At 35.6% G+C, this 144,179-nt stretch overlaps 1 protein-coding gene and 1 pseudogene across 4 annotated transcripts; both read left to right on the forward strand.

The window, feature by feature from the left end:
* The first annotated feature begins 2,510 nt into the window (after positions 1–2,510).
* CCDC50 (coiled-coil domain containing 50) lies at positions 2,511–68,864 on the forward strand. 4 transcript variants are annotated; one of them, XM_039850739.1, is made up of 12 exons: positions 2,511–3,169; positions 28,733–28,795; positions 29,612–29,738; positions 33,871–33,961; positions 41,863–41,980; positions 46,356–46,880; positions 53,959–54,074; positions 54,492–54,536; positions 54,646–54,750; positions 56,132–56,211; positions 59,336–59,439; positions 62,696–68,864. In XM_039850739.1, exons 1-12 carry the CDS (start codon positions 3,121–3,123, stop codon positions 62,713–62,715), a joined length of 1,443 nt encoding a protein of 480 aa, XP_039706673.1. In that variant the 5' UTR covers positions 2,511–3,120; the 3' UTR covers positions 62,716–68,864. The 4 variants fall into 4 exon arrangements, with proteins under 4 accessions (XP_039706673.1, XP_039706675.1, XP_039706672.1 ...); XM_039850738.1 differs by having other exon boundaries at positions 2,661–3,169; positions 59,324–59,439; XM_039850741.1 differs by lacking the exon at positions 46,356–46,880.
* Positions 25,861–25,979, forward strand: LOC120593053 (uncharacterized; annotated as a pseudogene).
* Positions 68,865–144,179: the final 75,315 nt, after the last annotated feature.

A 144,179-nucleotide genomic window follows, 5' to 3' on the forward strand; every position in this document is an offset into this window, starting at 1 on the left:
CTTTACTTTTTGCAGCCCAGGGCATGATTCCAAAATGTCTGTGTGTGCACAAGTCTTTTATGGGCCATACCGTCAGAGCCCATAAAAGGATAAGGAATTGGGACTTTATCAAGTTTTCAGAGAAGGTTTTATGACTTTTTGTACTACTTGCTGATAAATGTGTATTTCTCTCTCTATATATATTAATTTGGTTTCAGACTTAATTTTCTTTATAACCTGATAGGGAGATACTGGGTGGAGTTGTTAGCCTATAAATATCTCCAATGCTTGGCAGATATGACTATACAAAAGAACCCCCCAAATGAGCTTTCATTGGCTTAGGTCACTTTTCAACAATGTGGCCAGTGGTATAGAATCATCTTGGGAGATAAATGAAATAAGCAAAAATACAAAAGTACAAAATCAAAAAAATTGTTTCAAGACAGTGGGTAGGATCATATCCATTACATGGTGATGATTAGCCGATCAGGGGAGGGAGGGCTGAGAAATGACCTCTGGATTCGGCAACACAGAGGTCATTGTTAATGCTAATAAAAATAGCGTTTTTGGACTGGTGGGGCTAAAAGGTATGACTGAAATGGGTTTAAAAAAGGATGGGACAGAAGCAATTGCGGTTACAGACCTCACAGAGGTCATATGAATAATTAAATATACCTTATGATCTTATGGAGGTCATAAGAAATTGTGGATAGTTTTAAAGAAAACAAAGCAGTGACCCTTTGGCATATCTTACATATCAGTCAAAGTCTAGGCAGGAGACAGAAGCCACACTCAGAATAGGTTAACTGAAAAAATATATATATAATGAAGGGACTATTTATAGTGGTGTGGGTATAGTTAAGGAACCAGCAAGACTGAGAAGCCATTAGCATCCTAGGCCTGAAAGGGCACTGGAAGGAAGTGGTATTATTAGAGAGAGTTGGAGCCATAAAACAAGAGGTCTCTGGATGGGTATTGTAGTCAGAGGGACACTCTATGGCCAAAATTTTGGCCTAGCATAAGGGGAGGGGAGTGTAATACCTATTTTGATATTTCTCTCCTACCTTCTTGTGATCTTCTGCCAGTGTTTTGCACTGGTGGATCTCAACAGAAAGCTACAGGCAAGGAGGCCCTGGTCATGTAATCATAAATGTCAGCCTCCCAGGGCAGAGCATGACAGAGAAGTGGAGACAATGGATTCGGAGAGAGAAACAGAAAATATTGCTATTATAAATATTCTCTATGACCAAAGGAAGTTAAAAAAAAAGTCACTAAAAGGTAGGGAACTTAAAAATCCTCATAAAACTACCTTTCTAATATTACCTCTTCCCTAGTCACACATTTAACTATTGAGTGTTCTTTCTGTCTAGTACAGGGGTCGGCAAACTTTTTCTGAAAACGATCCAATAATAAATATTTTAGACTTTGAGACCTAAGAGGCAAAATTGAAAGTATTATGTTGTATTTATATAACCACTTAAAACAGACCCGTTTAAAAACGTAAAACAGTTATTCAAATCCAGTGGGCAAGATTTGGCCTGTGGACCATAGTTTGCTACCCTCTGGCCTAGAAAGTCTTCTCCTAAATTTTTATTAGCCTAAGGTCTGCCAATCTTTTCAGTGTCAAGTGCAAATAAAACCATGAGACCTCTCATATTGGGACTCTGAGCTGTGAGTGGCAGAAAATCAAATTTTAGTAGTCACTTAAAGTACTAAAATTACTAGGTTAAATTGAGAGGATGCTGAGGATTGACTCCAGAATCCAAGATCTGCAGGGACCCCAGCTGCTCCAAGGCTCCCCTAGTTTGCTATTGTGGTTAACATCAGAATACACCCTCTTCATCTTTTTCTTACCTTTGTTTCTGTCTTCACTTTGGCTTCACGGTCTACTAATGAGGGCAAACCTCCTCCACAGGAAATAGAATACTTATCTGTCTCTCTTTATGTAATAAGCCCAGGGGAGTATTCTGACCTGGCTTGGGCACACACACACCCATCCTTAGATGAAAGTGTGTGGATGGGAGAGGAAGGAAGAGTGATGGTGGTGGAGAAGTTCTATGATTGTGCAAACTAGGGAGAGGAACTCACAACTGAGGCGAGTTTCTCAAAGAAGGGAGAATTCCGTTGCCAGGAGATGGACAGGCCATGCATGTCGCCTATTCCAGGAGATAAAAATGTCACAATTATAGTCCAACGTGTGACATGCCATAAGAGATGTCTGACACACATTTTTATCACGCTCTCCCCCCCCCTACCCCCGTACCCCGTCGCATTCAGTAGACTAGACATTCATGCACTTTTGATGAATGAATGACTCAGTCCTCCCCAGCTGGTTGTGAACACTCTCTTCTCTAAACTGGCCTAGATTTTTATCAGCTACTCTTTAGTTCTGTACGTTGTGTTAGTTTTTTTATGCCCATATATTATCTTTCCCCTAAAAAGTGTCGGAGAGGCACACAGGAAGTATCCTGTGCAAATCTCAGCCACAGAACCACAGCATAGAATGCTGACTACACGGCTGACAGTAACGATTATATTCTGGGTGACCCGTGCGGCCTTTTGCTGAGGCCTTCAACACACCGAGCTTCCACCTAAAGATATGACCCTCCGTTGGGAGAGGCAGGGCCCGGGGGCGGGGGCAAAGCGGGGCCCCAGCCACAGGCGCGTCACACAACACAAAGGAGACAGCAGGGAGGCGGCCGCGGGAGCTGATCTTCGCTCTCCAGCCACTCGCAATTGCGGTTACAGACCTGCAGCTCCCCTCCTCCTCCCCACCCAGGCCCGCCCGCCCGCCCGCTCGCCCGCCTTTCTGTCTCCTCTCTCCCTCCGTACTGGACGGCCCGAGTCCGTTTCCAGGCTCCGGATATTTGGTATCGATCAGGGCTGGGGGCGCGGGAGCAGGTGGCTGCGGCGGGGCAGCTGGGCCGCCAGCTTGGTGCGCCGGGCCAGTCTCCCGTCGCCTTTGTCACCAGTTTCTGCCCGGCGGCCCGCTCCCACCTCCGGGCCCGCGCGCGCTGTCGGCCGGACTTTGCGCCGCGTCGGGCGCTGCTGCTGCTGCTGCTGCTGCTGCGCGCGGGTCGCCTTCGGTGCCGGCGGCAGCCCGGAAGCAGGCGAGAGGGGCGGCCAGGACCCTGGCCCAACATGGCTGAAGTCAGCATCGACCAGTCTAAGCTGCCGGGAGTCAAGGAAGGTAGGGGCCGGGTCTTGAACCGCGCGCAGGGCCCCTCCCCTCTCCCAGCCCCGGTTCCCTCCTGGCAGGCACGTCGGCCCCTCGGCCCCCGCGGCCGGGTCGCGGCGCCCACCTGTGCTGGCCTGCCCTGGCCGCGAAAGAGATTGGGTTTAGGCTCTACCGTGGGACCTTAGGCAAGTCACTTGCGTTCTAGGCTTCATGTGGTTTTTTTTTTTTTCCCTGTGTGAGATGAGGAGAGAGGATAGCACCACCCTCAGCAAGTGGTTGTGCAAATGTTCTAGTGAATAGCCAAGCCCTTAGTGAACGCTCAGGAGCTAGGTAAATTTGACTTATTTGTGTTCTTAAAGATTAAGGCCCAGCCTTGCTGGCTTGAAGGCTAGGAAATGGGGAGGGGTTGACATTCAGTTCCTTGTGGAGCCTTTGTTTTGAAACTTGACTCTTTCCCTCCTTTCTATTTCCCCTAGCCCGGCGTCTGGCTGGCTGACTTTCCTACCTTCCCTGAGGTTTAGAAGTTTAGTCTTGGCACTGCCCAGCGTGGCGGCGGGTGGGGAAGCTGCTATGAGCATTTTCTTACAAAAAGCACTGAGCGAGGGGGAACGGGGCACTGACTGGTGACCTTGATTTTTTAATGGCTCCCTGTACTGAAGTCCAGGAAAATAAAGCTTGATTAGTACTGGTCTGGCTTGGCTACCAGCAAGTAGCCCTTTGATTTCCCTTCCCTTGTTTTCATTGGCTGTCCCAAGACCTAGCAGTTTTCATTGAGGTCTTGGGTGCTGGATCATCTTAACCTTTAGGTTGTCTTTGGCTCTTCTTTGGCCCTGGGAAGCATTGAAGGCCCAGGGTACTATCCTGGTTTGTAAAGGTTGTCTTTGTTGTGGCTGTCATAATAATTTAGGGAGGAGGCAAGAGAATTAAAATGTTAAATCAAATTACATTCAGAGGCTGCAGCATACTGATCAGCCTTACAGCCAGGCCTGGAGGACACCTGCAGAATAAAGGAAGATTTCTGTCGGGATTGCTAACAACCCATTTCCCACACCTGTGGAAGGGGAAGTAGGGAAAACAGTCTTTAAGTGAGTGGCTGCCGACCACAAAATAAAATCGTTCCTTACCTATGGCTAAAATCTATAGATTAAAGGCTGGGACCTGGCAGCTGTCCTTTCACACTACAAACTCTTTTCCTTCCTCACTGTATGTCCATATCAAAGGAAATAGGTAAACAAAGTCTTTTAACTCATAGGAACTAAAGAATGATATATAAACTGTATCCTCCGACAGATGGGGCTTTTTTCCCCCCTTGTCTTGGGTTTTTGTCTTTGCTTTCTCTAGTCTTTGCCTTTCCTCCTCTTTAATAAACTTTCCTTTTGCCCCTAACTTTGGCATGTGTGTTGAATTCTTTCTACACTCTCCGCCAAAGGACCCTTCTCTCAGTGCAGGGCTTGGGGAAATTTGCCCTGTCCTGCATCAATTTCTTTCAAGTGAGCATTGTGGGCTGAGGTTTCTTGGAATTGTGGAATCGAAAATAAGATTCTTTGCTTTCTTGAAACTGCGTGTTTCTTGGTCAACTTGTTTTGACTGAAATGGTCTTGTGGGTGCTCAGGTAAAACCTAAAATCCCAAGAAAGCTTGACTACTTTCTTTCCCAGACATCCAAATACTAGGAGACAAAGTTACTGGTTTTCTGTGGAATTTTTAATGGGGTTAGGCCTGGGACCGTCCTGTTGTTCCTGAAGGATATTAGAGTTTAGGCCTGAAATCTTAACAGTAATGTTTTTCAGCCTTCTAGTTCCCAGCCAGGCTTTGGTGAAGAGTATGACATTCACATGTAAATGTGGTTTTCATAGCATTGTCAAGACTAGGGAGCCTGAGTGATAGTAAAGACACATCTACACTTTGAAAGTCATAGTCTTTGAGTATCTTTGCTTGTCTTTAGTCTTTTGGGTATGAGAGAGAGAGAGACAGAGAGGGAGGGAAGGAAGGAGAGATGAAGAGGAGGAGAGGAGAGAGAGATAGAGAGAGGGAAGGAGGGAAGGAGAGAGGGAGAATGTGTGTATGATGTTTCTGCTGTAAGGACAGTCATCCTTGTGCAGTGTGTAGTGCTTCCTTGAGGGTGAGTGATGAGTAGAATTGGAGTTCAAACACAACCTTAACATGTAAAGTGTTAATCATATAGTGCTGTGATTTTGCCCAGTTCCCTCTACTGTTCAGTGACCTGGAACAAACTTGAAACTAATTTTATGTATATGCATTTATATTACTCTTAATCTTCCAGTTTCTAACCAAGACATGAATGATTTATTCTAGTATATTCATTTTCAAGGGGTTCAACAAACATTTTCTATCTAAAAATGCAAGATTTTTCTGTTGCTGAACATTTGAATTGGCTTTCATTTCACCTAATATAGTGTTTGGCAACCCAGTTTATACAATATGGTAAAGTGGTAAAGAAATTTAACGTGACTCTTTCATTAAGTTAGGATTAAATATTGATTTTGACGGTGGTCAAATTGTTGACAAGATCATAGTCTTTGTAAGCATTGACTTTTCTGGTTTAAAGATCATCAAAGGAAATGATATATTAGCAGCATCCTAATCGTGGTGTAGTTTTTGATCTGAGAAATATTCAAGTCTAATAAAGTGTATCATTCTCTAATAAAACTCTTAATTATGGGCCAGTTACTCTTAACAATATCATTGGATGCTAATTAAAGAGAGTAAAGTTGGTGCTCATGATTGGGTAAAACATGCACAGTGAGACTATTCTTAACACTGAAACTTTAACTCAATTTGAAAAGGAAGTTCAGTAATAATTTGCTTAATAGTCTGGCACATATTTTTAAACCCCATTTTAGAAAAGCTGTCTCTTCCACTTCTCTTTTTCCATCTAAACTTTTAGTAGGTTTATATATAATTACAATTTGGAGTCATGGGGTAGATTCCAATAAAGACTGAGAACAATAATGTGGTGAGGATCTGCCCCTTCCCACTGCATTTTCTTTAGGAGGGGGAAGGGTGCCCTGTGACCTTTGCTGTGAATATCTCAACAGGTCATGGATGGCAGCAGACGTCAGGGAAAGGGAATATTTGAAAATTTTCTTTTCTAGGTTAAAATCTAGTGCTCACTTACTTTTTAAGGCGGTCAAAGATATTCATCATTTGGACAGACCTTAAAAAAAACCAAATAGGGCAGTATTTTTATCTTGGGAATCTCTTAAAATAGGAGACAGAGGGGCACATTGGAGTTCAAATGTAGGTGAAAAGAATTAAGTCTAACTAAATGTCAAAACATTATTTCTGGTTTAAAAGCATATTTGGAACATCTGCGTACTTTTTGTAATGGAAATACCATTGACAGTAGTTAGGAATAATGCTTTATTTCTTCTGAAGCATTTGAGGTTCTATGCAACAAGATTTGAAATAATTCCCAGCCATTTTTTAATCAATAGATGTATAACTCAAACGTATCATGCAATTTGTGAATGTTAGACAAAGGTATAGTTAGGTTACAATAATATTCTGAAAGTTCCTTAGTTTAGATCAGAGCTGGGAATATATTTTCTAAAAATGAGCACTTTTCATCATTTAACAAACTTAGATTTTTGGTCAATTCTAGCTTCCTTGTTGAATTTTCTTTCTGAAACAACAGTCCAGAATCCCTACTTTCCTTTTTGTTTTCTCTAATTAAATTCTCACATCATAAGTTAATTTGAATTGCTCACTTATCACTGTAATCTTGCTTTTTCTCCCATCTAACAATGGTTTCACATTATCTTAAACTTTTGATTTAAGAGCATTAAGTACATGAAAGCCATTTCTAGACCCTTTTAAACTTTAACTCCTTTGCAAGTTTTCCCACTTCTAGCCATGTAACCATCTTCCTTCCAGTGCCAGCAGCTTTTTTTCTTTCCTTAATGGCAGTAAGGAATTTTATTATGCATTTTGTATTCTTACTGTTCTTCAGATGGAAGAGTCCACCATCTCCTAAATTAACTGTGTTTGTGTGTGTGTGCATGTGCATGTGTGCACACACACACACATTCAGCATCTGAAATATATGCAGTCAGTAGTGACTTATTTTTTGAAGTAAAGGTAGCTTATTCTGAGAGCAGATCCTTTTTCTTTAGTGAAAGATAAAAGTTAATACACTTTCGGAAGTATACCTAGAAAGCACTAATTCCTTTTAGGTCCAAGAAACCCCAGTGGCATGATAGGGTAAATTAAGTTTATGGCATAAATCCAGAACTTTAAGGGGAAAGATAGAAAAATATGTCTGGTGCTTTTAACCAATTAGTCCTAGAGATCTAAAGCATATCACATGCATCTAATGTGATGACAGACTGTGAGATGTATATTATCTGGTACCAGGGCAAACTCCTTTTCTCTATTCTTCAGAATTCCACAGCTTTTTTTTTGGTCTTTTTTTTTTTTTTTTAATGAGACCATGGATAGATCTTCTTGAGTTGCAGGTTTATGTCTTTTTTTTTTTTTTTTTACCCTCATCTGGCTTCAGGTCTTTTACTTAGTCAGCAAATGTTCAGCAAATATTTGAATGTGCAAATGAATGAGTGAATAAATGAATGTATTAATAGATGCTCCCTGTTGGGTCAGGATTCCTATCTTTGGCATAATTATTTCATATTCCTTCTCAGAATATAAGCTCTTAAAAGGCAGAGATAATGTCTTTTAACCATGGGCATCACATATCATAATACCAGTATTAAATTTATAAAAACTTTTAATCTTTTTTCCTAATGTTTATTTTCTAATAAGTATGTATTATAAATAGAATTCATCGAACATAGATAAGTATAGCATAGAAAGTAAAGTAATTCCAAGCTCTTCCTTCTGGCCTTGGAGGTAATCATTAAGGATAAAATGTTAGTAACACATTTAAAAAATGTTGTTTGGTGGTTTTGATTTTTATTTGAGTTAGAGGTTTGATTTTTTTTCCCCTTAAGTGCAAAGCAACAACACACAATTGACAGCTGGAAAGAATCTTAGATACAGTAAAAAGAAAAAAAACAGTTTAAGTGCTGTGTGCCATCTGTTGAGGGATGGTGCTTTCACAATAAAAAATGTCCTGTGGTGCATGCACATGAGCCTTACTCTGGTGGACAGGCAGTTGTATAGAGTTCAAGGAGTTATAAAGGACCCTCTAAATTTATTTGTGGACCCAAAATGCTTCTCACATAAGAGAGAGAAAAATCTTTCAGTTTATTGCTATATACAGATATGCAATACTTTATTAAACGAATCAATGATTTTTAAAAAAATGGATATAGTTGTTATTTGTAAAATATAGATTCTTTTAATGAACATTTCCGAAATCATTAAACGTTTTTGTTTTCGTTTTGTTTTAACTAACAGGTGCTTAGAGGACAGCTTCTCCCTTGTGGGGAAACTATAAAGTTAATAGGTATTTTTTAAAAGGATCTCGGAGTAGAAAGCATTAAAAAACAGTAATCTTGACCAACTTCCTCATTTTCTAGGTGAAAATCTAAGGGGCAGGTTGGAGAAGTGATTGGCACCAAACTACTGAAGTTAGGTAGCTAGGAGTTGGCACATTGGGGCTAGAATTAGAAAAGTTTAAAACTGAGTATTTACACAGTCCAGTCTTCCTACCCCTCTCCTTTCCCACCTTCTATCTTTTCTCACTGTCTCCCTCATTTCCTACCTTCTCCTTCTCTCTCTCCCTTTTTTTCATGCCCTCCTTCTCATTCTTTAAAATTATTCTGTAGATACATAAGAGCTGCCATTCATGTGTTTCATTAATACTGTCTCATATTTAAAACAGTCGAATGAAAATAAGTGACAAAACAGTTTCAGATTTTCCCGAAGTTATTTTAGGAATAATGTTTGATATGAAGGTTAATGAGCTTAGAATTTATTTTTAATCAAAAACATTTTTTAGGCCTTATTTTGATTCAGCAAATGAATTACTGAGTGAACTATAGGAGATTGCAATCCTGCTTGTGTTTTTTCTAAGAAACCTAAAAGATGCATTTCTTCTCTGGTACACTCACCCTGAAGGGACTAATGTTTAAAGGCTAGGACATTTTAAGATTAAACATATTAGGAAAATAAACTCAAAGAAAGCCATAGGCCATGGTTTTTCCTCAGTTCTTATCTCAATAAAAACAAGGCAGTTTTTATTGAGATAAATGAATTTTGCCTCAGTAACAAAAAGCAATATTTTATTCTCTTGCTCATGAAGAATGCAGTTAGAGATACCACAAAACTTAGGTAAACTCTGCTTGAAATTCCACTTCTCTAAGTAAAGGAACATATTTTGAATTGAGGTGCTCTGACCTATGAGGGAAGAAACCAAACCTTATCACAGCTATATTTGCAATTTCAGAAGTAGGCACTGGAAGGGCTTTGGGATTAATGTTTTTAACTGATAACCCATTTAAAAGTGTCCGGTGCTTCAAAACTGTAAAATTAGGATACCCTAGATCTTGGATAAGACCTAAAAAGGATAATTGGTTTTTATATTCAGAAACAACCTTGGGGATTATTTAGACCATTTATTCCCAGATGTTTGAATGTAGAAACTAGCATAAAAGGACAAACACACACCAAATAGAACTATTTATTTTTGCCATTATTTCATTAAAAAAACATATACTCATTAAGATTTGCCACAACATGAATGGACCTCTACGACATTATACTAAGTAAAATAAGTCAGAGAAAAACAAAGTATGATCTCTATTATGTATGTGGAATCTAATACATACATACATACATACATACATAACTAAGCTCATAGATACAGAGAACACATTGTTGATTGCTAGAGGCAGTGATGAGGTGTGGTGGAGTGGGGGGTATGAGAAGTGGGTGACTGTTTGTTATTTTAGTTTAAATAAATTGGAAAAACAATATGTTTTAAAATATTTCTGTGATTACAAAACAATATGTACATATTGTAGAAAATTTAGACTAGTTTAAAGAAATTAAAAATAATCTAATTTACTATGGGGTGAGGGTATGTGGAGCTGGTCTTTGAAGATGACCTCCTAACAAGCCATAACTCCCAGTTTCATACCTTTGTGTAGTCCCCTTTCATTGTACTTGGGCTGGTTCTGTGACTTGTTTTTGACCAGTAGGATATAATAGAAATGATGGAGCGTGACTTCCGAGACTCAATCTCCAGGAGCCCTGTGGTTTCAGCCTGGGTCTTCTGGAACACTTGTTCTTGGCAAGCTTCTTTTTAGAATCCAGCTGCCATGCTAGGCGAAGCCAAAACCCCAGGGAGAGCCCACATGAAACTGCTCTGGTTGAACAGCCCCAGCTAAGCTCTTTGCCAACAGCCAGTGTCAACTGCTATATGTATAATATGGACGTACAGCCTGGCTGAGCCTTCAGGTGACTGTAGCCTCCACTGCCATGTTCTGGTTTCCACATGAGATACTCCATGTGAGGACCACCGAACTAAGCCTGGTTGACCCACAGAACCATGAGGGATCATCATAACCTATTGTAAGCTACTGAGGGGGGTTGATAACTGGTATGCATGTGGGCTAATTTCAGAATAAACCCATTTAAAGAGAGCTGCTTGATGCAAAAGAGGTCAGACTCTAGGTCCCGGCAGGCTTGATGTGCATTACCACTTGGTCATTCACTAGCTGTGTGACCTTGGCTAAGTTATTTGGTTACTGAATCTTAGTTTTCTACATTTGTTAGATGGAAATTGGGAGATTTAAAAATATTACAGTGGCACAGAGTAAATACTAAGTAAATGTTAGTTTCCATTAAAAACACACACATACATTAAAATATGTAGGTATTCATATGATAGTTGGTAACTATACGCTGTCATAAAACAGTGAAAACTTTCTGATAAACCAGAACCAGTGTATAAGCAGCGTTGTTTATATATCAATGTTTCCTTTTTTCTTTTTAGTCAGATTCATTGGGGTATACTTTACATACAATAAAAATTTATCCTTATTATATGGTTCTGAGTTTTGACAAATCTGTGGAGTCTTGTAACTGCCACAACAATCAAGATATAGACAAGTTACATAACCCCCAAACTTCTTTTCACATCCCTGCCAGCCACTGATTTATTTTCTTCCCCTGCAGTTTTGGCTGTGTAAAAATGTCATATAAAAGGGATCATACAATAAGTAGCTTTTTGAATTTGGCTCTTTTATCATAACATTTGCTATTAGGTTGTACATATAAATAATTTTGTTCCTTTTTATTGCTGAGTTCCAGTGTATGGCTGCACTACAGTTTGTTTATCCATTCACTAGTTGTTTTCATTTTTGGTTGTTACAAATAAAGTTGCTGTAAACATTTGCATACTTTTTTTATGGTGACTATAAGTTTTCATTTCTCCTGGTTAAGTACCTTAGGATGGCAGTAGTGGGCCATAGGGGAGAATGTATATGTAGCTTTGTAAGAAACTGCTAGACTGTTTTTCAAAGTGGCTGTATCATTTTGCATTTCCACCAGCAATGTAGGTGAGCTCCAATTACTCAGCATCTTTGCCTGCACTTTGTATTGTCAGGGTCTTTTTATTTTTTTCTTAATTAAAATTTTAGCTGTTTTAATAGGTGTTATGAGGCTTAAATTTGTATTTCTCTAATGACATGGTGTTGAGCCTCTTGTGGTTATTTACCATTCTTATATCATTTGTTGAAGTGTGTTCTAAGCTTTTGCCTTTTTTAAAAAGAATCAGACTCTTAATTTTATTGAGAGTTTTTTACATATTCTGGATTCAAGTCTTGTATCATATATATATACACACACATATTGTGTGCGTGTGTGTGTGTGTGTGTGTGTGTGTGTGTGTAGCAAATGTCAATGGTTTTTAAACCTTGGTGCAACATGAGAATGATATAGGGAGCTTTACTATATAAAAAAGTCCTGGCCCTACTTGATAACAACTGAATCTCTAGATACAGTCCCAGGAATTTGTAGTTTTTATACCCAGATTATGCACTTAGACATTTGGATTATACTGGTTGAGAATACTGTGGTCATCCTCATGCAGGAATCATTATTTCTTAAGTTTTACAGTGGCAGCTCATTTCTCTATCAGTGTTAAGGAATGAGTATCATTTCTTTCCTCTATTAATTGAAATTTGTTTCTCTAAAATAGAGATCTGCAAATTATGGCTTTTGGCCCAATCCAGTTCACCCACTGCTTGTTTTTATATGGCAGGCAAGCTGATAATAGTTTTTACATACTTTAATGACTGAAAAACAAAAAGAAGAATGTTTCTGACCTGAAAATGATATGAAATTCAAACTTCAGTATCTATAAGTAAAGTTTTATTGAATATATCCTTATTCATTTGTTTACATATTGCCTATGGCTGCTTTCATGCTGCAAAGGTTGAAATGAATAATTGTGGCAGAGACCTTTTGACCAGCAAAGATAAAAAATTTTACACCCTGGTACTTTACTTAAAAAATTGACTTTTTTTTTTTGGACCATTTTCAATGAAATTTTTAAAAACTTCCTTATTGAACTTTTTTTGATATGTCGGTTATCACTATTAACATCAGTTATTATAGCTAATGTAGTGGTGCTGTTGGGGACTCGTTGATAGAACTCATGATAGCATTTTATTTTCTTAGTGACATTAAAAAATATAGACACATATTCTCATTTTTTTCTTTTTTTTAAGAAGAAAAAATTTACACCTCATAGAAATTTCCAGAACACTTCAAAATTGATTATCTGTTTAGAAATCTTATGTAAAGTAAACATATGTCATAAAGCAGCTCTGAATAAGGGTCTTTGGAGCTTTCATGAGCAAAATAGATGACTAAACATATTAAACTTTTTAAAAAAGTTTGCTTATACTTTTTAGTTTACTTATTACTGGCTATCTTCGAAATGTGTTATTGACATTTGCGTGAAGGAAGTGTCACTTATCTTCTTGGAAACTTGTATCAGAAGTACCTAGGCTGACTTACCATCAGACTTTGAAGTCTTTATGTATAATGAACATTTCTAGTCTTGATACAGCTCCTTAATGACCAAGTACCAGGGGAGTCTCCACTGGGACTTTTTTGGCTTTTATTTTCCTAATGAGTCATAAAGGCTGAGTCATTTTCCATTAACTTTACTCCAGGACTTTTAATTGCCTATAGTAAAAAATGTGAATGACTTATAAGGAGATCTTTCCTTCTTCACTGCCTCACCATCAAAAACAAAATTTATTTTCTTTGTTGACTTTATAGAGGAGGCCATGATTTACTTTAAGTATTATATTCACTACTTTTTGAGCAGCAAATACTTTAAAATATTAGCTTTTTTTTTTTTTCTTTTATATTATGAGGATCTGTAAAATATAGACTGTTAGGGTGGCAGTTACCATCAAAAAATCATTGTCCATATGGGAAGCCTGAAGTCAGAAAGAGAAAGAAGGAACTCAGTTAATACTCTCGTCTGTATATCTTGAGTTTGGCCTAACATCTGGGCCAACAGCTATTTCGGAAAGGACTGTTCACTCTCAATGTCTGCAGTTACAAATCACTTTCTGGCTTTGTCTACAAATGGTTTCTTACCCTGTCAGTGATTTGCTGGATTCTAATTTGACATGTTTGATTCTGTTGTCTTCCCAAGTTTCCACGGTCAGACTTCATTATTTCAAATTAAGCTTTAGTGTACTCACGAAGCACTTCTTTTCTTTTTATAGTTAGTCCATTAAGGCTCAACAGAGCTGATCTTTAAAAGATCATTTTGCCTCTGTGTATGTTTTGGAGGGGACAGACTAGAGATTTAGTAAATGGTTAGAGAGCTGTTGATAAACTACACTTTACTGTGCTTTTAACATCCCTGAATTCTAGGAACTTGGTTTCAGTGGCACTCAAACTCTCAAACTAGGATAACTACTGAGGATTAAAGGCAGGATAACTAGGATAACCTGGATACCGTGTAAGTAAAAAGGGCGATTTTAATAATTTCACCAGAATAGGTGTATCCTGGTGACCATACAAGTGAAGGAGACATTTCTGAAATACTACAGGAAGTTGGATATGTCATGTAAAGTTTTCACGGGCACTTAAATCCTGCAGGGCATCTGTTTCTTATTTTTTTCTATTTCTTAATCAATGACTAAATGAAACAAAATTTGTTCTGTAGAATATAATAGGAATCATTAGGCTTTTATTTAGCTATTATTTGGGTTTATCAAAATTCTATTTTTGTTTGTAAGTTGGTTTACTTTTTGTTCACTATTTATGGGTTCTCTCTTATATATTTCCCCTAAATGTGGGGTTGAAAAGATTTGTGTAACTGAAAGAAGGTAAGAAATGACACATTTCTGATTCCTACTTACTTGGCAGTATGTAATTGAACTGTCATTTTCTTTTTTCATTTTAAATAGAGTAGGAGGCTACCTTTTTACTGCATACATTTCTGCTGTGCATCTTTTCAGTAACTGATCCCCTCCTAGAATTATTTGCAGTATTTGCTCTAGTTTACTGATATATTAAATAATTCATACAAGTTGATATCAAGCTTGTCGTTTAAAACTTAACTTCAGCGACGAACTTCTTGGTAGAGGGAAGTATCTAGACTTGTGAAACCTGGTTTCACATCTCCTTTTTATCACTTATTAGGTATAAGGACTCAGGGAAAACACTCAGTATATCTAAGTTTCAGGTTTTTTATCTGTTTATTGGAGGTGGTATTTACTATGCTTAATACAGGAGCTTGTGATGAGAGTTAACTCAAGAAATGGATATGAAAACATTTTGTAAAACCAGTGGTATACATTCATTCTCTTAGTATCCCTATAGTACTCTTACTTTTCCTTCTTCCAGACCATTGTTCCAGTGACCTTCTAATCCTCTGCCTAGAATTTCTCTCTATACAAGGCTATCTGTATTCACCCTATCCCTCCCCAATATAGCTCAAATGCTGATTCTGTTAAGTCTACAGTGTTGTCTTCCACTGATTTTGAAGTACTTCTCTAAGCAACACGTCTTATTCTCTGTGTTGGTCTACTGGTTCTCTCTCAAGATGACTGGTAGCTGACTGATCTCAGTATTTCTTGGGGATCCTTACACATAGGAGATATTCCAGAAAACTTGTCTGGCTATCTGACAGCTTGTGCTGAGTGGGGCAACTGACCTGAGCTAACTGAACTAATGACACTAGAAAAAGAGCTATGATCATTTGCATGAACTCACTGGGATAGGAATAGAGGACTAGGAGCAAGTCACTTTTACTTTTCATTGTGTGAGTTTTTCCCATTTCTCAAATTTTTGTTAGAGATTGATTGGTGTTGAGCTTAACTCAATGCTTAAATACATAGTAGTTTCCTTTGGAGACAATGATCTTAACCTGTTTATGGATTGATTTTAATTGTGTAATACCCCATTAATGTATGCACATTTTCAAGGAATGTGATACATCATTTTGCTGCTCTTACTAGAGGATCCAGTTATTTTCCTACACGGTGTTGGGATGCATTCAGAATTTTTAAGTTTATTGTTTTCTCCTTTAGATTTATTTTTAGATAAAGAGGACAAGGTTCTGATAAAGTTTTAACTAAACATATCAAACATAACATGTATTTTTAAAGTTCTTAATGATAAGGGGATGGAAACTAAAAAGATGAATGCACAGATTTCAAACTTGGAGTGGTTTAAGATCAAAAGAAGGTTGGAAAGCGTGAGCCAAAGAGTCAGCTCAAGAGTTTTTGATTTGAAGATAGAGATGTTTAATTTGTATTTATTTTAGAATAGTTTTCTAAATTAGGGCACACTAGTCTCTTTCAGTTTCTTGTGGTACGTTAGAAGTTAACACCGCTTTAAAAACACAGTAATACAAAAATTTATATCTAGGTAGACATATCTGTTTTTTGAAATTATCAAAATAATTTTGATTCTTTAAAAAACATGCGAGGCAAGTGAACTCTCTAGAGCAGAAAGTTCTTTGGACAGCTTGTCTTCCTGTTCACACATGCAGGCCGCCCGGATTTTCTTTCACTTCCTCAGCAGGGGAATTACATGATAACCAAGTATACTGTAGGAAGTACTGAAGCCTGTTTCAGTAGCAATACATAGGGAAATCCAAGACATTTAGAACACATTCCAGTTGAACTTAAATAATTTGGTGATCTTTAGGAAGTTTTCTGAATATAGAAGATGTTTGCCTTCCCAGGTTGTACTCTGATCATCTGGCCTCAGGTAAACCTTTTAGTAAATGGCACAGTCTGCATTTATGTTCATTAAATTGTATGTGACTGATAACATGGTCTCATTTTACCTCGATACTGAAGGCTCTGAGAACTACTAGTTGAAAACAGGAAAAGTCTACTTTTTTATATGGCATCAAATTGAACGAAGGGTTATTTTAAGATTTGTTGGTGGTTAAAGCTACTAAACAGATGGATAAAAGCAGATGTTTGCCATTCTGTGCGATAGAAATAGTAAAACCAACAGCAGCGATGAAGTAAACTATTTGGTACAACAGAAAGTTAGGAAAATAGTCATCCTATGTAGATAGTCTTTCATATAGGTTGTGATTATCACATTTTGGATGATGTGCTTGTATCCAAGAATTACATGTGTATCACTTATACTGAATCAGCTACATTTCATACAACTTTATATCTCAATTGGAGGCATTCTTAAAGATAATTTGGACTCTTAACAGGTCAAGACATTGAGGTTCTGATTTGGAAAGTGATATGTCAAAGATCACTTGGTGAGCTGCTGACAGCCAGAACTAAAATTCTGACAGATATATGGAATTAAGAACAGGGTTCCTTGTCCTTCGACTTGTTTTTTCCTTGTATGCTACAATAAAGCCATTATATTTCTATAAATTGGGTAAGAAATATCCACCTTTCGTACAGTAAAGATACCCAAATGTAATTGTGCATTTGGTAGAAAGTTTTTACTAGAGTAACTCAAAGAATGGAAATTAGGAAAATTCATCTAGATATGCCATATTTTTAATAATATGTTGTTTAGATTTTGACTGGCTATACTTCTACTCAATAGTTTATCTTCCTGTCTTAATGGTGATACTTTGATAATCTTCTCTTTTCATAAACTATAATTAATTACATGACTTTCACATAGAATTCTGCTTTGCTTTCTAATCCTGGACATTCAACTGAAAAACGTTTGGAGCGGTGGAGTTTATTGAACAGTCTAGACATACTGATTTCCTCTTAACTCAGACCCACAATATGTATACGAAGGATGTTCTTGCTCAATTGGACATAAAGGGTTAGAAAGAGCTATAGAAATGTAGTGAACTGTTGATTATATTGTAATTCTTTTTCAGGAGGCATTTTCATACATTTATAAGAAGAAGCAGTGATTGCGTGTTCCATTATAGATTCTATATCAGAAAAGTGACTAGATCTGTGCTAACCAGTAACTTAGTGAAACTTGACAAGAAGAAATATATAATAGAAAACAGCTAATTATCAGAATTCATTAACTGATGAGGCCAGTAGTAATAGGTTCCATTTATTGAACAAACTCTTACTGAGAGACTGATGTTTTCTTTGACCTTTCACTTATCTAATTTAGTCCTCACAACATTTATCTCATTTTATAAGTGAGGAACATGAGACTCAAAGACTTTAAGTAATTTGCCCAAGGTCTTTTAGCCTAGAAGTAAGCGTTATTTGAATCCTGATTTGTAGAGTTGTTTTTCTTCTCCGAAATACTCTTTACACAGAAGGCAAAATCAAAAACAAGCTAGTTGTCACTTTACTCTGTTTACTTTCGTATTATTGAGGAACTCTCATTCCTCCTTATTGGGATTTCTCACTAAGCTTCAGTTTTCGCTTCTCTCTTCCCATAGCACTAGCTGAATTTCCAGCTTACTTTGGGAATAAAGAACCATCAAAAATTCACATCTAACTTAAATGCAAATTTAAGTTAGGTGAGTACACTTTCTTTCTCAAAAATAAAAAATAAAATGTCCTCTTTGATGAACTAGATAGAGAGCCACAATGGTTGACAAAATACTTCTTAAAATCTGCACACAGCTCCCTGTTGTCTGTGTAGGAATTTTCTGGAGGTACTTTGAGACACAGGCCAGATTCTTCCAATTTACTGTTGTGTCGTTTCCTTCTTCTGTATAGACTGCATTTCTAGGAGAGGAAATATGATTTAATGTAAGCCTACATGTATTATAATTAGGAAGATAAATCTGAACTTCTGGGGACACGTACCCTAGATTAATGTAAAATGAGTTGACTCTAGGAATGTATCTGTGATCTCAAGATATCTTTTAGAAAAACACATTTCTAATCAGTAAACAACACCAATTATTGAGCAAATGGGAGCAGAATTCTTGAAATCTCAAGATTTACCCATTTGTTTTCTGTTCATACTTTCAGATTTACATAATCCAAGATTACCAGAAATGTGTGTATCAAGATTATTAGAAATGACAAATGGTTACCAGAGTGGAAAAGTGAGTGTTGCAGTTTGCTTTATGGGAACAGGATTCTAACAGAATATTTTTATCATGCCTACTTATGCAATGACCACTATTTAAAATAAAGCTTTCTTTTCTTTTCTTTTCTTTTCTTTTTTTTTGAATTTTGAGTATTACTCTTGATTTTTTTAAAGTTAATTTACTAATCCTAATAGGAAAGAAAGTGCTAGCAAAGTACCTACTTGCAGAAGAGAAGTTGAAAGTGGAGAAATATCTGACTCAAGGGTAAATAGAATTTGCACTAGCTAGCACTTAAGGAAACTCTCCTGTAATACGAAGCCAACAAACCCAAATGGTTTTTCTTCCCTTGGTGTAAACTTGTACTTAAGTTGGGTTGGATGTGATCTTTGGGTTTTAATGGGCATGACTGCGTTTATCCTACAGAGGTTTAAGGAGATGGGTGGCTTTTCTTTCTAGGCTAAGGCAAACAGAGAAACCAAACCATTTGAGTGAGGGCTGCCAAACCATTTGAGGGCTTGTTTAAGTGCCAGGAAAAGTGCCATTGAAATAGTGGAATAACAGAATGTTGGAGTTTCTTTTAGGGATACATAGAATCAAAATAAAAGAAATAAGTGCTTACTCTCTGGATATTCTTAGTGGAAAATGACTGAAAAAAATTCTGACTGCTACTGCTTATGTAATGGTGTTTACCCTTTTGAGGACTCCCTGTGGTTATCAGTGGTTTACTGTTTTCTACATAGAAGGTCTGACTATCTCTAGCAGAATAATTTGTGAGTACTTTTTAAAAAAATATATACAAATTTCTTGAAGTACTCAAGGACTTACAATGGTTGTTACTGCTCTCATAGGTGAGAGTAATAGGTGATATTAACTTGTTCAAGATTAATCATCTAGTGAATGTTAGAGACAGGATTGAACTCAAAGTAGTAGTACTCTTGGTTACATCATACTGCATCCTTGTGCACTGAGGTATTAACTGAATATCTCATGTTACTAGTGCTGTGTGCAGTGTACTACAGAAAAAAAACTGAGTTTCGTCTTTTTTCTAAGTGGAATTTTGAGTCATCTTTTATATTTAATTATGAAATTTTATGACTCCATTTGAAAATAAACACTTTAAAGCAAAAGTGCTTTCCTTTTTACTCATTTTTTGTATTAAGAGTAATTACTTAGCTTCTGTGTAAGTTCATATATTTCTGAATTGTTCTGAAGTAGAGCATCCGTGTTAAATGTGATTTTTCTTTAAAGAAGGCACCAAAGGCATGCTTCTACAGTTATGATCAGTTTAGTTTTCAAGGGCATTTACAATTCACAAATGCACTCACTTCAGTATTTGGTATACATTGTTAGGTATCTGGTGAGTTTATTCTGTAGCATTTGCATTTCCCAGAATTGCATTCCTTTAACTATATTGAATACCAGTTTGTTTTTCTTTCCATATGGAGATTTGTTCACTTGGTTTCTGTGATTGTATATGCACAGTGGTTGCTTGATAAATGTAGAACAACTCTTAATCTTTTCACTCTGGTAAGGTTAGCAGAACTTCCATCATTTTAGGACTGAAGAAAAGCATAGGAGAATAATATACAAGTACTTTGAAGACAAGTTAGTGGCTAACACAAGACCAAAGATATATTCAAGACCCTTCGTTGTCCACACTGGCAGAATGAGTTGTATCTGTTGGTTGAAACATAACCAATACATACACACAGTTGAAATAGTTTTAAATATTGTCAGTGGTCCAGTTATCTAAATTAACACTGTCCTGTCTTGTCACACCATGATTATTATTTAGAGCAGTGCTATCCCATAGAACTTCTGTGATGATGGAGATGTTCTATATTCCATACTGTCCAAAATGGTAGGCACCAGCCCCATTTGGCAATTTAGCACTGGAAATGTGGCCAGTGAGAATGAGGAACTGAATATTTAAAATTTAATTTTAGTTAATTTAAAGAAATAGTTACATGTGATTAGTGGGTACCATATACAGTGGGGAAAAAAATTATGACCAAGTAGAATAATGATGGATCGATAGAACATACAGATTTGGTGCAGTTTAAAGAAATCTTTTCTAGTATCTGTTCCATCCAACATTGGACCATGTGAATGCAGATCACTTGGTGTTTGTGAAGAGAGCCTTAGTGACTAGTGACTTGACGGGACTGCAGAGACAGAACCCCACCCCCCCCACCCTCAGTCTTTTACCCTGTCAGATGGAAATTTCTGACTCAGCCATTTTCACTTTTCCAATAAGTTGCCCAGTTACTCTGCGGTCTCTGATAATAATGTAGATGGTCTGTGATATTAAAGTAGTACTTCTGATTTGAGGACTTATATTATCTCAGCATTTTCAAAACCCACTTGCCTGCAATCTAGTGTGTCTGTGGTTAGCTGTAATATATCTACTTGCCAAACGAGTGGTTTGGGTTGCTGGGTTTTCATTTAACTTTGAATTTCGGGGATTAGGGGGGGAAAAAAAAAACAGGAATGAACCTATATTGATAAATTACCTCAGAGACAATGGGACACAGAGAGGAATTTGATCCCCCAGGCCCTGCTGAATGCCCCCTTCCCCGCTCCCCTCACCACTTCAGTTTACCTCACCTAGCCATACTCTTTGTAGTTATCTCTGGTAATAGTTCTCTTTCTGGGCCAGGCCTTCTATCTAAATTCTTTGAGGTAATTAAGGAAGTCATAAAAATTTTTCTTGAATCTTCTGGATCTTGGTTGCCTTCAGCTTAATTCCAAAGTGACACATTTGGGGATGCACATTCTGAACCCCTTCAGAGCAAAGTAAATGGGGATACGATGCCTGTGTTGTTTACCTCTTGCATCTACCAGAATTAGGTGCCATTCTCCTCCCTCTGTCATACTGTACTTGGATTTTATTAATTGCAACGGGATGGAAGTTTTAGGACACTAAAAGCTGGAGAAGGATTGAAGGTTTTTGTTACCCTTTAATTTCTAGTATAGTCACATGTCACTTAATGATGGGATACTTTTGGAGAAATGCAGTTAGGTGATTCTGTCCTTGTACGAACATCATAGAGTGCACTTATACAAACTAGATGGCATAGCCTACACACCTAGGCTATGTGGTAGAGCTTATTGCTCCTAGGCTACAAACTCACACAGCATGTTACTGGAGGCAGTTGTAACATATGTATTTATTTGTGTATCTAAACATTATCTAAATGTAGAAAAAGTACAGTAAAAATATGATACAAAAGATGAAGTGTATGTGTATGTCTTTGCGCTTTGGTGGGGGGCAGGGGAGGGAGGGCTGGGGAGGAAGGTCTGACAGCTGGAGGAGGAGAGAGGTAAGGCAAAGAAGAGGAGAGAAAGAAAGGAGAGATAGAAAGAGACCCAGAGATATAAAGCGTGAAAGGAGAAATAACGAAAGGGAGAGGGCAAGGAGAGACATGGAAAGAGATGGGGGCGTGGGCAGGGAGGAATGGAACTGGGAGGAAAGAGAGCTAAAGAGAAAGGGAGGGAAGGGAAGTGAGTTTTTGTGCACCAGTGTGTGTGCATGCGTGGGTGTCGGTGGGCTCCTTGGCTCCCCTCCTCCCCAGCCCACTCCTCTTGTTCCCTTGCCAACTCTGAGCCCCCCGCTGAGGTTGGGGTTGGGATAAAGTGGAGGGCACATGGTAGGTGGACAGCATGTTGAGCCTCCTCATCTGTCTAAACCACCCAGAGCTAGCAGTAAATTCAACATTATAGTTGGATCCATCCTTTCAACATCACAAACTTTTTGTTTATAATCCATTAAAATCTTGTGGGATCACTGTCATATTTGTGGTCCTGTATTGACTAAATGTATTTATGTGGCCCATGACTGCAATTAATTGCTCAAACATTATTTAGATATTATTCTCATTGTTTTCAGATTTCTGCCTGAAAGAAATTTCATTTTTCAGAGAGACTGGCTATGTTTGCTATTTTAGGGCTCATAATTTGGGGCAGTTGGTTAGGAGTTAGTAGAGTGTTGGCAGTCCACAGATGTGCATCTCGAAGAAGCTCCCTAGCTGCTGTTCTTGACACTGCTGGTGGTGGTGATGGATGTGGGGGTTGTTTTTGGTATTGATAGTGATGGTGATGTTGATGTCCGTGTGTGTGTGTGTGTGTGTGTGTGAGAGTGTGAGAGAAGAAGAGAGAGAGGAGCTAGGGAACGAGAGAGAGAACTGTGCTGGTGCTGGGGCTGAGCATGTCAGAAATTTGGCACTAACATGAGTTTATTCAGTTTCCCTGCAGCCCATTTCTCTTCTACTTGGCAATTTTATCAGAGGTTTAAATAAAGAGAAGAGACTCTTCTTTAATAAATTAGGGAGACATTTCTTTGGTAGGGCAGCAAACCAAAGGCATGGAGTTTATATACGTTATTTCTTAGTTCAGTTTGTCTTAACATCTCAGACACATTCATCTAAAATTCATTACTACTCTTTTTCAAAAGGTGGGAAACTCATTGCTGTTTGATAGAGAGTGGAGGAGTTGAGAGGAGGTGGTTAGATCTCAAAGGGAGAATTTCTTTGGAATTTCCCACTGTAGTCATTACCTAGGGTCTTTCTTGTAGGTCACCTTTGTAACACTGCACATAAAAGGAACTTTATTGCTCAGAAGTGAACACAGGCCAACTGTGATCGTTAGAGGCTTATTCTTGGGAGATAGTGAAAATGTAAACTATGTCCCATTTTTCTCTATTTTGGGATCTGGAAACCACCTTCTGAGCACATGTACCACCCTTACCTAAGTTTTATTTCATCCTCAGTTTCTAAGAACCTAATACATACTTGTCTTATTTTAATTAGTATTTAATAATATCACTCTTTTCTGACATACTGAAACATAAACCCATTTCTTCTAGGAGTTCTTTGAACAGAAATATTTGGGACCAGAAGAGCTCAGTTTGGTTTCCAATTCCTTTTTTTATTTGTTGGGTTATCTTGGTCAAGCTACTTTATTTCTCTGAGCCTTAGTTTCCTCATAAATAAAATGAGGATATTGATATAACGTTAATCTTCATGTGATTCGGAGAAATAAAAGTGAGAGTGCATTGTAATCTACAAAGTGCTGTATCAGTGTCAGCTGTGGCTGCCTGTTATTACTAAACCTTTTAAGACAGAATATGCATCTGGAGTATCTTTTTCATTTATAGAGTGTTTTCGTGTGTACAGAGCAAAGGAAAGCAAACATACTCCCTGCTCTCAAAACAATGAGTATGCATTCCATCTGTTACTAATAGCATTTACACAAAAACAGACTAATTCACAAAATTATACCAGAACATAAAAGGCAATACAGACACAGTTGAAGGAAATAGCTGCTAGTGAATGTATTATTAATCCAGACACTTGTATGTGGGTGGAAGCTTGTAAAAGATTGAGTCATAGGAATTGTATTTTCAGAAAGTTTGGGGATGTGGGTAAAAGAATGACAGAAGGGGAATTAACTTCTTCACATCTCTTTTAGTTTGTATAGTTAATTGGTCCCTTGGCCAAGAGTGTTTACCTCTTCTGCCTATATGAATTTTAACCTTTCTTTGTGATTAGTTTTGTATATTAACTACTTTGAGGTGTCCTGGTATGATCTGCCCAAGACACCGCTACTCCTTAACTAACCTACCTCCAATTCATAACAAGCATAACTGCTCTTTTGTTTATACCTTAAAAGAATTTTCTAAAGGTCTTTATAACATTTATCAAATTATATTGTGCCTATTTACCTTTTTGTCACCTCCCTGATGTCTTGGAAGTGACTTATTCATCCTAAAATAGCGGTCTGCAAATGTTTGTTGAATAAAAATGTTTGTTGAATAAATATGTTTGTTGAATAAATAGGTGCACACTATGCCATTTGTTTGTTTAGGGGGCTCCACAGTGAATGAGAATCATCTTTCTCGTCAAGGAAAATGGATGTGTGTGTGTGTGTGTGTGTGTGTGTGTGTGTGTTTATATAAATATATATGAAAGAGGGAGGGGGAAGGAGAGTGAGAGAAAGCATCTCTATCTAATTTATGTCTGTCTAAAATCTGTTTCCATTTCTGAGATTTGCTTGGCTTAATATAAACTAATTCACTATATACTCATATGGACATATCTGGATTTAAGAAAATCATTAAAGTTCTGTTTCTTTTAATAGAATTGGGGGATGTTTCCAGTTTTTATTTAAATGATATTTGACAAATTTTGTACTTCTCTGTGATGCCATAGTAAGGGCAGAACTTAATTCTGTTCATAATATTGTTTTCTTTTGTTTGTGGAACTCTTATTGTTCTTTGATCTTAATCATCAGTTTTCTTTCTTTTTTTTTTTTCTTCTATTATTATGCATTTCTGGATGTCTTAACATATGCTACATCCAGCGCTAATTGTTGGAAAAGTGCAGAGATTAGTCCCACAGGGCCCCTGCACCAAAGAGTTTGCAGCTGGATGAGGAGGCAGCTATATGCTTAATTGAAGGATAAAGTACATTTCTTTCTACTGATGCTCTTCTAAGCAAGGAAGCAGAGTTACGTGGTTATTAGAGTTCAAAACAGACTTAGCCACTATGCTCTAACTTCGGGGAAAATGTTTGGGTCAGAGACAAGAGGCTACAGGACCACTGAGGTCTGGATGGGAATGAACAAGAATGATATGGTTGGCTTAACGGCAGGAGTGGGGTGAGTGAAGCATAGGAGGGAAAAAGTTTGAGAAGTGGCATAATGAAAGCCCAGGGTCCAATGGTTCACCTTAAAAATGTCCCCACAGGGCAGGATAGTTAGATGAGTTTATGCCATTTACCCTCAGTATTGTTTATACTGTTTACTTCAAAATAGAGTAGATTAGAAAAGGATCAAAGATTCAGGCTCTGCTTTTGACTTGGCTGTGAAATGTTGTTAGTGATTTCCAGTCTGGTTACTGATTTACAAGTTGGCTTGGATGTGCGTCTGTTTTCCAGCTTGCGTTAGGGTAGCAGTGCAGAGAATACAGAGACAGATCTGGAAAGGGACTAGAGTGGATGCAGAAGGAATTGTGGCTTGAGCAAATATTATGTCAGTATAAATGAGATTATACATTTGGGAGTTCTAAGTAAACTCTGAAGTGCTAAGTCAGTGTATTGACAATACAGCTCTGTGTGTGAGTGTGTGTACTTCTGAGTAGTTGTCGAAGGTCTTGTAGATGTTCTTCTAGCTCAGGCCCTACTCATATTTTGTCAAGATTTTGAATTGTCAACCTCTGTTGTAAGAAGATTCAGAGTCAAATTACAGTAATTAATTCTACTTCAATCTTGCTGTTTAAATATTAAATCATTGTCTACGGCCATGCTACCCTGAACAAGCCCGATCCTGTCTGATCTTGGAAGCTAAGCAGGGTTGGGCCTGGTTAGTACTTGGATGGGAGACCACCTATGAAGACCAGATGCTATAGGCATAAAAAATAAAAAAAAATAAAAATAAGAGTTTGTAAGCTGACAAGGTCCTTGCAATTTGTGAGGTCAACCAAAGGTTACCTCGGCTAAAAAAAATATTAAATCATGGAGTCATTGTTAAAGTAATTAGTAATAGATAAATTTCTTGCACCTGTTATGATATATCAACTATGTCTTCAGTATATGTTAGGGAATAAAAGACATGTAATAAAATTTTTTTTTGTGGAATTAAAAATGTGATATATATATATAAATGTAAAACATTACAAAAAACACAGGACATATAGAAATCCAGAAAGCTACCAGCCAAATTTAATAGATGTTTATATTTTACCTTATTTGCTTCAGTTTTTTTGTTTATTAAGCAGTAGAATAGTATATATAGCTAAGGCAGGCCTATCCCTTTGCTTCTCCCTCTAGAGGTAATTGCTATTCTAAATTCAGTTAGTGCCATATTTAAAAAAACATATTTTACTACAGGTGTATGTATCCATAAACATATTTTTAATGTGTTGACGAAAATGTAAAATTATTTCAGTTCTTTACGTGGAAAACTGCAATAATTTTATAACTTTTTATTTTAGTCAGAACATTAAAAACTTAAATATATTGTTCTGGCATAATTTTCTACCTAATAAAATAAATTGAAGTGGCTTTGAAACTATCTTGACCATAATCTACAGAATGACCTAATACATATCCTATACACGTGTGTGTATGTGTGTATACAATGGAAAGAGTTTCTCCAAACTATAGTTTCCTGTACTATGTGTGATAACCTCTATTTTCTAGCCTATTCAGTTTTAAATGCTCGTTCCAGACTTAGTAAATTGATTTCATGACCTAATGATAGGTTGCCACCCATGATTTGAAAAACTGTTTAATATAAAAAAATTTCATCTAATCTTAATCTGAAATTAATATTAACTTTAGTGTACAAACAAGACTTTGTTATGTAATAAAAGTGCTTCAAATAATGCCATGTATTAAAATAGCATTCTTTTGCACAAGATGTGATAGCATTCATTTTGTCTAATTCATTTTGAATATTTGTTTTCTATGAACTAAATCTATACACGTCTTAGCCATTTGATTAATCAATATTAATTAGCTAAGTATTTTAGAGAATTCATTTTGGTTAGCGTAGAGTATCTCCTTTTCACCTGTTCCGACCATGGTATTAGACCTGGAGTCCAGGAGGGCTGTCATGGTGTCAGGAAAGGAAAGAGCTCTTGCTGGCTCAGAAACTGGCTCCCAGTCCTGTTACCAGAAAACTGTATGTAGCCTTAATAAGTCCTTTCTTCCTTCTAGCCCTCATTTCTCATCTGTTAAATAAGAGGGTTAACTAGCTATCTTGAAAGCACTTTCATTATGTGAAATATTGTGTAACTTGGACCTCAGCCTCAAGTTGTTAGAATTTGCTGAGAATATGTCTTATGTAAATAAAAGAATAGAACTTTTTTTCTTCTGGAATTACTGGTTTTTCATTTGCATTTGGGCCAAGGGGTAGGCAGGTCATATTCAGTTTAATATGGTTCTTGGACAGAAATGTTTCCTCCATCATAAAACCATGTCAGAGTAATCTTGGTATCACCAAACTCTGCCTACTTTTTGTTGCATTATTTCTGAGTGAGGGACAAGGCTATGTGAATGTATATGTAAACATACATAGTGCTAAGAATGGCAAAGGAATGATTCTTCAGTGTTTCAGTGAAATGTCTTCACGGGCAAATCAAAAGCTGCAAAAAGAAATCTATAACCTCTTATAAGCCCTAGGGAACACTTTCATAAGTTGTATACATTGCAGTAGTCTGAAGCTTTGGGGAATTTCCCTTTTTAATGCCAGTCACACATTTGGAATAGAGTAAGGACATATCACCTAAACTACATGCCCTTAAAACAGACAAAACAACACTTTTCCTAAGAGCCCTTTGTGTATGTTTGTTTTAAGACACTGGAGTTTAAGCAGTTTGGGGTAGAATGGGCCTTGGAGACCTTCTGAGAAAATAGAGCAGCAAATACTCTTGCCTGGATGGAGGCAAAATTAGAGGGCAGATTCCTGGTACCTACCAAGGTTCCCATTTTCTTTTGGTTTGCAGATTCTTTTTAGGCAGCTCTGCATTTAAGGAAATCTAGAGAGCCAGAGTTCTAACTCATTGTCTGAGGGTGTGGACCTATTAAAAAAAGTGATTATTCTTGAAATGTGCTCCCATCTGGAGAACTAATGAAGGTGTGTTTTTCCTTAAGGACACCAGGATAGATATAAGTCTGTGGGAGAGGATTCTCTGAACTGACACCAGGGTAAACATAATCTCTGGGTGAGGATCCTCTGAACCCAAGGTGGCTGAGGCAGAGGCTAGATTTATTTAACTCCTCTGGCCATGTGAGAACTCACTTTTCCCTCAGCTGCAATATGCAGAACATTCTTGTCTCATTATTTCAGCAGTACTTGCTCTCCCTTTATAGAAGTGGATTAGAATTTTCTAGACCTCTGGGTTCTGATTTTGTGGTCAGTATCTTTACGCCAGGGACCAGAGCTAACTATTATTTTGTGATACCCTGTGCTTGGCACTGAGTAGGTGTTATGTGGGTTTTTGTGAATGAAGACTATACTGACTAGTCACTGTTTTGTGCAATGCGAGTTATCAATTTGGTCATACTAGAACTGGCTTTTTGGAGTAAACAAAATGCTTTTCTTTTTACCTTAAAATACTGCTAATGAGCCTTCATGTCTGCTCTTCCTTTTCCTTTGCAGTGTGTCGAGATTTTGCTGTCCTAGAGGACCACACCCTGGCCCACAGCCTGCAGGAACAAGAGAGTGAGTAATGGCTCTCATTACTGGTACCCAGAGGCAGGTTTCTTTGGGAGAGGCAGGGTGAGAACACCTTCATTGGCTATACCATTCATCCCTCTGAAGGATTTGTCTAGGCAGATGACACCTGGGTAAAGAATTAAGTTCTGGGTATTTTGAAGTATGACAGCTACTAGGGGTTAGAAGACTGCTGTGTACAGTGGAAGAAAAGAGGGACTTGAACTTTTTCCCTTGCCTTAGTGTTGTAGGAAGGAGACATTGGTTATACATGTATCTGGGGTGTGTAGAAGACTGGCATGGAGATCTATTTCTTCCCCTATAATAGGGGCCTGAACATTTTTTTCCAGGCAATGATGGTATCTAGACTGGATTTTTCTGAAAATTTATGTATGTAAATATGAAAGTAAATCTAAGTTATATGGGTTGAACAAAGTACATATTTGTGAATGTGTAATTTATGAATCATTAATTCATCTGTCAGTGTAAAATTAAATATTGAAAAATGTAGTTTATAAATAGAGTGGCAGCTTCTGGAGCAGAAAGAGCACTGGCCCTGGCTCTAGAATATTGATGTAGAAGTCCTGGCACTACCATTGTTGCCATGTGCCCAAAGGCAAATTATTTAACCTTTCTGATCCTCTTTTTACTTAATGGAAAGATGGGAATAATAATTTCTGTGCTGCCTGTCATATAGTGTTGTTGAGAGCATAAAATGAAGTGATGGATGTGAAGCTCTTTAATGGAAAGGTCTTAAGTTTATTATTAGGTTTATTATTAACAAGCCAAAGCATTGTAATTCATCTCCTCAATCTTTCTGTCCAGTTGAGCATCATTTGGCATCAAATGTTCAGCGGAACCGTTTGGTCCAACACGATCTCCAGGTGGCAAAGCAGCTCCAAGAGGAAGACCTGAAAGCTCAGGCTCAGCTTCAGAAGCGCTACAAGGACCTGTGAGGATTCAGGGAGTGGGAGGGAATCATGCCAGGCAGGACTGGTTTTGTCTGCTGAGCCAGCAACCAGGGCAGAGAAGGAGACTCCTTCTATGCCTCTGATTTCTTTCACTATTAGATTGAAAATTGTGTGTGTGTGTGTGTGTGTGTGTGTGTGTATCCTTTTCTTTGATTTGAAAAATTTTAATGTTGGAATGCTTGACTAGGTTTTGGGACGTAGATTCTGGTGTGAACTCTTAATATTTTAACTGTATGACTTTGAGCCATTTAGTACACCAATTTTCCTTCCCTGCAACATGGGGAAAGTGATCTCTGCCTCATAGGTTGTCTGGGGAATCCAGTGAAATACTGAATATGAAAGAACTTTGTGAATTGTATTGGGTTCTTTTATTTCCTAGTGGTATTTACCCACTGTTATTTTCCTTGAACCCCTTGCTTTTCAGGTAGAGGCAGAATCTTCTGGAAAGCTCTGAATTGTACACTCAGTTTTCTTCACAGCTTCAGTGTCTGACAAAGTTCTTTCTCAGTCTCCTTTAATAATAGTTAGGGAAGTAGAAAGATCATGTCTAAGTTCTCTTCCAGCACAATTACTTTTTATTCCTTTTTCAGTGTTTTAAAGCTCGAAGGGCACTTTTTTTTTTTGTGAGTAGCTCTTATACTTAAATCTCCAAAGGTGGATTTAACCACAAGTTAATTGTTTTGAGGAGGAAGAAGTAAAGGAAGAATCGAAGGGACCCCTCAATTTTACTTTAGTTTACTTTAGTTGTCACGTTCAAATAAACAGGAAAAACTCATTTTTGCTGCCTTTGAGGAAGGGTTTGTCTTTCTCTTTTATTCATGGTAAAGAGGACTTTATCATTTTCTGTTCAGCTTTCTTAATGTTTACTTTTGTAAGTAAACATTCTTGTTGACTCTTGCTATACTAGACACGATGAAACTCACTGGAGATAGCAGAAGTGAACAAACATAGCCATTGCTTTTAAGGGCCTCAGGAAAATGCTCTGAACATTTTCTATGTAGAGATACATGAATGAGGCACAGAAAATTGGATAGTAAATGTCGTGCCTATGAAAGAGAAGAGACTAGGAAAAACCATGCTGATAACAGGTGATATATTTAGAACCTTGATAGTTAATCAAGAGTTTATAGTGTAACTAGGAGAAACCATTGTAGCCAGAGGGAGGAGCATGCACAAAGGTAAGAAGTTAAAAGGACCTGGAATCTTATGATAGCTACAAGATGTTCAGTATTTCTGGAGTGGAAAGTACAGTTAGGCATATAGGTAGGAAATGAGACCAGAAGAGTAGTCAAAAGCTGAACCAAAAGGTCATATCAGTTATGTTAAGGAATTTATTTTTTGTAGATTTTATATTATAAATAATAGAACTATTTGAAGGAGTATTAGATTTTTCATTTAGAGACCTACTCTGGGGGCTGGGCAAGTAAAGAGTTGGACAGGGTGAGATTGAAGGAAACTATTGAGTAGTGCTCAGATTAAGAGGTGATAAAGCTTGAATTGAGGACAGTGAGTGATAGAGGTACAGAGGGGAGGGAGATGATGAGGCCTGAATTGAGAGTAATGTTACTGGAGTTAGAAGAAACAAATTTGAGATGTATGGAGGTTCAAACAGTTTAGATGAGAGCCAGAGCTTGAATGTTCCAGGATTCTAAATTATTGGCCTTTATGTTATTTACAGTGCTCTGTTATGAAAGCCAGTTGTGAGGTTGGTGCAGAAGTTTAAGATCTTGAATTAAGGTAATGATATTGAGTATAATGAGATTATTGAGAGATAATTGAGATAAATCACTGTAAACTATAAATCAGATTTGGAGAATGATGGATTATAGGTTCTAAATGAGAGAGAGGAATCAGGTATTATATTTCTGCCTTGGACTTCATTCAGGGTGTTGGAGGTATTCCTAGTTGGAAGAAAGTAAGTTAGAAAGGAAGTTTTTCAGTTTTCACATCCTGGCATTCTTGACTGTTGAACATCAAGGGGAGGATTAAATGTTGTAGATTTTAAGAAAGTGGAACCTTTCACTCAGTCTGGTTCTGGGGCCCCTGTCCAAAGTTAACCTTGTCAAGATTGTTGACTACTTTCCCATTTTACTTCCTCAGGAGTCTATAATTAGCTGAGTGAAACAGAACTAATCTTTCTTGGAAATGTGATTTGAAATAATTAATCTCAGCCTTATATACTAGGAGATACATCTTCTGTGTCACTTGTGACCTTTAACACTTCATTTGGATTTGCCTTCTCTACTGTGGGTTCTGCTTTCTTCCCTCTGTTATCACCTTTCATATAGTTAGTAATTGCTTACTCCTGTACAGATTTCATGTTAATTTGAGAGATCCAGATAGAGAAGTCTGAAAACTAAGATCATAATTTTGTGTAATTATTAATTATTAGAAGTGAGTGAATGAAAGGATATGTTAGTAAAAATTGTTCTAAATAGATTATTTTCAGGTTTTTTTTTTGTGTTGAGTGGTTAAGAATTATAGAATATTAGACTTAAATATGAAATCATTAAGTCCACAAATTTTTATAGCTTATAAAATGACACGAAGGAGGATGATTCACTTGCGAGACCAGGAATCAAATCTGCAGACATTTTGTTCAGTGATTTCTCCACTGATTCTGAAAACGTCTTGCATTTCTAACCTGTGTTCTCTGTCGTATATTATTTTCCTCCTTTTCTGTATTGTGTATGTGTAGGCACATACATACACACCCATGTGTGTGCACACATCGACTTTCACCTACATCTCCCTATTTCCAAACATGTTGAAAGTGATCATTTCTTTATACAAATGAGAATAATTTTTATTACTTTATTCATCAGTTTTGTTTAGAATAGAATATATGGGTTTCAGTTCCTCCAGAGAAGTTAGGATATTGCCACCCACCCTCCACCCCAACACTTTTTAACAAAAGAATGCTATTAAACATGGAATATATAACCAAGACTGAGATTCATTGAGTATTTCAAGTTCAACTTGCAGGGGGCGACTAAGAAGATATATTTGTTTAGCAAACAAACTATATATATAAAGATCACAATTGTAATTTTATTCCAGCATCTTTTTAGATAGGAAACTCTAAACATGTTTATGTTCACCTTTCCGAGCAGTTTTTCCTAAAGGTTGGCTCTCCAGAGCTATTGCATTCTAGAGTTTTAAGCTGCCCATTAACTTTTCTCACAGCCTGAGACTAGAAGACTTGCAGGCGTCTTCGAGACATCCGAACTCCATTTTCTGTTGAAACTACTGTTTTATAAGTGCTGTTTTAAAGGATCTGTTTCTCCCACCAAAGCGATTCATCTTGTTTCTTCGACCAAAATATATTGGGAACTTCTGAGCACAAGATGAAGATTTATTCATTTTTGTATCTTCAGTGTTAAGCATAGTGCCTGTACCATAAAAGGCAGTGTTTAAATCTTTGTCGAATGCATAAATGCCAAAACAACAAAACTGGTAGCAGCAGTGTTAACAATGTTTGATTTTCTTAGAAGCCAGAGTATTCAGAAAACTGAAATCGACCAAAGAGGTTTCTACTGGGAACTTAAGCTGGGGAATCTACAATAATGCTTCCATAAAGCATTATTGAAATTGAAAAAAAAAATCTAATTAAAAATTTATAGAAACCATTTTAAAGTCAAACTACCCTCTTTAGGTAACCACAGTGTTATTGATATTTCAGTGAGCGTGCTCTCAATGTTTTTCTGTGTACTCGCTACGTATTTGGTTATTTGTGGACGTTAATCTCACAGTCTACATCTCCTTTGCAGAATTGTGAGAAAACATGCCTGTCTGTCAGTAGAGTGGTCCTAGTAAGGTGAAGTGATATGGTAGTGTAGAAAAAGCATTGAGCTTTCCATTGTAGTGTCTGGGAATCCGATTCTGGTTCTGCCACTTATTTTCTCTGTGATCTTAGGGAAATAATTTCAATACTCTAGGCCTCAGTTTTTTCATCTGCAAGTTGTGACATTGTCAGCCTCTTTGTATCATTGTTGTGAGAATTAAGTGACATAAAAATATTCTTTGGTGGATAGTATTCAGTAAATTGTGTTATTTTTAGGAGAAATCATTCCTTATTTTCTTCATTCATGTTGTTTTCATCTTTGTTTTTAGTGAACAGCAAGACTGTGAAATTGCTCAGGAAATCCAGGAAAAGCTGGCTATTGAGGCAGAGAGACGACGCATTCAGGAGAAGAAGGATGAGGTACAGCTTGGTCAATACCCCTGCACCCAATGGAAGAAGGGCTGCTCAGCTCTGGAGCAGCTACTTTTTTTATTCACGGGCTCAGTGTAGGGTTGCAAGATGGGCAACAGGGCTCTCCTTTGTTGGGGCATGTAGTCCAGGTATTGCCTTACATGCACCACTGTTTATTGCCCCTCGATCAGTTGTATAAATAGAGGAATCTTAAAAGATGCTAATGGATAATTTAACAAAATGTGAATTAGTTTCCTAGGACTGCTGTAACAAATTAACGTAAACTTGGTGGCTCAAAACAAGAGAAATTTATTCTCTCGGTTCTGGAGGCTAGAAATTGAAATCAAAGTGTTGTCAGGGCCATGCTACCTATTGAGAAAGATCCTTCTTTGCTTCTTCCTAGCTTCTCCTGGCTCCTGACAGTCTGGCATTCCTTAGCTTGTAGCTAGCTACATCACTTCAATCTCTTCCTCCATTGTCCCGTGGCCTTATTCCCTGTATCTGTGTGTCCTCCTGTTTTCTTATAAGGACGCCAGTCATTGGATTGAGGAACCACCCTAATCAAGTATGATCTTTTATTAGCTAATTGTATCTGTAAAGACCCTGTTCCTAAATAAGGTCCTATTTCGAGGTTCTTGGTAGAAATGAGTCTTTAGGGGGTCCATTTTCAACCCAATACAGGATTTCCTTCTATAGGTTATTCCCACAACATTAATGAGAGCAGACCTTAGGTATAGCCTGAACCACAGGTCAGAGAGTAGTCACTGTGAGAGGCCAGGATCAGTAATTGCTCTCACTCTGTTTTGTTAATTGGTTCACTCTCCTATGACATGCTGACTCAAAGCACTAATCTGTTTGATTCTGTATATATTTTTAAATTGTACTATTTTGAGAGCCAAAGATAACTAAAATTAACAATAGTGGTTAGTTTATAAGAAGACTCGAATATACAATTAACTATTACTTGCTTTTTTGTTGTTTCCAGCATTTCTTATTGTTTCTTTTCACATGGCATTGATTATGTGTCTTCTTTCTTTCATATCTATTGTGCTATTCTTGGCCACTGTCTTGATTTCTAATAGGGAAAAAGTGATTTATCATTTTTAATAGCATAATGGCCATATGATTTATTATATAATCACAAAAACTCTTCAGGGTTAAAGGGTACACACTATCCTGGGCTAACTGGCACATATGACACTCTATTAAATAGATAAGATCAGGATCACCAGTCAGCTGTATACACATATACTGCTGCTCCCACTGAGCTATCCTTGTTCCCATAGAACTAATTCCTTGTTCATTGCCAGGAGAGTGTGAGACACCTGGTATGCGTGTATTTAGCTGTTCCTTTAAGAAAAAACTGTGATTATGTGATAATCAGAATTGCAAGTAAGAATTAGGGATTACTTTTTATCCTTCTTTTCATCAACACAGGAGCTCTTTCTTACGACAGGATATGTTGTCTCTCTATAGTCAAGACTTAGCTTTGGGGATGAAACCGGGAACTGAAAGAAGTGATTATATTTTGTAGACAGGAAAGCTTCTATTTAAAAAATAACAGAGTAATGAATTTGGCTTCTTATAAATGCTGCTGGTGTCCTGTAATTTTTTTTTTCATTCATTCAGGGAAAAACAGGACACAAAGAGAAACCACTTTATTTTAGGCATATAGAATCTAAATAGCAATCACAATAAATAATCTCATGGTAATGATGTATAAAGTAAGCAGTGTGGTGAATAACTTCATTTTTCAGGTGAAAAAATTATGTCTCAGAGGAGTAAGTGACCGGTTTCAAGCTGTACTAAAGTGCCAGAGAAATGTCTGTACAATAAAGTTCTCCTGACTGACTGCTTCTGACTTAAGATATAGTGTGACACAACATAAAACATGTAGACTTTGGAGTTAGCTGCCCTGGGTTTTGAATCTTAGCTGTTTAACTTTTAGCTGTGACTTTCGGTATCTCAACTGTGTAGAAACTCAGGTTCCAAATTGGAAATGTCAACTGTAGATACTTTAAAGGGCTGTTATGGTATGAGGTTTAAATGAGATCATATATATATGGCCTCTGGTACCTATTAAGTTAATGATTGCTCTTCCTTTTGCTTTCTTGCAAGGTGTTTTCCTAACCATTCAGCTCTTTATAACAATTCTGATTGCTCTTATAGAGTTATATATGATAAATTAGAGAGGGAGCAAAATGAATAGGCTTAAATGTATTCTAAGATTTGAGGTACCTTCAAGTTTACTTGCCTTTACAGGCCTCCCGCTACCTTGCCTTCCACCACTATCTGACTTACTGAAATGCTCCCCCAGCCCCAGTAGAGTGGAGAGATTAAGTGAGAATTTCAGTTGTGGAGATTTAGTGAGGCTAGCCTTTTAAAACTCTGTTCAGACTTTATGACTTTTCTACTGATGCCTTAGATTAGAAGAGGGCTTTTATCCTAGCAAAATGTAACTCTCAGCTGACAGGTGTGTCGTAAGTATTAAATGAACAAAATTTGCATTAGTAAAGTTTGCCTTTGAAGGATGTATGATAATGATAATTTATTTTAGTCAAGGGTCCCTCAGAGGGGAGTGAGACAGTAGTGCTAATTTTTCTGACCAACTCTGGAAAGCGTGTTTCCTGTTACTCATGAACTTTCCTAATTCTTTTTTATTTTATTTTTTTCTCTCTATTAATATTCTACTTCCCTGTAGAGTCTACTTAGTTAATAAGTTTTTATTTCAACACTGGGGCTGTGTAAAATTCCTCTTCGGATTTTTCACCCAAATCTCTTTTAGAGATTTTTGGAGTCAACTCTATTAGGTAGTTTATAATCCCCCAAAACAACCAGATGTAGACACTAAGTCTCCTTTTCTGTTGGGACAGATTTTTTTTTTCTGAACAACATTGTACAGGAGAATTAAGAGTTATACAACTTTGTGTGGGTGACTTAGTATGTCTAGCTAGCTTTGTTATGGTATAACTTTATTGTGTTTCTTAATAGAGCACAGATATAAGGAAAATAGCATTTCCTTTCAGGAAGACAGATGTTAAAAAAAAAAAAAGGAAAGGAAAGGAAGAGGATCATTCGTATTCTTCCCAGCATTATGGCCTCTTCCCTTTCTCCCTCTTTTCTCTCTTTTCTCCCTCCATCCACCTCTCTCTCCTTCCTTTCTTTCCTCTTTCCCTCCATTCCTTCCTCTCCTTCTTCTTCCCTTCCTCCCTCCTTTTCTCCCTACTTTCTTTCTCTCTTCCTTTTTTTTTTAACTGTTAAAATAGTGTCTTGAATGTAGTAGTTCCATTCCTTTCTAGGCTCCCTGTTGAAAGGGCTTGTGGCCTCTGGGAATACTGGACTATGCGTTTGCGATTAGTAAAAGTGGACTAATTTCACTGGGTTCGTTCTCTTGATCACAGCATGTACATTTGCCAGTGTCGTTTAATAAAGCCAAGGAATGTGTTGATTTAGTTTATTCTTAAAATGCTAAATAAGTAAGTTTTTGTGTGTCTGTGTGTCTGTGAGTCTGTGGGTCTGTGGATATACATATCTGTGTCTTTGAACCTAGGTCCAGATATATGTGAATGTGAAACTATTTTAGGGAAAAAGATTTTTTTTTTTTTTTTGCTTAAATAAACAGCATGGCCAACCATGTTATGAAAAGTCTGTGGCACTAGTCCAACAATTTGAAGCCACTTATAAACTATCAGGAATAAATTTAGTAACCAATTTACATTAAAAATTAATCCAGTGTGAACCATAATACTTTTTTGTAGCATTCTTAAAGTGATTAGAAGTTCATGTTCTAGAAAAATTTTTATATAAATTGGCAATATTTAGAGAATAACTCAAATAGCAATATATTTTAGATACTAAAATTTGTCCCTATGATTTGGCACTTTAAAAATAAGTTTATACACATATGGCCAGAAAGGGGAAGTGAACAGGAGGCTTCTAGTTTAGAAAATCCTTCACCATTATCTTATTTATACTGATGTTTTTATATCCATAGAATTTGTATTATGTTATTTTTCTGGTCTTATAGAGTAACCTTTTTGGGATTATATCTGCTTTGAGTTCCCTAATGACTTAAATGTTAATATACTAGTTGCTAGTTAATAAAGGATTTAGTGCAATCTAATGGAATGGCATTCTTTATTTTTTTTCTTTCTGACAGTCATTTGACAATCACAATTTTTGATCTCCTTTAGATTGTTTTTATACCCAAGATTTGCCCAGGGAGAAGTAATCCTGATATAAAGTCATATAAACCATAAAAATAGCCTTAGTACTTCAATACCATGGTTCAGTAACTTGTCATCTACTTGAGAAAGATGTGCCAGGATCCTCTGGGCTTCAGTGCACCTTGTACATATTAAAGACTCTCTTAGGGCATTGATCTTTGCACGTCACACATTATGTAATTATTTGCTTCTAACGCTTAATAGATACAGACTTTACGAATGTTGAACATACCTTGTTTCTCTACAGGTCTCTGATAGAATGTTTGGCCCATTAAAGGGCATCAGTAAATCCACGTTTTCATTAGGATGACTTTCCTCTAGCATTCTATGTTTAACTGCCCTTTCTTAGGCTCACAGCTTCAAATTTTCCAGGGGTGGATGAGTATGGATAACAGAAAAGGGAGAGACGAGATATAGTAATTTCTTATGCCTGTAAATGTACTAGAAAGTCTTCTATGTAACAGAGTTATTCTGTGTATAAGTAATTCTACTCAAAATAAATCTACCTAAAAAGAATCTCATTAATTTTAAAGTCATTGAAAATGACTTCAAAACGGTTTGTGAGTTCTTATAGATTTGTTTTTGCAAGTTATGTTTTATGGAACACTAATTTCATAAGGTTTATATTTTTTATGTAAAAGCTTCTGTCACAAAGTAAATTTGGAAATTCTCCAAGTTATAGGAAAATAACAAGTTTTTTTTAAATCAGTTGTAAAATATGCTAATGTGCATTTTAAAGAGTTAGATGTAATACATGCTTTCCATGGAATGCTTTTGGTTTTTTTGGAGCACCTCTGACACCAGTGTTCTCAGGAATGGAGCTTGAGAAATCTTATTCTAGACTAACTTAACAGGAAGGAAGCTGAGGACCAAGGAGGTTGTTTATGTCAAGAGTGACTAAGCTGCATCTTAGCATTGTGACTAATAGTTGCCATCTTTATTTTAGCTTGTTTTACGTGGAAATTCTCTTTATTGAAATCACCTAACTGAACTCATTGCACAGTAATAATCTTGAAAAACAGGAGAACTGACTGTGACTAAACCACAATTATAATATATGAGCAGTTTTCCATTGAATCCTTTATGCTTTCCCTCAAGCTTAGCTGACCTTTGTTCTCACCTGGTAGAATCTTACTGAAAAAAGGGCTGAGAGGGTGAAAGAGCAAAAGGTTTGGGTGCTAAGGTGCAGGATACGTTATGATTGTTATTTTTCTACTTGATTAACATCACTTCCTTTGACTAGCTAATGCGTTGTGAAGAAAGGGGCATCATCCTTGTTTCTCTCCTGGGTCTTCACACTGAGAAAGCCCCTTATTTCTGTGTATTTATTGGGACTAAATTCAATAGCAGAAAAGCACTTATGTCCCTGGAGTGTATAGTTTAATGATTTCTGCTGGCAATTGGATCTGGTAATATTTCTTTATATTTTTTACTCAGTAATAACAATGGAAATTTTTGTTTTCTGTAAAGCACACCACTTAGGTAAACATGGTGTTGGGTGCTTTAAATGTGGCAACTCAGGAAAGCATTTGTATTTTCTTCTGACTTCTGCAGTAAAAAGTATAAGAATTTGGGAATTTCTACTATAAACAGATACTAGTTTTGGGAGAACAAGTTATCTGTCCCACCCTTCTCTATCTTCCTAACTTACTGACATATTGCTTTGTAGGAAATCAAATGTAATGAGCCTGGCACGTGGTAACATTCACAGAGTTATTAAAATGATGCATGAGAGTCAAGACATTAGACTTTAAGATTGAGCAGTTCAAACTCTTCATTGTGTATATAAGCAATTGAAACCCAAAGAAATTTATTTTAGTAGTTAATGTTTCTTTCCCAGTGTCTCTAAAATATCTGGCTTGAACTGGAAGGGAAAAGAAAGTCATTTTAACTTTTAGACTTAGGGAATTTTTTTTCTATCAAAGTATTAGAAATTCAGATTTCCTTGCATGAAAATTACACTTGCGTTAAGTACGATTATGTTCTTTACCTCTCATTCAACATCCTATTCTTTTCCATCTGAGTTCAACATCCTGTGAGTGCCCGCCCACTCAAGTGTCTCTGATGCTATAGCATGGGCATTTAAATAGATTACTTATGAAAGTACACACACACTTTTTACACAGTTTTATGAGAAGCTTCCAGCATAGCAGTCAATTAAAGACAATATGTTAATAGTGTATTTATAAGTTTGAATTTAGGCATTTATTTAATAGAAAGTCAGATTTGTAAGGCAATTTCAATGAACATTAAAGGTATAGAATATGAATAATCATTGCTAATTTACCTAGCCTCAAGCATCCAAATTATTTCTACATGACAGGAAAGAAATTGATTTCTTTAGATGAATTTTTTTTTTTTTTTAGATTTGCCTTGCAGTTTTAGTATAGTCTTCATTTTGAAGTTATCAGAGGATTGCAAAAGGAAGAATAGTAATTAATTTTTGCTTCAAAATTTACATCATTAAAATTTACATACTTCTTGTATTCCTTATTATAAATATAAATAAGTAAGCACCTCAAACTACCTATGATTGTTATTACTGTTCACACCATTGAGTATTGTTGCTGTATTTGTATGAACCTTTAAGAATCTGATGACAGCTATGGGCTTTCTCTCCAAAAAAGTGTACATGAACAGTTTATGTGCATTTTATCGGGCTTTCATAGAAATAATCTTCAGATTTAGAACACTGTCACTCTTCAGCTCAAAATGTTTAGTAACCCTTCATCCCTTACATTATAGACTCCAGACTTCTTAAGATTGTCTATAAAGAAGGCCTGCAATTCAGCCTGACTTTTTTCCTAGACTCACCTTTCTCTTCAACACTCTACTTCCTCCAGCACTCTAATTGGACTGTTGGTTGTTCCCTGGATTGATTTCCATGCAGATAATGTTCTCTCTCCTTACTTTGCCTATTGGAATCCAGTACTTTGTTCAAAAGCTAACACAGATGCAAAGCCTATACTAAATCTGTAAGCAGAAATAATACTCCCTTTTTTTATATGCCCATAGATACTTTTACCCCCCTTTTGAAGCATGTATAATTTAATCGTATTATCGTTATTTGTATACACTTTTGTTTTTATAGACAGCCGGTGACCTGTTGGGGGACAGTGTCAGAATGTTATCACTTAATAACTATTAAAAACTTCCCTGGAGATGAAGCAGATGGCAGACAGAATGAGGACTATTTTCTCTTTTTCAGTTAAGACAATGGTACTCTGATGCAAAAGCTCAGGATCAGCTGAACATTTTTTTTTAAGTTTTAGAATTAAATTGTAAATACAATTTATGAAGTTCTATAGATTACTACACTCTTTCCCACCTAAACTTACTGAATCATCATCTTGGAAAAAGGATCCACAAATATGAATTTTAAAAAATTTATGTAACTAACTTTAGGAATACTAGGTTTGAATGTCTTCAGATTGAGTTAGGTTTAAATTCCAAAGGAAAAAAAAAAGCTTTTCTCTCTCATGTGGATCATGTGCTGTCCTGTTGAGCAATCATTTGTGGCATTTGAATTGCATGAGCTTAATGCCAGAAAGTCTGTAGAGCAGTAGACAAAGCCTGCCCACAGAAGCTTAGCAGTGGAATGTGGAATTGTTGACCTATAGGGTCACTGTGTGCAGTTTGTTCATGCTCTGGTAATATTTATTTTCATTCTCTCTGTATTTGCAGGACATAGCTCGCATTTTGCAAGAAAAGGAGTTACAGGAAGAGAAAAAGCGAAAGAAACACTTTCCAGATTCCTCTAGAGCCAATGCTTATGGAGAGAGTTGCTATTATGAAGATGGAGGTAACAGTGCCTACATCATGACCTACTCTATCCTTAGATTCACCCACGAGACACTTCTTTAAATTTGTCCATAAACTGACCTTAGGCCCCATTTGGATTTGTAGTGGAATTCTATTCGAATCTAATGAATTCATCTAATGTTCCTTAGTTGGATGACTAGAGCCATTTTTATGGCTTTTAAAACTTGAATATTGTTTTGTAAGATTTGGCATGCATTCTTTTGTGGTATTTCCACTTGGAATGCTGTTATTACATTCTGAGCACACACAATGGGGAATGGAAAATGGCAGATGCGTCTCTGGGCTTGATCTTTCTCTGGGAAATCTGAGCAGTACTGTTTGAAGCAGCAGAGTAGCACAAATAATAAAGAAGGTACACCATAACAAAGCTTTTTTGCTGGGTAACAAAGCTTTTATTCCATGCTGCTTGTCTTTTAAACATAGGTCAATGGTGTAGCTTGCTGATGACAAAATTAAAATTTAAGATTCTCTGTTCATTTTTTTTTTTTTTTGCTTGTAATTCTTTACTATTTGATTACTACATCTAAACATTTCTGAGAGAAAGCATTCCTTTCAAAGTTTCTCTTTTCTAGTGTCTGTTTTTGCAGTGTGTTGTTGGCGATTATGGTGGTGGTGGTTCTTTATCCTAAAAGTGTGTTGGGAAATGAGTATTTGCAAGTATTGTTCAGTCCTTTTTAAACATCTATCAAAAGAAAGTTATTTCCTATAGTTTCTAGTATGACTATTTATAATACAGTTCAGCTTGGAGACTTTATTTAGGATAACAAGTAAATAAAACCTAAAGGCCATGTCTAGAGAGTAAAGATTTTAAGGTCAATGATTTCAAAGGACCTTACAAACTAATTATCAGTTGCTTCTTTATTTCATTATAAAAGGTAAATAAGTAGGTATTTGTCTTGGATGAGTAGAATGAAAGGAATTTATATGTAGATAATAGAATTATTACAGTTTAGGGACATTCTTGCCCAGTCACATTGTTATTCTAAATTTCATTATCTGTAGACCTCAGCTCTGTGGCATAATTAGTAAGCAAGTTGAGTCTGTGTTTATTGCTTGCTGTGTTCTTCTTCCATATGTAAAAGGCCTAGCTCTTTTTTGTTACCCATTTTCCTTACACTGGTTTTTCTAATACAATCATGAATTACATAAGTAAGAAGAAAAATTATGGTCATATTTTGTTATACTAGAGGCCAGAGGTAAAATCTTAGAAATGTGGTCTGGTGTTTTCATTTGTTTTTATTTTTAATTCTGATTTGGAGTCATGTACCCTGCAAATAAAAGTAACTATTTTAAAATTAGGTCTATAAAAACTTTAGTATGGCAAGTAATGAAGTAAACTAAACTACTAATTTTAGCCTTACTCTGTTAAAATCTTACATTAAGTTGAGTTGGAACTCAAACATGGTTGTTTTGACCAGAGTGCTATCATCCAGAGTCATATTATCTCTAGGGCAGATATGCTAAGAATTCAGTGGATTTTAAGGACACCTAAAAGTTTAACAAAAGCTGCCCTTTACGTATTTTAACTGCTTTCGTAAACTTTCAGAGAATGGCGTATATGCCACTTTTTTTAGACTTGGGGGCGGGGTAAGAATAGAAAGTAGTGACCTCCTGAGCATATGCATGTAAATATTAGAATTTGACTTCAGTTATATTGTTGAAAGAGTTTGTATTGCTGAGCATGTGATCATTTGTAATGACTTTGAGTTAGGCCCAAGTTGAATTCCACAGAAACCACTTTACAATTCAGTTCATATTTACAAAGCAATCTATATGTTCTTTGTAGTGGTCTTTTCCCAACACATAAGAGATATTCTTTCCTTGTACTTCTCTATGATTTTTGCCTTACTTACGTCGTAATCAGTATATCATTATAGAATTGGTCTTTTTAGCTTTTATTTTACTTAAATTTAATAAATCAGTCTTTTAAAAATGATCTTTTCTAGATTTTCTACAAATTTGAAATTATCCAAAACATCTGTCAGATTTTTATCAACTGAAATAATATACCTTACTCATTCGTGATTCCATGTTTTTCTTTCAAAGCCACTTATCTGTATTGCAGGCATATTAATGATTTTTTTTTTTTTTTTTTTTTTTAAGTCATGGTCTTTGGAGTCATAAGATCTTGGGCAAGTTCCATCTCTTATAACAATTGTGATGTTAAAGAAGTTACCTACTATAATAATTCTGACCCTTTTTCTCATTTATAAAATGGAGATTTTAAAAATACCTCCTTCCCATAGATGTTGAGAAGATTAAATAATGTAATTTTGGTGAAGACTTATGAACTCTAAAGTACTATTGTTTATACATATGTTAATGTTTTGTGTGTATAAAAGTATTTTTTATATTTAAACAAAAATTATTTTGAAAGACAAACATGGAGGCACAAAAATAAAATCGTGTGTGTCTGTGTGTGTGTGTGTATGTGTGTGTGTATAAGGAAGGCTATAAGGAAATTAATTATATTTGCCAAATAACTTCATCTCAATTAACATACAAGTCTCAGTCCTTAACTAGATGACATTTTAAATGATTCAGACAGATTCTCCCACACCTCTTTTTATTCTTTCCCAGATTTAAAGATATCACAGCAAGTGAACTAGACAGTGGTTTTTCCCATCAACTCTGTGAAAATGTAGTGACAGTTCTATTTTAATTCTTGCAACACAATTCCCTAAAATAAAACTACTAATGTCAGTTAACTTTTTAGAAAGAATTTAAAAACGACAATAACGATAAAACAATCATAGTTTCATAAATCCATGTCGAAAACAAAACCCTTCTTTTTTGTCCTGGGCTGAAAGGCGGACTCCACTCATGCAGCTCTCTGTGGGAACATTGGTATTAACGCTGTATGGTAAAATTGTAAAATCACTGCTCCCCGGATTAGGTCATCATTTAAGTAATTGGTCAATATTGCATTAATTCACAGCAGTAGTCAATTGATTCTCAATTGTCAGGATATACTTAAAATAATAGTTTGGTTACACAGAGAGTATTTGCTCTATTTCACTTTCGCTATTATGTAAATAATAAATTTAACCATAAATTATAAAGATAAATACTTTTACAGACTTTTTTAGAAGACAGATCTTAACTTATAGTTTATCTTTGAAGCATATTTCCTTTTATTCAGGAAAGCTCAAGAAGAAACAATTTGAAGTTTTTGAGAAGCTTATGGCATCAATGATGCATTTAAAACATATCTCCTCTTCCTTTATTTCTTTGATTAACAATAACAAACTTTAAAAAACAAAAAACAACAAAACCAAAAACTAAGATAATGTGTAGTTATTTCCTTTATATCCTGTCAACTTAGAGCAGCTGTTTCAAATGCAATTCAGCAAGTGGCTGATTCTAGCAGGGTATTTTATCTATCTTAGCAATTTTCCATGGAATTAAGATTTCCTTTTATTTCTAAAATTTATTAAAAGTCTTAGGAATGTTAAAATATATACGCTCTTGCAAAGTGCATATTAATTTACTTTTGTTTTCACTGTAGGCTTCTGCCTAAATGAGACCTGACAAAAATACCAATGTGCTGCTTTTTTGAACATTGTGTTAAACTTAAGACTTGTATATTTAGCACATTCTGTATTTTTATACAGAGAATACAATATCATAAAGTTTTTTAAATGAATTTAAGAAATGACTTTTTTTAATGTATATCATTTATGGCATCCCTTTTTAATTTTTTCCTCTGTCAAGTTTTAAGTCAAATTGGGAGCAGAATTATCCAAGATAACAGAGTCATTTACTCACTTAAAATTCTCCTCTACTACATCCTCTTCCACATTGAATCGCAATATGACTAGGAATGTTTGCTTTGGCCACCTAAGGGGAAAGAATGGAGGAATACTAAAATCTGTGGATCATTTTTCTGAACTATGTGGAAACTCAACATTCTGATGTTGATTTATTGTTATTTCCAAGAAGAATATTTGAAAGTCTCTGACTGGAATCACAAAGCTTAGTTTTTTCTGTTTTATGAGACTCCTTCAACTTCTGTTTTCCCCCGTAAAGTAGTTCCAATTTGGTTTTATAAGTATAATTTATCATTTAATGGCTGTAATTTTTGTTATTGGCAAATATTAAAATACTTTTAACTCTTCCTAATCACAATCAAGCTCTTTCAGATTTTAGTTATTTTATTTTATTACCTTTTTGTCTATGTACTGAGAATTCTTCCAATAAGTGCCCATCCCCTCTTTTCAGTTTGTTAATTTGAAAAAGTAGTCTCCATTTTAAAATATGTTACACTTGGGCCCTGTCTCACCCTTGCGGTGAGTTAATGGTCTCATTAAATTAACCTGCATTTCTGTTTTTCACGTTCCTCCACCTCCACTCAGACCAGCCACGGTCAAGGAGGGCAAGGGATTTGGGTTCTGGATTCTCAAGGTCTTATAAACTCCAAAGTGATGAAAAGACTGTGACGCAGAGAAAGGAGAAACCCAAACATCCACTGGAGAACTTGGAAGAACTGGAAGAGCATCGCTCATCAGAAAAATCTCTCTCTGCTAGCTTGGGCAAAGTGAGAGATGATCCCCAAATTAGCACTGAGCTGCGTGGAAGGAAACAGTCTGGTCATAAGAGGCTCCGGAGACCTCCTCTTCCTAAGATCAGTGGTGAGGTGTGTCTGAGTACGGAATTTGATGACTGGGAGGCTAACAGTAGCCATCAAACTCGGAATTGGGAAAAACAGTTCAGACACCAAGAAAGACTTTCACCCAAAGCTTCTCAGAAAGCAGGGATTCACTGCAAGGAAACTGTATATGGGAGGGAGCATGGGCAAGGTGAGCTCAGAGAAAGGAAACACAGACCCAGGACTCCTCCCTTCTCAGAGAGTGAGGAGCCGCTCCAACTCCATGATGCAGGTAATAAAGGACAGTCTCATTGGAAAGCCCGGTATCCCGTGTATTTAAACGAATGTATTTAATAAGCATCTCAAGCCACCTGTTCTTTCTCTGTAGTTTGTGCTTATGGCTTTGAAATAATTCCTGGAGCCAAATATCACAAAAGGTATTAATCTCAAGTGAGTAGGAAGAAAGAAAATATTTGTACCTTTCCCCTCTGTCTTCTAAGAGAATAATCCTTATTCCTTACAAGTCTCTTCCAGCCCCAGATTGCAGTGGAAGTGCCCCTCCCATAGTTCTTCATCTGCCAAGACTGTACTTTAAGAGATTCAGATACCAAATCAAAGCTCCTGAGTTTCTGGTTTTTAGTTCAGTTGACACTGCTTTCATAGTATTTGCCTAACCAGAGACCAGCAGGTCTGGAAGTACTAGATTTTCTTGACTTTATCTTTCTCATTTGTAAAATAAGAGATTGATTAGGCAGTCTCTTAAGACAGCATTTTTCAAATTGTGGACCTTAGTCCATTTTCATCAGAATCAGCTGAACTATCTCCTAAAAATGCAGATTTCTGGGTCTCACTTGTATTATCTTCTCTGGAATGTGGCCTGGCAGTTTGAGCTTGTTTTAGACTTGTAGGAGATTCTTACGTATTTAAAGTTTGAAAATCCTTGCCTTAAGTACTCTATATGCCTGATGTTTTCAACTCTGACTCTACTACAGTTGTTGTTTTGAAGTGCCAATATCAGGTAAGCTCTTGGTGCAGGCATACTTCATTTTATTGTGTTTCACAGGTGTTGTATATTATGCAAATTGAAAGCAAGACTCTCCACTAGCAAAAAGATTATGACTCACTTTATTGCAAATCTTTACTGTAGTGGTCTGAAACCAAATCTGCAGTATCTCTGAGGTGTGCCTGTACTTGTATAGGAATGAGGCGAATGTTAGACCTAAGCCTAAAATTTCTGGCATCTCTGAAGCTTAACTCTGAAATCCATCATCCACACAGTAATAGTTTTTTCTATTCTTGTTTGGAAGCTTGTGGCTATACCACTGTAAGTCATAGCACTAATCTGTCTGGTATTTTAATAGATCATACTTATCTCCCTGGTTCTATTTTACTCTTATTGAAGTTCTACAGAGATGCAAAGGTTATTGGCAAAGGAGTACCGAGGAGGCATCTGTTCTTATTTTCTTCTTTATTATTGTCCAGCCAACCCCTGCTTCTGGTCTAGAAGCTGATTTCTAGATTGCGGATTCAGGTTGATTTAGTTCCTTTGTCCTATTATGTTAATTTTTTAAGTTATTAAACGACTTAGTCATAAAGAAAACCAACATTTAGTTCAGCAAGCCATACTAAGTATCTGCCACAGACATTCTTGCCTCAGGCTTTGTACTTGGGGATTTATGTTTAGATCCGAACCTCAGAGGGTTAATAACTCGAGCCACAAAGATGGATATGTAAACAATTGCAGATTAGATATACTTTGAACAATGGGCTGTGGAGGCATAGAGGAGGAAGTGATATAATCAATCTGGAGTAAGCTTTATGTGTAAATTTTACTGTATCCAGAATTAGAAGGACATGTTGGATTCCTAAAGGTTTGGGGTAAGAACGGTGATTTACACGAACCTCTACATTTCTGATTCTATGACTCTGACCTTGTAAGTGTGCTTTGAGGGCTGGTTAACCTTAATGGCTTTCTGTTATACTTGAGAGACTCTTAAACAGGCTTAGGAAGGGTGAAACTAATATGAAACTAAACACTGATTCACGGACCCTGCTACTGGAGTTGAAGGCACATGTTTTGTTTTTGTATTTTAACAGCATAGGAGTTTAAAAATAATGTGGTTTGGCAGGTATTAACATGGCTACAACATGGCTACAAGTGTCTGTTCATTTTATATTCAACTTACTTTATAAATTTTACCTCGTAGCCTCGTGTAGGCTAGATTTTGCAAGTCCCCTGGGATAGGTCAGAGGATTACAGTAAAATATATTTACTAGGTACCAGTGTCCGTTCTTGATGTCGTAAAAACAAAATTCTTTAAGAGGCCAAAGTTTTATTTACTTAATAATGAAGAAATTAGTAGGACAACAAATAGCTAGTTGTAAGCATTTGCAGGACAGGATTATATAGAGTCGGTTGAAAAAGCAAGGCAAAATAAAATTGCTAAGTTAAATATAAAATTGGTTAACTTTCTGAGGGGCAGTAAAACCATACCACCTTTGAAGATAACTTCTGTATTGAGCTGTTAAATCATATCAGCTTACTAAGCTTCTGTAGGTTAACTTTCAAACTCTCAGGCCCATGCTATGACAGACTGGCGTATTACAAAATACTCTTGCATAATATCAAAGAATCTACCAGTCATCATTTTACCTTATTCCAAGCTTGGGATAAGTTCGTGTTGAATACCTGTACTTTTAACAGTTTTATCTTATTCTATCAGAATTTATTTAAAGGTAAGTTTTATTTTTGTTGATTAAGAAGGGGTCTTATGTTCTCATGCTGGAGAATCATGAACAGAAAAAGGCAAGCAAGAATTAGATTAAGAATTGAATGTGGAACTGTTGAGAATATGGCTCGCCTGATGTTTTTGAATGCTAGTTTCTAGACTGTTTAGGCTACCCTAATGAGGATGGCCATTCTGTTAATTTCCTTCAATTAACTGTGTTTTTAGAATTTTAAAAACATCTCTATTTTTCTATAATGACCGCCTTAGACTGCACTATCTGAAGTTCTTTCTTACATACTTACAAAAGCTCTCTTCACCACTGGTACAGGGGGCAGGCACTACATTGAGTGGGCAGATCAGAAATCTTTTCTAGGCTATGGAGATATTCTACTTAGGAGACATGCGAGTTCCAGTGATAGAGCAGAAGCTCTCTAAATAAACTTTTCCCTCTAACTATTTGGGACTTATGGAGATATTACTTCAAATTCTTCCTTTCTCCATTGTATCTTTTTGGCTCTTTTGTCATGATCATCTATTTATAGGTGTTTTTTTCCTGGGCTCTCTATTATGTTATATTAATCTGTGTATCATTCTCTTTTTAGCTATGTTTATTGAGGTGAAGTTAACATATAACATCATACTAGTTTCAGGTGTATAACATAATGATTCAATATTTGTATATATGTGAAATGGTCACCTCAGTGGGTCTTGTCAACATCTGTCGCCATAGGTACAATTTTTTTGGTAGTAAGAACTTTTAAAATCTACTCTCTTAGCAATTTCCAAATGTGCAATACAATATTCTTAATTATAGTCATTATCCCCATCACTTATTTTATAACTAGAAGTCTGTACCTTTTGACCACCTGTTTTGCTCCCACCTCCCTCTGTATATCTGGCAACCACAAGTATGTGTTCTGTATCTATGAGCTTTTTTTTTTTTATAATTTCACATAAGCGAGATCATTTGGTATTTGTCTCTCTCTGTCTGATTTATTTCACTTCGTATAATGCCCCCAAGGCCTATCCATGTTGTTGCAAATGGCAAGATTTCATTCTTTTTTATGGCTGAATATTTCATTGTATATATACAGTCATGTACTGTATAATGACTCTTCAGTCAGTGATAGACTGCATATGGGACTGGTCCCATAAGATTATAATGGAGCTGAAAAATCCCTATTGTCTAGTGACATCGTAGCCATCTTAATGTCATCGTGCAATGAATTACTTGTCTGTGGTGGTGGTGGTGTAAACAAATCTGTACTGCCAGTCATATAAAAGTCATATGTGTAATTATATAACACATATAATTATGTTTAGTACATAATACTTGATAATGATAATGAACATCTATGTTACTGGTTTAATGTATTTACTATACTATACTTTTTATTGTTATTCTAGAGTATACTCTTTCTACTTACTAAAAGAAAAAACTTTGCTGTAAAACAGTTTAGCTTGCTACTCCAACAGTAACCTCATACATCTCATGTTTACTGTGTCTCTTGATTGCGTAATTTTCTCTTGTGCTTGATTTAATCTCATGTTGTTTTGTATAGTAACATGCTGTGCAGACTTGTAGCCTAGGAGCAATTAGGCTGTACCATACAACCTACATATAGGTGTGTAACAGGCTATACCATCTAGGTTTGTGTAAGTGCACTCTATGATGTTCTCACAATGGTGAAATTGCCTAACAATACATTTCTCAGAACATATTCTTGTTAAATGGCTCATGACTGCAAACCACATTTCCTTTATCCATTCATCCATCAGTGGGCACTTCGTGTATGTTCATGTCTTAGCTATTGTAAATTATGCTGCAGTACATGGGAGCGCATATACCTTTTTGAGTTAATGTTTTCATTTCTTTCAGGTAAATACCTAGAAGTAGAATTGCTGGATGATATAGTTCTATTTTTAATTTTTTGAAGAACATCCAAACCGTTTTCTATAATGCTGCACCAATTTACATTCCCACCAGCAGTGCACAAGGGTTCCTTTTTCTCCACATCCTCACCAACATTTATGTCTTGTCTTTTTAATAATAGCCATTCTAACAGATGTGAGGTAGTATCTCATTGTGGTTTTGATTTGTATTTCCGTGATAATTAGTGATGTTGAACACTTTTCCATGTACCCGTTGGCCACCTGTATGTCTTTTTTTTTTTAAATGTTCAGATCCTCTGCCCATTTTTAAATTAGATTTTTTTTTGCTATTGAATTTTATGAGTTCTTTATATATATTTTAGACATTAATTCTTTATCATATATATGATTTGCAAATATTTTCTCCCATTTAGTAGGTTGCCTTTTCATTTTATTGATGGATTACCTTTGCTGTACAGAATCTTTTTAGTTTAATTTGTCTCACTTGTTTATTTTTTTCATTTGTTGCTTTACTTTTGGTGTCAAACCCAAAAAAATCATCTACAAAACCAATGTCGAGAAGCTGACTGCCTTTGTTTTTTTCTAGGAGTTTTGTGGTTTCGTAGCTTATGTTTAAGACTTTAATCCATTTTAAGTTAATTTTTGTGTATGGATGAAAGTAGTGGTCCAATTTCATCTTTTGCATGTGGCTGTCCAATTTTTTTCAGCATCATTTATTAAAGAGACTCTCCTTTTTCCCCATAGTATATTTTTGGCTCCTTTGTCATAAATTAATTGATATCTATTTGTAGATTTTTTCCCGGGCACTCTGTTCTTTTCCATTGTTCTGTGTATCATTCTCTTTAATTGCCAGGAGGTCACAACCTTATCAACCTGTCGAATCAATTAAAAAATATATTGCATTTGAATGCCTTCCAAGTGTCTTTGATGGAAATTAAAACAAAATATTTTCTCAGTTAATTCTGTGGTATAGAAGGCATAATAGTATAGAAAGTTTAGTGTCTTGAAATCTCAGCACATTCTACTATATTGTTTCTTTCACTGGATGGCAAAATTAAAGGATCAAGACATGAATGTGATTTCTCCTATCGTCCTCAACTAGGCTTTGGGCTGCTCTTTGAAGTGTTATTTTTCTATGGGTAAAAGTATGATATAGCAACCAGTCTTGTCCACTGACTTTGCCCAATGCTAACTCTCTTATCTAATTTCATTTATTTTCCCTGTCTGGGTGAAAACTAGCCCTGCTTGGCATGGCATAAGATTCAGTAGCTCTAGAAATGATGTGAAGTTGAAATGAATTTTGGGTAATCATGCACTAATTGGCCTGAAGCTAAGAAAACCATTTTTAATGAGAGAGAGGTAGGGGTGGGTGGGTGGTGGGCCAGGTGGAGTGTGTGTGTGTGTGTGTGTGTGTGTGTGTGTGTGTGTGTGTGTGTGTGTTGGGAATGGGGGGGAAGGTAGATGATTCTGTGGCTTTTGGATTTATCTCAAAGCCAGTTTAAAACTCTACGAAGAAAGGCTTCACCAGAAAACTTAAACTCTTTCCATTTGCCCAGAATTTAGTTGTATATTCTTGTCTTATCTTTTGTTCTTTTTTGTTTAAAGCAAGCAAATCAAGTGTGGTGAGGCATTTTGATAAAGCTATTTTAATGTACCATTATTTTGATAGACATACTAAACTGGTAGTTCCAGTGCTAATTGTGAATATAAATCAACTGTTAAGATTAAAAAAAACAACAACAACAAAAAATGGACTACTAAAGGCCAGATTTTATCCAAGCTACTTAAATTAGAATCACTGGAGTTTGGGACAAAGATTTTTATATTTATTTAAAGTACCACAAGTGTTTCTAATATATAGCCCAGGCTGAGAACCACTGATATAAAGAAATAGGCAATTAGGAGTAAGTTTTCTTTTGCCCTTCAGTATCCTGTTTACTGAAGTCACTATCCAGATGGTTAATCTTGTTCACTGCATTAAAAGTTGTTACTATTTCTGAATATAATGCATCTACATTGTCGAATAATTGTAATTTATAAAGGATACAAAGAGGGAAATAGCCACAATTTTGAAATGACCATTGGCATTTACCAGTTAATTAAAAGTTATAAAAGAAATACTTGCTAAATATAAAATTTCAAAGTAAAAGCCAGAATTCTCCACCAGTTTCCCAAGTTCCTTTTGAGAGGAATAGAACTCTAAAGTCATTGTGCTCTCTGATATTTTACATTATATCTTCCTTAAAATTTAATAACAACATTAAACTGATTAAAGCTACAGGAAAATATAAAAACTAAGTGAGTTTGTTGACCATCAGAGCAGAAGCCATGTCGGGGCCACAAGGTGGTTCACAGTTACTGTCATATAACTAACTCCCAGGTGATGCTGTTTCTGTCTCTCTAAAGTAAGGTATGCAAGGCTGAGGCAAACAGAAGTCTTGACAGCTTAGCCTCTTCAAAACTCCAACTCTTACTTTTTTCTGTAAATTCTTTTAATTTCCTTGCCTGATTTCCTGCTCTTGAAAAAGCTATGTGAAAGGGATGTTTTTACCAGGCAGGTTTGGGTGGATAACTTTAAGCGTGTGGATGATCTCCATCACTACTTCCATGCTTAAGGGATAAAATTATTTCAAGTGTACCTTCCACTGAATTTTGGAATAGCGGCAGTAGTGTCAGTGTTGGATGCTAAAAGAAGATAACTTTTCAGAAAACAATGTCGGTTGCCTTATTATATTGAGTTTTTTCTAGGAATAAAGCCAAGAGCGATGAAAGAAGCTGTCTCAACTCCATCACGTGTGTCCCACAGGGATCAAGAATGGTATGATGCTGAAATTGCCAGAAAATTGCAAGAAGAAGAAATTTTGGTGAGTAAACTTTAATGGAGTAGTTCAGGTGAATGAGTAGGTTTTTTGTGAATTGAATCATTTTTGAGATTATATAATAGATGTTATAGTCCTTCATCAGTTGAGAAACATACCTTTTTTATTGGTGGAAAAATCAAAACAACAGGAATAGAGTGTTTATTTACTGAGTAAGCATTAGCGATAGAATTTGACATCCCTCTTTCTCCATTATTGAGTTCTAATAATTAAAAATCTGTTGTGGAATTTGATAAAAATAGACCCTACTCTGGCTGGTGAAAGTATACTGACTGATTACCAACTTGAGGGCTGTTAATCACAACTAGTTTCAAATACCAGTTTATTTTTATATAAGATTTTTAAAAATGGGCAATATAGATGTCAATTAAATTATTCTTTTTTGCGTGTTTTATACCTTAGGCTACACAGGTGGATGTAAGAGCAGCTCAAGTAGCCCAGGATGAGGTGAGTTCATGTTCGTTAATGAGTTTGTTTAGCCAGTATTCTTTGGAAAATCTCAGTAACTTTCTACTCGCAACTCTATAAACAGAGATATTGACTGGATTTCGTTTAGGAAATTGCGAGACTTCTAATGGCTGAAGAAAAGAAAGCTTACAAGAAAGCCAAGGAGCGAGAGAAATCATCATTGGACAAAAGAAAGCACGACCATGATTGGAAGGTAGGGTCTGTTTTTTGTTTGTTTGTTTGCCTTATAATTAGAAGTAAAATTGGAAATGAAAAGGGAACTCTGCTTTTAGGGTAAATCTGCAAATATATTTAGGGTATACAAATGATCTTTATTGAATTATGTGAATCTGACTTGTAAAAGTTGTTTCACTATGAAAAATCATATTGAATTCTTGAAAGTAACTAAAAAGTTGCTGCAAAGATTAAAAAATTCATTTCATTCACTTTTTAAGACCAACTGAGATGCAAATGCCTTTGGTCATGAGTAATTTTAGTTTTACTCTACTTCCAGGAGAATGTAGCATTTTCACATGCTTTCAAATTTCCAGTGACCTTTTCTTCCTCTCTCTACTTTCCCTGTCTGCTTAATGTTGTACTTCATTCCTAATCCTATACCAGCTGTTTCTCTTTCCTGTGGTATAACTTGATCTATGGCAGACTGACATGCCTTATCACCAGCAATCATTGCTCATGTCAGAGTGCAAGAACCGTCTAGCATGAGCTTGAACTGTTATCTTCCTCTCATTAATTAGAAATAGTAGAGAAAATAGTCAGTGGCTACAGTTCATTCTGCTGTAAAATAATTTAATTGTTGTATGTGGTGGTTGCAAGTTTGATTTATCATACTTTATTCATTAGTTACTGTGTGCAAAGGATCCTCTAAACTTACAGGGAAAAGCAAAGATATATTTTCCTCATAATAATATGTAATATAGAGAGGAAGACAAACTGTAGACAAGTAACAAATACAAGGTCAGGGTAGCCAATTAAAGCGTAATGGAAGAACAACAGAGGAGGAGGGGACAAGTCATACAGTAAAGGCTTTCTAGAGAGGGCGTTTGTAAAAGGAAAGTAATAGGAGAGGCCCTGTTTCCAGCAGGTATCAGGACTTCTGTGCTTTCTAGATTCTTCAACTGGTGCTGGTACAATTTCTCTCCTGCTGTCCCTTAGTTTTCTGGCTTGAAAATCATCATCCCCAGGTCAGGCTTTCAGAAATAAATTTGAGAGCATAAAACTAGATTCCATAGACTCTGGGAGTCCACCAGTTCTTGTCAACTGCTATGTGGCTATTAAGTTAATGATGGGTGGCCAGGCACACCCCTGTAGGGGAGCATGTGTGTGTTTAGTCCACTCATCTGGCTGCGCTGACAGCCTCCAACATACCTTTGTGACTATAATTTATTTATTTTTATCTCTGAATGGCTGTATTTAAAAATATTTTATGTTCTTTAACTGAATGTAAGTAACCTAAAATTACTAAAAGAGAATTTGGCATGATTTAGATATTTTCTAAGACTGATCTTTTTCTCTGTTCGTTTACTGTTTTCTGTGGGTTTTTTTTTTTTTTTTTTTTTTTCTTTTCCTATCCATAGCCCAAAACATCTAAATTAGCACATTCAAAGTCAAAAGAGAGTGAGGAAACTCACCGTTCTAAGAATGACAGGCCGGCACGGTAAGTTGACACATCTGCAAAGGAGAGTAAGGAACTTGACTTTGGGGTAAGTAAGGAGACGTTGTTGTCTGAGAAAGGTGTGTGTTCTTTGGAGAAGAGATCCAGAAATCTGCAATAGTGAGGTGGTATCAAGTCTTATAGGGTTATTCTCAAACTGTTTCTAGTCTTAAATTCTAGGATGATAGGGAATTTTGTAGAAGCTGGAGTATGTGAAGAAAGGATGCCCTCAACTAAGAAGGGATGAGGTCAACTATTTTCCTAAGTAAAATTTCAGGTTTAAAATTTTTTATGATCACATTGGTGTGTGCATGACATTTACACATGTTTAAATTCATTTCTGTGAGTCTCAGTGTCCTAGGCAAATACTTATTTAAGTCATTGTAGTCTGTTCTAAAGACCATCTAATCAGTGCAACTATGTATAGTATATGTACCTTCTGACTTCTCTCAAGCAGTCTTGGGTTATAGTTATGGAGCAGCTGCTGTCTTTCTACCTCAAGTTGTCCACCTTTAAGGCTCTGGGGAAGCAACCATTCATTCATTCATTCATTCATTTATTTATTGCTTCCTGTTGCTTTTCAAAAAAAAATATAATTGGAATAGGGAGAGAGAACATTAAAAAGACAAAGATAACACTAAATCTGACATTTTGAAAAATCTATTAAAACCCTGAATTTTAGTCTTGGTTTTTTAATAATATATTGATTCTTAAAACATAAGTTTTATCACACTGAAAAGCATACAGTGTTGTTGCCACTTATTGCCCACACTTAAGCTGCTAGGCTTATTTCCTTAAAGGGAATGTACTTAGTTAAAAGATGTACTATATTTTTAAACTTACAGGCTTTTAGAAGATAAATATCCTTCAGAAAATTATATCAGGTTTGTACAGCTCTTAGGGAAATAGCAGTGTAGTCTGTTTAATTGTATAAAATGGGTTCTTGTAGCTTTTAATTAAGCACATGCCAATTTTTAAAGCAGATTTTAGTACTACATCATTTCATTTTATTTACATCTCTACAATATTCAAGTAAAATAATCACTAATTTGTTCTCAGTGAGTAAATAGCTGTAGGTTATTATGCTTTTTTAGCCAAATGAATGAAAATCCTCTTTAGCGTTATTTTCCCTCTTGCAAGTCAATGGGATCTTTAGAACACTAATAACTTTGATAGCAGATAAGATAGAACAATCTGGAATGGCTATTTAAAAGGGTTTATTAAAATTGAAAATAAGTTTCTGGAATGTAATAGGTATTCTTAAAAATATTTGGCATATTGCAGAATGAATAATCAAGTGATCCTGTATTAAAAATGGCTATTATAAGTAAGCAAAAAGTGACCTATGACTAGTAGAATTGAAGTCTCTTTTGATCTGAGAGTAACATTTGTCTTAAATATCATTTACAGAAAGATTATATATGACCTAACAAAAATGAAGAATTTTACGAAACATATGTTCATAATTAAAAATCAAAGCCTTTTATCTTATAGATATCTTGTACAGAATGTATTTTCCTCTTTCACATTTAATCACAATAGAAGAGTTTAGTTAGCCATTTGTACTGAAAGAAATGGTTTCAAGGATTGAAAAACTTGGATCTTGCTAGGTCAAGATGTTTACTTCAGTGGTAGTAATAATGGTAGAAGAGTGAAAGCAAATTCTCAGCTGAAGCTTGTAGCATTCATGGGCAAAAAATCAATTTCTTTGTCTATTAAAAGCTTTCTACTCTCTAAGGAAATAGAGAACCACTGGAAGTCTGAATTAATTCTACCTCTTTGTAATTGGAATGTTTTAAAGCAAGTTTTAAATTCTTTTAACTGTAGGATGTTATACTGGTAATACTGCTTGGTATTTTATTTTCATTTTTCTCATATATAGTCTAGAATGAAGATGTTGCTGCTGATAAAAATACATGCTTTTGTAACAGAGTATAGTATAGTAGTTAAGAGTACTGGTTTTGAAGTCCATTTGAGTTTGAGCCCTGGCTCTGCTACTTAACAAATGTGTGAAATTGGACATCATTTACCTTATCTTACCTAATTTAACTCTAAAATATGTGTATGATATAGCTACCATGCAGACTTTCCCTAAAGGTTAATGGAAATAATAACCCATAGCACAGTCCTCACTTTATACATCCTATGCTGACCTATTCCAGAGGCTGAATACCCAGGAAGAGAGAGATCTACCGACAGCTTGGGGACAGGATGAGAAATGTGAAAACACTTGCTTTTATTTTTATATGACAGAGCCCACTGTACCAAACTAACTGTAACTTTCCAGACTTCATAATACTTATGCCTTTCACATTGTATATATAATTACACAAAACATCCTGCAACATGGTTATATATTGACAGATCTTAACCTTCTGTAGTTCCAGGCTTTAATGCATCATTTGAGTACACCTTTGGGAAACAAAAAGTGAGAGGTTTTTTTCCTTGATCTTTATTAAAGCCAAATGTTGGCAAAATCTCTATGTCACATGATTAAAATAATAAGTTTAGAGTAGTAAAAACACTATTTTCTTTTGACGTGAAAAGTTGCAAATTACTGCCCTTTCCTTCTCTAAGCTCTGCTTTGCCACCTAGTGGATTAAGGACCTTTGCTGTAAATTTTATGTCGACCAATGTCCCTTCCTTTCTCCCCCTCTTCTCTTCCCTCGATATCCTCCCTCCTTACCTGCCACTCTCTCACCCCTTTTTTCTCCTTCATTCCTTAAGTTTCTTTATTAATTTCTTCTTTTTTATACTTTCTTTCTTCTTTTTCTTTATATAAACCTACCAAAACAGAGTAAATTTCACATTAATGACAGTGGTTACATCTCATCAATCTTTGTTTCTCTAGCCCTAAACACAGTGCCTTACACATATTAGGTTTTCAAAAATATGTGTTTTCACTGAATTATGTGCTTCAAAACAAAGGAACAGTAAGATAAAATAATTTGTCTGAGGTCCAGCAGCTGGCCAGTAAGTAAAATGAGAATTCTAAAATGTTCTGACTTTGCATTTGTAAACAATAAAAATTAAAAAAAAAAAAAATGTTTCTACCATGTTATCCAACAAACAGTGGAATTGTAGTCATCACTACTTAGAATATCTCTAAATTCAGACTTCCTTTCAGGCCGCCACCACCTACCATGACAGATGCCGAGGATTTGGATTACACTCTTACAAATCAGCATAATTCCACACGTCATTTCCCAAAATCAGAGTCCTCTTATAAAGGTAAGAAAAATATATATGGTGAGGTTTAGGATCTTTTTAAATACTCATGCTATGGTGGAAAAATCAAATGCTGTCTTATAGATCATTAGAATGGAAAAACAAGTTATCCTTCCTCTCAGCAGAACATTACAGTATTCTTCATTTATTAAAAAAAAAAAAAAAAAATTAAAAAACAAAAACAAAAGCAAAACACCTTAAATTGAATGCCAAATTTTTCTGTGTATTTTCATTTTCTTCAAGAGGGAGTTCGTTGCTTTCATTAGATTCTTAAAGGGGGGGCTGTATCTACCATTTAGAATTACTGGGATTTTTCTATTCTAGCTCTTGTTTTCCATCTGCCCAAGACTCTATTCATTAGACTTTAAATACATACAGAAATACACACAACACACAAAACTCTTATGCAAAAGAAAAATGGAGCAAGGAAAATGAAGAAAGAATATGAGATTTAAGTTGGACTAAATCTTTAAAATGAGTGTTGTTGTTGCTCTTCAAAGCGTATGCATTCACTTATGTGTATTTTTTATGACATTCATAAAATGAGATAATGAAAAAGTAGTTTCTTATATTAATTTCCTCATCAGAAAATGGACCTGATTTTAATAGTCATAGCATTATCTGGATTATATGAGTAAAATATATGAAAGCAGATTGCAGTAGACTTTATAAATATTAGGTCTTACTGATATTTATAATTTGCTATGATTTTTGAAGATTTCTTAGGTGATGTTTTTATTATTCTTTTCTAAAGTAATGATAGCATTCCCAAGCTTTTTTCTTGTTCTTCAGTCATTACAAAATACCAATGTAGTGGTGCCACTCCAGACTAATTAAATCAGAATTTCGAGGGGAGGGTGGTTCTAGGCATTTGTATTTTTTAAGAAGCTCTCCTTCCACTTTCCTATTCCATTACTTCATTCATCCAATGTTGGGAATAAGACAGAAGACATTTAAAATTTGGGATTAGTTGGACTTTATCAAAACAACCGATAAACTGCAATTTCCATCCTTTGCTGGCCTTTTCACCATGCATGGTTTAACTGGAAGTAGCTCATGATTTTTTTTTTTTTCAAACTCTGTGCTTGCATTACTTTTTAGGGGGTATCTTTCTGTTTTTGACATATATTTGATACATAATATTAAAATAATACATTGATTCTATATATAAGTATATTATAATCAAGAACAAAGAAAACATGAACCACTTGAAATGCATAAAAATAAAGAAATTATTTTGCCTGAGCAGAAAGATAAACAGTATCAAAAATTAAAATTTTTTTTTCAATTGTTGATATACAATATTATATTAGTTTCAGGCATATAACTAATGAAGTGATCACCCCAATAAGTCTGGTACCCATCTGACACCATACAGTTATTATAGTATTATTTTTTTTCCTTAACTTTAACCCTGACCCTAAACCCTAACCCAAACCTTATTGTATTATTGATTATAGTCTCTATGCTATACTTAAATCCCTGTGACTGTTTTTATAACTGCTAATTTGTACTACTTAATTCCTTCCTTTTTGTCCCTCATCTCCTCAACCCTCCTTCCTCCCACCTGGCAACCATCACTTTGTTCTCTGTATCTATGAGTTTCTGTTTTATTTGTTCATTTATTTTGTTTTTACGATTCCACATATGAGTGGCATCGTGTGGTATTTGTCTTTCTCTTACTTATTTCACTTTGCATAATACTCTGTAAATTCATCCATATTGTCACAAATGGCAAGAATTCATTCTTTTTTATGGCTGACTAATATTCCTTTGTATATATGTACTATCTCTTTTTTATTCATTCATCTGTCAATGGACATTTAGGTTGCTTCCTTATCTTGGCTATTGTAAATAATGCTGCAGTGAACATAGGGGTGCATATATCAATTCTTTTCGAATTGATGTGTTGTGTTTCTTTGGATAAATACCCAGAAATGAAATTGCTGGGTTATATGGTGGTTCTATTTTTATTTTTTGAGGAACTTCCATATTGTTTTCCATAATGGCTGCACCAATTTGCAATCCCATCAGCAGTGCATGAGGGTTCCCTTTTCTCCACATCATCACCAATACTTGTTGTTTGTTGATTTTTTTGATGATAGTCATTCTGACAGGTATGAGGTCCTGGCTCATTGTGGTTTTCATTTGCATTTCCCTGTTGATTAGTGATATTGAGCATCTTTTCATACATGTTGGCTCTCTGTATGTCCTCTTTGGACAAATGTCTTTTCAAGTCCTCTGCCCATTTTTTACTCGAATTACTTGTTTTTTTAGTCTTAAGTTATGAGTTCCTTATTTTTTGGGCTATATCATTGTCGAATATCTTCTCTCAGTAGGTCGGGAGTCCCCAACCCCCCGGAACATTGACTGGTAGCAGTCCGTGGCCTGTTAGGAACCAGGCTGCACAGCAGGAGGTGAACAGTGGGCAAGCAAGCAAAGCTTCATTTCTATTTGCAGCTGCTCCCCCAGCTCTGGCATCACCGCCTCAGCTCCACCTTAGACCATCAGGCATTAGATTCTCATAGGAGCACCGGTCCTTGGTGTCAAAAAGGTTGGGGACCGCTGGAGTAGGCTGTCTTTTCTTTTACGTTGATGGTTTCCTTTGCTATGCATAAACTTCTTACTTTGACTTAGTTCCATTTGTTTATTTTTTCTTTTTTTTTTCCCTTGCCCGAAGGTATAGATCCAAAAAAATATTTCTAAGAACTGTGTCAGAGTTTATCGCCTATGACTTTTTCAAGGAGTTTTATGGTTTTGGGGGTCTTACATTTGTCTTTAATCCATTTTGAATATATTCTTGTATGTGGTATAATAAAATACTCTAGTTTCTTTTTTTTTTTTTTTGCAAGTATTTGTCTAGTTTTTCCAACACTATTTATTGAAGAGAATTTGCCCCGTTGTATTTCTTGCCTCCTTTTTCATGGATTAACTGACCATATAGGCATAGGTTTATTTCTAGGCTCTTCATTCTGTTCCATTGATCTGTGCATCTGTTTTTATGTCTGTACCATGCTGTTTTGATTACTATATATCCTTGTGGTATAGTTGGTTGTCAGGTAGAACTCTGTTCTTTCTCAAGATTTCTTTGGTTATTCGGGATCTTCTCTGTGGTTCCATATAAATTTTAGGATTATTTGATCTAGTTCTATGAAAAATGCCATTGGTGTTTTGATAGGGATTACATTGAATCTGTAGATTGCTGAGTTTCAAAGAATTTTTTTTAATTGTGTTTCTTCTTTTTCCTCCGCCTCCCCAGGTTTCCATTATAAGCAGTAAAAACCTAGGAATCTGCCTTGAAAACGGACTCGCTGTAGCAAATGTTACTGGATGATACAGAAGGCATTCCACACTTATTTTTTCTTTCTATGTTTGTATTCTTGGGATTTATCTTCAAGTGTTTTTCTGACCATAAATAATTTTAATTCATTTAAAATGTTTTGGTTATTCCTGATCACTTGGGCAGTACAAGAAAATCTGGCTTCTGAATATTGACCACCTCTATGCTGCATATGCTTCCTGGGATATAGTATGTAAGAGACCTATGAAATGCCATTTTTGTTAGGTATGGCATATTAGTAGCTAGGGACTAGGCTTTATTTAGCAATTAGAATTTCATGAAGATAATGATCAAGGTAAAACAATGTTTGGACACAATGCAGAATAAAAGAATATAAGTAATAACTTTTTTGGTCCATTAGTGTATGATATATTGAAAGACAGGGCCCTTTTGCTTTTTGTAGTCTTTAGGAAAGAAAAAAAAAATCACAATCATTCTCTAACACTTTCTTTGCTTTTGCTTCTTCAATAGCAAGGCTTTCTGAAGCCACTGGGCATCGCCCATTTGTTAGTATTTATTGGCAAAAATTTAATTCTGTGGTATTTAAACTCAGGTCTGTGCAAAGTCAACTAAAAATGAAAAACTTTCTATTCCTTTTTTACATTTACTTATAGTCAAGGCGAATGGAATTGGGAAGGTATTTACATAAGTGATGATACGGTCATTCTCTCTGGTCATAGATTGAAGTTTTCCTCTTGCTTAAAACATAGCAGTATTTATTCGCAACCTCTCAAAAATATTTAGTCTATTTGTCAATAATTAGATTCATTCAACGTGAAGTTGATAAAGTGGTTCTTTATCCCACTATTTGGTTCTACACTTTCATTAATGATACATGGTCATTGGATCCTTTATACAAGAACTTTAAACGACTCTTCAAGAAATCTAGAGTCTTTGTGGAGTTTCTAACCATATGGAAATGCTTATTTTCTTGTACTAGTTAACACAAAAAGCAGTCATGCTATATAAAAAAATAATATCCCTGCAGCTTGACTTCCTATTTTTCTTCGTTTGAATCTGATGTTTTTGGCATTCTAGTATGCTATTGTGTTGTTTGTTTAGGAAAGAAATATGTAGGTGACTAGAGAAAAAGTTATTAATTTGTTCTTTTCCCACTGTGAAATGCCTTCTGTTTGCCTTATCTTTCCAGATAGTCTTTAAAGTCAGGCAGTGGTCAGGAAGCTATTTAGGGCAGTTTCCGAGAGTGGATTTTGGTATTTCGTTTTGAGAAAGAGACTTAATTTCGTAAAGTTTTTGGATTTTAGGAACTTGAGTAAAACATATCTAAGAGTTAAATTTGGGGGAATGTTAAAGTAACAGAACTCTAAGGTAGTTAATCATTTTGGAGAAATGGGGAAAGGGAAGATAACAGGACTTCGAATGGCCGTGATGAAGTGAATGAAGAAAAATCTTCATTTAGTCGAGGGCAAACAAATTGGAGGTCCTGGCCTTAAGTCCAATTCCAGAGGATGGTTTCAATATCCAAAGCTTGGGCTTTATTGACTTATAGTAATGTTATATTTTTCTTTGTCTGCCCTGTGATTTTGCTTCATGTTTTTAGAAGTTTTTATGGTAACTTTAAAGGAAAAAAAAAAAAACAAAAACTATTTTTATTTGATAATTAGGCAAATGGGCAACATCATTTGCCATATTTTTTATTTTATAAATGTTTATTTTTCTATCACGCAATGATTAGTTTTACTTTTACAATTCTGCATTCCTCTTACCTCTCATGTACTTCATCCAGTTATATTTATTATTATTATAAAATGCTAACCAGATATCTTTTATTCAAAAATATCAGACCACTTAACACTTAACCAGGATGTTAATGTTTAAACTGTCTTGGTGAGTGACCAAAGGTGATATTTCCCTTGTGATACCCAATTCAACATCTGCATTGAAAATTTGATTTTTTTTTTAGGTTTTTAACAGATTAGAATTTTTTAATATTTAATTTAATTTAATTTTTTTGTATAGCAAACACTTTTTAAAGAGTATCATAGTAGTTCTTTCCCTGTGAATGAGACAAAAATCCAACTCAACCAGTTACATTTTCTTATTTTCATTCAAATAATGTAATTATCTTTGTGACTACAGAAGCAGCTAACAGCTATATTTTAAGGAACTGCCAAATGTTCTTCACTGTGTTCTCTGCTTTTCACTTTGTCATTTTAATATAAATGTGGAAGCATTTATTTTGTTCCTGTTCCGACTGCTGGAAGACACACATTTTAATTTTTAGGTACACAATGTATTATGCTTTAATGTTGTGATGTAAACTAATATTTTTGGCCTTGGAAAATCTTTCTATACCTCTGTTCTCCGAAGGCCCGGCTCCATTAACACCAGTATTGCAGAACGAGCACAATATATTAAGGACTCTTAGAAGGCGACTGCACATGTAGATCCCCTCCCCCAAACCTAACCTTTTGTAAGTCGTTGCCTGGAAGCAAGGTGAGATGAGGGTAAGATTAAATGTTACGAGTTGAAAAAAATTTGACCGTAGTATCAAACCATTGTCAGACATAATTATTTTATTGGAAGACTGGACAGTTGCTACACATGCTTTAAAAGAACATTGAGATTTTTAGAAAGTGACTTTGTGTACCACTGAATTACTATTTCTCAAGTGACTTTACTATAACCAGCAACAGACTAATGAACTTCAAGAAAGACTATATGGCTTTTGATCATAGAGATACATCTAAATTAGGAAAGAAAGATACGGATAGATGCTCCTAAGAGGAAAATCTTTTCAGAATGGCAGTGGCCACTTGGACCAATATTCCAAAATGGGTGACCTTGGACTTTGTGTTCCACTGAACCCACAAAGGAAACTATGAACTGGACCGACTTTTCCCTTCTCTACTGTGGCCTGCAGCTGAACTGGATGATGAATAAATTCATTGTCGACATTGTCCTACCATTCCCTCAATGTCAGGACTTTTGGGTATAAAAATAATTAACTTTTAACTGATAAGTATTTTTCTTTAATACTGTCAATACTCTCTAAATTTTGTTTTGTGCCAAATCGTTCTTTGGAAACACTTGCTATAATATGGTGCATTCAGTTTACCACATAAGTGGTTAACATTTTAGGGCCTTGATTTCTAATGAGTGTCGCCTTTGTATAAATGTCACTTTGGGGGAATACCAAGATTATGCATTTATTCAGTAGTGATTTTCTTGAAGGACAGCTGTGGCGATTGACTGTAAGATCTTCAGCCTAAGAAAGGAACAAGACCGTGTGTACTCAGATTTAAAAGGACTGAGAACAGAATTCAAAGGTTGCTTTTGAGAAAACAGTGTTTATATAGGGAATATTTGTTTATGTGGGCAGGGAACACCGATCAGGTAGATTTACTATACGTAGTGTGCCGTATTCTGATAACATTGGCTTTTCAGAAACAATCATAAAAAATCAATACCTGCTCTTTCAGCGAAAAGGAAAAAACAGACTTTTAAAGTACTTCATTCATTACTTACTGTTCATAGAGAAGTGTTACTAAAATTAGGTCCCATTTTCTCCTCACATCTGGCGGTGCCTGTGAGTCCTAAAGCCATAACTGCTTATCTTACTGCTACAATCCCTTTTCCTCTTAACCCATAACAGGTAATATGGGCAGGGAGAAGCAGCCTGGAGACTGTCCTGGTAATGCTGCATGGGGTACAAGTCGTCCAAATTTTTGCTGGAAGAATCTTTTACCCTTGATGATAACATTTATCATTAAAGGGAGGTGTTGAGGCTGTTGCCGCTCCTGCCTTTTAACTGTTGTTGGAATGCTGAAACCTAATTCCAGGGAAGGCAAGAAGAGAAGGGATAAACTGGGAAAATCTCACTTCTACAGAGTCACTTTTCTGTTGAGACCTGCACTTTATGCCAGCATTGCCTGTGAGGAGCAATATTGCCTTAAATTAGTTTGGTTCCAACCAAGGTCAATGTATTGTACTTCGTATATGTGAACAACTGTCAACTCACCATTGAGCTATAAAATTCACAGGTGATCCCCCAACATCCTTGTTACCTGGAGCTTTGGACCTCCTCCCACCGAGCTGTGGTTGGCCTGTAAACTGGTAGATAGATCATTTCATTTCAAGTTGCCTCTCTATGGATGAGCAGCAACATGACCAAAAAAGCCGGTAGGAAAGGGAGAATTTCCTGGCCCGATTCTTCAGACAATCACATCCTGAGTAATTGAGAATTGACTGTCTTTTCCCATCGTGACTGTGTAGAAGTTATTTTCAAAGGTTCAGTTACACAGTGAAGTCAGTCATTATGTAAGAATCTCACCAACACTCTTGGGTATTGAAATGCATACCATTAACAGCAAAAAGAGAAAAATCAAACAAAAAAGAGGTATTTACTTGAATTTGGAAATTTGTTGATGTGAAGAGTCTCTCTGTTTTATTACTTTTAAGAGAGAATTAACCAGGAAAATTAATGCTGTAGTGGGGAAGACACTGGAGTGTTTTTTTAAGGTTGTATTTGACACCACAAACTAACAGAATTATCTAAGTAATCATGTTAATTTGTGGAACTATCTGGTCCTAAAAAACATTCTCTTTCCCGTATATATTTGTGAAAACTACCTGGAAATATGTTCCTAATAGATTTAATATGTTTTTTTCTGTATTCTTAGCATACTAGAAAATGTTTTTGAGTAACTCTTCATAGCATAAGGAGCACTACACTGGGTTCAGCATTTCAGATAAGAACAGAATTAATTGTGTAACTCAGTGCCCCATTATTTATTGCTGAGGTTCCTCTACAAAGAATGCAAGAACTGAAAGACAGGGTTTGAGTGACATTTCCTTCACAAAAGAGCAAGGATTAAGGCCAATGAAGAGAAGACAGTTGAGAGAATATACTATTACATATGATATACTTGGGATATGCTTTTGTTGCACTGAATTTCAGACCATAATTGCTAAAATAGTTTCTAGCTGTTACATTTAGTAAGTTTTTGATGTCAGAATTAAAAAAAAAAAAATTCTGATTGAGTTAATCTCCAAAATCACCATAGGCTCTAACTTAAGCCCTTGCTATAAACTGAACGCCAAATGCCCTTTCTCAGAAATAGCTATATTTTTCACCTGCCTCTTAAAGGCAACTCAATATTTATTTCACAAAGTATTGTAAATAATGAGATGGTATAGTGGGAAGATAACCTAAAAATGTTCCAAAATGAGAATTCTCTAATGGAGTTTTCCTTAAGAATCCATCCCAGCACAATATTATATTTTGAAAAGGTGCTTAATTATAAAGTACAAGAGTTTGCTCATATAAATCAAGTTGCTCAGGAAATTTGAGGTGGTGCTGTCCTTTGTCTCATAGTTTGGAAAAGTATTCTCATGAGAGAGAGATATTTCACGGTACCCAGGCAGTTTCAGATTCTTTGGTAAGAACTCTTGTGACATTTTGAATGTGGGTATGTTTGAAAAACAAGTGAGATATTATCTCAAGAGCTCATTAATTTGTAGCCAAACCTCAGAGGAAAAGGCAGCTTTGAAATAGTTACTTCATAGAACTAACTAGAACCTTAATGGAATACAGTTGCCTGTCTGAGGACAAAACAGAGGCCACCTCAAACCACATGCCTATCTAGAGATTAAGTGAAACTGTGAGGGACATTTTGTGGATGCCTTAAAGGTGACTGGTGTTGGGTATTGGTGAGTATGTACACAACCCTCTGGACTAGGCTAATGGAAACAGCCTATTTCAATTCACCCTCATACAGGACAAGTTGTTCCTGCTCATGGTCCAATGGAGGAAAATGAGAAACACGGTGCTGGTGACTTTCATATGTCTTGGGAGGTTGAGGTGGAAATGTCATTTGGACTCTCCAGTATTCAAACCTCCCTTAAATGCCACTTAAACACCTACATTAATTCATCTATGCAAGCTTGTGTTTTTATGGTTTGTTTTTCACACCTGTGTCCCATTTGATTCTTTAAACATCAGGATTAACATTGATATTATGAATAATTTTTAAACCAAAGTATTGTATAAGTGTGTACTTGTTTTCCTGGATGTTTTGAAACAAACACCAATCTTGTCCTCTTAATAAAGTCATCTGTTAAGTCATTGGTCTCTGACTCATGTGTTCTTTACTGTGTTCAAGGACTTGGGATGTTCTGGGAGTATTATTTCTTCTTTACAAAGTAAACCTAATATATCTCTGTTTAATTAGTGTAAAATTTTTTCCTATTCCAGTTCCATTCACTTTCTGTAACCACATGTAAAATGATACTGATGCCTAGTACATTTCAGTTCTCGACAAATATACCCAAGTCTAAAATTGGTTATATAAGTGGCTTCGTGTGGTGGTGGCTTGCTTGTGTATTTTGGGGCAAAAAAATATGTACATGTTCGTACCGTAATCCAAATGACTGAAGACCCCATCAGTGCAAGGGCTCATTCTGTTACTTACATATGACATTCCATAGATTTTGAAACTAGATATTAATAACTGCCATTTATTTAACATTTTACTTTTATAAGGCTTGTTTCTTTGTTTTGGCTCTTATTTAATTTGATAGAATAACCATGATGTGGAAACTGATTATGCAGAAATTTAGCAAGTTACTAAAAAATAAGATACTATTTTCAGTGACTATTAAACTGATTTTTAAAGAAGTCACTTTAGTTTCCCTGAATTGGATTCTCTAGGCCTCACTTTCTTCTCTGGCCAATATTATAGGGCATCTAAATTGTCTCTATTATATATCTGTACTATATCTGTCACTGCTGGATGCCAATATTATAGGGCATCTAAATTGTCTCTATTATATATCTGTACTTTATCTGTCACTGCTGGATGCCTAAGGAAAACCAGTGATATGCAGGTGTTATTTAGTTGAAGAAAGTTTGTTGATTTCAGCCTTTAGTTTCTAAATACTGGTTGAAAATTGCCAGTGAAAAAAGTTGACACATCTAGAGGCCAATTTAAAAATTTAAATAAGTGATTAAGCCCGCTCCCTTGAATCTCTGGCAGGAGGTATATAACACTATTGGGTGGCTATTGTGGATATGACAGTCTGAGTGTCTGGCTGTGGCATGTGGTGTTGAGAGGTAGCACCCTAGAAAGACCCTCCTTAAAGGCAGGAGAACATTAGCCAACCCCTATACTTTAGGAATTTGGAGAAATCTTTTAGAGGGCTTTAGACTACCAGAAGTTGTAGGGGTTTAAAGAGAATCTTACCCCCATTTCAAGGAGCAGAGGAACCACTCATTTCTTCCTCCCCATTATATCTGAGTTACGTGCTTAAACTAAAGAACTGCAATGAAGTCAGAGTACTAAAGAAATAGGAATAAGGAGACCTGGGTCCTAGTCCTACCTTTGTTGTGAACTTGTTTAGAACCTTAGGACACCACTTATGCTCTACCTCAATTCTTTTACTAAGAAGCATGCTGCAGTGAGAATCGGTGACCTCTAAGCACTCTTTGAGGTCTAATGTTCCTTGATTCTTGCTGTCAAAGGCTGCTAGGTTTTTTAAAGATGCTCCAAAAATAGAAGAGCCTCATACACTACTGGGAGCCTGGAAAGTCACAAAGACTTCCTAAGCATTCATTTGAAAGGCCTCATTCCTGATCTTGTGTTCTTTAAAAACTTTATTTTTGACAAACATCATGTGTACAATGCAGTTTTGATGTATGTATGCATTGTGAAATGATTACCACAAACTATTTAACATATCCACCACCTCTCATAGTTACTTCTGTGTGTGTATGTGATGAGAACATGAGATCTACTCTCAGCAAATTTCAAGTTTGTAATAAATTATTGATTATAATCACTATGCTGTACATTAGTCTCCAGGGTTTATTCATCTTATAACTGAAAGCTTGCACCCTCTGCAGAGTCTGTTTCTGACTGCACTGTCCTGCTTCTCCTAGCACCACACCCAGCAAATTGCCCTCAACCTACATGTGTTCTAACCAAAATCTATTTTTTTCTATCCCTAAGCTTCAAATGTGAGCCTCCTTCATCAAAAGGTCTTTGGATGTTCTTGTGAACTCATACCTCCCACTAGTATACCTTACCTCCAAAAACACGTTTCTTACCAATTTCTGTGCCAAGTGATACAAATTTGTTTTTAGCCATGTTAATAATGATGTGTCCTTATTTATACCTGCCACATTTGGTTATTTGGTGTCATTACTTACCCAATCTGGGCCCATACCAGCAGTGCACTCAGTCCCTGCCTGACTTTGAGGAAGCCTTTCCTATTGAACTGCCAAGCTCCTATCTCAAATCCTTCATTTGCCCTTGGGGGCTCTCAGAACTGGGGACGTGTGAGAGAAGAGGGGAGTGAAAGAGGAAGAAAAAGTGAGGAAAAGGGAGAAGGAGATAGGGAATCTTTCTGCAGGTATATCTGACATTGGCTTTAAAGGTGTATGTATAAAAGACAAGACTTCTGGCTTGGAGTGTTGAGTACCAAGTGGTATATATCAGTGTTTCTTTTTAATGGATCGTGCAAATTTGTCCAAAATGTGTCAAGTCTTAAGAACTCTGCCTAGTCCTACATCCTGAAGATTTTCTTCTGTATTTTTTTTTCTAAAAGTTTTTTTTCATTTTAAGTTTTACATTTAAGTCCTTGATTCATTGAGAGTTAATTTTTACATAAAGGGTGAGGTTTAGGTCAAGGTTAATTTTTTTTGCCTGGATGTTCAATTGCTCCAGCATCATATTTTGAAAAGACCGTCTTTCCTCCATTGAATTGCTTTTCCATCTTTGTCAAAGTTAGTTGCATATATATTGTGTCGATCTGTATCCAAGTACTCTATTCTTTTCCATTGATCATGTGTCTGTCCCTCTGTCAGTACCAGAGTATTAATTACTGTAGCTATGTAGTAAGTCTTGAAATTGGGTAGACTGATTCCTTACACTTTATTCTTTTATAAAAATTGTTTTAGCTATTCTAGTTCCTTTGCCTTAGAATATAAATTTTATAGTGATTTTTGTATGCATCTATAAGAAATATTGCTAGAATTTTGAAAGGAATTGCATGAAACCCCTATATGAATTTGAGGAATATTATGTTTAGTCTTCCAAAAAAGATAATGGTATGTCTCTTCATTTATTTAGATCTTTGGTTTCTTTAATTTTTTTTCCAGCATGTACACTCTGTTTGTGGTTTGTTAGATTTACTCCTAAGTATTTAATTTTTGTATGAGTTTAAATGGAATTTTATGTTCACGTATTCTTTGCTAGTATTTAGAAATAAATTGATTTTTCTGTGTTTATCTTGTATCCCGTGACCTTTCTAAACTCACACTAGATTTTTGTAGGTTGATTGATTTTCTACATAGACAATTACATCATCTTCAAAATAGGGACATTTTTTTTATTTCCCTTCTTATCTGTATGCCTTTTATTTCCTTATTGTACTGGCTAAAACTTCCAGCAATGAGTTAAATGAAAGAGGTGAAAGTAAATATCCTTGCCTTAATCCCAAGCTTAGGGGACAGGCATTTTTTGCCATTTAAGTACAATTTAGCTATTTGTCTTTTTAGATTCTCTATATCAAGTTGAGTAACTTCTTTCCCTTCTTGTTTTCTGAGAGTTTTTATCATGAGTTTGTGTTGAATTTTGTCAATTTTTTTTTTTCCTGTGACTGATCATGTGATTTTTCTTGTTTAGCCTGTTCATATGGTAGATTACATTGATTTTGGAATATGGAACCAGCCTTACATCCCTGGACTAAATCCCTCTTGATCAAGGTGTATAATTATATATAGTATTGTTGAATTCTATTTGCTAATATTTTGTTAAGGATTTTTATATTTACATTTGTGAGGGATATTGATCTGTAATTTTTTTGTACTCTTTGTCATTGGATTTTATATTAGGGAAATGCTAAAAATAAAACACTTTCCCTTTTATATTTTCTGAGATTATATAGATTTGGCACTTTTTTTAAAATAAATGTTTTATTAAGAATTCTACAGTAAAACTATTTAAGCCTAGTTATTTCCTCTTTGAGAGTTTTTAAAAATTCAATTTCTTTAATAGTTATATGGCTATCAAAATGTATTTCTTATTGAATTAGTGTTTTTCAAGGAATTGGACCGTTTTATTAAGGTGTCAAATTTATGTATGTGTAGAATTGTTTATTGTATTCCCTAACCTCTTTGATGTCCACTGGGTTTGTAATAATATCTCCTTTTTCATTCCTGATATTGGTAATATGTGCCTTCTCTGTTACTTTCGTTGTTGTTTTTAGTCATGTTAAAGGCTTATCAATTTTACTGACCTTTTTAAGGAATCAGCTTTTAGTTTCATTGATTTTTCTCTATTTTTCTGTTTTCAATTTCATTGATTTCTGCTCTTTATTATTTCCTTCTGCTTGCTTTGGGTTCATTTTGCTTTTCTCTTTTCTAGATTCTTGAGGTAAGAGCTTAGATTATTGATTAAGATTTTCTCTCTTTTGTAAGCATTTAGTGTTATAATTTTTCTGCTTTATTAAATTGCACTGCTTTAGCTGTTGCACAAACTTTGATACATGTTGCATTTTCATATGTGTACAGTTCATTGTAAATTTGTAAATTATCCCTTGAGATTTAGTCACTAGTCTTTGTTCCATGGAGTATTTAGAAGTATGCTATTTAGTTTCCAAATTTGTGGAGATTTTCCTGATATGTTATTAATTTCTAGTTTTATTCTGTTGTGGTTAAAGAACACACTCCTCGTGATTTCAATTCTGTTAAATTTGTTGAGGCTTTAGGTCCCTGGATATTGTTTATCTTAGTATATACTCCATGAGCACTGAAAATTGCGTATTCTTTTGTCGTTGGGTGGAGTGTTCTTGTAATACTGTTTAGATTTTTTTGGTTGATGGTATTGTTGAGTTATTCTATATCCTGATTGATTTTCTGTCTAGTTGTTTATCAGTTGTTAAGAGAAGAATGTTAAATTTTCCAGCTACAATGGTAAATTTGTCTATTTCTTTTAATTCTATTTTTGTTTCACATGTTTTGCAGTTCTGTTTGATACATATACATTTAGGATTATTGTGTCTTCTTGGTGGAGTGATGATTTAATCATTATATAATGTTCCTCTTTGTCTCTGGTAATTTTCTTTGCTTTGAAAAATACTTTACCTGATGTCGATATAGTCCCTTCTGTCTCCTTTTAAGTAATGTTTGCATGATATATCTTTTTCTATCCTTTTAATTTCAACCTGCCTATGTCATTATATTTGAAGTGAATATCTTATAGAAAGTATACAGTTGTATTTTAAATATACATTCTACCATATCTATCTTTTAATTGGTATATTTAGACCATTTACAGTTAATATAATTATTGGTCTGTAAGAACTTAAGCTTGCCATTTTATTTTTTCTGTTTTCAATTTCCCACTTTTCTTACTTTCCTGAGCATTACTTGAACAATTTTTAGAATTTCATTTTGATTTATTTATAGTGATTTTTGAGTGCATCCTATTGTATACATTTTTTAGTGGTTGCTCTAAGTGTTATGTTATATATACATAACTTATCATAGTGTGATTTTGCCAGTTCAAGTGTAGAAACTTTACTTCACTTTATGTCCCTCTCCCAAGTTATAATTGTTTTAAGTATTTCTTCTACATACATTTTGAATCACTTTAACAGTGTTATATTTTTGCTTCAGCCATCAAGTACTTTAGGAAACTAAATAGAAGGGAATTGTATTGTTTTACTCTTTCAGTTTTTCTTCCTTCCTAATATTCAGAGATTCCTTCTTTTATCACTTTTTTTCTCTTCAGAGAAATTTCTTTAGCTATTTTAAGATAGGTCTTCTGTAGACAAGTTGATTTTTACACACTGATCTTGTTAGCTGTGATTTTGCTGACTTCATTTATTAAGTCTAGTAGTTGTGGATTCTTTGGGATTTTAAATGTATAGATTCATAGGAAAACAAAAATAATTTTACTTCTTCCTTTCCAATTTGGATATTTTTAGTCCTTTTTCATGTCTAATTGCTCTGGCTAGAACTTACAGTGAAACATTGCATAACAGCAGGGAAAATGGGCATTATTGGCTTACTCTTTTCTTAAGAGGGACACTTTCAGTCTTTCACCATTGAGTATAACTTTAGCTATGGGTTTTTCATAACTGCTTTTTTATCATGTCATGAAAGTTTCCTTATCCCTAGATTTTTGAGTGTTTTTATCATGAAAGGGTGCTGGGTTTTTATCAAATGCAACTTTTTTATCAGATTAGGATGATTGTGTATGTGTGTGTGTGGCTGTGTGTGTGTGTGTGTGTGTGTGTTTCCTTCATCTTATTATCTTATTAATGTGATGTATTGCAATGATTGATTATTCTAAAGTTGAACCACCCTTGCATTCCTGGGATAAGTTCCCCTTGGTCATCCTTTTAACCTGTTAATGCTGTTAGATTTTGTTTGCTAATATTTCACTGAGTATTTTAACATCTATATTCATAAAGGATATTTGTTTGGATGTTTATTTTCTTGTGATAGCTTTATCTAACTTTAGTGTCAGAGCAATGCTGGCTTTATAAAATGAGTTAGAAATTGATACTTTCTCTAGTATTTTTTAGAAGAGTTTAGAAAAATTAATGTTAATTATCTAAATATTTAGTAAAATTCAACAGTAAAGTCATCTGATCTTGGGTTTTTCTTTGTTGGTAGTCTTAATTACTGATTTAATCTCTTTATTCATTAAAGGTCTACTGAGATTATTTCTTCTTGAATGGGTTTATGTAATTTGTGTTTCCAGGAATTTGGTCTTTTCATTTATGTTATCTATTTTTTGGTGTAGTTCATAGTATTTTCTTATATCTTTTTTTTTTCTTAAGGGAGGTTGGAAGTAGTAATATCACTCTGTTGTAGTTCGTTATTTGCTCCTCTCTCTCTTTTTTTTTTTTTTTTTTTTTTTTTTTGGTCAGTCTAGCTAAAGGTTTTTCAATTTTCTTGAACTTTTCAAAGAACCAATTTTGGTTTTGTTGATTCTGTTTGTTGTCTTTCTATTCTCTATTTTATTTAACTTTAATCTTATTTCCTTATCATTCTCAGTGCAGTATTTTATTTTCTAGCTTCATAAGATATAAAGTCAGGTTATTGAAATGAGATCTTTATTTTTAATGTGGGCATTTACAGCTATAAATTTCTCTCAGTACTACCTTTATTACATCCCATAAGTTTTGGTATGTTGTGGTTTTTTTTCTTTCTATTTTCATTCGTAAGTTATTTTCTAATTACCCCTTTGATTCTTTGACCCATTGGTTGTCTATAAATATGTTGCTTAATTTTCACATATTTGTAAATTTTCTTTGGTTGACTCTTAGCTTCATTACATTGCGATCAGAGAAAATACTTTGTATGATTTCAAAATTTAAAATTTATTAAGTTTTTGTGGTCTAACATATAATCTCTCCTGGTCAACATTCCATGTGCACTTGAGAAGGATATACTCTCATTGTTGGGTAGAGTGTTCTAGATATGTTTGTTAGGTCTAGTGGATTTATAATGTTGTTCAAGTGTTCTATTCCCTTATTGATCTTCTGTCTAGGTGTTCTATTAATTATTAAAAGTGGTGTTTTAAAGTCTCCAATTACTATTATACAATTATTTTCTCTTAAGTTCTGTTAATGTTTGCTGTATTTTGAAGATCTGTAGTTTGGTGCTTATGTGTTGATAATTGATATTTTCTTTTGATGATTTGACACATTCACATGTAGTGTCCTTCTCTGTCTCTTTTAACAGTTTTGACTTAAAGTCTTATTTTTTCTTGTATTAGTTTAACCACTTATCTCTCTTTTGGTTACCATTTGCATTGATTATCCTTTTGCATTCTTTCATTTTCAACCTATTCATGCCTTTATATCTAAAATAATTCTCTTGTAGATAGTATATAGTTTCCTGGGAGTTTGTATGTCTTGTGATTTTGTGTTGTTGAAAACTAGACATTTAAATATTGTAATATGATAACCCTGGAAATTAGATTCACCCCTTTCCCCAGGGTTTTTGTTTTTTTGTGTGTGTGTATTTGTTCTTTTTGATTGTTAAAGATTGTAGTAGTCCATTTTCCCAGTGACTTTTCCAAACTATTTTTGCAGAGACAATATTTCTTTCATATGCAATCTCTGAAGTCTCTGTTCCTGAGCTTTTCATCTTTTGTTTGATGGAGATTTTCTTGAACACCAGAGGTAAAAAAGATAAAAAGGAAAAAAAGTATTTTCTAGATTTTGCAGATTGGCTGTGTTCTAAAGCCCTCCACAATTGGCCCAACTTTTCATTGAGGCTAATGTCCACATGAGGTCTTTTCTGAGCATGCTTCTTGCCCTGGGCATTTGTATGGCTTTCTAAATTCTACAAATATGGGTGCTTTTGTTTGTTCCAGTTTCACAAAGATTGCTCTCTCCAGCTTTTCCACCTAAGGCTTAGGCTATTTGGTTTATGTCTCAACTGTTATCTCTTGCCTTAGGGTGTCTGCAAATTGTTCATCCACTTTGCAGTGTTTTCAAATAATGCCCTCTGTTTTACTGGCCTCAGTGAGTTTCAGTGAGTTTCAGTTAAGCTTGCATTATTGTTCCTTCAGATAGCCTCTGGTCAGGTTAGAACAATCTTGCATAATAATTTGCAAATAAATTCGGCTCTGCTTCCTCTGAAACCAAGAACTAGGGTCCCACACTGAGCACAAGGCTGCTGTTTTCAAGACTGTTGCCGAGCCCAAGCGGGAGTGGGGCTCAGGCCAGCAAAATGCCTGAAAGCTTTCCTACTGTTTTTAAGTTAATTTTTTCTTGATTCTGCGTTCACTTGGTTACTCTGAGCTCTTTGCTATATTCCAAAGTTCTAACAACATTGGTCCTGACAGTTTCTGCTTGTTTTTCAATATTTCTATTAGGGAATAGGAGCGTGAAGCTGGCTCCTTGGTCACTTTACTGACATCACTCTTGGCAATTTCTTAAAAAGCAAGTTGAGTCATTTTATAGATTAATGTTGGAAAATTTATTTTATTACACTTTTCATGAGTAACTAGGGAAGTAGTAAACCTTGGAGTACTATTTAGATGTCAAAAGGAATGAGGAAAATCTAAGCCATAGAGTGATTTCCAGGATATATTTTTAAAAGAAAAAGCAAGGTAGGGAAAGCATGAAGATGTTCTACCATGTATCTGGAAAAGAGGAAGCAGGGGAATGATCCTACTATATATATATATATATATATATATATATATATATATATATATATATATATATATATAAATGAAAAGGAAACTTTAAAAGTCAAAGTTAAATGAAACAATCATATCTACTTGGTATACAATCACACGAAGGGAACTGTTTCAAATGGTTTCATTTATATATCTCTGTCTTTCCATACATACATACATACATACATATTTCTAACAATATTTTCTAGTATCTGTGTTCACCAAAAAGGCCTAGAAACCTAGAAACAGTGAACATCTTGATAGCAATGAACATTCTTCAATGTGATCTTGAAATAATATTTTCTAAGAAAAAAAACAATCTTTTATAGAGATATTGCTAATTTTGGATATGAGTTTAAATTTACAAGATAAAACTGAAATATCTAGTCTTACCAGATAGGAAAGAATCTATCTAAGGCTACTATGGTCATGTCAGAATGTCCCCAACCAGCAAAAAAAATAGGATACTTTGTGCATCAATAAAAATAATAACCAAAATGAATAGAAACACATTATATATGTTTAAATCCATGCATTTATAATGATCTTTATCCAATTAAAATAACCCTTAGTTCTCACCTGTGATAAATGCTTTAGACCAACTCATTATTTTGAAAACGGGGGTATATTTGAACATTCTGCCTGTATTTTTATATATAAAATGTATACCTTATTGATGAATAAATGAATAGTTGATGAGGATGAATTTTTCTTTATAGAACATTTTAACTAATATTCACAAGTGAGATTATCTCCAAAGAACTTAAGCTTTGACCTCATGTGGACATTGGCTCAATGAAAAGTCTGGATAATAGTGGAGGACTTTAGAACATAGCCAGTCTGCAAAAACTAGAATGAGATTTTGATAATTTTGCAACCCTCAAAGAATTAATAGATCGAGGCAGCAATCACCAACAGTTCATATAGAAAGGTAGAATTAGATATTATATACCTTCAAAAAAAAGTAACAATAGTAGTAACAAAACCACCAAGTTTCTAGATTTATTTACTGATCTATAGGAATAACAGGACATTGAGAAGCATTTTACAAGCAACATAAGGTTGCAATCTGCAAAGTCCAGATTATGAGAAACTTCATAAAAAAACAAAAATTCCTTTTAAAATGTAAGAAAAATGAAAAGAGGAAGTATTAGATGCAAGAGATATTTTACTTGCAAATAGACTGAAAACAAAATCTATAAGGTGATTAGAGAAATGGAAACACTGACTGGATATTAGATGATATTAAAGATTTAGTGTTAAGTTTTTAGATGTGATAATGACATTGGGGTTGGGTTTTAAACAAAAACTCCCTATATTTAAGAAATATACACTGAAATATTTATAGATGAAATGATACAGATATCAGGAAGTAGGAAGTGAATGAAGTATAAAAAAAGATTGGCCGTATATCAATAATCGGGGATGGGTAAATCAGGTTTATTTTATTATTCTCTCTATTCTTGTATATGTTTGAAAATGTTCATAAGAAAGTTTTTAAAATGACAGAGAAATTTTCAAACAAAAACTATGGAAAACTCACACTAAAGTGAATATATATGTGTTCTTCAGGCAAAAGGAAAATGATTTTGGCTGAAAGTTCAAGAATACAGAAAGGAGTAAATTAAATGGAAAGTGTATATTTGTTGGAAAATAAATATTGACTATCTAAAATAATGGTAAGGTTTCCTGTGGGCTTAAAATATAAATTAAAAAATATATAAAATGTTATATAAATTCCGAAAGAGTAAATGAAGTTAAAATGCTGCAAGACAGTATTTCTCAAACTTTTAATATATGAGCCATCCAGGAATCTTGTTAAATTGTAGATTTTGATCCAAAGGTCTGGGATAGGGCTGGAGAGTTTGCATTTTTAACAAACTCCCAGGTGACTTTTATGTTGCTCCTTTTCTAAGAACACACTGAATTGCAAGGAAAAGTTCCTGCAATATCTTGGAAAAGTTAAAAACACTAACTTTTATTCGACTTTGATAACGTCAAGTATGCTTGGTGTAATACGCATTCTAACAACAAAAAGAGTAGTAAAAGCATGTAAACTACCCGGATAATAATGAGGGAAATGGAATAGTAAAATATAATCAATTCGAAAGGAACATAGAAAAGGTGGATCAAACAGAAAGCCAGTAGTTAGATGGTAAATTCAAACCTAAGTATTTCAGTAGTTATGTTACATGTTTGTAGTCTAAATGCTCCACTTGGAGATTGTCAGTCTAATAAAACCCGATTATATGCTACTTATAAAAGAAATACTTAAAATATATGATACAGAAAAAATTGAAAGTAAAAGAACAAAAAAAGATGTTCCATGGAAACACTAACCAAAAGAAAGCTGTGATAAATATCGGAAAAGGCAAACTTTAATTGAAAATATTACTAGAGAAAAAGGAAAATTTTGTTTTAAAGTGTTAAAGTTTGTTTGTATTATCTCTCTTTTTAAAAAGATAAAAAGGATGAAGAGATTAAAAAGTACAAATTTATAGTTACAAAATAGTCACGGGGATGCGAAGTGCAGCATAGGGAAAATAGTTCAAAACCCTCTGCATAGTAAATGGGGTCCCCAGACCGTCAATGTTGGAGAAGGCTTTAGGAGTCCTCTTTTCTTGTCATCTGTCAATTTATTCAACATAGAAACTTCTACACTGAGCTCCTTTGCTTCAGGCACTATGCTAGGCAACAAGAATAAGATACAGTCCAAGCCAAAGTTGCATTTGGTTAGAAATCACGATCTCCCGATGTAGCCCACTCCACTGAGAAAATTCTCATACTAGAAAAATTTCGTACAAAATTATGCATAGAGTTACAAAAGAACCTGCATGTTTGGAGAAACCTGCATGTTTGAGTTTAGAGTGGTTGAAGCACAGTGTGATAGATAATTTGCTACTCCCTGTGGCAGCTCAACCTAGAATGTTTTGACTGTTAGAAAAGTTCATTTGTCCGCTTTGGCAACGTCGTCCTGGAGAGATGAACTTTTCACATTTACAAAACCTTCCTCTTTTTCTCTGGTAATATTTTTAATTAAAGTTCGCCTCTCCCTATAAGTGCTCCTCTAGACCAGAATGCAGTATATCAGGTAAGTCAATCACCAAACACAGAGCCAACTCAGCTCTCTTCTTCGTTCCTTGTTCCTTCTCACTCCAAATAAGGTTAACTTTGTGGCTCCAGCCAATCGGGTATTTTCTGTTCTTCTCTTCCTCGGTCTCTTCCTCACAGAGTGTCACATGGTATGTCTGCTCCCCTCTTGGCTTCACCCCCGTCACTGTGGATCACTCATATTGAATTCCCAGAGTCGTTTTCACTTCCCAGCATTCAGTGGTTCATCTCTAATTTCCATTCGCTATCATCCTCTCACCTTGTTTGTGGCCCTCTTTAAGAAGCTCCTGCACCACACACTCTGGCTATGTATGCCACAGGAAGTCCCTGCCTAGCCTGGGGAAAGAAGCACTCTACTCTGACAAAGTTTGGAAGTGCAGTTATTTATTTCCTAATCACAGCCCTCTTATTCTGCTTCCACAGGTCCATGGCCAGCCCCTTGTCAAGCTGTCTCAGTGGTGCTACTGATCCCCTCATAGGTTTGAAGTGGGGGGATATATAGGCACGTCCTGCCCTCTCCCCTGTCTGAACAAGGGGAGCTGGCTGTTTTTGGTGCTTAATACACTAATATCTCTCCAAAATGGATTTGAAAAATGCAGCAAATTCTTCTATAATCTTTACTTTTCCAGTCTTTTATGTCCTAAATATACATGAGGATTCCAGGAGTTATCTAACAATGTTTTAGCTACCTACTTTGACATTTATGCATGGCACTGTAACTTTAGAACATAGCATCCATGGCACGTTGTAAAGTGGAAATACAACGCAAGCCAGATATATAATTTTAAATGTCCTAGTAACCATATAAAAAGTAAAAAATGAGGCAAGATTAATTCTCATATTTTATTTAACCCAGTACATCAAAAATATTACTTCAACAAATAATCAGTGTAATAGCTAGTAATTATATATTTTAAATTTATTTTCTCATAATAAGTCTTGATATGTGGTGTGCATTTTACACTTACAGGTCTGTCGGTTCTAAGTATATTTCAAGTGCTCAGGAGCTGTATGTAGCTTGTGGCTGCTGTATTGAGCAACACAGATCTATTACACATCAGCTCAAATGGATACAGGGAAAACCCAATTTTAACATGCTAAGTAGCCATTTTGCAATAATGGAAGTGAAAACATTTTATAAACTACAAATTGGTTGATAATACAAAATGGTGTTTTTTAACCTTCACCAAGCAAGCTTTTTCTTTGGCTGTCATACCTGCACTATGCCAGCAGAGGGAGCTCAGAGCCGGCAAGAAGCGTAAACTGAAATTCTGAGACTTGGCACCCTTTCAACTGGACTTGGCTGTATGTTAAAACCAATGCACTAGTTCTGTTAGGAAAAATCATACTTTTATAAAAAAAAGCACTCTATCTATAAAAACATTAGAAGTTAATTATGAAAATATTTAAAATATTGGTGAGTAGAATCTAAATTCATGCATCACCCATAATTCCACCAAAATACAAATATATTTTTACTATATTCTGTTCCAGCCTCTTTTCTGTACATAGGATTTAATTCCATGTAATCATAGTCACATTAAGAGGAATTTGGGGTTCAGAGAGATTTGAGCTGTTTAAAAGCCGATGGGAATGATCGATTTGAGTGAAGAGTTTGAAGAACTTATAGTACTAATAAAGAAATTATGCTACTAATAGAATAAAATTCACAATAAAATGAGGATCTAAACACACATAGTCATACACATTATATATGTATAACGTAGACATATATAAGGGTTTATAGATCACATTTTCGAGCAGATCATATATGACAGCAGGAGAAAAGAAAATACAGATGACAGATTTGGTGGTAAAAGTGGATAGAGTTTCTATCTTTGATATTTCTTCCTTCCCTTCCCTTCCCTTCCCTTCCCTTCCCCTTTCCCTTTCCTTTCCCTTTCCTTTTCCCCTTTCCTTTCCTTTTCCCTTCCTTTTCCTTTCCCTTCCCTTCCCTTCCCTTCCCTTCCCTTTATATTTTCTTGTGTGGTAGAAGGAAATGTTCTATGTTGAGAATGAGGCAAGTAAGTTTGGAAGTTTGAGGAGTGTGAATAGAAAGCAAAGTTCTATAACAGACAAGTGGGATTTAGAAACTCGTGGAGAATGGTGACAGTTTGGAAAATGGCTGAGGGAAATGATGGAGGGGACTACTAGGAATTGCTGAGTACTGTGGATTGAGAGAACAACTGTGGCTGGATGCTACACATTTATGGAAGCACAATCTTCATGGCTGCTTGCTTTTTAGCAGCTGCATCAGCAACCCATATATAGAAGCAGAAGATATGAGTGGTTGGAAATGATCCATTGTTGAGGTTTACATGTGTAGTAGAGTCAAAGGGCCAAATAGGACGAGAGAGACTGAGGTTGAGGCTCCATGAAATCTTGGGATGAGGCCAAGGGGCAGAGAAGTAACGTTCTCGGAGACGAGAGAACAGTTTTCCAAGAGCTCACTGTGATCTGAGCGTAAGGGTCAGGAAATGATAGAGTGAGTTGATGACATGTTTCGGTCAGAAAAAGGGTATTTAGAGGACCTAAGCATGAGGAGTAAATAATTGGATTGGAATACAAAGGAAGATAACAATAGTTTGGGGTCAAGAACATGGAACCTCGGCTGTCTAAATTGTCCTTTATATAGGCATTGAGTTCCAGAACATAAAAGAAGGCCTTGTCGTGGAAGTCTGCATTAAGAAATAGCAAAGAAACAGATCTGAGAACAATGGTTTCATGATTCTGATCTCCAAGGTAATCCTTGCGTAGCCAGGAATTTGTGACAGTTTCTAGGCATAGGACTTGGCAATGAAACAAAGCCTACTAGAGCAAATTGAGAATACTTTCAAGATAATAAATTTGAACTGTTTTCAGGCCATATACCATGGGATTTAAAAGCATTGGAGAGATTTGGGTTAAATATTTTTGACACTCTTGATAGCTATGTGGCTTGGACAAATTACATATCAACTTGGAAACTTAATTTCTCTCTATATAAAGTAGAGCTAATCTTTTTCAAAATTTTACAGAACAATTTTTCAATATTCAATATTCAACAAATGACATTTGCTATAATCTAGAAAAGCAAATGAGCCAGATGTGTTTATTAATACAAATCAGAACATATTTAAACTGAAAGGATGCTCTGAGTTCATCATATAATAGCTTCAATGGTGTTCCAAGCAAAACAGAGAAAGAAGCCAAATATTTTCGATCACATGCAAGACTATCAAGATCTCTAACTCCTAGCTAGAACCGATACCATCATCTTTTTGTTAGACTAGCTGTCCTAATTCCTTCTTAGGGTGGCCATTGCTTACCGAAGGAACTTTACCTGGCTTCTCTTTGAATATTTCCCAGTGTAGGGAAATGACTACTGCTCATGAAAACTCCATTTCCTTTTTTCTTTTTTCTCTTTCCTTTTTTATTTTCTTTTCTATTTCTTTTTCTTTTCTCCTTTTGTTTTAACAGCTGAAAGAGTTTAAGAGTTTTATACAGCATAAATCTGTTTTTCTTTATTTCCAATCATTTGACCTTTTTATATCCTCTGGCAGTCCTACTTTTTTCCGATACATGACAGCTCTTCAGACATTTGAGGACAGTGGCTGTGTCTCCCCTGATGTTCTACATCTCTCACATAGACATCCCTGGGTCATCAGTGTCTAATGGCACAGCCCAGGGTCTTTACACTCCTGTATGTCATTTTGCCTATTTTAGTCTATCCATATTGGCACCTTACCTCAAGGCATGATCTGAGTTCCATAAAACTGAATAGGGCTGTCACCATCCTAAGTCTGCACACATTTCATGCAGTTAAAGCCCACATTGATCTCTTATCAAGCTTTCCATCTGTTTTTTCATGCACTTCTATTATGGACTTCCCCAGAAGTACAGATGAATTTTGTAACAAAGGGCAGGGCTTGCTCTTTTCCCGGGTTTCATTTTATTTTGTAGATTTGCCTATTTTTCTTCATTTGATGACTTTTTGTGTGTGGGAGGGGAAGGGAGAGGGGATTCTGGTTCTGGTAAATTGGATTTATGTGCAGATTTGAAGAACCCTGACTAAGGCTGGGTTGATTGGCAGCTGCTTCATTTAGAACACTGGGAAATGTTCTAAATGCTTCACAGTCAAAGACCTGAGCCTTGCCTCTCCCTGGCCCATCTGGGAAGGTAAGAGGAAAGGGAGCTACACACAGCCTCTGGTAACATGCTTCTTCCTTGGAGAAAGTGAGTTAGAGACAAAGGACTTTCACACTCCAGTGTTTATCCTGATACTGGTCCGTGGCAACGTTGGTCTCATCTGAATAAAAAGTATTTCTTTTAGGAAGGATTAATTTTACTTTTTAAATTACATTCTTTCGATCACTTTAAGTGCTATTTTGTCTGCAAAACAGATGTGTTAGTAAATAAGTTAAGTGAACAATAAATGTTTTATTTTGTAAGGAAGAAAGAAGTTTTCCTTGATCCTCTTAGGCTGGGTCTGAAAATTAATATGACAAAGACAGATTTAACAAGAGAAAAGTGCACAAATTTTATTGAATTTTTACATTACATGGGACATAAAGACAAGAAGAAATGACCAGAGCAGGAAGCTTTTATATCTTTTAGACTGAGAAACATTAAATTTGTGAAGAATTGACTAGACAGAGGACTTTGGGTGAGGGGTAGTAAATGGTGAAGAAGTAATTAGGAAGATAGGGTTAATTTAATCAGGTTTGTTTGGACATATTTCTTGGTCCCAATTCCCCATCTCTGGTGATGAGAAGATATCTTTCAAATGGGAACTTTCAACCTCTTTCAGAGAAAGGCAAGGAAGGGGAGGTCAAAGAGATCTTCCTGTTTCTACTGTTTTCTCAAACTCCTTCAGCTTAAGATATTCACTATGCCGAGGTGCCATATTTTGGGCTAGTGTGTCCTGAACCCATCAACTTCCTCCGAATACTAATTTCCACTAAGAAATAGTTCATTAACGAGAACTCACTGTGTGTTAGGACTGGAGACCTTTACCAACACTAAGTCTCACTGCTCACAGCAACTTCATGAGTCAGGGACAGCTATGAATTCTCACTTTGCAGAGGAAGAAGCTAGTAAGTTCAGAGTCAGTGTCCTGTAGTACAGGGGTCCCAATCCTGAGCCATAGACTGGTACTAATCCATGGCCTGTTAGGAACCGGGCCTCACAGCAGGAGGTGAGTGGCAGGGGAGTGAGAGAAGCTTCATTTGTGTTTGCAGCCGCTCCCCAGAGCTAACATCACTGCCTCAGCTCCACCTCAGATCATCAGGCATTAAATTCTCATCGGAGCACTGGTCCCTGAGGCCAAAGACACCTGGAACTGCTGCTGTAGTAGACTTGCCTTTTAATTAGTGCGTATGATTGCCTCTCTAGGTCTTATGCTAGGCTGTTGAACTATGGCTAGCATAGGAATGCAGCATGCACCAACTAGAACATACGGTAGTAAGTAGAGAGCTTCTGTGTAGTCCTGTACAAATCAGCTCAACTGTCTAGGCCTGAGTTTACTCATCTATTAGACTCTATGTAGTGAATCCCCCTTTCAGCTCTAAAAATTAAATTTTCAACTGTATTAATGGAGTGTAATAGGAAAGAACAAAAGACCAAATAGATGAATGAAAAGAAACAAAGCTACTTCTTTCATGCTGTCTATATGTGTGGTTTTGATGTTCTCTAATGAAAATATGTGGTAGTTCTAGGGGTAAAGCCTTTGCTAAGGAATAAAACAAATCATATGTAAGAGAGAAGTCAGTGAAAGTAGGGTAAATAAGACGGACACTGAAATTGGTTGCTGTGCTCATGGCATTGGTAGGGAAATGACCTGGCCATCAGGCATAAAGGAGGCTGTCAGTCCAGCAGGAAATGGGTTACTGTGGTATATGCCAGATCTTTGCTATTTTGCTCTGCCCTCTTCCAATCTATTTTAATTGACATGTTCAGCACTTTTTGATCTATAGCAATCTATGATGCAGCTTCTGCTGATAGAAGCTGGTCAGGTCTTTGAATTTGACACTGAGGCCAGACGGAGCACTGCCTCTGCCGTGGGAGTTGGGGCTGTCAGGAGACGACAGGAGCCTGCACTTCCAAAGGGAAGTGGCCTTTGGCAGCATTAAGTGCTTTCACCCAGAGGCAGCCTTGCTAGTGAGAGGAGAGCAGTGTTCACCAAGTTAGCAGACTTAGAGGAATGGGCTGGCAAAAAGAATCACATCACATCTGCCAGAGAAAGTGATCAAAAGCAACAGGACTCAGGCAGCTGGCAAAAGGTGACCCCTGGATACTCAGCTGCTTCAAAAACGCAGCTGATCCCAAAGATTGTGAGAAAGTGAATGAACATGCTCACAATGAGGTTCTGCCAAGTTAAATGATCTCTCTGCCTCTCAGTCTCCCTCTCTTTTTCCTCTCCATCCTTTCCAGTTTACCACTTCTAGATTATTAATAAATGAGATTTTATACAATGTTTATAATTTCGGTTGGGGTGTTCCAGATGGGCCACATTTATTACTTGGGGAATTCTGCCACCACTAATCTGAATGCTTCTTCAAGCAAGAGGTGGCACTTGAGTTTTCCTTGCCTCCCACCAGTTTAGAGCCAGATGTAGAAATGAAATGAAAAATTGTTTCATTCCAAATTAAAAAATATATATATTTTTTGCTAAAAGCCGTGCCTGAGGCAGAAAAGTAGTGTATCTATTTCTATATAAGAAATATTTTAATCTCCTGAATCATATTTCCTTGGCTACATTCTTTGTCGTATACTGTTTCATTCAGCCTGCGACTTCATAAAGAGAAAGGATCACTTTCTCATAGAGGTAATTTAGTTTTCCATTTTCTTTGTAATCACATGGTGACTATATGAGATCGCACTCTCAGCAGGAAAACATTTGTCATTTTAAAATAAATATGTTTACTGCAATTAAACCAACAATAGTTTGTTCATTCCGAAGGTTTGAATTTTGTTAAAATTTTATTAAAAACATACCATATGTCCTTGAAAAACACTTCACTCTTCTATTGCTGATGTCCACATTGTGGAAACTGAGGCCCCAAACGATCACAAGATCTGCTGTCATGTCACCCTGCTTATTGATGGCAGACAGGTATTGGATTTCTTATCTTGACCCAGCCCTTGTGCTCTTTCCAGCTTGCTGTCCAACCTCCGTTTTCAAATAAAAATCTGTCACCCAGTGCTAAGCAATCGATTTCTATATTCTTATTCAAAGTGTGGTCTGGGAACCAGCAGCATAGATACCCCTGGCAGAATGTTAAAATACAGCATCTTAGACCCTACCCCGAATCCACGGAATCAGAATCTACGCTTTAACTCTGTACTCAGAAGATTCATATGCAAATTGAAATGTGTGGTGTGCTAAGTTCTCAGATGAGACTTTGAAATTTAATTGATGGGTATGTCACCTTAGGACATGCTCTTTAGGTTTTATGGGATTGTAAAACAATATATTATGCATATGTTTTCATCTCAACTCATAAGGCCATTGATTATCCTTTGGCTTGTTTCAGGACAAGAGTTTAGTGCTATAAATAACTAAAGAGATGATTACCTGAAATCAGGTACAAATATAGGAATCAGCTTTAATATTACACTGATTATTGCACAAAGTAAAGACTTTCTGGGCTGACATTCAAACCTTTTGGCCTGACTTAATTTGATGTATAATAATAGTGGACTGTCACAGTATAAAGGACTTTTAGAAATGAGATGAGAAGTGTGAAACTGGGCTATCCCATTTCGCTGACAAATAAGCAATCCATTACAGATTGAATCTTAAAATATCCTTTGCAAAGATAAGTTGAAGGCAGGGAGCATTTCTTGTCCTCTTTCTTATACATGAGTCTTCAGACCAGTGCCGAGAGAAGGTCTGGCATCACAAACTTAAGCTGTTTTATTTCTATTGTGGAATGCAAGAACCAGGATTATCTTGGCTCATTGCATCTTGATCCATTGCTTATTTTCATTCCTTTCTGCCATACAGGCTCTGCCTTGTCCTCTTCTTGCCTCTCACTATTCCAGGAATTTATTGAAGTACAAAATCATTTTTTTTTTTTTTTGGGGTAATGCCAATGTCTTTAAAACAAAATTTAAAAAAAAAAACTCTGAGAATTTTAACTTCCTGCTTGAAGCCAGCAATGTCTTTTATTCTTATAAGATTAAGTAAAAACTTCTTAATGTCAATTGTGATTCAATTCTTACCCAATTCACTAATGCGATGTGTGATCCTTGATTGGGTCCTAGATGAGAAAAAGGAAATTCCTGTTCTATAAATGACATTAATGGGACAATAGGAAAAGAAATTGAATAAAGTCTGTATATCAGAAACATCCTATCAATGTTAATTTCCTGACTTTAATAATTTTTAATAACTGTACTGTTTATAAAAGATAATGTCCTTTGTCTTCAAAAGTTGCACTCAAATGTTTAGAGATAAAGGGGAATCATCCTGTCTAGCTTACTCTTAAATGGTTCAAAAAGTCTCTCTCTCTCTCTCTCTCTCACACACACACACACACACACACACAGAGAAAGGGTGAAAGACACAGATAAATACATGCAGTAAAATGTTAACATATAGGGAATTTAGATGACAGGATTTTAGGATTTCTTTGTAGTATTATAGAGCCTATTCTGAATCTAAAATTTCAAAATTAAAAAAATGAAAAAGAATAATTTTTTTTTGATTTGTCATGCAGATCATTTTGTTGCCATTACATTTATGTTATAAGATAGTAATCCATGAAATATCTTTATGACTTATTTTTTAATGAAATGGAGGCTTATAAAATGGTAGACATACTATGATTCAAGTTATATAAGCCATGTGTACATGTATATTTTAGAATAGAATATAGACCAAAACAATAAGCTTATAAATGTTAAGAATAGTCATTCCTTTGCAGTGGGATTATGGGTAACTTTAATATATTTTTCCTCTGCTTGTCTATATTTTTCTTTATTTAAATGACTGTAATATTTGTTAAAATGGGAAAATAAAATTATTATACTTGCAAATTCTGTTAGATTTTATTCCAACTTGTTTAGAAATTAAAATTACAAGTAACAGATTTATTTTGAATCTAAATTTGCAAAATGTAAGTGCCTATTTTAACCTTGCAGAAATCAGTAGCTCAGTTGTTTCCCTTGTATTTGATTTTTCTTAGTTGTAGACATGGAAAAATATTGAATAAACTTTTTGTTTTCGAAGTCTAATGAACAGTTCTCACCTACTTTAAAACTTAAATATGGACTGCAGCTTCTGAAAATGGACAAGCTGTGTAGTTTGGGTAAATATATATACAATTGCCTCGAACCCATTGGCAAAGGTGCTAAAACATGTGAGAAAGAACAAAAGTCAGGGACAGAAAAAATCTTAAAATCCAATGCCCTATATTCTATCTCTGTTTAAGGAATGAGAATAGTTACATATTTATTTAATGAATAATCAATCCCCAACTAATGAGTCTGGCCACAGTCAAATGAGCAGGACAGTCATTGTGCTTGAAAAGGCAATTTACTAATTTAGAATTTTCATCTAAAAACAAAGAAAAATAGAGAATTAAAGTCAAAATGCAATTTTCTCTAGGTTTTTACCTCCTCTCACATCATAATCCTTGGGATAAAGGTTGTATTTTTTCAAAGTTAGTAATACATCTTAAATTTTTTTTCTAGTTAGAAATCACAAATAGTAAAGATAATTAAAGAAATTCAAAAAAGAAAACAGAAAAAGAGGAAAATAACTGATAATTTCAGAGCAATCGGTGAATACCAATCTACGTTTTCCCCAAGCCAAACACACATGCATACACACACATTTATTTTACTAAAATAGGACAATTATTTTGTCACATATCCTTTAAAATGAATATATTGTAAATATTTTTCCATGTAAATGTTCCAATGTATGATTTTGCCATAATCATCAATTAAAACAAATATCACATTTATTTGATAATTATGTAATTTCAAGTTATTTTTTTCTCTCTCCTAAAAGAGACATTTTGAAGACTAGCTAAATCTCATTTATAAATATTTTCTTAGGAAAAACTCCTGGAAATGTGATTACTGTGCACTTTTAAAGAATTTTGATAAATATTTTTTTTCTTTAGAATAGGGGCATTGTTGTATATTCCCACTTGGAGAGACGCATCTGTCCTGAACATTATTTTTAATCCTTTTCAATGTCATAATTGAAAACTACTATGAGTTTTAAGTCACATTTTCTTGATTACTAAAGTAATCTCTTTCCTATGCTTATTGACTATTTACATTTCTTATATAAATTATCTTTCGTTTTCTAACAAATACTAAAATATTAATGTATGAGAATGCCAGAGATGAATAAGCTCTTGTTTTCTTTTTCCTTTTTAAAGCAGGGAACCCTTTTTCAAATACTGTGTTAGAAGGAAACTCTATGTGTAAAACAGCTAATGTGTAGCCGTATAGGTTGAAGCAGGGTTATAGGAGCAGAGCAAGAATAAGCAAAAAATTACCTTGAGCAGGAAAGTAGACATTTACAGAAAGGATGTAAGAGAAAAGGGAATGGAGGCACAAAGACCAGTTAGAAGACATATGATCACTCAAGTGGGCAAAGATGACATGTCTGTGTTTATCACGAACCAAGAAAATTATAAGAAAACCTGATTACTGCTTTTCTCCTTCTTTCTGACTAACTTTTTAGAGAAGTCTTAAACCTTAGAGCGTGTTCCCAGATTTAGTTCAGTCTGGCGTAGGAAAAATCAGAAAAACCAGGATTGTGATAATCACTGACTTCTGCAATGCTACGGTTGCAGGGATATAAGAGAACACTTAGTTCACTGCTTCTCAAACTTGAATATGAAATGAATCACCTGAGGGGCCTGATAAAAATGAAGGTCTGGGGTCAGGGCCTAGGTTCTGCATTTCTAATGATTTCCCAAGGGATGGCCATGCTGCTGCTTTCTAGAATACAGTAAGATGCATAATCTCCAACTCAACTCTCTTATTTAGAGACAAATTACTTGAGATTTAGAGATGTGAGGACTTCTATAATATCTACCTGTGTGGCAGACTAACCAGAACCACCCCTGCTACACACACACACACACACACACACACACACACACACACACACACACCTGGGAGACTAGATGGTATATAATGGGTATCCTATTGGAGACACGACTGAGCTTGCAGTAAAATAAGAAATTTCCAGGAATGCTAAGGAAAGAACTGAAATTAGGGTGTAAGTACGCGAACTGCCATGGAACACACTGAGGATGACTCATCTAATTTTCTAAATGAGTTTCAGAGAGGGAAGCGACTAGCTCGAATTTAAAATTTTGTAAAGCCAGTATAAGCACTTGTATCGTTGTTCAATAGAACCTGAAGAAGATTTTGACAAATAATAATGGAGGAAGACTTGCATGCCAGAGAATTAAACTTTCTATAATGCTATTATGATTTAAAAAATAAATAATATAAATGGACAAATATATCAGTAGATCATTGTAGAGAGTGAAAACAAATATAAATGTAAATATATATTTTCTTGGCATCTGAACAGTCTGCATTTGAATTCAGGGATAAAAGGAAAAGAAGGTATCATTTAATAAATGGTAATGGGACAACTGACTTTCTTTTTAATGGAATCAAGATGGGTAGTCAATATACAATGACACCTTGTAGTCTAAACAAAAAATTCAGGAAAATTATAGTGATAAATATAAAATATAACCGTGAAAAGAAAATAAAGGAGTTTCTTTGTATAAATCTTAGAAATCCAGAAGCCCCAAATAACAACCACAAGAGGACAAATTTAATCATATACAAATCAAAACTTCTATACAGCCACAGGCACTCAAAGTAAAGTCACAAAGAAACAATAATTTGGGAGAAAAGGGTGTAATAAATACTGATAATAAAAAATATAAACAGATGGTTCAGAGAAGAAATGCAGTTGGGAAACCTTAGGGTAATCAGGGAAATGCAAATTAAGACCGCAATGCCCACTCTGCTTGACTGGTGGTGGTGATGTTAGGTTTGGAGTGATGAACTCAGGGGAGAAAGAATAGGCTTTACACAGTATCAAGTATATGTCACTTTACGATAGGATAAATGAAGAACAACAACAAATCATTCGTGACACCAAAAGAGGGGGCGTTTTGACTATTAGGCACAGCTTGCAATATCCCCAAATCATTACACACTCAGGACATGTGTGGTCACAAGGGACAAATGTGAGCTTTTAGAAGCCATCAGACCTGGACAGTTTTGAATGCCTTGCTATTTGTACCACTATCAGGTATTGTGGCACCTTATCAATATCATTTTATTATTACTTGAAAGATCATTCTGATGATAATTCATAAGTGCTTGGCCCAGTACATAGTCTTCAGGATGCTTATCGTTTATCTTAGATCAGCTATATGTATAATTCTAGTGTTAGTTTCACAAGAAAGTTTTAACCAACAGTCAAATATATATGAGGAGAGAGAGAGAGAGAGAGAGAATAAATAAATATAAACCAGATTGTCCCAGAGAAAGTAGAAGGAAGAAACTTAATTTTACTTTATAACTATTTTTATCTTTAAATTGTTATACTAAACATGTATAACTTTTGAGGGTTTTTTTTTTCCAAATAGTTGGTTTCAGGACTTTGTTACAAAATAACAGTATCAGCTAATACTAAATCTGCCCCGAAGGTAATAGCTTGTAAAACTAACTAAAATGGCACAGCGGAGGCACAGGTTCTTAGAGAGCATTTGAGTCTTACTAAATGAAGGCCATTGGTATGATTAGGGAGTTTTGTGCCCTGAAGCGGGTGTCCCACTGCAGGTAGAACGAGGTTTCCCAATAACTGTCAGATATCCCTGGCAGCTGAGCCCCAAAACATTTGGATTAGCCCAGGTTTTTGTTTTGTTTTGTTTTGTTTTTTTGTTTTTGTTTTTGATTGTAAAAACCTCTAACACCAGGCTCTTGAAGCTGAGATAGATATTCGATCATATTGTTTCTCTTCAACATTCCCCAAGAATCTGGTCAAGTTCATCTAGAAGGCTCCTCTGGTCCAGTAATATTAACTGTCTAAACATAGGATAAGTTTCCTGGGGTTTCAGAAGTAGGGTCCTCTGGATGTGGCAAGAAAGTGATCTCTAATTGCAGGTTTAATTCTAGTTCTTGATATAGCAACAACCTCAGCAGAGCTGGTTTGTGGCTTCTTGTGCCGACTTCGAGACCTTCACAGTCAGCTCTGATGGATTTTCAATAGGCTTCATCTAGAACCTCGATGGACATACTGACTAATGACTGCTGGCTTTTGCTTTAAACTGAAAGGCCAAGTGACAGCCCCTGCTTACTTCCAAAGATCTAGTGGAGTCTTTGGGATCTTTATTTTGGATTCCAATGCTCCAGTGGTCTCTAGGGCCATGTTAACCCTGAGAGTTTTGTCTCATGAGAAGGCCAAGAAAAAAATTCCTGGATATAATAGGTCAGAGTCAGCTGAAGGCACAGGTGGCATCTCCACTGGACCTGGGAGTAGTTTAGCTGCTCAGATTTTGCTCCCAGAGGGGCATGTACCACTGTGAAATTGGGGTTGGAATACATAGGATTCCTGGCTTCCATGGAAGAATCTAGGGTAATTACTGGTTTTTTTCGCACCTACTGTGAACCATAGAAACAGTCCTGGGCTCCCTCAGTGTTCACACATGATCTGGAATAACATAATTTTGGAGATTTTCAGAGATGATCTGAGAGACTTCTGAGCAGTTGTCCAGGTTCTGGGGCCCTTGAGTAACTATGGCTGGATTCTGTAGCCTTATATCCTTTTAAGTCCAGGAAGGATAGTCTTAAGATCTGGGGACTCCAAATGAAAGGAGAATGTTTACAATTGGAAAACCACTGGAATCTTCTTAGAAGAGCAAGAAGCTTCTCTCAGCCACTGGACCTCCTAGGAGACATTAAGCTGAGATAGAGATTCCCAGTCCAGGAAGGGTATCTGTGGCCCTCCCTCCCACTGTGATAAGAAGAAACACTTAATCCCAAACCTGCCGAATGAGAGGGACCAGTTGGAATTGTGTGCATGAGGTTCTGGAAAGTTAGATTTCTGAAGCTAGACACCAGCTAGATTAAACCTATTCTGGAAGCAACTGGGAATATCCATGGTGGGGTTCTGAGGCCCTCCAGACTCAGTGGGAAGAGAATGAGAAAAGCTCCAGTTTCCAAAGATGAGATTAGTCTTGGAATGCCTGCCATCCCATGACCGTCCCTGGCTCTCATTAAGGAACAGCTTTTGCTACTGGGTATAGCTGTCTTTCTTTGGCAAATTTTCACAGATTTTGGTCTATTTAAAAGGACAGCCCTAATACTTAGGAGATCCGTGGGTATTAAGGTAAATTATTTATTGCCCCAAATCTTGTACATTCACTCTTCAAAGGAGTCATGCAACATGAATGAGGCCTGAGTTCTGCCTCAATGCATAAACCATGCTCAGCATTCTTACAGAATGGTCTTCTCTGTATGGAGTCTTTGGGCAACCTCTGTGGTTTTTAAACTTTTACAGCTCAACATTGCTCAAGGTGAAGCAGCTGTCCATGGAATTTTATTTTAGTAGTAACTTCCTAGTTATTTGATTCTCCTAGTTGTTTGATTCTCTTCTCTTATTAGAGTATGTCTAGGCTGAGTTTTCAGCAGGAGAGCTATTATGATTATTTCACATTATAAAATAATACACAAGGAGGTGTTAGTTTCATTTTGCTGGAGAATAAATTTAGGCTTTGAAAAATTAATTACCCTAGATCACACAGTAGACAGTTAAATATGTTTACAAATTCAAATTTGTCCTTAAATTTAGTTCTTCCATTAGCCATGCATGAGAATTACCTGGAGGCATTTGTAAACAGCAGACTTCTGGGTGTCATCCCCAGAGTTTATGATTCAGTGAGGCCCAAGAATGGACTTTTCTGAACAAATTCCTAGGCGATGTTGATGCTGCTGGTCCATGGACCATATTTTGAAGACCGCTGCTCTAGACCATGTTGAGGTTTTGGAAACTCTCAGCTACTGTAGTTATGTTTTAGAAGTTTATATTTAGCTTGTAGAGTGCCATCAACATCTTTTATATTTTTATATACACGTGAGTATTCCAAGGATAGTTCTAGCTCATGTTAGACTGAAGTTTTAATTCTTTGGATTTTCTCTTTCAAAAGGAGGAATTTAACTAAAAAGAAATGTATGTAACTCCATAATTTGTTTTTACATCTCTGTGAATGCAAGACAAAATCTTGCTGGCTCTGGATGAAATAATTTATCCTCTGACATCTTTGGAACAGGTCTGAAATAAAACATTTTTTTTTCCTTTGAGAAAATGGCACTTAAACCCCGAATATACTCTTTCTGTTCGGGGATATTGGGGACCACATTTCCCAGATTTCTCATGATTCTGAGTACTTAATCCTGGCTCTCTGTTCAACGGTGGGATCAGACCTAAGTACCTCCATGAGCATTTATGTTTTTCATTTGTCAAGTCAGAGTGATGCTTCTGCATGGATCAGATTTGACAAGAGATGTGAAAAGGATCTGTCCGTTCTTCTAAAAATATGAAATTGCACTATTGTATCTTGCTGTCTAAAATGAGCAGGGACAAAACTATTTTGCTGGGATAGTCTGCCCCTAGAAACATCAATATAATGAGTTAATAGTTCTTCCAGAATACAGACAGATGGATAGGGAGGCTCAGCTTGTTCTTAACACCAGTGGGTTATATATGTCTCCCTATTTCAGAGGTCTTGGAGATCCTTGGCTACTTTTAATAAGTTATATGTTACTTCTGCTGTCAGCACTCAGTGGGTTTCAAATAATTGAATATTGTAATCCTCAGAGCAATGTTGTTATGATCCATGTATCAAAGACTTAAGTCGGGTGTAGCCATAAAATTACATCTCAAGTACACCTTACTGGATAGCCTATTAGTGCTATTTATTTCTTTATTCTAAAAGACCTTTAAGTGCCATGCTGTTTTCTGGAATGAAAATATTTAACATTTAAAATAATATTGCTTTTATCCCCAAGGTTACATTAAAATGATGGTGTTCAGTTTTGATATAGTTCTTCACTAAGTGAGAATGTGGTAACTGAATGAGAGCAAAATTTCTAGCATGCCTTTTGAGAGGAATCAAAATTTGGTTGCTAATGAAGAAAACCCCTGAACTCAGAAACTCATTGTATGTTCTGTACATTTGTGCAGAAAATATCTAAATTACTCACAAAATTTTTATGAACCAGGCAGTTTTTGAAGCTGAACAGCATAAAATAACATCGAAGCTATCAAAGTGAAGATAAAATTATTCCTCAGCCCCGCTCTTTTTGGCCCAGGTTCTAGTGGAAAGTTCTCATAAAATCACTCCCCTTTTGCATCCTCTTTTCTGAGTGATTGATGTGTGGGGAATTTTATTTTGATTTGGATAACTTCAGAGAATAGATCTTTTGCTCATTGGGTTCGGCACATACTTGTGTCTGTTCTATTTTCTGGCTCCGAAGGGCAAGATGCTATCATTGGCTTTTTACCTTTTTTCTCTTTTTTGAATCTTCTCATCATACACATTCCATAGTTATTGTAGGAGATGATAAAGCACATGCAGACTGGCACTCAGCTGGGAGTCCTATATAGCATCAGTCAGAATCCCAATGGGAAAATGGAAACTACGTTAGTCATTTAAAATAGAGTAGATTTGATTCGGGATATTGAAGAAGGACCGGATACAGGGACCTCCACATTATAGGCTTCACAGTGTCCCAGGCCTCACCTTTTCTTACCCTGTAGCTTAACAATAGATTGTCCCTGGCTTGACCCAGAACTTGGAATGTCACCTGCTTTAAAAAATTACTCTGAAGCTTATGATTAATACCCTTATGCTTATTGATCACAGGCTTTACAGCCTAGCATTCTTACAGAGTCTTCCTGACTTTGTTCCTGGGTTGATAACGCCACAAGAAAAACGGCGTAGCCAGAAGGAAGGCCTGACAGCTCCGTGAAGCTGAACGAACTGCTCCCCCAACCCTGGAATAATGTCTAGATTTTTCTCTAAATATCCCAAGCCGGAATGAGAAGGCAAGGCAGTTTTTGCAGGTGTTAACTTGCTGCCTTCTCAGATCACCGGTGCTCTGACAATAAACACTGACTCTAAATAGTTCAACTCCTGTCCCTCTATTAGCCGCGTGGCGCAGGCAGCACAAACCCTGGACCCGGTTGGTTGCCATCCAGTTTCGATATTATTACACAGTTGTTTAAGAGCTGAAAGAGTGAAAAAGGAGCATTAGTGACCTAGAGTAATTGCTACAAGAAGAGCCTGGGATAAAGAGTGAAGATCAGGGCTATGGTGTAGCTAGTTTGGGGAATGCAGAAAGAAGCTGCAGCCTTGACCAAGTGCCATTGCTATGTCAGCTAAAGGGGTAGAGGGCAAGGCAGGAAGAAGTTCCTTCTGTCTTCCCATCTCCCAGTGTCACCTAAGAGTGCTGCCTATTGGCCAAACTCCACAGTCGACTACCTGGCATAGGAGTCTGGAAAATATAGCTTGCATATTTTGAGTCCCAGCATCTCAGGACAGAGTACAGAATGAATTTGGAGATATGAGCAATAGATAACTAATCAGCATAATCACAATAATTTTGAATGCTAAAAGAGTAATTTCTCTGCAGGGTCCAGTAATTAAATATGAAGTTTCATCAAATGACACTTTACATTACTAATTTTCAACTGCATACATTTTTCATTTTGTAATTCATGAGATCTGTCTGTCACTCTATCTTTGGTAGGCATTGTTTTAAATTACTATAGTATATTTTATATATGAATGTTTATATATACATATAGACACATAGAGGGCTATTTGGAACATGGGGCTTTTACCTTCTATGCTGCTTTTAGAACCTAATCCCTACATTAGATGCAACTGTATAATATCTAATAATCCAGGATATAATTTCAAACACATTAAAGCAATTTAAAAAGAAGCAACATTATATATATATATAATTATTTTCCTGTAAAAAAGAAGAATTTGAGAACATTAAATAGTATTTTTAGAGAAGAACTTTGGAGCTCATTTAATCAATGAACCTTAATTTTCTAAAGTTATTCCACATGATAGTCAATTGTTTCCCTAAAGATTTTAGTGCTCGACTGAGACAGTAATGAAAAAGATAAACTTACTCTTGACACACGTGGCTTTATTAAACCAGTTTTCTTGGTTTGTATGAATTGGAAATATTTCAGACAGATGAATGAGTAAAGGGCACTCAGAAATGAGAATGGACTAGATTAAGATGTGAATTCAGCTTGTTTAAAAGAGTTATAATTGGAATTCAAACTAAACAAAAGGTATGTTCTGTCTATATACTAGGAGGAGAATATTTGAGTTTTCCATGGAAGAAATTAACAAATTGTTTATGACAGTGGGGCAGGAAGTATACATAGTTAGCATAATATGCAGCCATTGAGGCTTTGTATAATGGACTATAACTATGGCCTATCATTTATGGGTAAGAACTAAGAGAAAGCACAAAGCTGGAAACCAGGTTTAGGGCTTAGGTTTCTCCTCTGAAAAATAAAGAAGGGAAAACAAACAACCTTTTGTAACTCATAGACACTGTTATTGCTCCTCTCACTGAAGCTAACAAAAACTGCTTTCAAAACGGAAAGAAAACGGATTTGCTTTCTGATCCATGTTCCTTCATTTAGCACTCCCACTCACCCACACGCTTACACACAATCTAAGTTTTACTTATGTTGCAGCATCTGCATTTTCCCATACATTTTTTCTTCTGTTCCTTTGCTCCTACTTTTCTTTTAGCATGAAATGTCCTTCCTTTTCTTTTTCTTCCATTGGAAATTCAACCTCTTTCAATACTCAATTCAAATGCCATAGTTTCATAAACTCTTTCAAAGTTCCCTTTGCTTTGTTCAGTTGCTTCTTCTTTACTCCCAGATCATTCTGCCCTATTATTTTCTGTCTCCTACACAAATAAATCCTCATTTAAGGAGATGTACTCCTGTGATGATACTACGTGGTCTACTACAGAGGAAAGCCGTACACTCTTTTCCCCAGAAAATCATCAAACATATGTATATATAAAGAATTTTACATAGAATTTGCTAAGAAGAGCTAATGATTTTTAAAGGTAAACTGTTTTAGATATCTAATGCACTTTTTTTCTTCTTGAAAATGAAACATCTTCCTTTCCTTTCTTATCCCTTTTTTCTCCCTTCTTCCTTCCTTCCTTCCTTCCTTCCTTCCTTCCTTCCTTCCTTCCTTCCTTCCTTCCTTCCCTCCCTCCTCCTCCCTCCCTCCCTCCCTCTATCTTTCCAGCCTATTTATACTTTAATAGTATAGTTATACTTTAAATAGCTTATTTGTACTTATTTAGAGAATCAAAAGTTTGGGTACTCTTTTCTTGTAATGGAACTATATCTCGACAAAGCAAATACAATTAAAACTTGAAATTGATTTACTTACTCTGAATATATTGAAGAAAAAATACATTATTCTCTTTCTAATATGATGTCTTAACAGCACTGCAGATTTAAGTAGTAGAAAGAACACTGAAGTTGGTGTCCAAAGACATGGGATCGATTTTAGGATTTACTAATTGATGTGTATGTGAACTTCCAAATTAATGTAATATCCCTTAGCTGGCCCATTTCTCTAATGTTCTGGTTGTCATATGTTTAAAGCAGGGATGAAATATTTCATTAGAAGCAGCTTTATACCAGCTCAGGGCTATCATAATTCAGCACTTTGAAAATCCCTTCAAAAAGTTGAATGTGAACTGGCTTGCTTGCCTCATCATTAGACTTTTAGATATTAATCTTACATTTTGGAGTTTTGTTTATATATTTTCCAAATTGGCAAATTATAAACTTGGATTTAGTTTAGAGTTGACATCTATGAGTTTGACGTTTGAGACCTTAGTAGGATGTTTTACATTCTAGTATTATTGTCTCTATAAAATTACCTTGAAAGCTTCTAAATCATCTTTAGTGCATAATTACTTTATCTGAGATATCCAAGGAGTAACTGCAAAGAATGCATGAGCCTTTGTAAAGGGATTAGGGAGCTAGGGATGCATCTTGGATGGGTAATCTCTGCCTCAAGTACTTTGACCTTTCTCAAAGTCATCACCTCTAAGTCTCTCTGCTACTTCTTCCATCAGAAGTACCTTTCTGTTAAACCAAGGTATGATATTCCTGCTAAAAACTGACCTTTATCTTTTCTCTAATATATTTTGTAAACATGTATATGCTTAGAAAATGTCAGGAGCCCTTTAATATGCTTCATACATTTGAGGAATTTCCTTCAATTTAATAGTGTGTTCCTATTATCAATTCAGAATCCAGATATTTGTCCTCCCAGCCTCCCTTGCAGCAGGAGCATAGACCCTCCTGACCAGAGACATCCTCACAAGAAAACAACGTGAGGAAACATTCACTGTTCTGGGAGCTATTTTCAAGCAAAGCTGGTGGTCGATATGTCTGATCTTTGGGGACAGCAGTATTAGAAATTCTGGCATCTGGCATCCAGGACAGTGTCTAGTGTCCCTATTGTTAGTAACGGGCCTGCAGAAGCAGTTCTTGGACTTCATTCTTGGTTTCAAACATCCAACTCTGACTCTATCTCGGCCTCAGATACATTTTGAGTCAGTTAATATCAAAATATCAAATTCTTCTTCTTTTTTTTTTATGGAAGAATTTTATGGTTTGTAATTCTAAATCCCAAGAATCTACCCCCCACCCACTCTGCTGCACTCTTTGTCTCCCATTATAAGAACTGTCTTATTTTTCTTGCTTATTTTCCTCATCTGTATCCACCATAACAACTAGCATCATTTCACAGGGTTTACAAGTATATCAACTCTGTAAATGGTTTTGAGTCAAATTAAATTATCCTAAGGCAGCCACAGGCAGCTCTCTAAGAATTGTTTACTTTCCTCTTATGAGTGAAGAAGGTTTTCCCCTACACTCTTCATAAATAATACTTAAAAAATATTATTTCTTTTCAATTGATGAGCAAAATCAATATCACTGTATAATGTCAACACAGATTTTCTGAATAGGGCTGGTAGAGAAAAAAATGGAACAGAAAGATTTACTATTTTGCAAACGTAAAAGAGAAATTCATATGATTTCCAGAACCCAAGTGAAAATGAAAAGTTGCAATTTAGATTAAGTCCTTCAATTTAGTCATATTTTGTTTTTCCTTATCTAAGTTAATGTGCCGTAATGGACATACAAATAATAAATTGGGATGCTTGTGTTCAATTCCTGCTCCTTTCCTTAGCTCTGGATAAATTATGGCGTTTGCACTTTGCTTTGTTCATTTTCAAAATGAGACTGTTAACATACCGTCCACCTTAAAAGCTTGTTATGGGAGTAGGAGGATGAAGCTTTTAGCATTATGATGGTGTTTTATAACTTGTAAGAAGATTATAAGAATTATTATTCCTAGTGTTTACATATTTTTTTCTCTAGAATATTGTTCTTGTATCAAAAAAAAAATTCTAAGTGTTCCAGAGAATTTGATATTAAAGTAAGGGACATATCATGTTGAGTATCTGTTTCCTTAAGTATAATCTTTCCATTTTCATGGACATTATGTTGAAAAGAATAACTAATATGCCTATACTGTGATGAACATTAAAATTAAGAAAATGCTGTATATCTCATAATTAAATAATAAAATTTCTGTGTTTGGATTTTGAGCTGCAAGAGCTAGATACTCAAATCCAGCCTAAATAACCACCAAAAAAGGTTTTTTGTTATTGTTTTTGTTTTTCTTAGATCTGGGAAATTCAAGGGACACATTTTTAGGCATAGCTGGATTTGGGTGCTTAAACACCGTCATCAGAAGTCTTTCTCTCAGTCTGATTTTTCTATATTGCTTTCCATTTGTACTCTTTTGATGTGAAAGCAGAGTTGACTAATGGAGTCACTAGATTTATTTATTTATTTTTAGTTTAGCAACCTCAAGAGAAATGTGAAGCTTTTCTTGATGGTGCAGGCAAAATTCCATGTGCTCTCCTAGGCCAGGCAGAATTATGTGTCTATCTCTGATCCAGTCACTGTGGTTAGGGAAATGGAGTATTTTGTTTGGCCCATCTGGATCATTTGCCCAATTCCTATAGCTGGAGTATTAGTAATCTTTGAACCTTAGGAACTAAGACTGGGTGGGAGGAGAGAGTCACAAGTAGAGACTATGCAGAGAAAAATTTTGAGAAGTAGCCAGGACCAATGTATTAAGAAATATCTGTAGAAAGTGCATAAACTTGTCTCAATGAGGTGTTGGTTCTCTTTATTTTTTTTTTAATCTCTGATTTAGTAATCAATAACTCAGACACCATCCCTATTATCTCTAGAACAATAGGCGATTTTGAAGCATTCCCAAGGATATGAATGAGGTTGGGGTGCCCGTGCTATCATCAACATGGACAGAAGAAGCATAGAGAGGATTTCTAAGATAGACAAAAAGAGAAAAACAAAGTAGTTGTAAGAAGAAAATGCAGCAGAGTATGGCCGTTTGGGAACTGCTTTCGTGATTTTTTTAATAAAGAGATCCTAGTACATAGAGCTATCACGCCTTCATTAGGGTGATGTGGAAGCTGTTATCAAGCAGGTCACACAGTCTAGATTGCCCTAGGGTGCTGCGAGGCAGAAGAGGCTGAGTGTATTAGTTTTCAGCATGATGCTTCTTTCCCATAAAACATGGTAAAAGTCAAATATAAGATTCCTTCTTAATAACAAAAGCAACTATACAGAAGTGGGCAGAGACCAGATTTAGATTTGGAACACTTGAGTCCTAACTCAGATCTGCCAAGAACTTGCCATGTCCTAGGCAAGCCCCTTTTCCTATCTTGATTTTCATTCCTTCATTTGTAAATTCAAGGATTTGAAAATGATGGTAGCAGGAAGATCACTTCCTGCCCAGTAACTTTATCCTACTAGAATTTCTATGTTCTGATTCTTTCTTAAGTTAAAGTTTTAATAAAGTTAAAATATACAAAATCAACTCTTACCTGAGTTTCTGGCCCTATGGTCTGCCTTATGGATTTCAAACATGCTAGCCCCTATAATCACATGAGACAGTCCCTTAAAATAAATGTGAATCTCCTAACCTTCTTTTTCTCTTCTTTCCTCCATTGTTGCCTTTAAATCTTTAATCTATTTAGTGTTTCCCCTAACAGAAAGTATGAAGTATGACTTTGGCATTTTTATTTCAGGCAGCCAGCCTGAAATGGTACTAGAACCCCTTATTATAAATCTTATCTTTTCTACACAGATTTGAAATGTTACTTTCATTATATAGTAAACTTCCTATTATATTTGGGGCTTTATTTCTTGACTGTCCTATACTATTGGTCTGTCTGTCTCATCATGCACCAGTATCACACCATTTTAAACACAGAAGCTATATATTTTAATATATGCCCACAGAAATACCCTTTTTACTTTCTTTTAAAGATTTCTTTCTATTATTGCTTGTTTATTTTTATTTATGAACTTTAAAATTAGCTTTCTAGTTCCAATACATAAACAACAAAAATAAGATCTTATTGTCACAAAATACAAACAACAAAAGCCTGTTATTTTTTAACTTATCATTTTACATTATAAATAAACAAGGGAATTAATATCCTTCTAATATTGATTCTTCCTATTTAGGAAAAAAGGGTGTCTTTTAATTTGTTCAATTGCTTTGAGACTTATAGTAGTCTAATGTTTTTCTTGTGTAAGAGATGAAATCTTAAGTTTTTCCCAATAATTGCATCTTGTTTGTTTGTTTATTTATTTATTTGTGTTGCTGTTATAAATGTGTTTTTTCCTCTATTTAATCTTCTAGCTTATTTTCTATATATCTGTATTCTTTTGATTTCTAATTTACAGTTTGGTACCCTGCTACATTACTGAGTTCTCTGACTGTACTAGGCTTTCAGTTGGTTACTTGGGTCAAAGAATATAATCATATCATTTGCAAGTATCATCTATGTTTTTGGCAAGAGGTCATCAAGAGGACTTGACCACTGGTTGACCTGGGGAATTGGATGCACCTCACCCCCTTCCCATCCTTAGAATGTATTTTCTGCCCAACATTCCCATAATAGGAACTGTTTTAAGGATATACCATTGAGAGATACAGTGTTTTGAGATCATCTTGACTGAATATATGACTGAACTCGGTTAAAGCCTCTACTCATCTTGCAGTCCCCCAGGACAACTCTTGTATGTAACTTCCCTTGCTTATTAAACCTGCCACCTACTAATCTGGAGTGGTCTGCCTCTTTCTTTGGTTTCTCTTTGCCTTTCGTGTACAGAGGATAATTTGTGAACCAACAAAATTTCCAATTTTTAGACTTATAGTTTCTTTTCTTGTTTGTTTTGGTTAGTGTATTGAGACTATTCAGCCCTAAGTTTAATACAAATTCCTTTCTTGTGTCATTCTTAAGCATGATGCTGCTTTTGTGCTGAAATATATATCCTTCATAATTAAGGTAATCTTACACTATTTCATGTTATATTGCATTATATTATGTTATATTGCATTTTATTATATTAGTATCCACCAGTTCATCTTTTATTTTAGTGTTTTTAAATGAATTATTCAAATATTTAATTGGATATCATCAAATAATACTTTTCCTCAGAACTATCACCATGATATTATGATAATTATTGATAACTAAGCATCCTTGAATTTCTGGAATAAACCCTATTTGATAATGTTGCATTGTATTTTTAATATATGGATAATTTAAAGAAGCATTTTGTTTGTGTTTCTGCTGCTGTCGTTTAGAATTATTGTACTGTTGTTAGAAAATGTGTGTTATATTATTTCTACTTTGGGGAATTATTGAGATTTTCTATATGTTTTATTTATGTTTTATTAGTTTCCTTGAATATAACTTGAGCATTTAAGGATAAAGTGTAAAGAATATAACCATATCATTTGCAAGTATCTAGGCACAGAATTTAAGATACATCAATCAGATTATGATATATCAATTAGCTCTTCAATACTGATCAGTCTTGGATTAAAATAAGTAAATTAAAATCTCCCTGTTTTGATCTAAGTCTTCTGTATCATCTGCAATGTCCACCTAATGAAAGCTACTGTAATATAATTTTGTATATGGATATTTATAATTGTATTCATATCGATTTGCATTCTTTAGCATTACAAACTGTCTTTTTTGACTAGTTTCCTACTCTTTGACCTTTGTCTGATGTATGGATTATGACCCATGCTTTCCTGCTTTGCATTTGTTTACTATATCTTTGCCCATCCTTTATTTTAAACTTTTCTGTGTCATTTTGTATGATTTTGTATATGCGTGTGATCACATACTATGGGCTTCAATTTGAAATGTTTTTCTTTAAATGGATGAATAAGCTTATTTACATTTATTATTTTTACAGATTTATTTGGTTTTAGTCCTGGAGTAACTTATGTTTTCTCTTATTTTAAATCTTCTTAACTCTTTTCTATGTTTCTTTATTTGTAATTCTGATATTTAAGATGGTTATTACTTTTCTCAAAATTACCTTTATAATGTACCACTGTATAATACTCATAGTTCTCTAAGCCTCTGCAAAATATCTATTATGATATACAGTTGAGTGAGTTAAATTTTCCTGATGTAAAGGAATTTTCCTCTTTGCAAAGGTTTGGGAAGCGGGAAGAGAGGACAAGGATTACAAAGCCTTCCAGGATTTGTCTCTCAAAACCTCTGTCCTCTGCTGCAAATGACACCAACGGTTTTCTTCAAAGAGAGCCCCACTGTGGGTTCTCTGTAAGGATATAACTCCTTCCCTTCTCTCAACCAAAGTGGTCCTAAGAGGGCTTCTTCTTTTCCTGAGCTCCCTAGCTCACTTTTTGGCTAATGCAATCAAGGGACAGAGTTCTTCTCCAAGGGACGCAGCTGATACTCCTATTATCAGAAGCTGTGTTTTTGTGAATCTTTATGAATTTATAAAAGCCAACCCCCTCATCTCTTGATATTTTTTTTCTATTTTATCACTCCATTTTATCCCTGTGCAGATTCAGTCTGATCTTAGTCTTTTTTTGTTTTTAACTTTTTAAAAATTAAATTTATTGAGGTAACATTGGTTAATACAATTATATAATTTTCAGGTGTACATTATAATTTGACATCTGTATATTCTGTTGTGTGTTTACCACCCAAAGTCCAGTTTCCTTCAGCTACCATATATTTGATCCCCTTTACCCACTTCACCCTCCCCCTACCCCCCTGTATTTGACCGCCTTTACCATGTCAACTTCCCCCCTCCTCCCCTACACCTTACCCTCTGGTAACTATTAGTCCATTGTCCATGTCCATGAGTCTCTGTTTGTTTATACTATTCATTTGGTGCTTTCAGGTTTATATCTCACATATAAGTGTTATCAGGTGATTTTCAACTTTTTCTTTCTGGCTTATTTTGCTTAGTATGATTATCTCGAGGTCCATTTATTGTAACAAATGGCAGGATTTCATTTCTTCTTATGACTAAGTAATATTCCATTGTATAGATGTACCGCAGCTTCTTTAGCCAATCATCCATCGTAGGACACTTTGGTTGCTTTCATGTCCTAGCCACTGTGAATAATGCTGCTATGAACATCAGTGTGCAAATATCTTTTTAGATATGAGTTTTCAAGTCTTTGGAGTAAATACCCAGTAGAGGAATTGCTGGATCATATAGTAGATCAATTCTTAGTTTTTTGAGGAACCTCCATACTGTTTTCTATAGTGGCTGTACCAATTTGCAGTCCCACCAGCAATGTATAAGGGTTCTTTTTTCTCCACATCCTCTCCAACATTTGTTATTACTTGTTCTGTTGAGTATAGTTATTCTAACAGGTGTGAGATGGTATCTCATTGTGGTTTTGATTTGCATTTCCCTAATAACTAGCAATGTTGAGCATCTTTTCAAGTATTCATTGGCCATTTGTATGTCCTCTGGGGAGAAGCATCTGTTCAGATCTTCTGCCCATTTTTGATTGGATTATTTGTTTTTTTGTTGTTATTGAGTCATATGAGTTCTTTGTATATTTTGAATATTAGGCCCTTATAGGAGGTGTTGCTTACAAATATATTTTCCCATTTGGATGGTTGTCTCTTTACCTTGATGGTTTCTTTTGCTGAGCAGAAGCTTTTTAGTTTGATGTAATCCCATTTATTTACTTTTGCTTTTACTTCCCTTGCCTTTGAGGTCAAATTCATAAAATCCTCTTTAAGTCCAAGATCCTTGAGTTTAGTTTCTAAGTTTTCTTCTATGCAGTTTATTGTTTCAGGTCTTATATTCATGTCCTTAATCCATTTTAAGTTAATATTGGTGTGTGGTGATAGACAACAGTCTAGTTTCATTCTTTTGCAAGTGGCTTTCCAGTTTTCCCAGCCCCATTTATTGAAAAGGCCTTCCTTTCTCCACCTTATGTTTTTGGCTTTTTTGTTGAAAATTATTTGCCTACATAAATATGGGTTTACTTCTGGACTCTCAATTCTGTTCTACTGGTCCATGTGTCTGTTTTGCTGACAATATCATGCCATTTTGATTACTGTCACTTTGTAGTATAATTTGGAGTCGGGCAGAGTGATGCTCCAAACTTGTTCTTTTTTCTCAGGATGGTTTTGGCCATTTGAGATCTTTTGTGCTTCCATACAAAACTGATGACTTTTTGTTCTATTTCTTTAAAAAATGCTGATGGGATTTTGAGGAAGATTGCATGAAATCTGTATAATGCTTTAGGTAATAAGGTCATTTTAACGGTGTTGATTCTTCCAATCCAAGAACATGGAATATCTTTCCATTTCTTTGTATCTTCTTCAATTTCTTTTAATAGGATCTTATAGTTTTCATTATATAGGTCCTTCCCATGTTTTGTTAAGTTTATTCCTCGGTATTTTATTCTTTTTGTTGCAATTGCAAAAGGAATTATTTTTTCCACTTCTTTTTCTGACACTTCGTTATTAGAGTATAGGAACGCTATGGATTTTTGAACATTGATTTTGTTTCCAGAAACTTTACTGTATTTGCTTATTGTTTGTAGTAGTGTTCTTGTGGAGTCTTTAGGGTTTTCTATGTAGAGATTTGTGTCATCTGCAAATAGTGACAGTTTGACTTTTTCATTTCCTATTTGGATGCCTTTTATATCTTTCTCTTGTCCAATTGTACTCTCTAGGACCACCAATGTTATATTGAATAAGAAGTGGCAATAGTGGACAGCCTTGCCTTGTTCCTGATCTTAGAGGAAAGGTTTTTAGTTTTTCACCATTAAGTACAATGTTGGCTGAGGGTTTGTCATAGATGGCCTTTATGATGTTAAGCTACTTTCCTTCTATATAGATTTTGTTAAGTGTTTTGATCATAAATGGATGCAGTATTTTGTCGAAGGCTTTTCCTGCATCTATTGATGTGATCATATGATTCTTGTTTTTTAATTTGTTTATATGGTGTATCACATTAATTGATTTGCGTATGTTGAACCATCCCTGTGTCTCTGGGATGAAGCCCACTTGATCGTAGTGTATAATCTTTTTAATATGTTGCTGGTTTTGGTTCGCTAGTATCTTATTTAGGATTTCTGCATCTGTGTTCATGAGAGATATTGGTCTGTAGTTTTCTTTTTTTGTGTTATCCTTACTAGGTTTTGGTATTGGAGTAATATTGGCCTCATAAAATGAGTTGGGAAGTATTGTCTTCTTTTCGATTTTTTGTAAGAGTTTGAGGAGAATAGATATTCAATCTTCTTTGAATGTTTGGAAGAATTCACTGGTGAAGCCATCTGGTCCTAGACTTTTACTTTTTGCTAGATTTTTGATGATCATTTCAATTTCCATACTGCTGATTTGTCTATTTAGATTTTCCAGTTCTTGATTCAGTTTAGGAAGGTTGTATTTTTCTAAGTACTGGTCCATTTCTTCTAGGTTATTAAATTTGGTGTTACATACTTTTTCATATTATTCTTGAATGATCCCTGATTTTATTTAGTTGTGTCCTTTCTCTTTTTTCTTTAGTGAGTCTAGCCAGGGGTTTCTCAATTTTATTAACCTTTTCAAAGAACCAGCTCTATTGTTTTTTGTTTTCAATTTCATTTATTTTTGCTCTAATTTTGATTATTTTTTTCCTTCTGCTGACTTTAGACTTCATTTGTTCTTTCTTTTCTAGTTTTTTAAGAAGAAGCATTAGGTTGGTTATTTGGGCTCCTCGTTTTTGGAGATAGGCCTGTAATGATATGAACTTTCCTCTTATGACAGCTTTTGCCATGTCCCAAAAGTTTTGATATGTTGTACTATCATTATCATTCATTTCTATGTATCTTTTGATCTCCCTTTTTATTTCTTCTCTGACTCAGTTATTCTTCAGTAGTGTGTTGTTTAATCTCCATGTATTTGTGGTTCTTCCCGATTTCTTTTCACAGTTGATCTCTAGTTTTGAAACATTATGATCAGAGAATGTAGTTGGTATGGGGGGAATTGCCTTCTGGGTTGAGGAGTGGGGGGACTGAGGCTCATTCTCAGTTTTGCAACCACAGTCAGTAAAAATCAACTGTTGTTTTTCTGCTGTCCTACTTCTCTGTTTTCTGCCTTGATGACAGGGCCCTGCCGAAGGCTGCGTGGAACTCATAACTCTCCCATGCAGGGCTATTCAGAGAACTTGCTGCTCCTTCTCCCCTCCCCCTCTTCCTACAGGGAGCTCCGGTGGCTGGGAGAGGCAGCTTCATTTTTTCTCCCAGTCCACCGCCCAACACCCGGGGTTCTGATCTGTAGCTCTTATGCACAGATCCCACACTCAGACATGCTGGTGTGAAGTTTGGATGTTTTTCGTTGAGTTCTAGATGTTCAGCTTATTGTTGTTTCCAAGGGAGAGATATGAGGATGTCTCTCATTCTGCCATATTTCTCCAAACTCTCCACATTTTCTTTCTCACGGGCTTCTGACTTCTGGGAAATGCATTTTTGGGGGCCTCTTTCTGCTACTTTTCAGCATCCCTAGAAACTTGCTCTCTCTGCAGTGCACCACTGCTTCCTATGCCACTGTATTCCATGGGGCTAAGGTCAGTTTCTTTAGATTATATTTTTGAATGTGTGAATTTTTTCTGTGTCTTAGTTAAATTGAAAATGGAATTTGCTGTTTCCTTCCTCCCTCTGCCCTCCCTTCCTCTCTTTTTTTTGATAGAGATTCAGGATGACAAGGGGGAAATATTCAGATTCAAGTTAGCTCTATATTCATAGTTTGATGTTCAATACTTCAGTATAAATAGCAAATTAAATCTTGAAATTTTAAGTGTCCTTTCACTATTCAGCACATGTAAATGTAGCCTTTACATTCACTCTAGAGATATATTACTACTTTGAGTGTGGCTTCTTGGGCCTGCAACTAGTGTAGCTGCATGGGGCCCTGTGCTTGTTTAATATTCTGCAGTTGATTCCTGTCTTGAAATTCTTAATAATTTAATATTTTAATTTATGTTTTGTTATCTAACTCTGATGAGACAATGGAACATATGCAGTGGGAATGGGGCCTGGGCATATGCACTTTCCTGCCTCCCACCACCTTCCCCTCCTCTCTGGGACAGGTTCTTGGCTGCTTCCTTCTGTACCAAGACAAACTGGTACCCTTTGCCCAAGGAGGTGACCAGTTGCTTGGAGAGCCTCATTCCATCATTACTCTCTGCCCACAGAGTATTGGGGAAGCATCTTGGTGGGGACCTCTCATCTACTTTCAATCCAGGTATTAAACTGATTCCAATATAAAAATTTCTATTCCTCTGGGTGTCATCCGTACACTATGGGTTGGGTGACAAGCCCATGGGAATAGGAGACTGACCAGCCCCTCCTTTTCTCTTGGGAACCCTGCATTTGTATTTTGCACCAGTCCTCTGGATTATGTAGCCAGCCCAACTATTATTTACATTTTGCAGTTTTGAATATTGGGCCTTAGATATAGACACAAATCTAGTAATATCCTGGGCCAGGATTCTGGAGCTCTTGACCTTTGTGTGGTACTTCTCTCTAATGTTACCAGACTGTTTGCACAATTAGAATAGAGCAATTGGAAGACAAATGCTGAAATTCTATTGAATTTATTTTCTGTAATTGATGTGCTTTAGATTTATCAATGTTTACTAATCTACATCTATGTACTTGGTAATTTATTAAGTAGTATGGGATACAAAGATGAAATACACTTGTTTTTTGTCCTCGGAGAGACTATTATTGTATTGGGGGGCGGGGGCAGTGGTTGGAGGAGGTAGAGGTGTGGCAGAGGATTAGAGAAGAAGAATAGGTGGTGATAGTAGAGATGAAGTTAACTCTATTGCTGGGGGAAGCAAGTTAATACAAATTGTTAATCAGAGTTCAGAGAAAGGTAGAATCATTTCCTGTAAAGGGATTAGGGATGGCATCCTTAGAGACACCTGATCCAGCATTTTTAAGGATGGCTAATATTTTGAGATGCAGAGAAGGCAGGCATGATAACTAGCAGAGAGAAGAGTTACCTAAAGATGCAGGGATGAGATATTCAGTATGTATTTAGTTACAATGACAGTCTGGTAAACTACTAGCAAGAAAGTGGAGAAGATACCTTTAACTGGATCAATTGTACTTTCATTGAGGGCATTATGACATATCATCAGCTGAATCAGAGTTATGATTCATTACAAACAATTCTAAGCAAAGCATGAAAAGACTCTTGGATGATTTTCAGTAAGACTGGGGTGAAAAGGATTCTTTCTAGAGGGGACTGAATTTCTCATAGATATTGAAGACTCAGAGCTAATAAGATTCAGTTATTAATGTAATGGAATCTTTGTTTTACTAGTAGCTTGGTGAAAACTGAGACAACTGGTAGCACTTAACTTTAATAACTTGTATCCATTTGTTTAACAGATATTAATTATTATGTGCCAGATCATTTGGGAAATACTGTAATGACCACATCTTGCCCTCAAGGTACTTTGATCTAAAAGGGCAGACAAAGGAGGTAAATAAACCACAAGATCAAAAGTGATAAGTTCCTTCTAAGATGTGTACAAAAGTCTGTGGAATCCCAGAGGATGGAGACATGTAGGGCTTCAACGACATAATGGAAGTTTTTATCCACTAGTTGGCATTTCAAATGGACTTTGGAAAAGGATAAGGAAAATTTCACCATGCATCCACTGAGGGAAAGGATCCCCAAGTGGAGAAAGGCCAGCATAAGTAGAAGTCAGAAGCTAAGGGGCAATATGTGAATAGTAAGAAATTTAGTTTGATTGGGATAGCAGTGAGATTGTAGGGAAAGGTTTTGTATGACTAAAGAAATGTCAGGGGAAATGTTTTTATAAAGACTATTCATCAGAAAAATTCTTTCAAGTGATGCCAAGTTTATAACCATAAAGAAAGCAGACAAGTAGAACAATGAAGAGCCCACATAATAAAGCCTGAAACTGCTTCAGAAAGGCTGTGAGCTCTTTTTTCTCTGGAGAGGAAACACTACTGCATTTCTTAGATGATGCTAGTATGACACTGCTCCAAAGGAAAAAGAAAAGGTTCTGATTCGGTTGACTGTAATTGTATCTTACTACTTTTTCTTTATTTCAATGGTTGAAAATGGCAGGCTTTTCATATAGCCTAAGAGGATTACTGGTCCAAATGCTCGACTATTCATGTTCTTGTCCAGATAGAAAATTCCATATCTATTCCCGAAAGAGAACATATCCATGAGTCTAAAGAAATGAGAAATAGCCAGTCAATCAAAACAAATTAGTTATAGCCACAATTCTTAATTTTAATACTTGATTAAGATTTTAAAAAAATATTTTATGCAAATAGGAGCAATAGTTTTTGAAATGTATTATTATTTTGCAACTATATGAATTAATAAAACAAATATATTTTAGTAATCTCTTATGCTTTTCAAAGTGAATCCATATGTATATTCTCAATTGCATTCTCATAGCTTTTGAAATTATCCGGGCATGGAATTTTATTCCTACTTTTCAGATGAGGAGACTGAGAATGAGATATAAAATGACTTTCTGAAGAATCAGAGGCCTTTTAAAAAGGCTGAAAAGCAAATACTATCTTCTCTGTTACAGATACAGAAACAGAAACCTATGGAGGTGGCTGAGATTTGGGGCTAGTAATTGATGAAGTTGAAAACCAAATCTTGTATTCTGACTCTTAGATGAGAATCTTCCCTCCAAACCTTGCTGCTTCTGAAGATGAAGAGCTTGCTTTTGATTATTGCCTCCATATGATTCAGCAAATACTCAAATTCTATTTCATGAAAATGTAGTCAATTTTATTAAACTTTCTGTAGCCAGTATACATTAGCATGGTTTGTTCCATCCTGCAATCTTCTAAATGAACAAATTCTTCACCTGCAGAGAAATGACATTTAAAATAAAGCCAAATAATTTCCTGTTTTTGCAAATGTCAAAGATGATCAGGGATCACTTCCAGGCTTGGAGCTATCGTAGCAATTTTTTTCTTGAATGACTCTGCGGTTTAAACACATATCGGTTGATGTAATCTCTGGACCTCTTCTGCTGAGTTGCAGTTTTGAAATTTACTTAATCCCTTGCTGTCTTAGAATCAGTATCATACGCTAGATTGGCCAACCAAAGTTTAGTGTTTATGGTTATAGAAAAAAAGTTATTACAGGCTACAAATCAACAAGGTACACAAATGCTTTCTAACTACTGGGAGAATTATTTCACAGAAATAAGGATAAAGAACAGTTTGCTGCTCTATAAGCTTTAGATAGTCCAGATAATTTTGAAAATTCTTCCAACAGGAAAAAATAACATTCAATTGCAGACTTAAAAAAAGGTTTATGACTAATAATTTATGATATACAAAATGCTCTATTTCTTAATAGGCTTGACATGTGGATTGTAATTCGGATATAGAAAAAATATTTTTTATATTCCTGCCTTCCAAAGAGGATTGTAAGAGTCGATGGGCAATTGAAATTCTAGCTTTTTTTTCTACTCTCATTTTGTGTCCTCTTAGGGAGGAAAAAATCTTTACTTCTATGGTGATACAGTTTATTACTTTTATGGTATATTTATAATTTCAGCTTTCAACAAATGTTTTTTCAGGGCCTCCTTGATATTATAATATAAAAATTTTACAGCCACTGTTTGGTTAACAAACACTTGCCATATGATTTTGGAAGAGAACTAGTCTTCTTTTTTATACTTTTTATTAACATGTGCACAACTCCTCCAAAAGACTTGTCTGGAGCACGTCATTCTTTTAAAGGACATGGCAATTCATAAGCAAGAATCAGGCAGTGCAAATCTAAAAGCCAGTCATGGCTAATGGCAGCACCCTTTTTTCATGTGAGACATTTCCATGTTTCCTCATCATACTTGTGTTCTGTTTTGGCTTATCTGAATTACAAAATTTTCTTTCGTGGGCAGCATGGGATTTGACTTTCATTTAATGAAAACATATTTATGAATAACTGAGAAATGTTAGTGTTTAGAAATCACAAGAGGCCTTCTTCGTCGGACCCAGTTTTGGGCTTAAGGAGGCAGAGGACTGTAGTGGCTTAGAAGTTGGTCAGCTAAGGATTTGTTTCCCTGACCCTGAGGATCATTCATAGTGGAAAGTGACTGGTCTTTCTTGCCTGGAAAAGAGTTGGAGTGAAAAATATCTGACGATCCCTCCTCTGTGTTGTAATAGGATGTTCTTCCACCAGTGGTTAATGGATGTAACCTAGGATAAGTGAATTCCATGTGAACCATAAAAAGAAATTTATTCGCGCAAACACAAGAGCTTGATCCTCAAAATATTCTCTTACTGTGACAAAGCATAAGAAAAAAGTAAAAGTCTTCCGCCCCACCTCCTCAGTGCAGGTCCACAGCAAGAAGCAACCTATTTTACCTTTCTTTGCTTTACATTTTTCTGATGGATACTTGATACACCCCACTCCACCATTCCTAAGTTCAAGAAATAAACCTAATAACTTCACTTCTTGATTCATCAACTTTTAGCAATAGCAGTATTCTAAAATCAAAAGATGCAGTTTGCTCATGTATAAACTACTCTTTCTTCCCTCCTTCTATTTCCAGTTTCTAAGAATTTTACCCTAATTTTAACATTTCCATGCTTGATAGACTTGAGAATTCTAATCTTTGTTTACAAAATTGTGAAAAATAAAACCCAACAGTGTTTACATTATTAGAATTATATAAATATCAGTCATTGCAGAACTAAGTTGTGTAATTGGATCTGTAGATAAAAGGAAATGTAATCCTAAAGCATTAAAATGAGTCACTTTAAAGAGAATTTTCTGCAAGTCAAGGTCAAATGAATTCTCTTTTCTTATGGTCTATTAATTGTTCAAAGTCATGCCATGTTACAGGCACTTGATAAATGTTGTAAACATTTTAATTTGTATTTATATGAAGATATTTCTCTATAGCAATATGACATCATAGGAAAAATTTTCTCAGAGGAACTATGTTTATATGATCTTACTCAAATCTTACACAAGTTGCTCTGAGATGACCAGAGCCTAATTTTTCCATTTATAAACTGCGGATTAGAAAAACCCCTTCCTCACAAGGATTATAAGAATTAGCTGAAGAGATGCGAAAGTCTTGCATAAACTCTATGCTATATAGAACTCTTAGCATTCATTATATAAAATACTCTAATTTTAGAAATTGTTTTCTTTGGATCCTTACCCCTTCTCAAACACCTGGGGCTCAGACAAGCCTTCTTATCTCTTGCTGGTGGAGTGGTGAAATGAATAGAATACTCACTCCCCTCATAATATAATTGGCTGGCTTGGCCTGCCCTGAGGCTCAAGTTTCTTTCAATATTTTGACTGTTTCCAAGGGCACTCAAAGAGGATATACTTTATAGTCCTTGGAAAAGACTATATTGCCTAATTATTAAACTCCCCATTTTCAATTCCCCAAGTGAATCTAGACAATTTAGATTTATTAACAAACATTTTGTTATTTTTGAGACTTTTTAAGAGTAATTAATTTTTATTATTGTAGATTATTTGAATTTTTAAAGTATGTGTTTGTTGGACTTACGTGGGTTGGCGACCAGAGTGGTATAAAAGAAAACCCACTAGAATAGAATTCATAAAGATGAGGCACTTAAGCCTGGCTCTTTCTCTTTTTATTGGTGTAATTTTGAGCAAATATCTGTACTTCTCTGAGCATTATACATCTTCTAAAATTAATGATTCTTTGTTTCCAATGAGGAACTGTGCTATGGGAAATAGAGGTAATTAAATGAGAAGATTACTGCACAGTGAGTAAAGATCTAAACTTTCCATTTAATATATTTAGGGTTTGGGGCAAGATACATGTCTTTTCTGATACCTACTTATCTGCATAAGTAGGTATATTCTCAATCATTTTTAGAATACTTCTGAACTTCATTCTTTTTTAACTCTAATGGGAGCATCTGTGGTAGGCAGAATAATCATACGACAAAAATATCCACATCTTAATCCCAGGAACCTGTGAATGTGTATCTTACCTGGCAAAAGTAACTTTACAGAGCTGACTAAAGACTTTGAGATGGGAATATTATCTGAGATTATCCAGATGGACCCAATTTAATCACATGAGTCCTTTAAAATCAGAGCACATTGCCAGCTGAGTCAGGGTGAGAAGATGTGATTGTGGAAGAAAAGCACAGGCAAGGAAACAGATCCTCACCTAGAGAGTCCTACAAGAAGGAAGATAACCCTGCAGACAGCTTGATTTTAGCCCAGCGAGACCTGTGTTAGATTTCTAATCTATATATCAGTGGGGCAATAAATTTATGTTGTTTAAGGCCACCAGTTTTTCAGTAATTTGATAAAGCAGTTATAGAAAATGAAGACAGAATGAATGTAACTTATTCTATTAGCATTTATTTATTTCCAATATGTACTAGTTGCTGTAGAGGACACAATGAATGATCAGACATGGATTTTCTCCCCAAGGATCATGTAGTTAGGCAGAAGAGATAGATGTGTCTTCCGCACAACTAAAACTTTCATTTTTAGAAGGCATACTTTTAGAACTCAATCTTTACGAATGTGTAGAATTTGAACATGCTAAGATGGGCCTACATTTTAAGCCACAGGAATTGCATGCACATGCGAAGGTTCTGAGGACAAAAATCATGGCCTGTGTGTAAGAAATGGTAAATAAGTACTGTTTGACTGATTTTGAGCATGAGAAATTGAATGTTAAGCAGCCATTTTACATTATAATGATTATGAGGCAGAATGAGAAATGTTTCCTATTATGCAATGTAAAAAAGCCAATGTAAAATTATATCTGAGCTGTAACTTCAGCTTTGTAAATTATGTCTGCACATGAGCAAGGGCGGAAGGAAATACAAACCAAAACATTTATAAATAGGTGATTTTAGGGCGGAAGCATTCCAGTTAATTCTTTTTCTTTTTTGATTATTATTATGTGTGCAACAGTTAGAAATGCATGAAAGTGGTTTGTGGATGATTATATTTTGCAAATATGGGAGTATGAGGTACAGATACATAGGTTAAAAAATACAAAAAAAATAAAACCTTGCACATTAAATTCAGTGGTTGTGCATACTCTTTAATTTCAGGGAGCCCTACAAAACATAGACACAGACACAAATTCTCTTTTCCTTCCTCATAATTATTAGCATTCGAAAAGAGGCATACAATACATGTGCCAGGTATCCCTGCCCACATCCAAAGACTTATCTAATAGATGCCCATCTGATACGAAGGACAGATTTTTCAGCAGGACATTGTGATGAAAAACCTTGGCTATCTGTAGAAAAAGTAAAATACGAGGTATTATTTAAATTAAAGCAATGAAATGCAAAAATTAAATAACATTTCATTAAAGCCAGCTTGTACTCCAGGGACTCACTTGTTAGGCAGTCTTATGATAGAAAGTAAAATATATCCATCTATCTGAAAAGCAATTTATTGCCCACCTCTCTGTCTTGCTAACCTCAGCATTCTCTCAAGGTAGCTGGAAGCAGAATTAGTTGCAATAGTATTCATAGGTCTTTCCACCTCTCTCTTACTGCCAAGATGAACTAGATTTGTTTGCTGCAAAAAAGATGTCAATTGGCATGACTTATTATAAAGTTGAATGCTCACTTGGTGCTTTTACTAAATTAGCTTTTTCTAGTCATCAAAATATATATGTGTGTGTATTGCGATATTCTGCAATGCATTTGACTTCACAGACGCTGCTGTTAAACATTAAGTAGAATGATTTACTTGACTAAAACACTAAATCCTATGTCAGAATTAGAAGGCATTTAGAAATCATTTATAAAACCAACTCACTTTATAGAGTGGGAAAAGCAGAAAAGGCAATACTTTCATGAGATTTCAGAGTAAAAATCAGTATAATATAAAAATGAAAATAAATCTTTCTATTCCCATTTGGCACTATCTCTAAATAACATAACACATTCTTATTGGAAGCACAGCTTGAGTTAAAGGAAAACAATTATCAGCTTGTCTTAGAATGTCTAAATGGAAAACTAAGTTTGATTTTTGGGTGATATTAGGTTTCCCTCCCTTTTCGATGGGTAGCGATTAGCACGTTGCCAGATGGTGGAAACAGGAAGCACTACAGAAGAGTGATGTTAGGCTGCTATCGCTCTGATCACATGTGGCATCTTTATTTTTCTTATTGTGCCTAGAACAATGCACGGTGCATGACAATTACTCACTAATGTCTACTGAAATGATGCTCTTCTGAAACGACTGGAGAAGTAACCTATCAGCAGTGAATACTGGAATATTTATTGACTTTATAACTACACTGACCCTATCAAAGACGCTGGGGGGGCAGTGGCTACTACAACATAACAGGTCTTTATCCCTTAGAAAATTGAAATCTATTTGGAAGGAGATGAAAAAAATTTACAAAACAATAACAAATACTTCTGAAAAGAATCCGTTTAATTCTATGTTTATTTGGCATAGTTAAAACAGAGACAGAAATGATAAGAATGCCTGCAGATGCAGTAATGACTTCAGAGAAAACATGAGAGGCGACCTGGCTCTGAAGGACAGGGAGGCTCAACATAAGAATTGAGAAGAGAAGATAGTATCTTGGCTTTTATTAGGGCATTTTTTTTTAACGTTGTTGCTTTTATCCCCTTTCTGGTTCCTTAAATGTTGATGTTAACAGGATCACACATTTAGAGGTCCAATAAATTCCTTATTTCTTTAATTTGAGTTAGTTAAGTGTCATGTATAACAAAAAGAGTTCTAACTTATCCATTGACTTTGGCTCCTTACTTTTTTTTTTTTTTTTACTTTAAACATGTTTCTGGGAGATTTCCACCACTATTTAAGATTTAACAACTACATGAAAAGTGGTTTCCAAATCTATTTCTTGTGTCCATACTTTATTCCTGCACTATAGACCTATGGTTCTCAACTAGAAGCAGTTTTGCCACCCAGGGGACATTTAGAAATGTCTAAAGACATTTTTGATGGATGGCAGAGGGATGTGCTATTGACCTCTGGTGAGATAAGGGCAGGGATGCTGCTAAGTATCCATCAAAGCAAAGGACACCCCCACCAACTAAGAATGATCCAGTCCAAAATTCTTTATGGAATTTTGTCAATGGAGCTAAGATTGAGAAACCCTGCTACAGAACCATATTTCAAACTGCTAATTGCTCTTCATTTGAATGTCTGTCTCATAAATGCCTCAAATTCTACTTAAAAAATGGTATACATCATTTTTCATCTCCTAAACCACAAAAGAATGTCTGATAGTGTTCAGCCTTGATACTATTTGTTTATTAACTATGGTAGTTTCTGTAATGCAGTTAGGCCATATAAGTAAGAATTGAGTCATTTTTTCATAAAGTCACAGCAACAAACTGAAGGACTTAAAGCAGCTGGCCTGCAAGGCTTTCCCTTTATGATGTTCATATTTCCCTGAGAATCTATTCCCTTTATTTTATTCTTCCCTTAGCTCCCCAGTACTTCCCATTCTATTCAGCTCTCCAGGTTCTGCTCATTGTATTTTTGGCTAAGTTAACTAACCACCATATCTTTACAAGATCACCATAAAAATAAATCTACCTTTGTAAAATAGCTACGCCTGTTTCTAATTTGGTAAGAAAATTAATACAAGAGAAGCACAACTAAATTTGAAACTGTCAGTTCCCTCTACTGTGGATAGACATTCTCTATCAAACATGGATATACAAACTTCACATATGTCCAAGTGCAAGGCCTTAAAAATATGGAATGTTATTTCTAAGTGATTTCTAAGCTTTTCTATGCATGGGATATACTATTACCTAGGCATGATAAGTATGGATTTATATATATTGACATCTTTAGTCTTTATTATAAAGCTTATGTTTTGTGAAACCACTAATACTGTATCTAATTGCAACTTGAGGGCTGGAGCCAGTGGTATGTTGGTAAACCAGCTCCCTGAGAAGACAGACAGAAAGAAAGAAAAGCCACAATTGTAGTATTTGCCCATTTCCATGGTGTAAATACTTCCACCATTGTCAATTTCAAGTTGCTGTAAGTTTAACATCTGGCCCACAAAATTCCTGAATACTTAACAATTGACTTTTTCAGGTTCAAACCTGCGCCAGTACATCACTGTCTAGTTCTGTGTCTTTTTCTCTGGGTAAAGCAGAACTAAAAAGGAAATATCATGATATGGGATTTTGTTCTGGCCCTGGCATAAATTTACAGTGTGAATCTATGTTAGCTATTTTGTCTCTCAAGTTTCAGGCTTCTCAATTACAAACTGTGATGGTTGAATTGATGATCTCCAAGATCTTTTATGGTTGTTGCAGTCAAAGGTGCGAAGTGTTCCCCTCATCAATCACAATGACTGCCAATGTGCAAGCATCAAATATAGTACTGTCAGGAAAATATAATGAAAATTTAAGATTAAATTGCTCTAAATGTCTTTTATTTTTCTATTGGTTTTGTTTATTATCGATTAAATTCTGAGTAGGCATTCTACTTTAAAACAACTACAAACTGGGAAGAAATGATTCTTCATTTTTGCCAGTTTTAGTCTTTCATCATTAATACTTTCTCTACTAAAACATACCTGTACCATTAATATTTATATCATTAATCTGCTTCTAAAAATGGCCATTTTAAAAAATTTGATCTCTCTTTATGAAATTTTGGCAATGCAACATGAGTTTGATGATATCACATCTGAGAGATTTCATGAAGTGGCAATCAGTATAGGAAGTGGAGAATGTAATTTTTTATGCTGTTTTATCTAAATAGACATATGCTTCTATTCTTTTATGCCATAAATAATTTGCTGGCATCTGAGGCATACAGATATTACCCTATGAGTCTGTTTCTGTGAAGTGTAACCAAGCCAAAGGAATAAGCCAACTGTGTGTTTCCTCTTTCTGGTAAAATGCAAATTTTCTGTTTAAAAGGCAAAATCTTCATTACCAAAATATGAATGAGATGGCATAGAATTTTATTTGCTTCCCTCATTTTTTAAAGTAGGAAATAATTATTCAAATGAATATATTCAATCGACCATTTTCCTGATTATGAATTTGACACTCAGAAAAGTTGAAGTGAATTATTTTAACTAAAACTTTCTGCTTCTTATTAATTTTCTTTTCTACCATACCTGTGGCCTCATAGAAAGCCAGAGCTGAATGAACCTGTAGGTGTTATAATCCAATTTCATGATTAAGTATATGGAAAAAACTGAGACCCAAAGCTAGCAAATGACTTGGCCAAAATAAGACAGGAAGGGTCATGCTGCTTTTTCTACTTTATCTCAGAACATTCTGGCACTCGTGGTATCTGCCTTTTCTATTACAAGGACATAAAATTAAAAAGCATTCTCATTCAACTTGTATATCCCACACAATCTACTTATTTTTACCTATTTACACTTAAGAGCCATGGATGTCTTTCTTCTCTGTTCTGCAAAATTCATACCCTTCATACGGGTATCTGATCATACTCCTCTCTGCTTACTAACATATAAGTGACTGATAAATAAAAGATAACCTCTCCTAGGAAGCCTTTATGTTTTCACAGATATTTGAGAGACCCTCAATTTTTGTTTAATAAACTTTTTATTTTAGAAAAGTTTTAAGTTTACAGAAATGTTTTGAAGATAGTAGAGAATTCCCATGTACTCTACACCTGTTTCCCCTATAGTTAATATCTTTCAGTGGGTTAGTGCATTGGTCACAATTAAGGAACCAATATTGATACATTATTGTTAACTAAAGCCTAGACTTTATTCAGATTTATTTAGTTTTTACCTAATTTCCCCCTCCCTTCCTTTTTTCCTGTTCCAAAATCCCACAGAACAACACACTATATTTATTTGTCATGTCTTCTTAGGTTCTTTTTGGCTAAGATAGTTTCTCAGACTTTGTTTTTGATGACCTCAACAGTTTTGAGGATTAGCAGTCAGGTATTTTTAAAAATGTTTCTCAACTGGTATTTGTCACGTTTTTCTCATGATTAGACTGGAGTTATAGGTTTTTGGGAGGAAGACTGCAGAGATAAAGTGCCATTCTCATCTCATCATGGCAAGGATATATACCATTAATCTGATTTATCGCCATTGATGTAAAGTTTGATCACTTAGCTGAAGTAGTGTTTGTCATGTTTGTCCTATTTCTCCACTGTACAGTTACTTTGTTTCCATGCAGTACTCTTTGGAAGAAAGTCAGTATGTGCAGCTCACATTTAAAAAGTGGAGTTTACGCTTCACCTCCTTTAAAGCAGAGTATCTCCATAAATTATTTAGAATTGTTTTACACAGCAGATTTGTTTATTCTCTCCTATTTATTTATTTTTTAAATCATTTATTTATAGCAGCATAGACTTACAGGGTATAATTCAACTTTATCTTTTTTCTCATATTGTTCCAGGATTGACTATTGGGAGTTCTTTCAGTTGGCTCCTGTGTCCATTTGACATACACCCATTACTGTGTATTTTGAGCACTTCCTTATTTTCTGACAATACCAGAAGCTCTGAGCTCATCTCGTATATGTTCTTTCCTAATTCCAGAATCAACAGTCCTTGAAGGAGCCCTGTTGTCTTTTATTAGGAAATTGTATTTAAAAATGGTATTTAAAATTATTTAAACTTGCCATTTAAATGGTACTTAAAACTATTTAAACAAATTAAAACTTGGTATTTAAAACCAAGATCTGGGTGCTAGTTATCCAGATTATCTAAGCTGTCTTACAAAATGGCCGTACCATTGCCACTGGAATATCACTGATTCTAGGCTTTCGCCTGACAGAGCAAGGAAATATGTGTGTGTGTGTGTGTATGCACACACGCTAACCTGTATATATACATTTATTTATAGGACTACTGTATGTAACCACCTGTGTCTATATTAAACTAAATATGGGTTCATATTGTTTTCTCCAACACAAATCCATTATCACATGGTTAATTCTAGACTCCTAATTTTGGTTATCTGTAACTTTTCACTGTAAGAGTGAGACACCTGGCTCTCACCATCTGTCATTCATTTATTTAATTGTTCAATTGCAATATATATGCATAGTGGTTTCAGAACTACTAATCCAACCCATATGGGAAATGACTTTTGAAAGAGAGTGCTTATTTACATTTCCTTTTGACTTTATTTTTACAGAGTACACTCATTTGCAAAGTTACTTTGGTCAGCACCTTTCCCCAGTCCCCGTCAGTGAGGTTATTTCATAGATTTGTAGTACAGTTAGATTTTAGTCACAGCCTGCACTCTATCCTGGGATTCTCCAACCTCATAAACCTCATAAATGCTTTTTCTTAAATTTCATACATTGATATTAATACTATGCTGTAAATTTCTATGAGTTTTGACAAATGCATAAAACCATGTAACCACCATTATAGTATTACGCAGGATAATTTTGACACCTTAAAAAAATCCTTTCTACTTCACTTATTCGATCTTCTTCCCCTGACCACTCTCGAAAGCCTTATCGACATCTGATTTTTTTTTTACTATGTCCATAGTTTTGCTATTTCCAGAAAGTCATATAATTAGAATTATGCAGAGTGTAGCCTTTTTAGACTGGCTTCTTCCACTTAGCAATAGAGATTTAAAATTCACCTATGTTTTTGTACGGTTTGATGGGTCATTTCTTTTTATCACTGAATAGCATTCTACTGTATGGATGTACCACCGTTTGTTTATCCATTCACATTTTGATGGATGTTTTGATTGCTGTAAACATTTGTGTGCCAATCTTTGTGTAGGCATGTTTTAAAATTAGTTGGGTAAATGTTTAAGAGTAAAATTACTGAATATGTTAAGGCTATCTGTAGCTATATTTAGCTTTGTAAGCAACTGCCAAACTGTCTTACAAAGCGGCCGTGCCATTTTGCAGTTCTATCAGCAATGAATGAAAGTTCCTGTTGCTTTGCATCTGTGCCAGCAATTGGTATTGTCATTTCTTTAGGTATTAGCTATTTTAATATGATCGTTGTAGAGAAAATTCTGGGTATAGTTCACAATGGTTCCTCTGTCCCTCCTCCTGCCAAACTGATGATGAGGTTTTTCTGGTATCCTCACAGTGAGAACCTGCTGGGGTTGCGGGAGGGAAAGCCCACAAACGTGTGGAACCCCCATTTATAAGGCTGCAGTCCCCAGGATCTCCTTAGTCTCATGCTAGTCCACAGTCAGCCTCCAGTAACTCATCAAAACGACCACTTAAGTGTTCCGAGCAGCTCAGGGTCCAGTGGCTTTGGCTCTAAGTTAAGCAGATCTTAGTTGCAGCAACTCTCTGAATTTGTTGGTCTCTCCAGATTTTAGTTTACTCTACCACCTCAGTTATCTGAAAAATTCAAGAAAAGTCATGGATTTTCATTTTGTCCATCTTTTTCTTATTGATGACTTCTGTTAGAAGTGCAATTTTACAGTTGAGAAAACTGAAGTATGGAGAGGTTAAATAACTTGCCCAAGATACACAACATCTTGGCAGCATTGCTGGGATGTGAACCTAGGTAGGATGGCACCAGAGTCCAAATTTCTAACCACTCTGTAAAGCTGCCTCTTTTATGAACTAATTAACTATTCCACCAACCTTTATTAAAACCCGACTGCACTAATGTGGAGTTACATGCTGGGAACACAGTAAAAAATAAGTCTGGCTCTGCCCAAATGGAACTCATGGTATTGCTACTAGAAATACTTGCTCCCTCATCACCATCATCATCATCATCATCATCAGCAGCAGCAGCACTTAGAACCAGACTTATTCTTTAGAAGTATATACACTTAGACCCCACTTCAGACCTACTGAATCTTATGCACATTAAAATTTGAGAAGCAATGATTTAAAAGAATAGGACACTAGAATATAGATTGTGGGTTTTGTTTTTATTCTGAGCCTTGGATTCTTCACCTGTAAAAGGAAGAGGATGTCCTTCTGCTCTAATATTCCTTAATGGTGTCCCTAGGTCACATTGCAAAGTGGAAATGATCTGCAAAGCCTGCCCTGTGTGTGGGCTCCAGCGTGGATGAGTGCTTTCTGCAATAGATATCAAACACTGATCCTGCATTTCTATCTTTCTCCTTGTTCCTGTAGGCGGTTGAGGATATTAGACTGTGGCTCAGCAAGCTAGATACTGCCTCCAGACAATTTACATGGCTTTTATATTTATTTAGAGAGCAGGAAGCCTAGCCCAGCTCCTGCTGTATGAGGCAGTGACATGAAAATTTAAAAGGGCTGTTTTATTAATTTTGGAGGGAAGTTATTGCTGACAAAAGACTGTGTTATTGATGGTGGGAAGACAGCTCTCGCCTTGTCTCCCAGGAGCTGCTCAGGAAAGCCGCCCCCGCTCTTGCCTGGAGCCTCCTGTGCTGGGGCGAAGGCAGTGGCGAGGGAAGCCCTTCCCGCGGGAGGCGTCGTTCTGGCATAGGCCAGCCTCCATCTGGCTGCACCTCTGCAATCGCTGAACAGGAAGGACAATTAGAGGTCGCCCAGCTCCATCCCTGCATTGCACAGATAGGGTCCCTGACACTCAGAGAAGTCAAGGAATTTATCCACAGATCTAGTCAGAAATCATGTGGAAATCAGGTACAGCTCTGTAGCTTCATCTCTGCATTATTTTGTGGAATTAAAACTGCTTCCTAAATGACAATGACAGGATGTGTGTGGGCAGCTTTCTATGTGTTCTTTGCATGGCACTGAACCTTGTTTCTCGAAGAATGACAATAACATTATATTTTTACAGACTTCGAATGATGTAAAATGAGATTCATCTCTCATACACCTCTTTGAAACGTGAGGAAAGAGAAGGGCTTTTGGGGCATTTTAACAGTTTTTAGCCACTTGTGACACTTGGGATAGAGCCTTTGTACAGCATCATCTTTGACACCAACACCAATTTTGTGATGTGGGTTATAATCTTCGCTTAGAGAGGCTCAATACAATTAAGGAGCTTATTCAAGGTCTCAGAGATTGTAAGTAGCCAAGGTAGGATTCTTCATCCAGCTATATTTTTTAAACTGGTTCATGAACCTTTGGAAGTTCAGTTTCAGGATTACAGAATAAGGTTTTGTAAAAAGTTTCCAAGCTGGATTCTTGAAGGTGAGAGAATGGATATTTCTATTAGGAATGGAATGGGAGCAGTGATTGCCACGAAACCAAGAGATGACACTAATGTTTGTGAACTAGATCAGTTCTGTAAATATATAAACAATCCTCAGTGACCTGACAACTCAGGCTGAGAATGAGTGTCGGGAGAGAGGGGAAGACAGAGCTGACACGAGCGATGACAGAAGCAAGTGCCTTACTTCCAACTTTCCTTTGCCAGGGCAGAACCTGTCAGTGCAGAAATGGGCAGATAGTAGAATGATGGCTTTAAAACTATGCTAACTAGATCATTTAAAGTGAGCAATTTACCTACTCTGTGACCTTAAGATCCCTGATACTGCATCTGGAACGTTGGTCCTCGCTAGACAACCAAATTCCAACCCTTGATTTGGAAGATGAGAACTGAGGCCAGAGAAGGAAGAAAATATTGCAAAAGTTAGTTGCAGAATCAAGGCTTAGATACATGTTGCCCGATAACCACTATAGAGTTCTCTCTACCACATCAAATGACTTTCTTTTCATTATTTATATGTATGTACATATGTTATATGTTTACATACATTTACTACCTATATACTGTATGTGAAATGTATACATATATGTATGTATATTTACACAAATACATTTATTCCACAAACTTTGGGGACTAACGACCTACTTTAAATGTGGTGAAAACAAAGCTACTGAACATACTGGGTAAATGCCCAACTATTAGAACTTTAATTAGAAAAGTTAAAATGATTGTATTAAATGGAGCTGTGCTTGGAGTACAGCTGTGCCTGTTCTTTCTGGTTAAGGATTTTACATAAGCAGATTTTAAAGTTGGAGATAATTAGATTTTAGAAGTCAAAGGTCAGAGAACAGACTTGGAGAGATATCAGCCCTCAGAAATCCTAAGTGTTTTAGGAAAAGCAGGCTGGTTAGATTTGAACATTAGTTAAAAACAACTAAATTGCCATAGGATTATTTAGTGAGAAAACACTGGATGATCTGCTATGGTAATGGAGATGTAGGGAGAGAATTTCACTGGGAGTCAGAAGACTTGGTTCCTATTTCCATTGGCTTGCTTAAGGCATGTATCTCAGGAGGGCCTCTATGTAATTATCTGTAAAATGAAGATGATAGCATCGATAATTTTAAGGGCCAATGTCAGTAACTACTTCTGCTGTAGTTATTTCAAGCTTTTTTTTTTTCAATGTGTGTTTATTCTTCAGTCATTGTTTAGTAAATATTGACTGTTGTAATCTGTTATTTGGTGTCATGCTAGGCTATTGAAACATTGTTGTGAGTAGAACATACAGCTCCTTCAAGAACTTGAAATTTTATCAGGATGTTCTTATTTGTTGTGTTTTTAAGTATCCCCTTTGTTCTAGACATTAATGGACTGCCCTCATAAAAAGTCAGACACTAGACAAAATCTATATTAGACTAAGGAATTCAGAAGATTGAGCATCAACATAAGAATGGAAGAGCAATAGATCGAGGGCCAAATTATTATATGGAAAATATGATAGAAGAGGAAAATTGATTAAATGAGGAGAGGGGATTAAGCATAAATCAAGGATCCTACTAGAAGCCAATAGATGCAAATGGTAAAATGAGGTGGTATAGAGTTTGGCCAGTGTTCTTCAGAGTGTGGCCCACAGATCACCCATTTCAGAATTACAGTGGGCTGATTGAAACACAGGTATAGGGTTTCAATTTCAGTTCAAGTCAGAGCCTAGGAATAGAGGTAGATATTTGTTTAGTAACAAATAACAAATACTCTAGATGTATCTTATGCACACTAGAGTCTGAAGACCACTGGACTAGGTAATTTTACACACTGCAAATAATTAGAAAAAAAAAGACATTTTGCAGAATTTAATTAGTAAAGCACTGATGAGTCATTTTTCTGAAATTCAGGAAACCAATTTCATAATAAGCAGCTTAGTATCCATAAATTTCCTACTTTTAATTTGCAGAACAAGTATTGATTAGAATACTAGATAATACACACACAATTTATGTTGCTCTGATTTATGCCCTGCTATGAAAAACAATTAGAAATGAATTCCCTGACCTCTTTTTATTTCATCAGTTTTTTAAAATTGTGTGCCTTCGTATCTATGGAGGGACCAAAGAGGAAGTTAAAAGAAGAGAGTACTGAGAGACAGAATAGGAAGATGATAAATATTTTGCCTGAATATAGAATCATATTTGTATAAATATAACATGTAGAGTTTTATTTCATGTAACTCTAATGATTATCAAAATAATTTAATTGTGCTTAGAGAAAAATATCAAAATTAAGTAGAAAAATTTTTCAAATTGAGTTGCCTGTAAACATACATATATTGTGAAAGAACAAATAGACAACTAAAAATAAATCAATTTTAAAACAGTCTCTTTTAATGAGTTTGGAAAGTCTCGCTCTTTGCTTATTACTTAGGCAAGACAGTTCCTTATTTTTTCACTAGGTGGTGCTATAAATGTGACTTCCCATTACTGACTGGAATATAAGATATCTTTGGTACATTACATTTAGGAATGATTGCAAGTTTAACCACTAAACTCTCTGTTTTATGGTTACTTGCCTGTTAACAGTAAAATATTAGTGGCTTTCTAGTCACTTGTTATTGACCAGAATGCACAGGAAAATAATCTGAAGAAAAATATGACATCTACTTTGCTCTCAAGGGAGGAAGCAAAATCCTTACTTTATAGTTGCCTATGTATCCTGAAGTCACCAGCCACTAGTTAAAATTTCCACAAACACAATTGTGTGACAAAAACGTGAGAACAGGAAATTCTCACTGTGTTTGCTTCATGAGGACTAAGGCCAGTGTCTTTTTTCCTCTTTTTCCTTTCTGTAATTTGGAATTCTATAATTTAAAAGAAATGATGAAATCTAAAGTAACTGAAGTCTAATATTGTGTTAGATTTGTAAAAATCTAGATTAATGTGGTGCTTTGGGAATTTGTATTTTTATGGCTAAATTGTTGTGAATAGTATGTCATTATTTATTTTTGTTCATGAATATGTATATATAATTTAGATCATTTAATTGTCTTAAGTACATTTTAAGTAGTCCTCTAAGAAAATACATTTATTTATTTGAGATGTCTGTGGGAAAACATTCGCTATTATTTACAGTCTAAGATATAATAAAATTTAGAGTCAGAATTACTGAGATTTGTTTTATTAACTAGTTTTGTTCCTCTACCCCCCAAATTATTATTTTTGTTTCTATTTTTTTTTCTTTCATCCTAATCTTGGAAAAGTTCATTACCATTGAGAATCTTTTCTTTTTGTGAGGGTAGTAAGGAATGAAGATCTGACCGTTTTCATCTCATTTTTCTGTTAAAATTCCTATAGTTCTCACACTTTTATATTCATGTGGTGTGATACACAATAGTACAGAATTTGTCTTTAGAAACTGGAGTAAATAAATAAAATTTAATCAGTAGCAGAATGTTTATAACTGGAAGGAGACTTAGAAATGATCTAGTTGATTGACCTTCGTAATATAACAAAAATATATACATTTGTACTTTGTCTCTGGTTCCTGGCATAGAGCTCGTAAAACCCTTGGAATTTCCTGAGTGATAGGAGTGTCTTCTTACTTGTAATGAGCTCCTTTTGACCATACCTGACTTTATGCTAATGAGTTGACTGGAGGAGGGGGCTAGATAGCATTCAGATGGGGCTGCTTGCCAGAAGAAAAAACATGATTAGAGGATTAGAACTTTTAACCCTATCCCCAACCTTCTAGGAGGGGAGAGGAACTGAAAATTAAGTCTAATTATCAATGGCCAATAATTTAATCAATTGTGTCTATGTAATGAAATTTTGATAAAAACTCTGAAATTACAAGGCTAGGGGAATGTCTGGGTTGGTGAGTGAATTCATGTGCTAGGAGGAAGGTGTGCCCAAAGAGAGCATGGAAGCTCTGTACATCTTTACTCCTCAAGTACTTTGCCCTATGCATCTCCTTCCTTTGGCTGGGCCTGAGTTGAAACCTTTATAATAAAAGTATAAGTATCGTGCTTTTCTGAGATTTATGGGTCATTCTAACACACTTTTGAACCTGAGAGATACATTGTGAACTGCTGCCCACACCCCCGGCCTCGAATTTATAGTTGGCTGGGCTGAAGTATAACTATCGTTGGCATCTGAAGCAGAGGCAGTTTTGTGGGACTGAGACTTTAACCCTGGGGTCTGCACTAACTCTGGGCAGTTAGTATCAGAACTGAATTGAATTGTAGGCCATTCAGTCAGTGTTAGAGAATTGTTTGTTGTTGGAAAACCAAACATCCATTTTCCAACCTTGTCAATACTGATGGAGAGTTTAAAATTGGGACATGATAAGTGATCTACCTAAAATCATGCAGCAAATTACACTGGAGGGTGGCAAAACTGGCAAATGACCCAGGACTCCTGACTATAACTGGGGTGATCTTTATATCACACTGCCCTTCTGAGACACACTTATTTATATATACTACTTTTGATCCACTAGTAGAGACCAGTTCTGCAGGGGAAAAGAGGATGGTTGGGAAGTTTACTAAGGGATAGGAGTTATCCGTGTTTTTTAAACCACCTTCTGAAACAGAAGGTTGAGAGAATCAAAGATTATTCTGAATCCCCAATTTATCAGTAGATTTCCTAAGATTTACAGTTGTTCTAATTTGGACGGAAAAGATCTCTCATAAGAAAGGCAAGTGTTTGAGAGAAGAGAAGAACTGGCAATAATGTCATAAATTTCAATGGGACTTGGAAATATAATTTTATGAGACCCTATCTCACTCATCTACTTTGCTATTATTAACACCATGAGTTTAAATGGTGGCATATACTTTGACAGGTGATGTGACCAAGGCTTGAGGGAATTTTGATCAAATAATCTCCTCGAGGTGAAGAGCTATGAATAGTGGACCAAAGTCGGAATCTTGGGCTTTTGATTTCTACATCAGCGCTACCTCTCAGGATCACAGGAAACCATTATAATTCATGCCAGAACATTTGCTGAGTCAGCTATGCATTGTATGGTGGGGGTTAGGAAGATGAATAAGATACAGTTGCAATGCAGTCTCATTTTTCAAATGGGTTATTATCTAGTGTAGGTAACAGACATATAAAAGTAAAATGTCATAGATTGCAATAATTCTATGGTATGTTCATTCAGAGTACTGAAGGAGCATAGCACTGCTTCCGTTCTGATTTTAGGCACAAAGAGCTTTCATCTGAACTATTATCCTAACTTTCTATCTTCTTTCCCTTCTTCACTCTGTCTGGCTCTGCAATGTCCATTTTCTTCACAGAAATGGGAATCATATTTTTAAAATGCAAATTAGATCGTGTCAGTTCTCTATTTAAAATCCTCTGAAGGCTTCCGTTATTGAACTTAAAAATCAAATCGATCCCCCTTTTCAGGGCCTACAATACCCTACTATATCTGACCTCTGCCTATTATTCCATCTTTCCACATTATCATTTTCCACTCTGTTCACTTTCCTTCCGCTATATTGGCTTTCTTTGCACTTGTCAAATATAACAAACTTATTCCAACTAATTTCTATCTTAGGTCCTTTGTGCCAGAAATATTTTGAGCTGTTTGCTTGGCATGCTTTGAGTTCATATTTTTGCTCACTTGTACTCTCTCTCATTTATTTTTGTCATTCAGGTCACAACTCAAATATCCTTTTTTCAGAGAACTCTTCCCAGATGACCTTAATTACAGTACCCTCCAAACTTGACAGTTCTTTATTTTATCTTGTTTAGACCACTTAACATTGCCTAAAATTATCTGTTTTATTTACGTTTATCTATTTTTCTCTCTCTTCCCATACTGTACTCACTGGTCCCCTGCTCCTTCTATCAAAATATAAGCTCCCTGAGATCTGAAGATAAGGCGTCTTGTATTGATTGTTGTATCTTCAGTGTTTAAAGTATTGCCTGGCACATAGTAAGCATTTTATGTTTACTTTATAAACACATTTTTCTTTGAAGGGCGAGGTGAAAGTTTCATTCTTCAATATTGTGAAGAATGAAGCTCCAGCCAGAGAGGCTTCTGAGAAAAAGCCCTGTTTTGTACATTGAATCTAGAATTACATATATTTCAGTAATTATCCAATCCCCAAATCTGGGACAGAAATCCCTTTTTCTGATGAATGTGCTACATAAGTAAAAATACATTTTCCACTTAGGCTTTGCATTATTTTACTTTCTTTTGCTTGAGATGTAAACTATACATACAGTCTATTCGAATAGGACATATACTAAATCCTTGAAAGAGTTATTGCGGATTTCACAAATAAGGCTGTTTTACAGAGGAGTGGAGATATGATGCTCTATTCAACCACTGGGTAGCTCTCTCCCATCTTCTTGACTCCCCTTCTTCTTTTCATCTCTGTGTTATTTTCCTTCCTCTCTATGCTCAGGCTGGCCAGTGACACCTAGAGGCTGACACTGTTGGCAGCTTTCAGGGACTATGCCTTTGTTGCCGTTATTGAGGAGCCCACACACTGCAATTGAACCTGCCAGGTCACCTAAGTTAAAGCTACACAGAGAGTAGAGGCTATTATTCAGGCAATTCAAGTGAAATAAAGTGCTTTACTGCCAGGCAATTTTGCCTCTTTCACTGCTTTGTTCTGGCTATGGGGACATTTTGAACTGAATTTCTGAGAGAGCCCAAGTTACCTCTGTGGACCTATCAACTGTTCTTCCATTTCCATTTTCTCTCTTACACCATCTGTGATTTGGTTTAAAAACAAAAACAAAAACAAAAACAAAACAACAACAAAAAACTGTCCCTAGATATATGGCAGGATGGGATTGAGGATGATATGAAAATCCTTACTATACCAAGCTGTCCAGATTGTGACCTTGCATTAATGAAGGCAAGCAGGTTTATTACTGTAGAAAGGCACTGTAGTATTCATTCCTAAAAGTCTTGGTATGAAAACACTGGGGCATCTTTTCTGTGTTTGACAGAGGGTGCTTTATATTAGTTAATTTATTTCAGGCAACACTTATTGGGTACTTGTTAGCAAAACTCTATGCTATGAGGGATGTAGAGATGAATAATTGAATCTAGAAAAAATGTGTAAGCCATGTGTGTATGTGTATATGTGTGTGTGTGTGTGAGAGAGAGAATAGCAATGTTTTAAATAATGTCTTATGAAGAATTTAAAGGAGGTTAAGATCTCATAAGATTTCAATATGGTGGTGGTTGCAAAATAAGAATTGACTTCGAGATGGCGAATTCCTTTGAGATGGGTCTTGAATGATGGACCGAAGTTAAATAGGACAACCCTAGGTTAGGAAAGTCATTTTAGCCTTAAGGTAATGGCCTAAAGCTAAGATAATTTGATGCATGTTCAGGAAATTGAATAAGGCAGTTTAGCTGAAATGTGTGATAACAGTTTAGGGTTACATGAGATCATACTGGAAAGCTTAAAAGGAGATACCGTGAAGCTTTTTAATGACAAGAAAATGATTATCTTAAATAATGGGGAATCCAAGAGTTTTTGAGTAGGTAGTGTTCAGAGGTAATTCTAAATAGATTAATTTAGTAAACTGTGCAGACTATCCTAGAAATGGAGCAGCCAGAACAAAGACAGTGAAACTACATGGAATGTTTTACTTGTTTGATACTGTGGGGCCGGATTAGGCAGGTGAAAGAGAATGGATCAGGTGGACACATTGTCATAGGGAGGTTATATATGCAGGTTGCTCAATTTGTGGTACTTAAAGAGGGTGGGGAAGGATGGTGCTATCACCCACAGAAACGGAGAAATCATAAGAAGGTGATAATTTCAGGGTAAAATGGTAGGTTCACAAAAATGAAGTCCCCAGATAAATTTCTGGTGTTCCATCCTGTCCTGAGACCATTTCTGCTAAGTAATTTAAATAGACCTTGACCAGTTTTTGATATGTTCCCATGCGCTAGGTTGCAGAGTTAGTTTCTGCTATAGCACATACAGTAAATACAATGAGAAAATTTCTTGGCTCGTGCTGGAATTCACTGTCTGTTCTACCCTTAAGGAAGGTCTCAGTACTAATGAAGTGGGGTATAATAAAAAAGTGCCTAGGCTTTAAACTCATGGACCTGAATGATTCTTGGATCTTCTACTTAGGTATGGTATGACCATGAGAAAACAAAGGAAAATAGGTGTTTGAACTAAGACTTTTAAAAGGAATACACTACATATGATATATTTGTTCATTTATTTCACAGTATACTTGGCAATCCTCAGTTGTAAGTAGACTTTCAGTAGAATAATATTTTCTTTTAGCCAGGTTTCTATTGCAAGTGGATTATTTTTTCTCAAGGTGTTTTTAAAGTGGTAAGATGGTCTTGCCGTAAGACTTTCTTCCCTAGAGCAGCCTTATAACTGATAACTAGTTTCGCCAAATATCAGTCATGTCAAAGTATTGCCAAATCCATGTACCTAAAAGGAATCAGAGTTAATGAAAATCAGACGAATGGTTTGATAGAACATTTATCAAAACTCGAAACATCTCCTCATAGCCCCTTTTGCTGGAATTTAGGGAGAATATGTGGGTTGGAGGGGCTGAAATGTGGTACAAAGATATCACTGAATTATAGCATCTTCCTGCCATAGATGGACATTAGGTTTATAATTTAAAGAAGAAACTTATGTAGAGAGACTGCTGGGTTAAATAGGTTCTTGTTCATATGAGTATTATCTAAATACCTGAGACTGATTTGTTAATAGAAGAATAATTTTATGAGGGACTTGAGAGCTGTGTTAAATACCTAAAGCTTTATCACATGTGTCACAATTTAAGACTAATAGTAAGATTTACATCTAACAAAGTATGGCTTGACTGGAGACTTTTCTAACTGCTGGAACTTTCCAGACTTAAAACAAAATGACTAAGGAAATATTGACTCATGGTGGCTTAGCTTAACCATTTACTATTTTTGGCTGTAAAAGAAAGTTGTATATTTAGTAGAAAAAGAACAAGCAGACTCCTAAGGACCTTTTCATAAACTGCTTGAGGAAACTAAGTTATTTACAAAACTTTAATAACAGGAGATGGTCTGTCCCTGGATCATCCTAATTTGTCTGTGCTTAAAATTAACTTTAAACTTCAAACTAGAAAAGTTGTTTAGGTATTATGGTTTAACAACTTCAAGAGATAGTCAATGAAATTACCTACTGTTAGGTTAATAAACACCAATATATCTATTTTAAGTCAATCAATTCACACTTGCTTAACATCCTCCTGTCTCATTAAATATAAATTAAATGCATAGTTGGGAAGCTAAACTGAAGGCATTTTCCAGAATTTATACAAAGCATGCATACAAAATATGCTAATTTCAGCTGGAAGCAGAGCAACTTCAAAACTGTGATGTTTAGCAAAAAGCATATTTGTATGTTGATGAGCAAAAACCAGAATGAAAGACAATTAGACATCTCTATTAAGTGCATATTTTATTAGTCTCTGGGGAAAAAAAAATACAAAGCATGCGTGGCATTGTCATGGTAACAGTAGAATTTTTCCATCTATAATCACTACATGCAGATTTAGTAACATTGATTCCATTTCACCTATTTATGGAGCTGGAGTTTAGTGTATTTCTACTTAGTTAGTTCAAAGATTGTTAATGTAAGTTACATTAAAGTAAATTAAAAATTCAATATAGAGAACAACTGTAGCTAAAAAGCATGCTACAACTAGTAATAATAGAATGGCTAGTATTCAGAAAAGGGAAGACCCATTAACACATTTACTCCATTTGTTTCCAAAGTCTGGAATTTAAATGATCGATTTTGTCTTGGATATGGCATTTAGTGACTGTAAATAGGTGTGATCTGTTTGATATTCATTAAAGTGTTAATTTCATAGTAAGGACCCAATGTCTTCCAAACAGTCATGTATTGATTTCTCTAACATATATAAGAATTTTTTTTTTTAAATAAAGAAACAAGTTTTAGAAAGATCTCCATTGCTTGATCCATAAGACTCATCCAGTAGTCCCTATGTTATCCCTAATATGATTCTCCTTTCTCCCCTCCCAGTTTTCCAAGATTCCCAGGGGAGTGGGGGCAAAACTGATAGCAGTGAATATTACCTGTTCTTCTTGTAGACATGCACATAACTTATAGGAATAGGAACATTATTTTCTTCAGAAATTTTGAGAATTCTTTGTCTAAAGAATCGAAGAATACAAAAGATTGTGTTTAGTATTGTCCTTCCACGTTGAACACATTTTTTCAGTAGGTTTTAGAAACATGTCGAGGTAACAGGTAAGAGTTAGCTTAATTTTTATATTGAAGGTATATACTTTCATTTGAGGTTCTTATTATTTTAAGAACATTACAGTTATGAATAGGCTATAGTCCTTAAGAATTAATAGAATCTTTGGGATGAAAAATAGATCCCCCAATCTATTTACCTTAGTGTTATAAATATTGCAAGCATTCTGCATTTTAGATCAACTAGAATTGTCAGGTGAAAATAACCATAACAGTTTCAATGATTATATGGCACACCCTTGGTCTTATTGCATGAAAGGGTTGTTGCTCATCTATTTTCTAAATTGAGAAAGACCTGAATATCAAAAGGAAAACCAAGGGATCTAGGATAGATAGTAATGTAGTTCAGAGACTGGGCTTCTCTTCTGAGGGTACAGTCATGTCTTTGCAATTCTATTTTCCTATGTATAGAATTACTATGAATGTAGGTGTTGATGTATGTGAGTAATTTAAGGAGTAATAGATAAGAAATTGCTATAAATTGCATCATTAAAATAATCATTTCCCCCTTTTTTCTCCTTCATTCTGCTTTAGAAGTCATTTGAAAGTAGAAAGGAAGATGAATCAACTTTAGTAAGTGACCATAATGAGGTTAAGATAGGCAACTTGGGGAGAAAAAAGTATGTTGTCAATAAGTTAGGAATTTGATTTTTATATAAAGTAGAACATTTTTATAACAGGAAACTCAGAGGAGACTATTTTTTAGTATCAAGCCATCTGAAGAGAAGAGTATGAACATATAGAACAAAAGCAGCCACATAGGGGATGTAATAGAAATTTCCAAATCTCTTATGTAGAAGGGCAAATGCCTATGTTTTTGTTCCCATTCTATGTAAGTTGGATTATGTAAAATCCCTTTATATTTCTGATTCTTGAGATCCATAGGTAGCAAATGACTTAATTAAAAGGAAGATTTCAAGATTCCTCGAATCTCTGGCATTCTGTAGGATGGCCATCCAGTCTAGAAACAAAAGTTATCTGTCTTTGATACATGAGATGTTAAAAAATGCTGGCTTCACTATAGATCCATTGAGAAGCACTATTCTAGAAAATGATAACAATGAACCAGTCCTTTTGAATTAATTTAAATAGAAGCAAAGCCATTTCTTTTTATTAGAGTCTTTCAGCCTCCCCGGAGCCTGGAATATCATGGCACCTGCCATGTTTGACTTTGTAGTTTAGTTTTTGTGATACCCACCTATTGCTCTTTCTGGATGCCAAGGTTCTCAAGGGCAGAGTCATCTCTGAATGTTCCCCTTTCATTAGTGTTATTTAATCATTAAAGATAACCAGCTTGGTGCAAGAATCTCTTCTTATTGACTTATTAGACATCTCCCTCACCTAGAAAAAAGCCAAAATGATGAAGAGTGGGAATATAGAGTGCTAGACCACTAGGAAGAGACAATGAGTCATTTAAATTCCCCCACTGAGGGAAGGCAACACACTTCCATATCCATTTAGCAGATGCTCGGTTGCTCTTTTTTGTACTATGATGAGAGTTGCACGGTATCTAAATTTAAACTTCCAGTGTGTTGATTATTTAACTTCTATGGTAGGAGAGGAAGTATCCAGCCCATCACAGAAACGTTTTAAGAATTAACTTGTATAGTGCAAGACTTTAAAATATTTTACATGGAAATACTGTTATTTTGAACATTTTATTGCTATTATTTACTCAGTATGTTGGTACTTTTCTCCCCATTTTATGGATAGAGGAGTGTAGATGATGAGTGGAGAGAATTAGAATAGATAATACTACAGATATAGAAGCTGAGAAGGCCCAGAGAAAGGAAATAACTTGCCTGAGGTTGCCCACAAAGTTAGTAACAGAACTGACACTAACAATGAAGTGTTCTCATCCCAGTTTTAATGGTCTTTGATCTGTGATACCCTATTCCCCTGAAGTAATTTCAAGCCTCTACTTAGTGTGCTTTGTCTAGTGCTCACATTGCCCTTTTCTTGGAAATAGATAGATCAATACTGAGGATTAAAAAATGATTTGATCTATTATCAAATAGATAACAGATCTATTTGTTTTTGATACAGTAGTGAAAGATGATCATATACATGAAAGACATTACCATGTAATGCTCTGGATGAGCAGAATCAGTGTTGAAGATGTGTCTTTACAAATTAATTATCTGTTATAAAGTGCTTATTTTATGCCTTTTAAGCATTATTTCAATTGCTTTACCTACTTTAAGATATTGAATCCTCACAACAATCTTATGGTAGTTACTATTATTATCATCATCCCTACTTTGCAAATGAGGAAATTCCTGTCACAGAGAATAAATAGTTTGCTGAAGGTCACACAGCTGGTAGGAATTTAAACTAGGATTTGAACCAGGTGGTTTGGCTCCACTGTCTGTGCTCTTCCCTGCTACACCCTACTGTATCTCAAAAAACAAAAACAAACAAACAAAATAACCCCCCAAAACAAAACTGTTTTATCTTTTTTCTTTGCCGGAGAAATTTAAAAAAGAAAATACAAAGAAGAAAATAAAGTTCATGGCCGATCTTACTACCCAGAGATAATCACTGTGAATATTACTGAGTTGAGTTGTTGTTCAATAGCAAATCAAACTACTTGAAAATATCCTGTTACGCATTTCAGCAGCCATGTAACTCAGTGCTTTAAGTTCCTTTTGAGTTCCTGGCATTAGATATTACAGTATGTCCAGTGGCGGAGTTGCCTCATAATATATTGGGCCTTGTAAAACAAAGGGCTTCTGTTTAAAGGCTTACTTCCTATCTCCTTAGCACAACAGTGGGTACGCTTCTGGCCCTTGTGGCATGCTGGCAATATATAGTTTGAAATGAGCCTTCTTAAATGAAGTGCTCACCTCTAGACAGATGGAAGCTTCCCGTGTATCTGGCCCACTTCCAACCATTACCTAGAATAGAGACAGGCAGGGGGTTGGTACATCAGAGCTGATGACGCTCTCTAAATTAAAGTGTTTTATATTTACAATCATAAAATTCTTTAGAATTTGTGATGAATTCTACACAAATCAGAATTCATTGTGTTTTTAATTTTTCTTTGTGCCTTAAAAAATAATTGAATGCAAATATGCATATTCTCATGAGCAGGTAAAAAGTGGAGAAAGGGTGCTGGTTTCAAATGCCAAAATCATTTGGCATCCTATAAAATGCATTTGGCCTAAACATTACAAATCAATTTTCCTTGCTTCACTTGTGATATTTCTGATTCACATGTTACCTTTTACTCATTTATTATACAACCTATTTTCAAGGAGATATTATTTAATTCTAAGGAGTAAATTGCATGCACGTTGTGTGTGTGTATGTGTATGTAGAGTCCTAATATAATTCTTTTTTATTTTAGATAAACAATCTTGGGGATAAAATCTTTTGTTTTCAATTATCTGCAAGTAGACAAAATTTATGACATTTATTCCCTAATTAAATTATGATTCTTATAGCCAAGGGACGATGCAATCATTGTGAATTACATTAGAAAAAAAGAAAAATAAAATAAAGTAACTGCAAATTTAATAAAATACTTCTAAATGGCAATTGTGGCAAGATAAAAATGTAAAAAAGTCATTTATTAAAATGTTTTTGGAGTAGACTGGAGCTTGTGCTGAAAGCTGGGAAAAAAACAGACTTCCGTGAAGTATAGATTCACCCTCATGGAACTTATACACTAGTTGCACAATGAAAAATAAGCAACCAAAAATGAGTACTCATCTCATAAACTGTGATTTACACAAAATAGAGTTGTATGTATATAAATTATATTTTGTTGCTATATAATTTTCATTTTTATTATTGCCTTAAGTTATGGAGAGATCTCAAAGAATTTTATGATATGTAACTAATCTTTCCATTTTGGAGACAGAGAAAATTGAAGCATTAACAAATTGAGTTACTTGGCCCTGTTATTAATGAAGAGAAGAAAAGTTCTTGAGATTTAGGCCCCAAGTTCTCATTCACTCTTAACATCTTCTGCCATTCTAAATAATACGCTCTATTTGTCACAAAATCACAAGGTTGCAATCCATCCTTCTTGACACACTTGGTGTCACTTGACACTTTTTGGTAGAGGGAAGCATTAATGCATGACTCTAAATCAGGGCAATAGGACCATTTCTTACTTGAAATGAAGGAACATATGACCTAGAGGTGCCTTAGAGATTTTTTTCTCTGGAGAGCTATAAGAAGAGACTAGACAGCCATTTAGTTTAAGTACAGAAAAATCCCTGGAAGTTGAGGAAATAGAATTGGCTAGAAGATATTCAAAGCACCTTTCAACCTTGAATGGCTTTGGTTTATTGATGCATCCTCTATTGTTATAATCCTGTGAGTTTAAGAGCCAATAGAATACTAAGATGTGGGTAGAATCACAATTTTTTTCCTTGCCAAATCTTCAATTTTTTAACAACATTCTTTGTCAGTGGTTATGACATATAACACTCTTTTGGACAGCAAAGACTACATCCCAGTCCTGAAGATGATACAACTGGAATAGAATTTAAGCTGACATTGTTTGATATTCCTGCCCAAACCCTAATGGTCACCAGCAAAACTCTGAGTTGGGTGAAGAGGAGGAATCCAAAAACTGAACTCCTTAGCTACCTTTTTAAAGGCTGACTGTCCACTTACTTTTGTACAGACACTCTGTGTGTGAGCCAATCTATTACTTACGTACTTTTCCTGACTACGATTTATGTCATCTTCATTTTTCACCCCTTTAATATTTATTCTTACCCAAATCTTATCATCTTCTCATCAAAATCTTAACTATCTTCAAGACATTCTCAAATGTCATCTCCTTAAAGTCTATTCTGGTTGGGATCCAATCTCCTTTCATTTGAGACTCTAAAGTACTCAGTGCCTTCTGTGTATCCTCTATCTCTCTGACTTGAAATAAATTCATTTATGTCAGCTTTTTCCACTCATCTAGACCCTGAACTCTATATAGAAATAGAAAGTGTCTTCTATTTTTCTCTGTACCCTCCTAATTGTGTAGCAGAGTACCTGCCTCCTGGCAGGTGTTCAAAATATTTTTTTTTTCATTAAATTGAATGAATTCTAATTAAATCTATGCCCATTTTCAATTTGTGATGATTCATTTTATAAGATAAGAAATATAAGTAAATATATGCCACAGACCATTAAAGATAGTGTTGTATGGTTGTTAGGAGCTCAGGCTTTAGGTATGGATGTGGCGTTGCTGCAGTGGGGAGCTTTCATTTTAGTGACTATGGCAGAGTTTGCATTTGACCTAGCATAAATAGAAGAATATAATGTTTCAAATAGAACTCCAAATAAAGTCTTAGGAGTTACTTAAAAGACAGAGAGAGAGAGAGAGAGACAGAGAGAGAGAGAGAGAGAGAGAGAGAGCGAGCGAGAGAGAGAGCGCGCGAGCGTGACTGCGCTCAGGCTTTGGAGCTGGCAAAATAAAATAAGAATCTTGACTCTACCACTTAAGTTACTTGAATTAAATTATTTGGTTTTTCATTTCTTTAATTTTCTCATTTGTAAAACTGGAATAACATTTGTATCTCTCTGAAAAGGTGGTTGTCAGATAATACTGATAATATTTAAAATGTTATTTTTAAGATAATTCATGGGAACAGATCAGCATCATGCCACATAGCTACTATTTTTATTGTATCAGTTGCTAGGGATATATTGGTGTATAAATAGCAACTACTGTCCTCAAGTATCTTGCAGTCTAGTTGAGAGGACAGAGAAGAAAACATATTTAGAATTAATTGTGGTAAATGGTATACTTAAGCGGTTTGCCGATAGCAAGCATCTTCCTTTTAGCCACCAGCTTATATTGTATGCTTGACAATATAAGCTGATCATTAGGATCAGAAAAATATCTGCTTTTCTGTCCAACAGTTTAACAGCAGTCTAAACTTTCTAACTGAGGAGCCGTATAGAGTTTCTGAATTTATATTGGCACTAAATGAGTGTAACATATAATCCCATGGTCACAGAAAGCCATTTCTCCTGGCACTTTAATGTACATTTTGGGTGTGAAAAATTATAAAATTATCTCAGTCAGAAGCTCAAGAGTCAAGCTCCTGTTAAAATATTCCTTAAGAAAAGCAATCTGAATGAAAGTGATAGTCATAGAATCATAAGAATTTTAAAGCTTAGATATAATTATATCTGTATCTCATTTTACAGATAATAAAACTATGACCCTTAGAAGGAAAGTGACTTGCCCAAAGTCATATAACTTATAGGTGGGAAAATT

This window comes from Pteropus medius, unplaced genomic scaffold (genome assembly GCF_902729225.1).
Source record: "Pteropus medius unplaced genomic scaffold, Ma_sr-lr_union100, whole genome shotgun sequence".
In the NCBI taxonomy this organism is placed as follows: domain Eukaryota; kingdom Metazoa; phylum Chordata; class Mammalia; order Chiroptera; family Pteropodidae; genus Pteropus; species Pteropus medius.

Bases quoted from the DNA above. Each gene is read 5' to 3' on its own strand.
- CCDC50 (XM_039850738.1), top strand. From the start codon at position 3,121: ATGGCTGAAGTCAGCATCGACCAGTCTAAGCTGCCGGGAGTCAAGGAA. The intron at 56,212-59,323 runs GTAAGTTGACAC...CTCTAAATTCAG, and splicing joins AAGAATGACAGGCCGGCACG to ACTTCCTTTCAGGCCGCCAC. The intron at 59,440-62,695 runs GTAAGAAAAATA...CCGCCTCCCCAG, and splicing joins ATCAGAGTCCTCTTATAAAG to GTTTCCATTATAAGCAGTAA.